The sequence below is a fragment of the Dryobates pubescens genome, chromosome 12 (assembly GCF_014839835.1).
Source record: "Dryobates pubescens isolate bDryPub1 chromosome 12, bDryPub1.pri, whole genome shotgun sequence".
In the NCBI taxonomy this organism is placed as follows: Eukaryota; Metazoa; Chordata; class Aves; order Piciformes; family Picidae; genus Dryobates; species Dryobates pubescens.
Window position 1 is genome coordinate 33837798 of NC_071623.1, and position 121896 is coordinate 33959693.

Below are 121896 nucleotides of genomic sequence, written 5' to 3' on the forward strand. Positions count from 1 at the left end.
ATCAGACAAGGCCAGTGGCCTGGCTGGAAATAGGCCCCAGTGAGACAATTGCAGGTGCTGTGTCATTTGTGATCATTTCAACGTTTCCAGTGCTCCCACGGCTGCTCTCAACATCTGAAGGTTTATGCAACTCTTACCCTTATTTCCACTACCCACAAAGAACTTTATCTGAAATGACTATGCTCATGTATTGAAATACTTAAGAGACAGAGAGCCATCACAGACCTGTGGTTTGCTTCCCACACTGCAAATCAAAAAGGCCTCTCTGACTATGTTACACTATACACGGGATTGGGGGGAACTTCTTGGGTAAAACACAAATTGGTTGTCAGCCTCTGCCATGGATAGCTTCATTCACAAATCATGGGGAGGGAGGACAGATTAAGCATTTCAAAGGAAATCACTTTCCCAGGGACCAGCACAATTCAGTTCTCTTTTAAAAACCTGTAGAAGGCTTATCCAGTCTTGCTGCCCAAGGCTGGTTCACTGGAGTCTAGGCAAAAAACATGTGTAATTGCATTAGAGCAAACAATAGCCTTAAAGCCTGATTTACACCCAGTGTGACTGCTGGATGAAGAGCAATGAGAAGGCAAGATTACTTGTCTCTCTGAACCACCTGTCCTTAACGTGAGATCATCTTGGGAGAACAGAGCCCCTGGGCGTACAGAGCAGGCGTGATCTGTTACCTGCAGGGGAAGGCATTGCTCCCACGGCTCTCAGAGAACAACCTCCCCACATGGGCAGTGCCATAAAGTGTCTTCAAACTCACAGATAAGGCTTACAAACATAAACAGCTCAGGAAGGCAAGTCCCACTGGTTTGCTTCGCCTTCCCAGTCAGGCTGTAACATGCTGCCCACAGAGGGCTGGAGAGAGAGCCTGACGCTGCACAGCAGCGCTCCCAGCTCGTTCAGCGTAACTGGAAAAGGGTAGAATTGGGCTGCAAGCAGCTGTGACTAGGCCCAGCCACAAAGTTAGCCAAGTATGTGGAAAAGAGTGTTAGATTAAGATCTTTAAGACATTTACAAAACACTATTAATAACAATGACTTCACAGTCCTTAAAGGCCAAGTTTAAAGCTCAGATATAACTGACTAATTTTCAGCAAATTCAGCACCACACAACCTCTTTTTCAGTGTCAAAAGTCTGTGTTTTCCATGTATTTTTCCATGTGAAAGCCTTGAAGACATGGTTTAGTTAGTCATGAGGTGCTGGGTGATAGGTTGGACTTGATGGTCTCTGAGGTCTTTCCCAGCCTTGTGACTCTGCAGAATGGTGCAAACACATACATGCTCTGCTTCCCAGGTTATGCCTTTACTAGCAAAACATCTTACCCCAAGTGGAGTTACTGATACGCATGCACAAGCCCCTGTAGAGGAGTGTGAGGCTCATGTAATAGGCAACAACTGAAATCACATCCTAGGAGGCTGATTTTTATTGTTTCCCCATTTCTCAGCTTCCCTGGAAACTCACAGACAATAGACCACAATGAGGATTCTCTTTTCCCCCACTCCAGCAGAACAATCATCTGATGTGCTCTTCTGCTTCGCTCCTCTCGCTACCTCCTGTCCCTACTGCCCACTCTGCCCCCACAGGGAAGAGGAGCAGGTTGATATGCTCCTAATTACGGTTGGATATCTGACCAGTAGAAATGACGAATAGTTTTCAGCTATAAAATTGTTCCAAAACTAAAAGCAAAATCTTTGCTTTTGACAGATTTGGCATAAAATAAACAAGATTGATGTATTTAAATGGAAAGTTTTAAGGAAAAGTAATTCAGAATGTCAGAAGCGTTATCAAATGCCTCACCTAAGGCTCTGGGGATCTTTGATGAGCTTCAATAAATCAAATCAAACAATTATTGATTTTGTTTAATGATCTGAGGCTGTTTTGGCCAGAACACTCAGACACTGCTGAGCAGCAGGATCACAAGAGCTGTCTGCTACAGACAGTCCAGATGGCTCATGCAGAATAAACTGAGGGAAGAAGGCTGTCCAGGAAAACAGCAGCTTCAGACCTCTTCTTTAATGGGATTACTTCTCATTTTGTGGTAACTAATAGGGATATAATGAGGCTTCATGATATTTACAACAGCAAAGGGACAAGGTAAAAAAAAATAAGTATGTGGATTTTTCTAAATTTTGAATAATCTGAAATTACTGCTTTAGAAAAACAGAAACATTTCTCATGCTTCAGATCACAGCTTACACAGATACATTGTGCTCTTTCTTACCAAGATAATGTTAAAACTCATAATTCAGCCTGAAAAGCTGCCTGTATTTATCCAGGTTCAGTCAAAATCACAGGATCACAGAATCACCAAGGTTGGAAGAGACCTCAAAGATTATCCAGTCCAACCTGTCACCACAGACCTCATGACTAGACCATGGCACCAAGTGCCACATCCAATCCCCTCTTGAACACCTCCAGGGACGGTGACTCCACCACCTCCCTGGGCAGCACATCCCAATGACGAATGACTCGCTCAGTGAAGAACTTTCTCCTCATCTCAAGCCTAAACTTCCCCTGGCACAGCTTGAGACTGTGTCCTCTTGTCCTGGTGCTGCTTGCCTGGGAGAAGAGACCAACCCCCACCTGGCTACAACCTCCCTTCAGGGAGCTGTAGAGGGCAATGAGGTCTCCCCTGAGCCTCCTCTTCTCCAGGCTAAGCAACCCCAGCTCCCTCAGCCTCTCCTCACAGGGCTGTGCTCCAGACCCCTCCCCAGCTTTGCTGCCCTTCTCTGGACACCTTCAAGTGTCTCAATGTCCTTCTTAAACTGAGGGGCCCAGAACTGGACACAGGACTCAAGGTGTGGCCTAACCAGCGCTGAGCACAGGGGCACAATGACCTCCCTGCTCCTGCTGGCCACACTGTTCCTGATGCAGGCCAGGGTGGCATTGGCCTTCCTGGGCACACTGCTGGCTCATGTTTAGGCAGCTGTCAACCAGCGCCCCCAGGTCCCTCTCTGTTTGGCAGCTCTCAGCCACTCTGACCCCAGCCTGTAGCTCTGCATGGGGTTGCTGTGGCCAAAGTGCAGCACCTGGCACTTGGACTTGTTGAATGCCATCCTGTTGGACTCTGCCCATCTGTCCAGTCGGTCGAGGTCCCTCTGCAGAGCCCTTCTGCCCTCTAACAGATCAACAACTGCTCCCAACTTGGTGTCATCTGCGAATTTGGTGATGACTGACTCAAATGAAAAAAATAACTGAGAGAAACACTCAAGTAACAAAAATTAACCTTGAAACCAGACTGAAACACATTCAAAATGTTAGGGCCAGAGACTGAGCAGTAAACAGTCTCCAAGTGATTCAAAACGCTGCTGGGCAGTACCAGCACATCTGGCAAGGTGTGGCCTGTATGGAATTTCATTCGCTGAACTGATTAGTGATGAGAGCTCACTCGTTTCTGTATTCATGGAGCTAAGTGATATAATACTGCTGCTTTCTTGCATTATCAGTGTAACATAAAGGTCATCGGCTGGCTACAAAGATCAGGACCTAAAAGAGACTATTATGTGAGCTCCCAGAAAATCCTAGTCATCTATATTCATACCTGAACTTTGCCTGCACACACTGAACTGATGAATATTGGTGTGTTAGACAGGCAAACATCACCAGCTCGACACGGGCACCAGGTTTGAATTTCATTACCCAACAAAACATCTTGCAAGCAAAGTGATTTCATCAGCATATTCACACCACTGACTGGCTCACTCTGAAGGTCATTTGGAACTGTTTGAAACACAAGACAAAACTGTAATTCTTAAATCTCATGTGATGTTTAAAATGCATGATTCCCTAGCAAAGCATTTCATAACTCTGGCTAAAAATGTAATCCTCACAACCTGACTAATCAACACCAAGCAGTGCCAAGCCTGAAAAGTGCACCTTCTCACTGAAAAAACACCTCTCATGGTACAGCACAACTTTGCTCCTCAGTATCTCCTCTCCTTGCTAACCTCTTGCTGCCCCTGCTTCCATTTCATAGGGGAGCAAACTGATGTGTTAAAAAGTTAACCCTGGGGAGTATAAAATGCGTGGCCACGTAGGGACTGCAGCCAGATCTACCAAAGACATTTTGGTCGGCGCTTCGTTTGCAGAACCATGCTGCCTTAAAACATATTCCTGTGTCATGGGGGAAAGCCTGAAATAGCTCACTATGTGGACAAAGTGCCCCAAAAATTCGACCTGCACCTTCCAGGGTGCCTCCAAAGGCAAAGGACCATACTTGCCCATTCTCACAGAATGTCAGGATCATAGAATTGTTTCATCTGGAAAAGACCTCTAACATCAGCGAGTCCAACTGCCACCCTAAGAGCAACATAGCCGTTATGCCATGTCCCAAAGTGCCATGCTGGCATATTTCTTTAACACTTCATGAGTGGTGAGTCCACTCCCTCCCTGGGCAACCTATTCCAACACTTGACCACTCCTTCAGTAAAGAAATTTTTCCTAATATCCAATCTAAACTTCCCCCAGCACAATTTCTGTCACCTGAAACTAGGGAGAAGAGACCAAGCCCCACCTCACTACAACCTCCTTTTAGGTAGTGTAGAGAGCAATGGGCTCTTGTCATTTTCCAAACAGACAAGTCTGCTCAAACTCTGAGCTCATCTTGAAGGTCTTTTCCAACCTGGTCTATTCTATTCTATTCTACTCCTATTCTATTCTATTCTATTCTATTCTATTCTATTCTATTCTATTCTATTCTATTCTAATTCATTCTCAATGCAAGCTGACAGCTGAGAGATCCTCTTCTAAGTTCAAATAAGCAAGAATGAGTTTAGGCACAGAAAGCTTTCTGATTTTATTGATGAGTGAAATTGTCTTTTCCCTAATCACACTCCTCTTAAAATATTGTTCAGGTAAAAGTCAGAAAGCAGGAACCTTCCCAAAACAAAACACAACTCAAACTACCAATGGGGCAATTGTAAAATGGTTTGCATGGGACTCTATGAATTGCTTACTGCTTGACAGCAATCAGATGTGTTCCTTTCTCCCCAAAGCAAGGTTTCTAATACTTCCTTGTTGGAGCTGCCTTGACAGATCTCTCACAACATCACTGCTCTGCTATCTAGGGCCTCATTCTCCTTCTAAAGCACCCTCCCATGAGGGTACTATGCCCATGGGAACCACGCTGGGAGGCATAAGCAACAGGGCTTGCCAATTTCTTTTTAAATCACAGCACTGCATGTTAATCTGACAAGGGATGCTCGGATCTCCTGGCCAGAAGCCTCTCACCATGGCAGCAGGTGTTCTTGCCTGGAGGAGTAGATGTTTAAATAAAATACTATGCCATTTTCCAGGTGTTAAAACAAACAAGCACAACTGGAACATGTACCTGAGAGGAGGGAAGCAGAAGAGAATCTCTCTGGTCACATGAAATTCCAAGTTTAAACCTCTGAAATCTTCTCTTTCTTCCCATGCAAGGAAACCTAACTGTGAAAGCAGCAGTAGGTTGTGGGTAAGGAGCATTGTTCTCAGTACAGCTCAATTATAGATGACCTCCTCTGCTTTTTACCCTACCTGAAGCTGTCATGCAATATGGTGAACTTCCTCAGGCTCCACCACCATCAGAAGAGGCAGCTGACCAGTGTCCACTTCTCCCTGGAGCTGCCGGCCAGCTTGTGGGGCCAGCAGGCAGCCAGGGAGCATCAGCATGAGCCACGGCCACCCAGGAATTCCTACACTGCATGTGTGAGGTGCAGTGGTCAGGTAAGTTTCTAGGAATTCCCTTTTGGGGGGTGATTTCTTCCCCTCCAGAGCAGCCAAGCCCTCCTCAGCTTGTTATTCCTTAGTGCCTGCAAGAGCCCTGTAAAGAACCAGAAATATCCTCCCAGACAAAACTCTTCTTCATCTGCCAGGCCATACTAATCTTGGGACTGCACAGTATCTCAGGAGCGGAGCTGTTAAGGAAGTCCCCATTAGGTACAGCCTCCTATTTCTGTATTTAACTGGAAGATCATTTGGGAGCTGTATTGCCTGTTCCTCAATGAGAATAAGAAACTAACAAAAACTCCATCATTTCCCCTGCCACAAAACTACAGGAAAGGTGAAAAGCACCACTGGTTTTGCTCCCAGTTGGCATTTACTGGAAGCATATCACAGCAGCACATTTTCCAATTACTTTTCTCTAACAGTAGTTTTATAAACAGTAAATTGACTTCCTGCAGACCTTCATTTTGGGCTGCCTCGGACTGACTAAATAGCTGACTAAAGGCTTCATTAGATCTGGATAAACAGCAGCTTTTGCTTTTGGGTCTTGCTGGAGCTCTCTAGAAAAGCTGGTGAGCTACCTGGCAGCTCCTTGCCAGAGAGCATGCAGGGGTCTGAGCCCCCGTTTGCACTGTGCACTCTGAGACAGAGCAAAAGCAACACAAAATCAGACTTCTCATCTCTGTTCCAAGAGCACTGAAAGCATGATGACTTTCCCAAATGCCTGTGAAAAGCCCCAAACATTTGGGTTTTTTGATATCCCCATGCTGATATGATTCAAAGCTCTCACTTTGAATCATTATTCTGCCACACAGCTTTCATGCAGATCATCAGCCAAGCAATCTGAATGATGAATTAAGTCCTTAGGATGAAATTCTACCGCTCTCAGTGAATTTTACACTAGCCTGAAACAAATTGCCTTTCAGTTCACAAAAGCTTTAACAAACTAAGAAATATGGCACTGGAGAAGAAACACAGGCGACAGCAACGCTCATGACAGCCTCTCATCACCACACAGCAAGCCCAGTACCTGAGCAGAAGAGTTCCACAAAGCCATCTCTTAATCTTTTCCTTAATCCAACCCTCAGCTTCATCTTCATGTTTGCAAAACATAACCACTTGTCCTTTTTCCCCCAAGCTGTTGAAAGCAAGTCCACATCACGCACGGAACGCTCCTCTGGGTGAACAGCCTGACGTACCCCCAGCTGCAAGCCGCCTTGCAAGAGGCAACAAACTTTATATAGAGAATAAATAAATTTATTAAATGAATACTTCATATTGAGAGAACTAATTGATATTACTAAGTGCCTCCACCTGCCAGAGGATTCCATTAATGGCTTTAAATAATCATCCTTTGGTAAAGATTGCTTATTTCATGTTCACTGTTTCCTCCACAAGTCAGTAAAATATCACATCAGGTGGTGTATACTTCCAACGCATCACCTCTGCAGTGAAAGGGACAAAAGTGGTACTGGAAAAGAGGCATGTGCTGACACAAAATGATTAGCTGTGGAAGAGGTAGGCAAGAGCCCATACTCAGCGTGAGCTTGGATTTCAACACACAGATAATCCAGAGAGAGTTTCCATTTTCTTACGTTAAACAGCATGTTGAAAACAAGGCTACTAACAACAGCAGCTCTTGGCTCTCACTGCAGCTCTGTCAGCACTCAAGACTAGAATTCCTCCCTGATCAGGAGACACCTTGTAAGCACAGTAAAGCATGGGCAAAACACAGCAGTTGACAAGATGCTTTTGTTCATATACAAACACATACACCCACCTCACAGCTCTGCCTGGCTGGAGACAGAGCTGGCTGTGCCCTGTGGCACCAACAGAGGTGAAACAAAGAAGCTGTTTCGCATCACAGGATATACCTTGCTGGGAAAAAACTCAGAGGTCATCCAGTCCACCCCCTGACCTACCCCTGAAGGGACTCTTACAACGAAGATGTTTATCAAACAAAGGAAGGAGCACTCTGAACTAATATTTACTTAGTTTCCATGAACATTGTCAATTTTTAATAAAAGATGAAGAGAGCAAAGTAGAAAAATGGCATGGTAGGAGAAAGAAAATCACACACCTTGAGACACTTTGGTCACATCATTGAGCACTTGCAGTCTGACCTGTGCATGCTGGCACCAATTTTCCCTGCCTGTACATCTCAAGTCAGGGGGAACTGACCTGCTGAGGCCTGAATCCAGCCTCAACCCAGCAGCCTTGCAACTCCTGTCCCTGCTCCAGCAGAAGCAGCCCCTCTGATTCGGTGCTAATCCCTTAATTTCACCATGGCACTTTCCCTCTCTGGACACAGCTCTAATGTGTACTTTCCTAAGATCAGCTCAGCACAAGTATGATAAATTCAACACAAGTAAGATCAAAAATCCAGCAAAGTAAAATCAATCCAGCCAAGTAAGATCAGTTGTGCTGGCAGCAGTGTGTCAGACTGAGCCTGCAGTGCCCCAGCCAGGAGTGGATGCAGTTTGCAGGCTGTCTGCACACACTGGGTGCTGTCTGCTGCCCACAAAGCTGGCAGTGACAGGAGTGACCTGGTAGAGTGCAGCACAGCAGGGATCTCAGGAACCCCAACTCCACATTTGACGGGGTACTTGGTGCTGTGGGTTAGTTGCTTGGGCGGTGTTGGATTGGTTGATGGGTTGGACGCGATGATCTTGAAGGTCTCTTCCAACCTGGTTTATTCTATGTATTCTATGTATTCTATGTATTTTCAAGAGCCTCTGAATGTCAAATGCTGCCAAGCAAGCAGTGCCTGCATGGGTGTGATGGCAGCTCAGCTGGCACTCCCTCAGCCCAGCTTCAGTGCCAGCTCAGCTGCTCTGTCTCTCGGGAGTCAGGCAGAGCCCCCCTGCTATCCAAGCATGGCCTCAGCTTGGGGGGCACTCAGCCTGCACCACCACCAGGGAGCCGCCTGATGGGATTGATCTGGGGCTGTGTGGTACCAAATGGATGTCCTGCTGTGCTGCTCAGGGGAAGCAGCAGCTCCCTGGCAGAGGGTTTTAAACTGGAAAATGAATCTCCATGCAGGCAGGCCAAGCTGGGCAGCCCCCCAGGAAGGGCTCTTTTAGGAAGCAGCAGCAGCTGCCCTGTGTTTATTGCGGGTGTTAGCTTCCCAGCAAAAAAAAAATCACCTCCCCTCTGCTCCCTCCTGGAGACACCAGATCAGAGAGTCTGGAGGGGACAGAAGAAAGCTCAGAAGTCCTGATGGTAAGTGATGCCAGCTTGCTGGCACGGGCAGGCTCCCTCAGGCTGTTGGAGAGGGTCAAAAGCCTGAGGCTGCTTTTTTTCCTAGGAGTGCTTCCCTCTCACCCATAGCAGCTCTGCCAGGTGGCTGGGGAGGCAGCAGCTCGACTGGCATCTGTGAAGGTCTTTGGGCTGCACTGACCTGACCCACAGGGTGCAGCAAACCTCCCTGCCTGTTGCACACCGTTGGGAACAGGTGAGGAGGGCCTGGGCTTTGCACGCTTGCAGCAGCTTGGGAGGACTTTGGGGATGCTGCTGACCAGGAAATCAACTCCTTAGGGATTTTGTTTCCTTCTCTTCTTTCCCTTTATTGGATGTGTCTCAGGCATCGCAACCACAGAGCCATCCCTGGGACGTTTGCAGCTACCCTTGTCCTTCTCATCAGAAGGAACACGAAGCTGAGTCCGGGGGTTGCCATTTCCTCCCTGGCAGGTTTGGTTGTTTGCTATAAACCGAGAAACTGCTTACAAATACCAGGCCCAAAGCTCCTGCCGTGGCTGTGCCTGGGTGCAAGGGACTGGACTGGGGCTGCGGGGAAGGACAGGAGCCAGCCGGGCACTGCCATGCACACGCCGCGCAGCCAGCACAGGGCCTGCCGCGGCAGCTCAGCGCGGTCCGTGCCCGCGGCGGGGGCGTGCTGGCTGCCGCGCAGCAGGCGGCCGGGGCTGGGCGGGCAGCAGGGGAGGCTTGGCACGGCGCGGGGCGCCCGGGCGGGAGCGGCGTGGCTCCGGGCGTGCGGCTGGCTCCGTGGGGCGCCTCTGCACCGGCGCCGCGGGCAGGCTCGGCGCCGCGGGCAGGCTCGGCCCCGCCGGCTCCTCCTGCCCGGACCGCGGCTCCCGACGGCAGCGGGCGGCGGCGGCGCCATTGGGCGCCGCGTGGGCAGGATGTGACATCAGGGCACAGCTCCGGGCCCGGCAGCCGCTGCCCTCAGCCCCAGCCCGGGGCTCCGCTTCCCCGCGAGGTGCTGCGAGGCTGCCAGGCTCTGCCTGGCTCTGCCTGATGGCTGAGTGCCGGAGCTGGGGGCTTGCTGGGCAGGATGGGATCTGAGCTCTACAAACATACAGCAAAGGGAAGAAACAAACAGAAACTGAGCAGACGGCGCCGAGATGGACGAGGGGGGAACGAATCCGAACGGCAGCAAGCTGCAGGGAGCTGCAGGCCAGGTGTCTGCCACGTCCGTGCCAAACCCAGTGATGAGAGGTATGTAACTGCCCCAGCCCCACACCAGCCCGCAGCGCTGCCAGGCGGGCGCAGGGCAGAGCCGGGCTGCAGGGCATGAACAGCGTTCCGCGCTTCAGACGGGGCTTTAACGAGCTGCTGCTGCCTGCTGCGGAGGTGCGGGCGGTGGGTTGGGTGTAGCGCAGCAAGGAGTGCTGAGTTCTGTGCCGCAGGCTGTGCCAATGCAGCCCCGGAACCACAGCACGCTGAGCTTGCAGGGTGGCATGTTTGACTCAGCAGTGCCAGCTGCGAGCTCAGCACTGCCTCACTGCTTCTTTTCCTTTCTTTTCAATCCCTTTCTCCTTCCTTTCCCCTTTCTTCTTTTCTTGCTTTCCTTTTTCTCTTTTTTTTCTTTGTTGTGTTTTTTTTGTTGTTGTTGTTTTGCTTTGCTCTTTTTCAAATTTCTTTTCCTTTTCCTCTTCTTAATCCTCCCTTTCCCCTTCCTCTCCCTTCTTCGTCCTCCCTTTCCCCTTCCTCTCCCTTCTTCGTCCTCCCTTTCCCCTTCCTCTCCCTTCTTCGTCCTCCCTTTCCCCTTCCTCTCCCTTCTTCGTCCTCCCTTTCCCCTTCCTCTCCCTTCTTCGTCCTCCCTTTCCTCTTCCTCCCCCTTCTTTGTCCTCCCTTTCCCCTTCCTCTCCCTTCTTTGTCCTCCCTTTCCTCTTCCTCCCCCTTCTCTGTCCTCCCTTTCCCTTTCTCCTTGTCCTTTTATTCTTCCAGATGAGCAGCCTTGGGTGTTGTTGCCCAGGCTGAGCCACCAGCCCTAAGCTCTTCTGCAAGAAGCCAGGGCATGGTGTTCAGCTGTGCCCAGTGCTGTTGTGGTGGCCTCACTCTCCTCACTGTTCTGTTATCTGGATCAGAGGCATTGAAAATATATCCCAGTGACCAAAGCCAAGCAGATAACTGCACAGAGCAGCTCAGCCAGGTGTGTCCCTGCAGCTCTGCTGTCTGAGCACACGGTGAGTACAGAGTGAGTAAGGTACATCCAGCTGCTGTGGGTTTACACTGTCCTCATGCCTTGCCTGGGCTGCTCAGGCTGCTTCCACTGCCAGCAAACAGCAAATGAAGACCCTAGGAGTGCTGTAAGGGGATGCTCAGTCTGTTGTGCTGCCTGCCCTCCTCATGCATGCCCTGTGTGCCCATCCTGGGGCAGGGGTGGCAGTGCCGTTCACAGGATGGATCTAACCAGTTTCAAACTGGAGATGAGCTCCAGTGAAGTGGAGGCTGGCAGGAGGGGAGCCCCCATACCCCACTGCTGCACACAGCTCCTTTGCAAGGCAGAGCTCAACCTATTCTCCTCCTGTCTGCCTGCCCCCCAGCACAGCCAGGAAGTCAGCAGGTTGTGTGAGGCTCAGGCCACACATCACAGACTGCAGAGGGAAGCCTTAGAATATGGAAAGTTCTACCAAAGGTGCTCTGCATGGCATCTTCTAGACAACCTCTGCTGTGAGGGCAGGCTGGGGGTGTTCAGGCTGGAGAAGGGAAGGCTCCAGGGGCACTCAGAGCTGCCTGGCAGTAGCTGAAGGGATGCTGCAGGAAGGCTGCAGAGGGACTTCTCATGAGGGTGTCTGGAGACAGGACAAGGGGGAACTTGGTTGCTCAGGGCCTCATCCAGCCTGGCCTGAAAAACTCCCAGGCAGGAGGCAGCCACAGCTTCCCTGGGCAGCTCCTTAGCTCCACTCTAACCCTGCTCTGCCTCGGCTTCAAACCATTCCCCCTTGCACTGTCTGCAGACACCCTCAGGAGTTGCCTCCCCAGTGTTTCTTGAGGGCTGAGTTGTTTGCAGCACATGGAGCTGTGGCAGGAGAGAGAGCAGCTTGGGGCCATGCTCTCCATGGGAACAGACTTGGAAGTGAGCTCTGGCAGTTAGTCCCTGATCAGCTCTTTAAACCTCCTCTTCCCAGTGAACCCAAGGCTGGTGTGAAACTGCCTTGGACTTGCACTGACTGTTAGGATCAAAGCCTCTGTCTTGCCAGTGCAGGGCTCCCAGCTGGATCACACTGTGCTGGCATTCACCTCTTGTTTCCCACTGACACTCTCTCGTGTCAGGAGTGGCCTTTGCTGTCCAGCTGTGGTGGCATTGTAAGCTAATGGCCAGTCCCTAGGTGGCTGTGGTCTGCTCTGTCTCTGCCTGGGGTCTCAGCAGAAGCCTGCCCTTTCTCGGGGAAGTTCTGGGTGGATGAATTCTGCACATGGCTGTGGTGCCAAGGCCCTGCACCTCTGGCTGAGGTGGCACTGAAACAGCCTCATGGTTTGCACAAGCCCTGCCTGTACTGAGCTGGCCAAGAAGAGATCAAGCTGCAGCCCAGACAACTTGTTCCTCAACCTGCATTTTTGGAGTGACTACCAACATCCTTTCCTTGCAGCTCACACAGGCTGGGCAATGGCATTGGTTTGTAAAGGGGAAAGTCAAAGTCTTTTAACTGGGCCTGGAATCACAACCAAGCATAGGACAGCAGTGATAGCATCAACAGGTGATGGAGAGCTCCCCAGGAGCCAGCACTGGTCCCTGGCAGCCCAGAGCCAGCTGTGTGCTGAGCTGCAGCCAGAGCAGGGAGAGCAGCAGCACAGGGAGGGGATTCTGCCCCTCTACTCTGCTCTGCTCAGACCCCACCTGCAGCACTGCCTCCAGCTCTGGGGCCCCCAGCACAAGAAGGACCTGGAGCTGCTGGAGAGGCTCCAGAGGAGGCCGTGAGGATGATCAGAGGCTGCAGAACCTCCTCTGTGGGGGCAGGCTGGGAGAGTTGGGGCTGTTCAGCCTGGAGAAGAGAAGGCTCCAAGGGAGATCTCAGAGCAGCCTCCCAGTACCTGAAAGGGGCTGCAAGAAGGGCAGGAAGAGACTTTTGCCAAGGGCTGGGAGTGATAGGATGAGAGCAGAGCAGATTGAGATTGGATGTGAGGAACAAGTTCTGCAGCAGGAGGCTGCTGCAACTCTGCAAGGGGTTGCCCAGGGAGGGAGCTGAGGCCCCATGCCTGGACATGTTCAAGGTGAGTCTGGAGAAGGCTGTGAGCAGACCTGCTCTAATGGACAATGTCCTTTGCAGCTCCCTTCCAACCCAAACCATTCCATGATCCTGTTAAATAGTTGAGAGCAAGACACAGGCACAGCCAGAGCAGTGATGTTGTCTCCTGAAGGGTTGTGCATCTGCTCAGCACCAGCAGGATGAGCTGCAAACACGCCAGGGCGAAGCTGTCCTCTTGTCTCCCTTCTTCCCAGCCCCTGCTCCAAGGAGCGCTCCCAGGAAAGCTTGGCAGCTGCAGGAATCAACTGGGAGAGCAGTGTGCTGAGGTGAGAGCTGCAGTGGGGTAGCTGATGAAGGGCCCATGGAGATGTTTGTCCTCTCCCTGCCTTTGTCTCCACACAGACTTTGTTTCAGACTGGTCTCCTGTGCACGATGCCTCCATTCATGGACGTCTGCTTGCCTTGCAGAACCTCATCAAGCAGGTACCTCCCCCCAGGCTGAAGGGCTTCTGCTGGGTCTCTTCAGAGGTGCTCTGGAGCCTGTGCTTTGCTGTGAAAGCTCTGGGCTGAGGCAGCCACGCTGAGCTGCATGCAGTGAAGCCTGCATGCAACAGGCTGGGGTTTCCCTGCAAGCAATTCCTTGCCTCCCACCAGCCCCCTGCACAAAGCTGCCAGTGCATGGAAACACCCTGGGTGGTGCAGGCAATGGGACCCTGACTGCTGCTCTCTCCAGGTGTCTGGGGAATTCCTTCTGCAGCTCTTGCAAGGTGCTCAGGCAAGGCTGCAGGTGAGGCTTTAGATCAGCCTCCCCAACAGCTGGTTCTGAAGGCCTGAGGGCAGGCAGGGCCTCTGCTCCCACTGCAGAAGGGAGGAGACATTGCTGAACCTCAGTGCTCCACTTCTCTGGACGTTTTGGCTTTGGCCTGTGGGAGGGCAGCAGCAGTGCAGGATCCAGTCCTGCCAAGCAGGCAGGGGCTCAGCAGGCTGCAGCAGTGCTGTACAGAGGTGGCAGTCACCACCCTGCCAGGAACTCTGGCAGCAGGTTTTAGTGGTTTTGTTCATTTATTTATTGCACCACCACCAGACCTTGCTGCTCCTGGTGTAGTAGGATCAAACCCCTGCTGAGTTCCTGAGGAGGTGTCTGCATTGTCCTGTTGGGCAGTGCTCTGCCTGCAGCTTTCTCTGCCAGGCAGCAGTGTGCAGAGGTGGTGGCCTGTGGTGTCCTATGCCAGTGCCCAGCCTGGCTTTTGCTGCCTCCCTCCCAGGCAGCTGGGGCTGCTCTAATCACACAAAGCCAGCCAGTGGCGGTTTTGTTTTGATGCTGTGTGGCTTTTGGTGTTGGCTGCAGTGACATTTTCCCTGTTCTCACAGGGCAGTGATGTTAACCTTCTCACAGCAGACCAGGTGTCTCCCCTGCACGAGGCCTGCCTGGGGGGCCATGCTGCTTGTGCCAGGCTCCTGTTAAAACACGGTGCCCAGGTGAGTAGGGGCTGGGCAGACCATGGTCTTGAGTGCTGGTGTGGTTGGCATCACACTTGCACCCTGAGGGATGAGCTCTTTCATGCCAACACCTCACTGCTGCTTGCACTCTGTGCTTAGCTCTGCCTCAGGTGCTCACAGCTTTACCAAATGCCCTTCTCCAAGCACCCCAAAAGCACAGGTTTACACAGAGTTCTTGCAGCTCCTAGGGGGAAGCTGCAGTGTTCCCATAACTGACTGGAAAACCCCACAGGAGCCCCAGCTGACGGTGCTGTTTCCCCCCAGGTGGATGCAGTGACTGTGGACTGGCACACTCCTCTCTTCAGTGCCTGTGCCAGTGGCAGTGTGGCTTGCTTGGCTGTACTGCTGCAGCATGGAGCCAGCCTGCACCCACCCTGCGACCTGGCATCCCCCCTCCACGAGGCTGCCAGGAGAGGTGAGCCCACAGGCAGCAGCTTTCCTTTGCCTGCTACCAGCAGGGTGTTGAGGTGGAAGGGAGAGAGAAAGAAGATCCCTGGGGCTGTTTAGTGTGGAGAGGAGAAGGCTGAGAGGGTGGGGGTCAGGATGCAGGTGCCAGGCTCTGTTTGGTGGTGCCCAATGACAGCACAAGGAGCAGCAAGGACAAGCTGGAGCACAGGAGGTGCCACCTCAACAGGAGACATTTCTGTATGGTGAGGGTGATGGAGCCCTGGAGGAGGCTGCCCAGGGGCGTTGTGGAGTCTCCTTCCCTGGAGCCGTTCCAAAGCCAGCTGGATGTGTTCCTGTGTGAGCTGCCCTGGGTGCTCCTGCTCTGGCAGGGGCTTGGGCTGGACGCTCTCTGGAGGTCCCTTCCAGCCCCTGACACTGATTCTGCAGTATTGATGTGGGTCATGTGAAGTCCTTTCCTCGTTGGTCTCATCAGAAGTGGTGCAGTTCCCCCTGCTGCTGACTGAGGAGAGCTCAGCTCAGCCCTTGGGGCACCTGCATTCATGCAATGACATCTGAAAGGGGCTGCATCATCCTGTGACAGAACAAGAGGACACAGTCTCAAGCTGCACCAGGGGAGGTTCAGGCTGGATGTTAGGAAGAAATTCTCCCCAGACAGAGAATGTGCTGCCCAGGGAGGTGGTAGAGTCACCATCCCTGGAGGTGTTTAAGAAGAGCCTGGTTGAGGCTCTTGGTGCCATGGTCTCTTCCAACCTGGTTAATTCTGTATTCTATTCTGTATCCATCCAGCTGTCTGCATCTGTCTGTGATGTAGAGAGCTGAGGGAGTCAGCAGACAGCACAGTGTGCTGGTGGGCAGCTGGAGTGAGCTGGAGCACACCTGAGGGCTTGTCCTGCTCTGGTCCCGGGGCTCTGCAGCTCCTGTTCGCCAGAGTGGGAATGCTGCGGTGGGCGGCAGTGTGACACCACCACCACCTCCTGGCAAAACAGAGTTTGTGCCACACTGCACTGCTCTGCTGGGGGCTTGGAGAGGAAGAGCCTGGTGCCTGTGGGCTGACTCTTCCTTCCTCCCTCCCCTTCCAGGCCATGTGCAGTGCGTGGAGCTCCTCTGGTCCCACGGAGCAAACATCGACCACAGCGTCCCGCAGCTGGGCACTGCCCTCTACGTGGCCTGTGAGAGCCAGCAAGTGAGCTGTGCAAGGAAGCTGCTGGAGTCAGGTGAGCCTCATCTGCTTTGGTTTCCTTCAGCATCTGCCTTTGGGCTCTCTTTGCATCAGAGGTGTGGAGGCTCCCCCGCTCTGGGGCCTGCAGATGTTTCTCTCCTGGTGGCAGCCCTGGGTGAAAAGCAGCAGCAGGGCAGCCAGGGGCTCAGCTTTGCAGCTCCCAACCAAAGCATGGCTCATCCCAGCACCTTCCCAACCCACCACACTCGTCCTGGTGTTCACATGGCTGCTGGTGCCTGGAGCAGACACCCTCCTGCCAGCCCTCCTGGGGGTGAGGCTGCAATGCTTTGGGAAAGAAGAAAAATGTCTTTTGTTCCTTTTCTCCTCTCTTCACCAGAGCAACTGACTCAGGCACTTCCCATGACATGGCTGCAGGCAGCTCTGGATTCCTACTGAGCTCACAAAAAACTTGGGAACACTTCAGTGCAGAAGAGTGCTCAGCCCTGCAGGCTTTGCATGCAGCCAAAGCTGCTCAGCCCTGCAGCTTTGCATCTGTTTTAGGAGCTCTTATTCCAGGATAAGGGAAGGGGGGACATGGATCAGAGGTGCTTGCTTACATCCTGCTTTCCCAAAGACATCTTGAGCTTTGTCTTTCTCTCAGTTTCTCCCCAGCAGATACTTTGGCCTTTGGAAGTGTCACCAGCCTGGGGCTCAGTGCAGAGCAGGTTAAAACACTGCATTTATTTCAAAGACATGGGGCAGTGGGAGGGGAGCAAAGGAGGCAAAGCTACACTCATGGGCTGGGCTGTGGCTGGAGGGCTTCCTCATGCACTGTTCCCCTGGGATCCTCAGTCACAAGCCCACTCCTTCTCAAGCAGCATGAGTTGTGCCCAGGGTAAGGGAATCCACCTCTGGGTGGATGCTGCAGCAGTTACAGATCACCAGAGGAAGAGCAGCCAGTGCAGGACATGGAAGTGGGCTGCTCTGTGGTCATTGCTCTTTGTCGTTTCTTGGTGTCCAGGAGCAAATGTGAACAGTGGCAAGGGCTTGGACTCCCCTCTGCATGCAGCTGCCAGGAGCTGCAGCGTGGAGCTGGTGACACTGCTGCTGGACTTTGGAGCTGATGTGTGGGGGAAGAACGCTGAAAGCAAGAGGCCGATGGAGCTGGTGCCCCCCAGCAGCCCTGTGGGCAGACTGCTGCTGCAGAAAGAAGGTGATGCTCAGAGCTGCTTTGATTTGGAGTCACAGAACATTAGAGGTTGGGAGGGACCTCCAGAGACCATCCAGTCCACCCCCCTGCCAGAGCAGGAGCACCCAGGGTAGTCTGCACAGGAATGCATCCAGGTGGGGTTGGAAAGGCTCCAGAGGAGACTCCACAGCCTCTCTGGGCAGCCTGCTCCAGGGCTCTGCCCCTCACTGTGAAGAAGTTTCTCCTCCTGTTGAGGTGGAACCTTCTCTGTTCCAGTGTGTATCCAGTGTTCCTTGGCTTACCACTGCACACCATCCAGAAGAGCTTGGCCCCCTCCACTTGACCCCCACCCCTGCAGCAGGCTGATGTCCTTTGGTGGGTGCAGGCCTGGCTTTTCACTGCCGAGTGTTCTGGGGGCCACACACCCTCAGCATGAAACAGGCTGCAGGAGAAGAGGATGCAGTGGTGCAGAGCTGCTGCTGCAGAGGTGCAGTGCTGGGGGGTGGAGCCCCCTCTATAACCTCTGCCCTGCTCTCCCTGCAGGGCCTCTGTCCCTGATGCAGTTGTGCCGCCTGTGCATCAGGAGGTGCTTTGGACACAAGCAGCACCAGAAGGTAGCAGGACTGCTCCTCCCAGATGAGCTGAAGCAGTTCCTTCTTCATGCTTGAGCCTTCCATGCTCACACCTAGTGTCTAGGAGCACAGCAAGGTTGGTTCAGCAAGGCTTTTCTCATCCCCGGTGTTGCCTGTGTGTTAACTCACAACAGCTTCTGCTCTCCGCTAAAGCCCTGGGCCGAGAGGCAGGGCCCTGACCAACACACTCAGTCCGTGCTGAAGGAGCAATTCTGCATGGATGGAGGGTGAAGCTTGGAAATGTAACCTGAGAGGCCCTTAGAGAAGCTGGAAAATGAGTAGGGCACTTGCAAGCACATCTCCTGTCCTCCAGGACTGACTGGGAGGGCTGGTGGCTGGCAGCCCCAGGCAGCACTGGCAGCACTCCATGGGCATGAGAAGGACGTGAAGGATGGCTGCCCTTGCTCTGTGAGCAGTGCCCCTCTGCCTCTCACTGTGGGGCCTGTGTCCACACTGCTGCAGGGATAAGGAACCCACCTGCAAAGCCAGGAGGCCCCTGCCAGAGGTTAGAGTTTCTAAGCACATCACACAGCAGAGAGATCAGCACCAACCAGCAGTCACCTGCAGCTGGGCCAGCCCCTGGAATGTGCCTTCCTGCCATGGCAGCTCCCCAGGGTGCAGCCAGAGTGGGGGGAAAGTTTCTAATCATCACTGAAATCAGTTCTTCCTGATGCTTTGGGACATAAGGGAGCCACACTTCAGAGCTGGGCATGTTCTCTGTGGGGTTCTCCTCCTTCAGGAGCACAGACAGGCACTGAGTGCTGCCCCTTCCTGCCCTGACAGGTGATATTTCCTGAGCATTTCTCAGAGTGCATCAGAAAACCAGCAGCTTCTGTCCCCTTTCCCACCCAAGGAGGGAGATCATCTGGAGAGGGAGATGAAGTTGTTTCTTGAAGAGGAGCTGCTTCATTCCCAGCAGCATGGGAGTGCTCAGCTCTGCCCCTGCCTGGCTGCTGGCTCAGCCTCTCAGACGTGACCTGTGTGCTTCTCACTCCCCCGAGGCTGTCAGGACAAACATTTGCTCCAGCTGAACTTTAACTCTGGCTTTTTGTCTCTCTCTCCCAGGAACATGTCCTGCTGCCACAGACCACAGTGTGCTTGTGACCACTCTCTGTTCTCCTGGGTGCTCTCCAGGCCATATCAGCTGCCTGAGACATGCAGGAGCAAGAATGCTGGAGCCCTCCAGCCTGCTGCCCTGCCTCCTCTCCAGCTCTGGTGCCTCTGCATCACCTGGGAGCAGCAGCACACAGCCATGTCCTCCTCAAGGCTTCTGGAGAGCCTTGGGGTTTTCACTGCACTGTGCAGGCTCCTGCAAGAGTGGCCTTGGTGTGCAAGAGCTGTGTGGGCATAATTAGCACCATCAGTGAGAGACATGGAGTCCCAGGTCTCATCTCCTGAGTGGAGACACTGCCAGCTTCCAGTGCACAAACTGCTGCTGGGGTCTGCAGGGCTGTGAGCTGCCAGTCTGCTTTTTGCACACAGGACATTAAGGAGGGTGGATCAAATGCTACCTGGATGTTTGCATTTGATGTCCTTTGCAATTCAGATTCTCAGCTGGACAAGGTGACTGCTGGCTGCAGGTGGTTTGGTTCTTTTGTGCTGGCCAAGCACAGCAAAATCTGTTCTGGTGGTTTTCACAGGGTCACAGAGTGTTAGGGGTTAGGAGGGACCCTCAGACATCATCCAGACTGACCCCCCTGCCAGAGCAGGAGCACAGGAATACAGCCAGGGCGGGTTGAAAGGCTCCAGAGAAGGAGACTCCACAACCTCTCTGGGCAGCCTGCTCTAGGGCTGTGCCACCCTCACTGTAAAGGAGTGGAACCAAGCAGGACAAAAGGACAAAGGTAGTGATGTCCACACTGCCCTTGGGACAGAAGCAGATCTTCACTGATCTGACCCAGTTCATTACACATCCTTTGATCCGTGTGAAAATTCCCTGGCTGGTTGAGGATCCTTTCCCTTCTGCTGGGGCGGCAGCCAGCTGCCATCACAGGCTGCAGGAAAGCAGGGGTCTGAGATCACAGTATCACACAGTATCACAGTAACTAAGGTTGGAAGAGACCCCAAGGATCATCAAGTCCAACCTGTTCCAACAGACCTCACAACTAGACCATGGCACCAAGTGCCACGTCCAATCTCCCCTTGAACACCTCCAGGGACGGCGACTCCACCACCTCCCTGGGCAGCCCATTCCAATGACGAATGACTCGCTCAGTGAAGAACTTTTTCCTCACCTCGAGTCTAAACTGGGAGAAGAGACCAACCCCTTCCTGTCTACAACCACCTTTCAGGTAGTTGTAGAGGGCAATGAGGTCGCCTCTGATCCTTCTCTTCTCCAGGCTAAGCAACCCCAGCTCCCTCAGCCTCTCCTCACAGGGCTGTGCTCAAGGCCTCTCCCCAGCCTTGTTGCCCTTCTCTGGACACCTTCAAGTGTCTCGATGTCCTTCCTAAACTGAGGGGCCCAGAACTGGACACAGTACTCAAGGTGTGGCCTAACCAATGCAGAGTACAGGGGCACAATGACCTCCCTGCTCCTGCTGGCCACACTATTCCTAATACAGGCCAGGATGCCATTGGCCTTCTTGGCCACCTGGGCACACTGCTGGCTCATGTTTAGGCGGCTGTCAATCAGCACCCCCAGGTCCCTTTCTGTTTGGCAGCTCTCAGCCACTCTGACCCCAGCCTGTAGCTCTGCATGGGGTTGCCGTGGCCGAAGTGCAGCACCTGGCACTTGGACTTGTTAAATACCATCCCATTGGACTCTGCCCATCTGTCCAGTCGGTCAAGGTCCCTCTGCAGAGCCTTTCTACCCTCTAACTGACCAACATCTGTTCCCAACTTGGTGTCATCTGCAAACTTGCTGATGACTGACTCAATCACCTCATCCAGATCATCAATGAAGATGTTAAAGAGGATGGGGCCCAGTACTGATCCCTGGGGGATGCCACTGGTGACTGGCCGCCAGCTGACTGTGGCACCATTCACCACCACTCTCTGGGCTCAGCCTCCAGCCAGTTCCTAACCCAGCACAGAGTGTTGTGGTCCAAACCACGAGCTGACAGCTTAGCCAGCAGTTTACTGTGGGGGACGGTGTCAAAGGCCTTGCTGAAGTCCATATAGACCACATCCACAGCCTGCCCCACATCCACCAGACGGGTCACCTGATCATAGAAGGAGATCAGGTTGGAGAGGCAGGACCTGCCCTTCCTAAATCCATGTTGGCTGGACCTGAGCCCTTGGCCATCCTTCAGGTGCGCAGTTATTGCCTCCAGGATAATCTGCTCCATCACTTTCCCTGGCACTGAGGTCAGGCTGACTGGTCTGTAGTTTCCAGGTTCCTCCATCCGTCCCTTCTTGTGGATGGGGACCACATTGGCCAGTTTCCAGTCATCTGGGACCTCTCCAGTCAGCCAGGACTGGAGGAAAATGATGGAGAGTGGCTTGGCCAGCTCATCTGCCAGCTCTCTCAGCACCCTAGGATGGATCCCATCCGGTCCCACGGACTTATGGGTGTCCAAGTGGCTCAGCAGGTCCCGGACTAATTCCTCATGGATTTCTGGGGCATTACACTGCTCCCCGACCCTATTACCCAGCTCAGGAGGCCACTCATCCTGGACTCCTACCTTGCTGTTAAACATCGAGGCAAAGAAGGCGTTCAGGACCTCAGCCTTTTCCTCATCTTCGGTCACCATGTTCCCCTCCAGGTCCAGTAAGGAGTGGAGGTTCTTCTTGCCCTTCTTTTTAGCATTGATATATTTGTAAAATTGCTTTTTATTATCTTTCACAGAGGTGTTCAGCTTCAGTTCCAACTGGGCCTTTGCCTCTCTAATTTTATTCCTACATAGTCTAACCACTTCCTTAAACATACCTCGAGAAGCCTTCCTCTCCTTCCAAAGGTGATACAGCCTCTTTTTTTCCCTTAAATCCTTCAGGAGCTGCTCCTGTGACCCAGACCTGAAATCCATAAGGCTGAGAGCTGTGTGAGAGGAGTAAATGAATCCATTCCCAGCTTGAGAGGCTGAGATTTGCTGCCCTTCCTTCCCCTGCCGCAGCAGCTGCCCGGTGCCTCCTCCCTGGGGCAGCAGTGCAAGGGACAGCACAGGGGCTGGGGGGGAGGCTGTCAGCCCCAGGGCCCGGAGAGGCTCCTTGAGGCAGTGCTGGGCTCAGCCAGCAGATGGTATTGGTGGCACAGCGCTGCAGAGCACTGCCTGGAGAGAAGCGCTGAGGGGAAAGGCGAGCAGGGGCCGGTGCTGCTGCGGCTGAGCAGAGCCTCAGGCTCTCGGGGACCAGGAGCGGCTCACCTCTGCCGCTGCTGCTCAACAGCCATGCAGCCTGCACTTGCTTCTGGCCTGATCCTGCCCAGCCTCTCTGCAGCAGCTGTCCCAAAGTGGCATTCAGAGGCATGCAGCAGGGCAGAGGATTTCCCTTAGCAAGATGCATTACCTGTGCTTGGTATTTACCTGCCTGTTCCTGGGCAGGCTGGGACTGGGACCACCCAGAGCTGGGAAGAGAGCACTGCAAAGCTCTGCAGCAAATGCACACCAACACTCTTGTGTTTTCCCTCTGGCTGTCAATGGCCTCATAACTCACACACAGACCCCCAGACTGGCTCAGGCTGGAAGGGACCTCAGAGCTCATCTGCCCCAACCTCCCCACCATGCCCAGGGACACCTCTCAGCTAGACTCAGCTGCTCAGGGCCTCATCCAGCCTGGCCCTGAACACCCCCAGGCAGGAGGCAGCCACAGCCTCCCTGGGCAGCCTGTGCCAGAGTCTCCCCAGCCTCACACTGAACAACTTCTTCCTCAGCTCCACTCTAACCCTGCTCTGCCTCAGCTCCAAACCATTCCCCCTGGGCCTGGCTCAGACACCCTCAGCAAAAGTCCCTCTGCAGCCTTCCTGCAGGATCCCTTCAGCTCCTGGCAGCAACTCTGAGCTCCCCCTGGAGCCTTCTCCTCTGCAGGCTGCACAGCCCCAGCTCCCTCAGCCTGTGCTCCCAGCAGAGCTGCTCCAGCCCTTGCAGCATCCTTGTGGCCTCCTCTGGCCTCTCTCCAGCAGCTCTGTGTCCTTCTCCTGCTGGAGACACCAGGCCTGGACACAGAGACCCTACGGAGTTGAGGTCTGAGCAGAGTCCAGGGGCAGGATGCCCTCTCCTGCCCTGCTGCCCACACTGGTACCGCAGAGATGCCCTGCAGCAGTGCCAGTCTCAGGAAGGTCTTCGTTTTTATGTAACAGTTTAAGATATTTTTCCCCTACCACCCATTAACATCTGACAGCAAAAGTAGCAGCTGCAGGGGTGGAACCTCCCTACCTTCTGAAATAGCATCTAATTAACCAATTAGTCCCTGAGCTCTGCCTGGGTGTGCAGAGTGAGCACTCACTGGAGTGGAACACCCTTCAGCAGCACTCCTCTCCTCTGAGGACATAATTGCTGCTGCCAGCTCCCCGGTTCCGCAGCCTGCCTGTGACCACTTCCTAGGCAGCAGCTTTAGGCAGGACTCCTGAGCTGGTTTGTGGGGGAGTGCTCCTTTGTTAGTCCTGGGAGCCCTCTCCTGCAACCCTGCAGCAGGGGAGTGCCGCTCAGGACTGCTCACAGCTCTGCCTCACATCGTGCAGTGGCTCAGCTCCCAGGAGGTGTCTCCTGTCCATGTCCTCTCCACAGTGCTTTGTTTCCCCTGCCTCCCACACTCTGCAGCCCGGCAGATGGACCTATTGCACATGGCAACCTCATTCAGCTTCTCCTCTCAGCAGGGGATGCTCTCCCACTCTGGCCATGCAGGCCAGCCCCTGAGCTGCAGTGTGTGCTGTGAGTGGTGATGCAGATCCCCACTCATCCCCAGGGGCAAGGGCTGCTCTCTTACCTAGACCTGAGACCATTCAGCAAGGCACACAAGTGACAGCCTGAAGATGTGCTTTTGCCTCTTGCAAACAGAGGCAAGTCTGGAGGCAGCCCCTCAGCTCAAGAAGGAGCTCAGGGAAGTGCTGGAGAGAGTCCATCCCAAGCTGCTGCAGGCAGTGGAAGATCTCCTGTGAGCACAGGCTGACGGAGCTGGGAGCAGAGCAGCCTGAGGGCTGCCCTCAGTGCTGGGGATCAAGATGTGCAGGGCTGATGAGCCAGGCTCTGCTCAGGGATGGCCAAGCACAGCACAAGGGGCACTGGGGGCAAGCTGGAGAAAAGGAGGTGCCAGGGGAACAGAAGGGAAAACTTTTTGCCTGTGAAGGTGGCAGAGGCCTGGAGCAGGCTGCCCAGAGAGGTTGTGGAGTCTCCCTCCCTGGAGCCACTGCAAAGCCAGCTGGATGTGTTCCTGTGTGAGCTGCCCTGGGTGCTCCTGCTCTGGCAGGGGCTTGGGCTGGATGCTCTCTGGAGGTCCTCTCCAGCCCTTACAGTCTTTGTGATCCTGTGGCAGTGCTCTCATTTCTCTGGAGGTGCTGCTGCTGCTGTCTAGAACGTTGCAAGCAGCAGAGAGGAAAACGCCACAGGGAGCAGGAAGGACCTCACACTCCTGGTGTGTTTGTGTCACTTGTGTGCAGCAAAGTGCCGCTGGCTGCAGTGTGAAGGCTGCAGAGCTCCTCCACCAGTTCCTTCTGGCTCCACAACAGCCATAAAGGGAAGGAGAGAGGAGCTCTGCTTTGCTCCCCACCACCTGCATGCCTCTGGGCTGACTCTTTCACCTCTGGAGCCCAAACGCATGAGAGGGAACGCTGTAGGCTGCCGGGTGGGGTCCGTGTCCCGCAGAGATCCAAGCGCTGCAGTTTCTGGCTCGTTTCCCACGGCCCCACGCTGCCTGGCGCTCATTTTGCCATTAAGCTCCAGCTGTGGCCGTCCCGAGGCTGCTGTTGCCTCTGCAGCGCTGCTTTTGTGCGCTGGAGCAGACCACCTCCTTGCCCAGCAGGCAGCAGGCTCTGCAGCCTGGTGCCCCCCTCGAACTCCCGTCGCAGCGCAGCTATTCTGATGGGACCAGGGGGGGAGGGCGAGTTCTGGGTGGATCTTGTGCAAATGACTCCTGTTCTATTTTTGATCACTCCAGCCAATTTTCCCTCTCAGAGTCCCTCCTTCCTCTCACTAACACACTTATTGACTCACGTCTACGGGAGCACCCTGCCTGCTGGCTCCCCTGGCTGGCTCATTACCTGTATTTATTGCTGCGTTTCTCTGAAGCCATTTCATTAGAGTCTGCTTTATGGTTATGGCAGAAACCTACTGTCAGCACACAGAGCCCTTTCATGCTCGTGGCAAGTGCAGGCTCATTCTGCCTCTTACATTTTATTAATCTCTTCCAACCATTAAAAAAGGAGGAAAAAAAGAGTGAAAAGGGCAGTTAAGTTACTGCAGGAGTTTGCTTCTTTCCATTAAGAGCAAAATAAACCTAATTTCCTGCAGTTTTCTGCTGCCTGGCTGAAAGCTTTGGGGTGGATTACTTTTTGGAGAGCTATTATGATTGCCCACAGGCAGAACAAGTTCAGCAGAGGATCAGCTGCTGAATCTCCAGTAGGGAGGAACTTCCAGCTCTTTGTTTGCAGCATTCTGTAGCTCCTCCAGAGGGGCTCCTGTTGCCTTAACCTCGTGAAAGGTGACCCCAGCAGAGGTAGTTTTCAAGTGCCACAAGTGTGAGGCATGAATGTGAAGGTTGCGAGGGCATTGGGAAGGACCTTTGAAAGAGTCCAGAAGGAGAAAGAAGTGGTGGGGATTCTGCACTGGCTCAGAGAGACTCCTGCACCAGAGCCAGGACCAGGCAACCTCCCTGAAACAGACACCTCTGACTAAAGCAACTGCTGTTCGTGCTGCAGCTGGCACAGCCACACTCCTTGCCTTGGCAGCCAGACCATTGCAGCCATTTAGATGCCATGCTACAGGAGGCTGTTTGGGCCAGAGTGGGAAGGAAAGCTGCTGTGGGCTGGAGGGTGGCCAGCCCGTAGTGCAGTGGCACCTTCAGAAACCCCTCTGAGGGAGCCCCAGTTCTTTGATCCCATCACCAAACTCATCCCTGGTGCCCCCCTCTTGCCCAGCAGTTTCCCACCTGCCCACTCACACCTCTCCCGTGTGCAGACTCCATCCACACTCAGCCTTTCTCTCTAGCTTTGCCACCTTGCTCTTCCCCTCCCATGCTCCCGGTTCCAGCTTCGGTTTCCTCCCAAGCACTCTCTGATGTCTCTGATTCAGCTTTCCCTACCCAACCTGTCTGCAGCCATTTTCACTCTCCTACCTCACAAGCCGTGACCTTAACGCTGTGTTGCTGTTGTACCGTGCCTGGGAGACAGCAGAGAGGGCTCCGTACCGACGTCCACCGTGTGCGGGCCGTGGGCTCGCAGCGCGGATGAGCATCGCTAACCAAGGTGCTGAATATCAGAGCGAACAGCTCCGCTGCGAGGAGGATATTCTCTCAGAAGCCTCCAGCAGATGTAATCAACACCTTTCCACCTCCTCCCCCAGGTCTTAAAGCAAGAAAACTTTTCCACATTGTGAATGGGGAGGGCCAAAAACGAGCCTCTGCTCAACAAAGCGCCGAGAAGGAAGCTCGCATTGCTGCTTCAGGTTGTTTTAAAGGCCTGGTTTGCATTCAGCACTGCAGAGCAAGTCCAAGAGGTCCATCAGGCAGCCTGAGTTGATTAGGAGGTGTTTGGATGCGGTACAGATTCGTTGCATACTAAAGAACAGAGACTATTTATAGGCTCCTGGGGCAAGGGGGGAGGAAAACAGCAGTGCCTGAACCTGCTGCTGAAATGACTTCACTGTAGAGCTCATCTCATTCCAATTTAGAGTGCAATATTCCTTCAGATGTGATAATGGCTTGCAGATATTTTACCACCACCACTGTGAGACAACTGCATCAAACTGCCATTAACCACATTAGATGTTACAGTTCTTAAAAGGACTTTAAAAGGCAGGCTTTGTAAGTTTCATGAAAGCTAAAGTACTTCCAAGAATTATCAAGCCCTCTCTTGACAGCAGCTGCATTCAGAGCTGGAAGAGAAGGCTGTAAATGAGTCTAGGTTCAGTTCCTCTGCCACTGTGACCAGCAGCACTGCTTGAACAGAGCACATTTGCTCTGTCTGCTGCCACTGAAGTCCATAGGATGATGGAATGACTCAGGCTAGAAGGGAGCTCAGAGCTCATCTGCCCCAACCTCCCCCCCATGCCCAGGGACACCTCTCAGCTAGACTCAGCTGTTCAAGGCCTCATCCAGCCTGGCCCTGAACACCCCCAGGCAGGAGGCAGCCACAGCCTCCTTGGGCAGCCTGTGCCAGAATCTCATCAGCCTCACACTGAACAACTTCTTCCTCAGCTCCAATCTAACCCTGCTCTGCCTCAGCTCCAAACCATTCCCCCTTGGCCTGTCTCTAGACACCCTCAGCAGAAGTCTCTCTGCAGCCTTCCTGCAGGATCCCTTCAGGTCCTGGCAGCAGCTCTGAGGTGCCCCTGGAGCCTTCTCCTCTGCAGGCTGCACAGCCCCAGCTCCCTCAGCCTGCCTCTTGCTCCTGGACTCATGTCTGCTGTTAGTGGGAGGCAAAGGTTCTAGATAGGCATGAAAGGGATTCCAGCCAAGCTGGACATTTGTACTTTGCCTGGAGTGTAAATTCCCAGCTAGAAAGGGCTCAGGGGGCTGGAGACTGCTCAGAGAAGGACCAGAGGAGTTGGACAAGACAAAGGCAAGAGGAGGTGAGCTGTATCTGCCTTTCTCTGGCCACTGAGCATCTTCATGTCCCTCTGCAGCCTTTCACAGAGCCATAGAATCACTCAGGCTGGGAAAGACCTTTCAGACCACTGAGTCCAACCCCAACCCAGCTGCCATGGCCACTAAACCATGTGCTGAAGCACCACAGCTGCAGCTTCCTGAGCACCTCCAGGGATGGGGACTCCACCACCTCCCTGGGCACCCTGTTCCAACCCCTTACCACTCTCTTACTCCAGAATTTTTTCTTCATGCCCAGCCTAATCCTCCCCTGGCACAGCTTCACCTCATTGCCTCTGGGTGCTTGGAGTGAGGCTGCTGTTGGTCTCCTCTCAGCTCAGTGGCAGGATGAATTTGCCTAACAGTTTCCATGTGAGTGGTCTTCCCAAGACCTGCTTGCTTCCTGTGTATTATAGACACAGGGTTTAGGCAGCTGGTGACCTGTGCCTGGGTTTCAGCTGCAATCACAGCAGCCAAGAGGACCTCCTGGCCATCCTGGGAAGCCCTCTGCGGAGCAGCCTGACTCCTGCACTCCTGTATAAGGCTGGTGAGCACAGCAGATCAATCTCACTGAGAAATGCCTGCTCTGCTTTCTAATCCATTGCCTCACTGTCACTGCAAGTCTGCTCAGCCATTCATTACCAGGCAAAGTCTCTGATTTTCCTGCACTGACAGTGTGTAATGGACATCCTTCATCCAGTTAAGTGCAGGAGCCAGGAGTAATTCCTGCCCAAGTTATTAGATGGCTCTGGATGGTCAATTTGTGATACATATTTCAGTCAATTTTCATCCTGCTAAGACAAATTAAACAAGGCACAAGTGTGGCACACTCCAAACAGGACCTTTCAGTGGGCTGCAGCCAGAGCAGGGTGGGCAGCAGGGCAGCAGAGGGGATTCTGACCCTGGGCTCTGCTCTGCTCAGACCTCACCTCCAATCCTGCCTCCAGCTCTGCTGTCCACAGCAGGAGAAGGACACAGAGCTGCTGGAGAGAGTCCAGAGGAGGCCACAAAGGTGATCCCAGGGCTGGAGCAGCTCTGCTGGGAGCACAGGCTGAGGGAGCTGGGGCTGTGCAGCCTGCAGAGGAGAAGGCTCCAGGGGGACCTCAGAGCTGCCTGCCAGGACCTGAAGGGATCCTGCAGGAAGGCTGCAGAGAGACTTCTGCTGAGGGTGTCCGAGCCAGGCCCAGGGGGAATGGTTTGGAGCTGAGGCAGAGCAGGGTTAGAGTGGAGCTGAGGAAGAAGTTGTTCAGTGTGAGGCTGGTGAGACTCTGGCACAGGCTGCCCAGGGAGGTTGGGGATGCCTCAGACACACAACCACATCCAGCCAAGGAGTCTGAAACTTCATAGCCTAATTCAAGAAGTGAAAGGCCCAAAGACATTGCTGTTTCTGTGGGGGAATGAGCTGCAGACTCAGTGCATCGCCCAGCTGGCTGCTCCTGTGAGTATTTATTGTCTTGCCATATGGATTCTGCCTCTGTTCATAAGGTCTGTTAAATATTCAGTAGGCTTTGAAGGTGCTCACAGAGCTGTAGAGGCAGGCTCCCTTTGGACACCTCCTCGTGCTGTGGGAAATTGTTCTCCACAACAAAGGACAAAGATGATGAGAGTATTGTTTTCACTGGGGAGAGGCTGTAAAGGCTACAAAATCAATAAAGGACAAACCCCTCCCAGTCTTTTTCAAGTTATTTGGCCATCTCTAGTTGAACCTTCTGCAGCTGGGGTGGGAAGGGATGGCACTTCGACAGCTATGCCTATGACAGTGCTGGGGGTTAAAAATCAAGGCTGACAGCCTCAGCCACGACATCATCTTCTCAGCTGGAGGTTTCAGGTACACCCTGGCTGAAAGCAAACCCTTCTGGCAGCTCTCCTGTCCCGATTTCCTTGTGAGAAACCTCACACAGCTTACAGGGGGTGTTAGGAGCCCAGAGCTTGTCTGATTCATCTCCCTGTGATGATGGTAAGAAAAAGGTTGAGACCAGGCAGGCTGTGGCTGCCTCCTCCCTGAGGGTGCTCAAGGCCAGGCCAGGCCTTGAGCAGCTGAGTCTAGCTGAGGTGTCCCTGGGCATGGTGGGGAGGTTGGAGAGGATGAGCTCTGAGGCCCCTTCCAGCCTGAGCCACTCCAGGGTCCTGTGATCTAAAAGCTGCTTCAAGCAGTGCTCACAGAGGTGATACTGTGAGTGAGGTCTGGAGGTGGTGATCCTGAGAGGCTTTGTGCTGGCTTGTACCAGCTCAGGGACCCTGTGCTTTGGAGGCAGTCCCTGCTCCATCAGAGAGAAAGGTTCTCACTTCCCCTGGAGCCTGCCCAGCTGCAGGCTACAGATCCAGCTCTGCCCACTGCACAAGGCAGCCCTTGCCTCTGCTTTCCAGTCAGAAGGTAGCAGAGAGAGTTTTTTCATCTATATTCAATTGTCTCTTAGTTTAAGCCTCAGTAATTCCCCCTTATTGCAGAGCACCTTAAACTGAAGCCTGAATCAAAACTCTTGGCTCTGCATCACTACAGGTCTTTAAAGCAGCTGCCTCCTACCTTTGCAGCTGTAGCTGAAGGCCCAGACTCAAGAGCAGAAAAGATTGCACGCTGCAGAGCCCTTTCCTTTTCCTTCTCACTTCCACCACACCATCCCAGGCCAGCTCTGCTGCCCTCCCTGGAGCTGCCCATCCTTTGCACTGCTGAGGGAGCCCGCCTGCAGCTGTGTCAGGGCAGGGATGGATGAAGGAAGGGCACCACTTTGGCTCTGTTCAGAGCTGGCCCCAAAGGAACCTGTTCTGCCCAAGCACAAAGCCCCATCAAGCACTGTGCCACCCCAGAGGCAGAAGCTGGTACAGCTTGGCCCTTACCCTACCCCCATTAGCAGCTGTTGTGACTCAAGCCCAAGAGGAGATCAGCAGAGCTCTAAGTGGGAGTGCAGAGCTCAGGGGTACCACCCAAGCACCACTAGTGGGGTACAGGGGGAGGTTACCTGAGCCTGGGGCCACCGTGGCACCTGGGCTTTGGTGTCCCTGTGTGAGTCTGGTGTGTGAGCTCCTCTTCAGGGAGTGAAGCCAGCTGGAGCCTGCCAAACTCTCCAGCTCACAGCCAGCCCCTGCTCAGCTGTCCAGATGCAGGCACCTAGCCCTGTGCCAGGCTCCCTGGTGTCCTGCCTGGCTTAGCTGCTGGGCCAAACATGGAGTCAGGCTCCTGGCCCTATGCTATGTCTGACAGTCAGCTGAGGCATTTCAGTCATTCTGGGGTGCCTCAGGCAGCACCAGAGACCTGTGTGGAGGCAGCCAAGCCCTGCTCTTGCACCTCAGCAGCACAGTAACCCTCTTGCCTCTCCTCAGCAGATCACCCAGGAAAGAAGAGGTCCTTAATGGTAGCTGCTTTCAGTGACCCAGGAAAGGCAGGGCCCAATGCATCACTCGTTAAATTGCTAAGGAAGGCAAACTCATCTTCAGTGCAGCTCAGCTCCTGGGAGCCTGTTCCCCACGCCTGAGAACATTTTCTGTCCTCAGTACTCCTGATGAGCAGCTGAGATTTGAAGGCTGTGCCCTTTCTAGTCAGCCACAGCCCTGAATTTATGGCTTCCACTGCAGAAGATGAATACAAGCAGGGAAGCAGGATGAGGATTAATGGATCAGTCTGGCATTGCTCATCTGCATGCCCTCATTCACTCCCAGGTCACACACTCCCCTTCCTGGCATGCCTTTTAGCTCACTTGGAAAACATCTCCACTTCTCCTGCCCAGGCAGACCTGGAGGCCATTTCAGCCATGCTGGGATGGATATTACTTTTCTTCTGCACTCCTTTTGTTCTGGCTTGTGTTCCATAAGTGAAGCTCACATCATTAAGCTGAAACCTTCTGCAGTCATATAACCATGGAGTGGCTTGGGCTGGAAGGGAGCTCCAAAGGGCAGCCAGTCCAACCCCCTGCACTCAGCAGGGACATCCTCCACCAGAGCAGGTTTGCTCACAGCCTTCTGCAGCCTCACCTTGAACAGCTCCAGGGGTGGTCTCTCAGCTCCCTCCCTGGGCAACCTGTTGCAGTGTTCCAGCAGCCTCCTGCTGCAAAACTTGTTCCTCACATCCAATCTCAATCTGCTCTGCTCTCATTTCAAACCATTGCCCCTGGTCCTGTCCCTGCAGGCCTTTGGGAGCAGCCCCTCCACAGCCTTCTTGCAGCCCCTTCAGGTCCTGACAGGCTGCTCTGAGGTCTGCCTGGAGCCTTCTCTTCTTCAGTTCCAGGTTACACAAGCAAGGCCTGGATCTGCTTTTGATGGGGCAGAGCTAAACACTCATCTGTGCAAGTTCTGCTCCCAGGAGGTGAGAGCAGTTCCTCTGAGGCATTCTGACCCCTGCCTAGATAAGACCATGCCTGGCTGTGGCTGCTGCCACTCTCTGCTGTCAGATCCACTGCTGAGATCCTTCTGTCCAAGGCTGAAACCCAGAGCACAGAGGCTGCTTAAAGTGAGCCCCAAGGGGTCAGGGTCATGAGGATGGTTGCTGTGGTAGGATGAAATCCTAAGTGTCACTGGGGCAGCATTACACTGGGCAGGTCTCCAGTGAGGACTTCTGCCCCAAACCATGCCTGGGCAGGACTTCCCTTATCAGCTGAGGGCTGCCCATGGTATGTGGTAAAATGATTAATGAGTTAATAAAAAATGCATCAGCTTTTCATTTTGTATTACCCTCTGCTGCCTGGCCAGCATTAGCTGGCTCCTTTAAACTGGCAGCAGCAAAGGAACCTCTCTGATTTTCATCTCCATTCTGTGCCTCTGCTTTTGTAGAGAAACTGTGCTCCTAAATTATGTGCTGAGTGCAGCTGAGGCTTCTTGAATGCTGAAGACAAGCAGAGCACTAGAGCCTATGTCCTGCCCACAGCCCTGGTGTGCAGAGTTCATTCAGCCTTCAGCAAACTGCCCCATCACAGACTCCTGGAAAGGCTCAGGGGGAAAGGGACCTCAGAGCTCATCTACTCCCACCTTCCCACCATGTGCAGGGACAGTTCTTCCTCAGCTCCACTCTCACCCTGCTCTGCCTCAGCTCCAAACCATTCCCCCTTGGCCTGGCTCAGACCCCCTCAGCCAAAGTCTCTCTGCAGCCTTCCTGCAGGATCCCTTCAGGTCCTGGCAGGCAGCTCTGAGGTCCCCCTGGAGCCTTCTCCTCTGCAGGCTGCACAGCCCCAGCTTGTCCTCATCTATCTCTATCTATATCTAATAGTATGGATCCTGCTTAAAATGAGTTACAAAAAGTGCCTCTGAGGCAGGCAAATGAATTTCCAGCCTGAAGCATTCCATGATTCTATAACAGAGTCTTTACAAGGCAGCTGGGTGGCAAGAATAGAGGGAAAGAGCTCTGGAGCTGCTGAGTCGTTTGGTGCTCAGCTCTCTCACCCAGCAGAGGAGCACAGGGAACAATATTTCCCTTCTTCCCTATTCCTCAGATAGCTTAGAACTAGAATTTGTGTCAAGAGAGACATGTTTCTCCCTGCTGCATGACCCAGTCCATTGTTCTGCAGCCCCTGAGCTGCTGTCATCTGCTTAAAGCAGGAGGAAACTCAAAGCTATTCCTGCAGTGAAGAAAAGGGAGAGAAGGAGAGATGCAGTGAGGGCAGGAAGCAGCACAAAGATGACAAAGCCTGGAAGATTTCCTTCCTCTGTGATGCAGTTTTCAACAGAACTGTCTAGAGTGCTCTGCTCTACAGGTCCTGGGTTAGCTCCCTGCCAGAGCACAGCCCTGGCTGCTTGGCACAGCAGTGCTGCCCCAAACACCAACCCCAGTTTGCTGTTGCAATGAAGAGCTGGGCAGGGACTGCACATGTGAGCAACTGTGGCAGGGAACAATGAGGAGTTAGCTGACTGCAAATAAAGCTTCTAAGCCTCCTTGTCTGCTCTTTAGCTGCTTGAAGCAGATCATTTCAGAGCAACAAGCAGCTGTGGAAGGAGAATGGCACCAGGCTGCAAGGCCATCAGACTCCATCCTTCCCCTTGCCCTTGTACCAGCTGAAGATCCAGCAGTTGGCTTTAGCTGCTCTTCAGCTTTCAAGCACTTCACTGCTTGTTACCTTTTGGCCACAAGCCCAGAGTGAGCTGTAGGGAAACAAGTTCTTTTCCAGCCTTTATTTGCACAAAAGCTGCCAAGGAGCCTGGGTGGCTTTTGCTATGGCTCAGGAGCAGCCAGAGCAGTGCTCACAGCACATCTTTCATGAAGTCATTAAGGTTCTGCTCCACCACCCCAAGTCCCTTTCCACAGACCTTCTGCCAAAGGCATTGCTGCAGCCAGGACAGAACATTTCAATAGAAAAAGTGAACTTCCATTGCAGACTAACCAAGACAAAACCAGAGCTAACAACAAAACCCATCTGGCTGTACAGAACAGCACCTGAGTCAGGACAGGAGCAAGAGAGAGCTGTGAGGTTCTGCACTGAGCCTGGAGCCACCCCATTCAGGCTCTGGAAGCAGCAGGCAGGCTTGCTCCAGCCTCTGCCGGGGTGGCTGGCAGGAGCATTTGCTGCTGGCTCAGTATGCACTGGGGAGATTTCAGCAACTGAGTGCTTAAATGATTATTGGCAGACTTGGCTCCCTTGGCTGTGGAAAGCAAATCAATTCCTTCACCTGCAAGGAGCTCCAAAAGAGAGCCACAGGAAGCTGTCATTTTGCTCAGAAACGTTCTGCAGGTGTCCTGATGCTGATTCCTGCACGCAGCCTGCTGCACTGCACACCCCTGCGGCTCTTCCTCCTGAGCTCCTCCTCAAAGTGGACCTCAGAATGTGCTTTAAGCACTGGTTCAGTGACAAAGGAGGCAGCTCTGGCATCACATCCTCTGGAACACAAGACAGTTTTCTGCAGCTGAGCAAGAGAAGGGAAACACTCAAGCAGGCATAGGAGAGCTAGAAGCAGGGAATGAGAAGTGAGGAGAGATCTCCAGGCAGGGTTTGTTTTTCATTAGAAGGAACCATTTGGTTGGAACAAAGGCCTTCCAGAGAAACACAGCAGGCTTGGGCAGGAGCTTAATGTGTGCCTCAGCAGTGCTCTTGTGTCACAGCCAGACACAAATGCTTCTTCATCAGCACTGAGGTGCTTAGAATCGTAGAATCAACCAGGTTGGAAAAGACCTCAGAGATCATTGAGTCCAACCCGCTTACTTCTGCAGAGTTCACATCCTCCTCCTGCAGCTGAAGACCCCCCATTGACTGTCTCCATGCTGCCCTCAGCAGCTGTATCCAAAAGCCTTTCCCGGCCTCCCAGCAGCTGACAGCCCATGGCTCAGGCTGTGCCTGAAGGAAGGCTCACAGCTGGGTGTGCACTGCTCTCCAAGACCTCTGCATGCAGCTCATCACTCCACCTTGATTTCCTCCCACAGCCCAGGCTGCTCAGGGCCTCATCCAGCCTGGCCTTGAACACCCCCTGGGAGCAGGCAGCCACAGCCTCCCTGGGCAGCCTGTGCCAGAGTCTCAGCAGCCTCACTGGAAAGAATTTCTTCCTCATCTCCAGCCTCTATCTGCTCCAGTCTCTATCAGCTTCAATCCATTCCCTCTCATCCTATCACTCCCAGCCCTTGTCAAAAGTCCTTCCCCAGCTTTCTTGCAGCCCCTTCAGGTACTGGGAGGCTGCTCTAAGGTGTCCCTGGAGCCTTCTCCTCTCCAGGCTGCAATTTTGTAAATGATGGTAAGAAAGGACCAACTGCTTCCACAGAGCCAAAGGGAAGGCAAATTTTCTTCCCCTGTCAGAACTGTTGAGGCACAACAGGGGGCAGAAAGGCTGGCATAGCCCATCCCCAGCCTCACAGCTTCAGCCAGAAGCCCAGCGCCCCCCTGGGCCCTGGATCCTCCTCTGGACCACAGTCAGCAGAAAATCATAGAGCACTGTTCATCAGCCAGGTAATGCTGCTGAGAGGAGCACTGCCTGCTTCTGTCTCTGTTAGACACCACTTGAGAGTGCAAAGGAGACTCACAGGCTGATGGAGAGCTCACCTCGGTCCTGGCTCCTGACCTCCTCTCACATCACTGGCAGTTTGGCACAGGAGATGTGAAGCAGCTTCAGGTAGGTTACAGCCTGCAGAGGGGGAAGCCTGCTAGTGCTGCTGCACACTCACACACCTGAGTGCTGAGCCAGGTCACCCTTGCACACCCAGCAGTCATCTCTTGCTTCTGAGCCCCTGGGAAGAAGCTGTTGTAGCTGCCTTGCTTGACAAAGCTGTGCCCAGCGTCCCTTTGTAGGGAGAGACAGTGGGAGAGAGGGCTCAGCCTGCCCTGCAGCACTATAGCAGCTCAGGATCATCCTTAAAGGATCCTGGACTCCTTCGCACAGGTTTCAGGCTCTCAAACTTGATGCTGAGGTCTGACTGACAGCAGTCACAGCAGCAGACAGCAGAATGAAGCCCTTGGTTCTAGCCCACAGCACCACTGTGCTGTGCCCAGGGGCAAACAGATGTGCTGGGCAGTGCTGGTGGCTGAGGTTCCAGGTTTGGGTTAATGCATTGCCCTGTACTGAGACAGTGCTCCAGGGTAATGAAGGCAGTTTGCTCTCTGTCCTGCTGTCACTTCTGGAGCCAGAGCTGCATTCTGAAAGCATCCATTGAACCACTTTTATTCCAGGGCTGGTGTGTGAGCAGTGGAATGAAATGAGACTTGGAATGCCCTCGCTTGCACTGCTGATTTTCCTTCCTCTGAGGCATCAGCCTTAGCTGGACTGGATGTCTGCAACTGCACACAGAGCTAGCCGCCAGTGGGAAAGCAGGACCCCTGGTCAGCTGCAGGTGATCAATCCATCCAACTGTTCATCCCTCTGCTCAAAAGGGGTTCAAGGACCTCAATTAACTTGACCCAATCTGTTTTCAAAGCCTCCTTGACAAAGCCACTGTGAAAGCCTCCTCCACAAAGCTGCTGTGAAAGCCTCCTCCACTTGCAGGGGTGGGATGATGCTGCTCCAAATTAAACTGCAGGGCCACACTCCATGGCAATGGGTCTGAAGGGATCTGTGTGACAGGGAACCTGCTGGCTGCTGTCTCAAGAGTGTGGCTGGTGGGGGGTGTCCTTGCCCATGGCAGGGGGTTGGAATTGGTTGATCTTTAAGGTCCCTTCCAACCCAACCCCTTCTGTGAATCTCTGAACTCCTAAGATGCATCAGGCCAGTGGAGCAGGCAGGAGGTGGCAGGCAGTGTTGGGTCTGAATTTCCTTCTTTCAGACCCTGGCTGCCATGGGGAAACTTGCAGAAGTTTCTCCTGGATCTGTTCCCAGGAACAAACTTCACTCTCTTTTTGTGTGCTGGTTCTGATACTTCTAAACAGCCCACCCCAAGGCCACGAGGGTCTGCCCTGGACTGCACTCCATGGCAGATGCTGAGGTGTTCCTGCAGAACCTTGCTTTAGACCTTAACATTCCAAGGCAGTCGTTAGCAGCCAGGGCTTGTGTTGGCCTTTGGCACCAGCAGTGGTTTTCCATTGTGCTGCCTTACAATTCCCAGAAGCAAGCACTGTGCACCATTGACTCCTGTCACTCCTGCAGCACCACAAGAGGCTCTGAATGCTCTCAGAGTATTGCTGCTGCTGAGGCAAGGTCGGGTGGGCAGCACTAACAATCCTCACCGAGAGGAAAATTGGCTCCCACTGACATTTCCCTTGGCAGACAGCAAGAGGAGTTTCTTATTGACTGTTCCTCTAGTCACGTAGCTACTCCATGCTCAAAGAGGAATGGAGTGAGAAAGCCCTCTAAAATCAGCTTTTTGTTGCCTACAGGACAGGCCTGAGGTGCAGTGCTGAGAGCAAAGGAAGTTCCACATCTGCTGCAGGTTTTGCTGTGAGGCTCAGCCTCCCCTGGTCTCCCCCTGCGCAGCTGCTCACAGCAGGCAGGGCAGCATGGGGGAAGCTGGACAGGAGAACAAACCACATCCCAGTGGCAGCACAAGGAGCAGCAGGGACAAGCTGGAGCACAGGAGGTGCTGCCTCAACAGGAGGAGGCACTTCTGTGTGGTGAGGGTGCTGGAGCCCCTTTCTTGAGCGTCCTGGAGGTGTGTAGTGATGTTCTGTTGCTGCCTGTTTTCTGACTCGGCTGCTGTCTGAGCCTTTGAACTGCAGCAGTCTGTGCTGCTTACCCAGGAGGGCTGGGAGGCCCCAGGGAATTTGCAAGACCCTGTCGGTTTCAGAAGGAGGGGGAGAGTCTGATGGGAGTCCAGCAGACATCTGGGATTGCCACTAACGTCTGAACAGCTTTATAAACAGCTTAGAAACAGAGAATTTCTGCCAGCCCTCTGTCAAAGCTCCTGTCCACTGCAGCAGCTTGGTTAAACACAGAACGAGCTCACTCCCTCTTCCCTCCGTGTCACAGAGGGATTCCTCCCTACGGTTCCTTTCATGCTAGGAGCCTCCTGCAGACATCAATAAAATATTGATCACAGTAGCTGTGGGACTCTGGAAGGTAGGTTGCTCCCAGCCTCAAAGTGATGCAGGTGAGACACAAAGGATGCAGACTCCAGGCAGAAGGTCTTCCCTTGAGGTGAGGAAGGAACCTGGCACTCTGAGCTTCTATAACTCAGTACACCTCTGGTTCCCTTCACTGCAAGATGTCACCTAAAGGCTGGGGCAGACTCAGTGGGGGTCTAAAGGAGTGGCAGCTGCCCTCAGCCCTCTGACCATGCCCTGTGCTATCTGCTGCATCACACCAGAGAGCAGGCCGTGGGCAGCTCCTCTGCTCCCCGTCCAGGGCTGCTCTGCACCCACGTGCAGCTGGCAAAGCTGGGAAGTGCAGAGAGCTGGCAGGATCCAAAGCTTGCCCTAAGCACTGTGCCCTTTGCAGAGGAAGTTGTCTCAGCAGCAATAAATCGAGGGGGTGGTGCTTGTGTTTGCAGTTGCTGAGAGACTGAGGCTTGTGGACAGGTTCCTAGCAAGACAAAGGCCCTTAAAGATGCCTCTGCTCCTGAAGAGGCAACCCTGCCTCTGCCCTGCAGTTGTCATGGCAACGTTGGCTATAGAAAGAGACATATCAGAGGAAAGATCACCTGCTCTGTGCCCTATATTTGGGGGCAGCAACACATCCTTCCTGCAGCACATCTCTTGCTGTAGACAAAATGATGTTTCTGGAGGAGCAAGTGATGCTCCAGAGAGCTGCCTGCTGCAGGGGAACAGTCTGTGGTGCAAAAATGCTTCCAGAGGACTAAAACAGCTGACAGGAAGGCTAATTCCATCCATGGGCATCACTAGACTCCCCAGGAGCCAGCATGCAGCCCAGCGGGCAGCTGTGTGCTGGGCTGCAGCCAGAGCAGGGTGGGCAGCAGGGCAGCAGAGGGGATTCTGACCCTGGGCTCTGCTCTGCTCAGACCTCACCTCCAATCCTGCCTCCAGCTCTGCTGTCCACAGCAGGAGAAGGACTCAGAGCTGCTGGAGAGAGGCCAGAGGAGGCCACAAAGATGCTCCAAGGGCTGTGAGCAGCTCTGCTGTGAGCACAGGCTGAGGGAGCTGGGGCTGTGCAGCCTGCAGAGGAGAAGGCTCCAGGGGGACCTCAGAGCTGCCTGCCAGGACCTGAAGGCATCCTGCAGGAAGGCTGCAGAGAGACTTTTGCTGAGGGTGTCTGAGCCAGGCAAAGGGGGAATGGTTTGGAGCTGAGGCAGAGCAGGGTCAGAGTGGAGCTGAGGAAGTTCTTCAGTGTGAGGCTGGTGAGACTCTGGCACAGGCTGCCCAGGGAGGCTGCAACCTACACCCTTGGCTCAGAGCTCAGTGTAGCACAGGCTCAGGAACATGCCTGGCCTCTTGTGCTGCTGCCTTAAATGGCATTTTTGAAGCAAGAAGCCTGGGGGGCAGCAGTAAGAGCTCCACTAACGTCAGACATCTCTCTGCCTCCTGGAATTCTGCTCTTCGTTACTGAAGAAACCTCTGCAGCTCCCTGCAGCTGGAGGATCCTAAGGACTGGCTCTGTTCACCGCCAAAGCCTCTCCTCCCCTGAAGAAACTCACACCTCCAAGGACCTCTCAGCAATGGCTTTTCTCCTTTTGACAGTTGCTACCTCGCATTGCACCCTCCCCTGCCAGCTCTTCCCCCTTTCTGTCCTGCAGGCATGGAAACAGAGATAAGAGAGCTGAAGTTTGTGCTGTGGTGAGGGAGAAAGCCTTTGGGAAGAGAGCTGCTGCCCATCTCCTGTGTGAGTCCTCTCTGCTTTACCCATGGGCTAAAACTTACAGGGGTCATGAAATCATGGAGTGAAAGGTGAGGCTGAGCAGGAGCACCTCGCAGCTCACACTGCATGGCTGTTAAACACTCAGCAGGGAGGGAGCCCAGACAAGGGTGTGGAGAGTCAGTAGCTGCCTCCCCTCTGGTTCACCTCCCCTGTGACTCCCTGCACAGCCATCAGGTGTGCCCTCAGCTCTGTGCAGCAGGAGCACATCTTCATCGAGCAAGGAATAGGGATCCTAACAACTCCATTCCCCTGGATTTATCCATCTGGCACAGCTCTGCCACCAGACTCAGCTAAAGAGGGAATGGAGGAGCAGGATGCAACAGCTGCTCTGTGCTGGAGTTGATGTGCCTGGTCCCCCCTGAACACAGAGGAGATTCTGTGGGAAACACCACAGTGGTAAATGGGAGCCTGGTCTCCCAGGCAGGTGAAATTAGCTGTGGGGAGGGGGAAGCCCTCATCAGAATGTACTGAGGACATGAAACAGCCCTCAGACTCTGCTAAGCAATGGCCTCCTGGGCTCCAATGGGCTTTGTTCTCATTACCTCCCGAATCTTTCATCTTGCCTTAGCTCTCTCGAAGTGAAAGCAGAGTCTGAAAGAAGCTTTTAAATCAAAGCGGTGCCCTTTTGCCTCGGCGCGGAGGAGCTGCGAGCAGCTGCTAAATCACTGCGGGCACTCTGCGTACTGCCGCCGAGGAAGGCAGAGCAGTCCGCTGCGGATCAGCCCAGCAGTCGTATTAGGCAATGGAATCCTCTTGTTTCCATCCACTTCCACACCTGTTCATGCTTTGATTTCATTGCTTCCGAGACATCTCCGGGAGGCAGAGGGTGAAGAGGCGTCTCAGGCAGGTAGCTCCCCATGGTCTGAGGCACAGTTCAGGGAGTTCAGCGACAGCAAACAGCCCAGAGGCGCTGGAGCGCTGTGGCAGCCCTCGCAGGCTGCCTCTGGGCTCGTAGCCTCCATCTGCACACCTCAAGGTGAGGCTGGGGAAGGCTGTGAGCAACCTGCTCTAGTGCAGGATGTGCCTGCTGAGTGCAGGGGGCCTCTGGAGCTCCCTTCCAGCCCAAGCCATTCCCTGGTTCTGTGCATGTATCATAGTCAGGGTTGGAAGGGACCACAAGGACCATCGAGTTCCAACCCCCCTGCCATGGGCAGGGACACCCCACACTAGATCAGCCTGGCCAGAGCCTCGTCCAGCCTGGGCTTAAACACCTCCAGGGATGGGGCCTCAACCACCTCCCTGGACAACCCATTCCAGGGCTTCACCACTCTCATGGGGAAGAACTTCCTCCTCACCTCCAGCCTGAATCTCCCCACCTCCAGCTTCATTCCATTCCCCCTAGTCCTATCACTACCTGATATCCTAAGAAGTCCCTCCCCAGCCTTCTTGTAGCCCCCTTCAGATACTGGGAGGCCACAATGAGGTCACCTTGGAGCCTTCTCTTCTCCAGACTGAACAGCCCCAACTCCTTCAGCCTGTCCTCATAGGAGAGGTGCTCCAGCCCTCTGCTCATCCTCGTGGCCCTTCTCTGGACACCTTCCAGCACATCCAGATCCCCTAACCCCTGTCCTGATTGCCTGCAGCCCCTCCTCAAGCGGTGCAGCAGCACAGAGCTGCCACCTGCAGCCACGTGCAGCACACTGGTGCAGCCAGGAGTGGAGCAGCCGCTAACTGGGTGCTGGATAAAGCACCCAATACCATTTTCTGCAGTTCCCTGTGCCTGGGGAGCTGGAGATGCACAAACCAGTAGGCCTTGCATTGGTAACAAACTTGCAGCAGAGCAGGCAGCCTCAGGAGTGCATCTCCTGTTGACTAGAAATGAATGTGGGTCCTTAGCTTTGCTACAGCACAGGAGTCCTGCAGCCAGCCACTGAGGTGTTGCCTTGGTGACCCTGCACACAGGGCAAGAAAACCTCTCTGCACCTCCTTTGGACCTTCCTGCAAGGCTCCAGCCTTACAGCAGGCTTCTGGCCGTGGGACTGAGGGGGAGTGGTTTGGAGCTGAGGCAGAGCAGGGTTAGAATGGAGCTGAGGAAGAAGTTGTTCAGTGTGAGGCTGGTGAGACTCTGGCACAGGCTGCCCAGGGAGGCTGTGGCTGCCTCCTGCCTGGGGGTGTTCAGGGCCAGGCTGGATGAGGCCCTGAGCAGCTGAGCCTGGCTGAGAGGCGTCCCTGGGCATGTCTCTGGGGGAGGTTGGAGGAGAGGAGCTCTGAGGTCCCTTCCAGCCTGAGCCATTCTGTGGCTCTGTGATCCTGTAGGAGGTAGGCACAGGTGGGCAGAGGCTGTTCCTCAGAAGCTGGGCACACTCCCAGCAGTGCTGCTCTCTGCCTCAGCTACCACTCTGGGGTTTTTCTGATGTGCATCTCCTACTCATTCCAATGTTGAATGAAGGTTGAAAATCCATTTTTTTCCTCCCCATTAAGCTACTCCTTTTTGTCCAGGTCTATCAGAAGGCAGGAAAAGGCTGACTTGAAAACCTGGTGCCCTTGAGAAGGGAGATGAATAGGCATTGTGCTGCTTTGGACAGAGAGGGGAGGGATGGATTTCAGGGGGTGGAAAGAAGGCTGCAGATGACAAATGACAGGGAAGTAAAGAAAACCTCTGCAGTGGTTTGGGGTTTTATGCCAACAAAGAACAAAAGTTGGCAGCAGGGTTTTGCACAGCACAGATCTGCAGGAGATAAGGTCAGCAGTAACACAGAGTGGCTCCAGAGGTCAACTCTCAGTACATTTTTTGCTTAGTTCTACCATAACTTGAGCACAGTCCTCAGAGAGAAAATCCCTTTGTTTGAGTTGTGAATGAGGTTTTCTTGTGAGGATTTGAGCACAGCTTAAGGGAAAGGTCTGAAACAGCAGAAAGCATGAGGAGAATGGCAAAAAGGAAGAAACAAAACCTTACCTTTGTCATGCTCAGCCATGCAGCACAGCAGGGCAGCAGAGGGGATTCTGACCCTGGGCTCTGCTCTGCTCAGACCTCACCTCCAATCCTGCCTCCAGCTCTGCTGTCCACAGCAGGAGAAAGACACAGAGCTGCTGGAGAGAGTCCAGAGGAGGCCACAAAGATGATCCCAGGGCTGGAGCAGCTCTGCTGGGAGCACAGGCTGAGGGAGCTGGGGCTGTGCAGCCTGCAGAGGAGAAGGCTCCAGGGGCACCTCAGAGCTGCTGCCAGGACCTGAAGGCATCCTGCAGGAAGGCTGCAGAGAGACTTTTGCTGAGGGTGTCTGAGCCAGGCCCAGGGGGAATGGTTTGGAGCTGAGGCAGAGCAGGGTTAGAGTGGAGCTGAGGAAGAAGTTGTTCAGTGTGAGGCTGGTGAGACTCTGGCACAGGCTGCCCAGGGAGGCTGTGGCTGCCTCCTGCCTGGAGGTGCTCAAGCCCGGGCTGGATGAGGCCCTGAGCAGCTGAGTCTAGCTGAGAGGTGTCCCTGGGCATGGTGGGGAGGTTGGGGCAGATGAGCTCCAAGCTCCCTTCCAGCCTGAGCCAGTCTGGGGGTCTGTGATAATAGCCCTGTGGAAAAACCTTCTGAGCCTCATAGCAGCCTGGCAGTAACAGTCTGGGACAGGGAATGGAAAGCTGCTCACATCAGCACTGCCTGCAGGTGAAGGAACCATAGGGAGCACATCAGCTCCTGCAGGACTGCCTTGGGCTCAGGCTTTTATGGGGACAGATCTGTTCTGCTCAGCTGTTCCTCAAGCCAGACCCTTCCTGCAGCAATCCCTGTGCTTCCCATCGATGCCATCAGAGCTCTTGCATCACCCAGAGCAGCCTGACCAAGTGCCCCGAGCTGTGCCCACACACACAGTGCCCCCCACGAGCTGTGTGATGAGGGCAAAGTGTTCAGTGCCTGGCTGGTGAAAGGCTGCCGGGGCTCTGCTGAGGCTGCAGCCACCCCTACCCCATGGACTGCATTGGTGCACCACAGAGACATCCACAGCAGCTCAGACACTCCTCTGGGTGGCCTCTGCTGCGGCTGTTAGGATGTGCTGGCAGCCAGTCGCCTGTCGATCCCATGGGACCCATGGGCAGCTGCTCCTTGTCGTGCCCTCCCCAGCGGTGCCTGTGCCGCTGCCGGAGAGCCCTTCTCCGCAAGCGCTGCTGTCGGTCTCCTCTGTAAACCCGAGCTGAGGCCGTGGATGGGGCCTCAGGCTTTCCCCAGGCCCTTCACAAAGCCACAGAGCTGCCCCAGTGATGAGAGAGGGGGAAGGCTCACACGGGACCGGTGAGGCAGCGGGCTGGTGCCAGGTGCCTTTGTGACTCGGGGTTGTGCTCCTTGCATCTGCCTCTGGCACAGCAGCACACAGACCCAGGGCAATCTTGTCTGCAGCCTCTGCAATCCTCACAGCAGAATGAACGCTTGTTGGGAGCCTCCCTTGGAGCAGGGAGCATCCCCCAGAGAGCAGAGCCAAGTTTGCAGCTGCTCTGTGGGGAGGAGCAGTGCAGACATCACTAAGCAGAATTAAATTGTAGTAAGTGAAAAAGATTGCTGCAAGCCACAGCCTCTGTGCCCAGGAAAGGGCAGCAGCTCCCATTAGCATAACACTTTTAATGGGGTTAATCCTGTCCTTGTGTGCTGGCACCAGAGGTAGGCTTAAAAAAGGGAAGCCAGAGTGGGCTGGAGGTTGATGATGTAGGCAGGCATCACAGAGCCACTCTTAGCAAGGTGCAGAAAAAAGCTGCTGGGAAGGAGTGAAATTGTCTCAGCCATTTCAAAGTGAACTTTCCCAGCTTAGTCTCCACTCAGGCAGCAAAGAGGCTTCTGAGCAGGGAGAGGGCCAGGAGATGCTGTGCTCTGGGAGAGCAGCAGTGACCTGGGCTAGCACAGCTGTGTTCCTCTGGCCACATCCCCCAGACTCACACACAGAGCTCCATGTCACAGGATCAGAGGCACAGGGTGGGAGGAGTTGGAAGGGCCTCCAGAGAGCATCCAGCCCAAGCCCCTGCCAGAGCAGGAGCACCCAGGGCAGGTCACACAGGAACACATCCAGGTGGCTTTGCAATGGCTCCAGAAGAGACTCCACAACCTCTTTGGCAGCCTGCTCCAGGCCTCTGCCACCCTCAAGGTTCAGACTGACAACTGCTGTCCCCTCCGGCACCCCAGGCTGTGAGCCCCCCACTTCTGCAAAGGTTGTCCAAGCCACTCAGAGTCAGGTTTTGAAGCCAGATCCACGGCACTCAGCAAACCCAACTCATATCTGTCTGCCAGATGTGAACATCCTGCAGTATCTCACCAGTGATCCACTTTAAGTTGCCCTCAGCTTCTGAAATCCTCTTTGTTCAGATTGCTGGACAGGCATGACAGGAAATAGAAGAAAGTCATTCTGAAATCCTCCTTTGATCTACTCTCAAAGCCAATTTGTAGTAAGTTAGCTCCAAATTGATTTCAGGAGTTAATCATCAAACAGACAAACAACATCAGTCAGTGCCATGCATTAGAAAAGCCAGCCAGGCTAGCGGCGGCGAAGATGAAGAGTTCAGACACAGCCTCCTTCCTTTAATATCTGACATTATGAATCATAAATCAGATTTATAAATAAACTACAAGTCCTCATTTCCCACCAGAAGTAGGAAACTTTCGTAAGGAGGTTTTTAGGACAGAGTTTGCACAGTGCTAAGTAGGTACCAGAAGGCAGCAGTAGGTACCAGAGAGTTTCATCTGTCTGGCAAAAGGAGGCACCCAGCAAGATTGCCAAGAGTGTCTGTGCCCCAGCTCTCCAAGGTGTTCATGGCCATGAGGCACCCAAGCCCTGTAGCACTTGGGAAAGGAGCCTTTGGTTTCACAGAGCTTCTGAACACTTCAAAACATCTTCTTGTAGCTGTATTTCCCTCCATTACCCAAGTGCAGGCTTTGCTCTCCAAATGGCTGCTGGGCACTCCTGGGCACAAGGTATTGGGCAGTTCAGTCTCTCCAGCTGGGCTCCAGCAGAGCAGCTGATGTCAATCTCTTGTTGCTGACTCCTTTGGCTAATTCATTCCTTCCCTTCTGCAGCTCTCCAGGACATTGCTGCTTGGATTTCTCTGTGTGAAGTCTTGTCTTCACTGTACCCTGTGGAGAGAGACTGAGAGCCCTGGGGCTGTCTGGAGAGGAGAAGGCTGAGAGGGATCTGATCAATGTCTCTCAGTATCTAAGGGGTGGGTGTCAAGGGGAGGGGGCCAAGCTCTTCTGGGTGGTGCACAGCAATAAGCCAAGGAACAATGGAGACAAACTTGAACAGAGAAGGTTTCTGCTCAACATGAGGAGAAACTTTGAAGCGAGGGTGGCAGAGCCCTAGGGAGGTTGTGGAGTCTCCTGCTCTGGACACATTCCAAACCCTCCTGGATGCGTTCCTGTGCAGCCTGCCCTGGGTGCTCCTGCTCTGGCAGGGGGTTGGACTGGGTGATCCCTGGAGGCCCCTTCCAACCTCTAGTGTTCTGTGATTCTGTACTCAGAGACAGTGCTTTTGACTTGCAGACATCAGGATCTAGGTCAGTGAACCTGTCTGGCACTTGGCCCAATCCCAGCTGGGCTTCCCAGGTGCTGCCAAGGTTTTCAGCTCCTGCTCTGTGATCCTTAGGTTGGAAGAGATGTAGGAGTGAGAGGTCTATAAGTCTTGACAGTCACATGCTTCAGAGCATCCCAAGCACTCAGCCATGCCTGAGCATTCCCTGTTGGGACCAGGACAGGAGGCAGTGGAAGCTGGGAGTGACTGGTGTGTGTTTGCTGCCTAGTTCTCATGCAGAGAGCTGCTTTGCTGGCCTCTGCAATAAAGCATTCTCATTGCTGTTGTTATTTACACAGCCCCAGGGGCTGCAAGCAGTGATCACAGTGCAGGACTCTGCTGTGATAAACACTGTACAAAGATAGGAAGGAGCTTAGGTCTAGTCCAAAGGCTTTGTAACGTGGGACAAGTGATAAGAGAGTTGTAGAGAGCCTGGAGAATGCTGAGATAAAAGAAGTCAATATTGGTCAGCATATCAGAGAGTGATGCCAGCACACTGACAGCCTGAGAGCCATCACCAGTTTGTGCCCAGCTCAGGACAGAGCAGAGCACTGAGCAGGGATTTGTGAGGCAGCAGGGTCTGGGCTGGCACGGAGCAGGCATCCCAGGGCGGCAGAGCTGCGGAGGTGAAGGGGAAAATAACCACAACCCCTGAAGAAAGAGAGCTCAGGGAGGGAACCAGCTTTGTGGTTCTCAGTGACAGATGGCATCAGAGTGAGGCAGGCCAGGCAGGACCTTGGCCTTGCAGATGAAAATGTTCTCTGTCTGAGGAAAAGCTCCAGGAACTGGGGCATGCCCCACTGCAGGAGCTGTGAATTGGGTCTGGCTTTAAGCCAAGCCCTGCTCAAGCCTGGGAGCCCCAGCCCTTAGCCTAACCCCATGTCCTGACCCCTGGCCCAATGTCTCAGCCCCTCCTGGCTCCTCTGCACTCTGGCAGCTACAAAGAGGTGTGCAGTCAGGTCAAGCAATGGGCTCCAGTGGGTTCTGCTGCAGCATTTCTGTGTGCAGGGGGACAGAGCAAGGCTGGGGGGGCAAGAGCGAGTGGAGCACCTTGCAGGTGTTGGGAAAGCAAAGCAGCAGCTCTGTGGATGTACAGCAGCCACCAGGTTCAGCTGAGCCCTGCAAGCAGAGCCCACCACACTGAAACACAGTGGGGAGTGAAGGCCTGGGCTGAGACTGGGCTTGGAGAGGTCAGCAGGTAGCAGCAGTCTCTGCTGCTCAGTGACTGAGTGCAGGAGTTGTGCAGGCAGGGGCCAGAGGTTAGCTTTTGCCACACTGAGCAAGACACAACTGAACCTCCAAAGGGCCAGAGAGACAAACCCGGGAGACGCCATTCGGGCATCTGGAGGCAGCTAAGGCTGAGAGCCAGTGCCCAGGCTGCCAGTCAGCTGCAGAAGATGATCTGTGCCAGGAAAAGGGCTGGGACCATTGATTCTCTCTCTTCTCTAGAAATCCAATGATTCCATTATTCCCTGTAAGTAAATTAGTGTTCTGTATTGACCATGCTTCCCTTCTGTGAGCAGCACTGCCTGCTCTGGAGCAGTTCCTGTTGCAGGGACAGCACAGCCCCTGCACCACCATGGGGCTCTGCGCTCCAGCTCCTGCTGCTGCCAGATCCCCTCTCAACAGTTGCTCACAGGATCCTCAGCTCTTTATTGTCTCAAGCAGTGAGCAGAGAGGATCAGCCCTCTGCTCTTTGACCAGCAGCAGATTGCTGATGAGGAGCAGGTCAGGTTGTGCCTTCTTGATGAGGTTGAACTTCAAATCCAGAGCTGCCTGCAGCGGCCTCAGCCTCAGCAGGAGCAGCCAGGGCTGACTTAGTGCTGGTGCAGTTGGAAAACCACAGAAGAGGCCAGGCTGGAAGGGATCTTGGAAGGTGAGCTGATGCAGCATCCCATGGGAAGGGAAGCCCAGATGGTATCATCCAGCATCCTGAGAGCCTCCAGTGATGGGGACCCTGCCACCTTCCTGGGGAAGTTGTTCCACTCTCAGATCTCTCTCCCTGTAAAACATTTCTTTCTTCTCTAAGGTGAAGCCTTCCCCTGTGTAACTTGTTCCTGTTGCCCTTTCTCTCCTCCATGTGGCTCCTCGTGTGGAGAAAGCCTCAATGCTCTTTGTAGCCACCTTCAAGCACTGCAATACCGGAGCTGTGCTTCAGAGGAAAGAAGAGAAGAAACCCAACCCCACCCCCTCTGCTGCTGCTATTGATCCCTTTGGCAAAGGGGCAAGCTGGGGCCACCACTTCCCTCCTTCCTTTCAGCAGTCTGAATGTCTGACAGAGACATTTTGTACTTCACAAATTTGCAGAGGGAAAAAGCTGTTTTGGAAGATGCCTGCACTGTGAAGGGCATTTTGCTTCCCATCCTTAGGTGCTTCACATCCTCAGACACTGCAGCTGTGCACGGCACTTCCCCTGCATCCATCACACAGGTACCTGGGCAGCACCAGCAGCATTTTCTCTCACACACTTGTGTCATATTGCTGGGAGATATTGCTCTCCAGATTGTTCGTTGTTGGTGTCTGCAAGCAAAGAAGCTTCCAGTCCTGCAGCTGAGGAGGGACAACCCCAGGCACAGCTCCAGGCTGGGTGCAGAGTGAGTTGAGAGCAGCCCTGAAGAAAGAGCCTTGGGGGTGCTGGGTGCTGAGCAGCTCCCCAGGAGCCAGCAGTGCCCTCCTGCAGCCCTCAGGCAGCTGTGTGCTGGGCTGCAGCCAGAGCAGGGTGGGCAGAGGGCAGGGGAGGAGATTCTGCCCCTGGGCTCTGCTCTGCTCAGACCTCACCTCCAATCCTGCCTCCAGCTCTGCTGTCCCCAGCAGGAGAAGGACACAGAGCTGCTGGAGGGAGGCCAGAGGAGGCCACAAAGGTGATCCCAGGGCTGGAGCAGCTCTGCTGGGAGCACAGGCTGAGGGAGCTGGGGCTGTGCAGCCTGCAGAGGAGAAGGCTCCAGGGGGACCTCAGAGCTGCCTGCCAGGACCTGAAGGCATCCTGCAGGAAGGCTGCAGAGGGACTTTGGCTGAGGGGGTCTGAGCCAGGCCCAGGGGGAATGGTTTGGAGCTGAGGCAGAGCAGGGTTAGGGTGGAGCTGAGGAAGAAGTTCTTCAGTCTGAAGCTGGTGAGACTGTGGAGCAGGCTGTCTGTCCTTTGCAAACTGGCACAGCTCTGGGAAGGGCAAACATGGTGAGGACAGGGGAGGTGACACTGGTGAGGAGGTGTTCCAGACATCACTGTGCATTAAAGCATCGACACTCAGTGAAGCACTGTGGGCTGTGTCACTGCTCCACGCTGCGGGGGTGTGCATAAATAAACCACAACACTGCAGAAAACTGAATCTTGGAAGGAAGCTGCTGAGGTGAACAAGTCCAGACACCTGCTTAAAGCTTCCAAGCTATGTCAGAGTGCTCAGCACCTTGCCCAGGAGAGGTGTGCAGATCTGCAGGGATGGAGATGATGAAACTGCTCTGTGCAGGCTGCTGCAGTGTGTGACCTTGCCTTGCTCCAGTGCTCCTGCTACAACCTCTGACTGTCAGCTCTTGACCTTGCACCATCCTCTTTCCCCCTCAGAAGGTAGAAGACTGCAACCAGTCTTTGGACTGGCTAAAACTTGTCCTGAGAGTGCCTGCAGAGCACAGAGAAGGGATCCAGAGTAATTAGGATGGATAGAGGGCAGTGGGTCATCTAATCCAGGCACTCCAGGGCGTCAGAGACATCTGGTGGGCACAGGATCTACAGCAGGCCTGTGATCTCCTGGAGCAGCAGCCAGAGGCCAGTCAGGACATGCTGCAGCACCTCTGATGGCTTTGGACACCTTTCTGTAGCAGCTGAATCTCATCCTAGGTGGCAGACAACCCGCAGGGCACAGCACCTGCACAGGGGTCACACGAGAGCTGGTCCAGCAGGCAGCTGCAGGCAGGAGGGAGAGCCTCGTGCTCTGGCAGCACTGACCAGTCCAGGGCAGCAGCAGGCCTGACCTGGCACCTCACTGCCCACCTGCAGCCCCTGCCAGCAGGCAATCGGCAATCATCTCCCGCACCGGGGCCGGGAAGGGTGCAGTGCCCAGAAGTCACTGCCTGTGTCTCTGTGCCAGTGGACGTTTGTCAGAGATGCCAGCAGAGCTCAGACTGTGCCAAATGAATACCAGCTGAAGCCAGAGAGCAGGGCAGCAGGCACTGCTTCTGGTGTGGATGTTCTGAGACTCCTGATCCTCACAGACAGCTTCCAGACCCGATGCCGCCGGGACACAGCAGCCCTGCTGCCAGCATCGAACTGGCACTTCCTGACCTTTGATCCTCCAGGTCTAACTTCATTTGCACTTCATTTACAGCTGATGGCTTCGGGCAGCCACAGGCTGACTCTCCAGGCTGCTGTGTGCAGGACTCTCTGCCTCCCACAGTCGCCAGCCTCCCGCTCCCAAAGCCTCCTCGGGAGGGTCAGGAGCTTTACTGCAGTCAGAGCCACTCCTTGGAGCCACAGCCTGGGAGATGAAGTAGCTGCCAGCAGTCTGGCTTGCAGGGACCTGCATTTGTGTTTAATGGACTGCCAGGCTCGGCTGCTCCTCCTGCTCGTGCACATGAGCCAGGTGAGGTGAACCCCAGCTGCCTGCTCCCTGCCTGTGCAACACAGACCATGCCCAGCTCTTTGAACTGCCCACACCAAGAGTGAGTCCTAGCACTGACAGAGAGCCTCCTGATCCCATTGCTGGGGCTGCCCGCACCAAGTGGGGGCTGCCACTGCTCAGTGAAGTATCGTTGGTGAGAGGGAAGCCAATGGCAAAGCCATCTGATACTGACAGCACAGGAAATGCTGCAGCCAGGCCTCCAGTCCTGCAGCACCTAAGACCTGCGTGCAGGGTGAGCTCCCTGGCAGGGCAGAGTGGCAGGGCCCAGTTCCTGGCAGGGAGCCCTGGTGCCACTGCCCAGGCACACCAGGCTGAGGGTGTTCTGAGCACCCCAGGCTGTGCCCCAGGTGCTGTATCTGCACTGCTGAGCCAGGTAGATTCAGGAGAGTTCTCCAGAGGAAATCCATGAGGTGGTTTATCCCCAGTCCTGCTGCACAAGAGGAGTCAGGCAGTGCTAGAGCCCTCTGAAAGCTCTGAATCAGCCTGGTCTGGCTCTGGTTTTGCAGCAGAATGCCCCCGTTTGGAGTCGTGCTGGCAGGGAACTTCCTGGTGCCCCCAGTGCTGCTCCATGCTGACAGACTCCAGCCACACAGGAGTCTACATTTCAGCACGAATTCATCTGATTTCTGCAGTAGCAGCTGACAGCACCTGGCAAACCTAACCCAGGACAGGAGGAAGTGTGTCTGGGACAAAGCCCAGTGCAGCACAGCCATGCTCACTTGGACCTCCCACAGCACCTCTGTGCAGCTGGCTTTGCTCCAGGGGCTGAACCACTGTCCTGGGCACTGCTGTCTGCACTCTGCACTGCAGTGTGCAAGGTGAAGGGGTAGAGGGAAGGCATGCACTGAGATCAGACTGAACTGCACATGTGCAGGCCCCAACTGGCAGCATGGCAGACAAGATTGAAACCCTCCTGAGTGTGAGACAGAGCCGAGGGGAGCTGTTTGCTGGCTCCCTGGAGGATCAGGTGTGCAACCCATGGAAATCAGGGGACTGGTTTGAAAGGGGAAGAGTTTGGCAGTGGAATGGAACTCCCCAGGAAGCAGCAGAGGCTCAGAGGTGGTGCTCCCAGGCCCCCCACCTGGCCACAATCAGGTTGTCAGTCACCCCAGAGCCCCATACTTGCTGTTAGTCACTGCAGGTGCAGCTGCTGGTTTTGGTGCCCTGCATTATCCACATGCCCCACTGCTGGCAGATGCTAGCAGCTGGGTAAAGCTCAGCAGTGCCATTCTTGTCCATACCTCACTGCCTGTACCCAAACCCTGCTCCCTAGAGCCTGGCAGCATTACTCACACCTGGTTTCCTCCTGTAGCAAACCCAAGAGCCTCTGAAGCTGCTCCAGGGTGTGTGTGGGAAAAAGGCACACAGCCCCTGAGCAGTGCTACTGTGCCTTGTGAATAAGGGCCAAGTGTTACCTATTTGATACTGCACAGACTTGTGTGTGGCAAGCTCAGCTGCCAGAGAGCTAAGCCTAAAGACAACTTGGTTCCCCACAACAAAAGAGCATTGGGTATGGAGCATATGTGCCACAGACCCTCCTGCCCTACAGCCCAAGGTGATTGTTCTCTGCAGGCTTCAGGCTGGTGTATTACAGAGCTGGCATCCACCTACCACCCTCCTGCCCTGTCTCAAAGTCATCTGATAGAAGAACCCAGCACCATACCTACATTTCACCTGGCAGAATGGTGCCAATTAGACTGCAGACCCCTCTGAAGTGCCAAGGCACTGCTCCTTGTATCCAGATCCGTGGAAGAGTCTAATTAACCTGGCAGAATCCTTGGGTCCTCGGTAACAACATCTGCTGTGCTGTGGGATGATCCAGCACCACCATCTGCCTGTCCCCTGCAACACCAGGGGCTGAGGGGAGATGTAAAGGCTTCTGACAGCAAAGGGTGGAATCAAATGCAAAGCCCTGCTCCTCAGCCTGCCAGGTTAACTGCTGGGGTTACCCTGCTCGGAGAAGGATGATCAGCAAAGGCCCTCCAAGGGGGCTCATCACAGCTCCTGTCTGACTTAGCTAAGCAGCATCAATCCCAACAGTTTGCCTGAGGTCCTCTTTGAGGACTGCAAGCTTGCTGCCCTAGGTGTGGTCACTGTGAACTTTGCCAAGGGCTCAACAGCAATGAAAGCAGTGGAACACAAATCTCCCTTCTCCCCATCCTGCCAGCCATGCCAGCACCCCCCTGGTGTATATCTGATGATATTGACACAAGAGCACTTTTGTCCCCTTCAGTAACCTTGCTCTGACAGGCAGCTTTGCCCCTGTGCTTCTCTGGTGGCTGCTGAGGCTGTGTCACACAGCAGAGCTGAGAGTTGAGCCCATGCTGTTCATAGCTCTGTCCTCCCAGAGCAGGCTGCTTCTGGCTCCCTGTTGTACAGGCACCAGTGCACCAGCAGGCATGGAGTCAGTGATCACAGCTGAACAGCCCATGCCACGCTGAACAAGCATGCTTGGACCTTCATCTGCAGCCCCAAACTCATGCTGAACAAGGCTCAGCCAGTTCCAACCCCCCTGCCATGGGCAGGGACACCTCACACTACAGCAGGTTGCTCACAGCCACATCCAGCCTGGCTGCAAACACCTCCAGGGATGAGGCTTCCACCACCTCCCTGATCCTAGAGCTCCAAACTCAGACTGAACAAGTATGCTCAGCCCTTCATTTAGAGCCCCCAGCTCAGGCTGAACAAGCATGCTGAGTCCTTCATTCAGAGCCCCAACCCCTGGCTGTCAGGGGTGGTCAAGCTCCAGTGTTCCCAGTGGGAAAGTGTTGTTTGCACCCTGGCTGGACAGTTGGCACTGTAAAATTGCTGCTGCAAAGTACCCCTCTGGCTGAGGTGAGGACTTCTGCAGTCTTGTAAGGCTAGTAACCTTGCTGCCTGTCCCCAGAGCAGCAGCAGCACAGAGGCATTCCTAGAGTCACAGGATCAGTTGGTTTGGAAAAGCCCTCCAAGATCCATCCATCCTTCAACACAACCCCAGCATGGCCAGAGTGCCATGGACGCAGGTTGCTTGGACACCTCCAGGGGTGGGGACTCCACCACCTCCCTGGGCAGCCTCTGCCAGTCCCTGGCCACTCTTGCAGCAAAGCTGTTCCTAACCTGCACTCGTGGTGAAGGTGAGGGGAGCAGCACATCATTGCTCGCTGCTGGCTTGGTGCCTATCATGAAGTCCTCATGTGGCAGCATGGCCATGCCCGTGGGGTCAACAGGGCAGCAGGTTCCACAGGTCCTGTGTCCTCATTTGGCCCTTTCCACTTCCACATTCAGCTTACAGTTTCATTCCCTCATTCAGTTTGCCTACTGCAGTCCATTGGTGGTGTTCTGTGCATCACATTTTCTTCCCTCTCCTCCCCTGTCCATGGTGGGGAGGTTGGAGCAGAGGATCTCTAAGGTCCCTTCCAGCCCAAGCCTGTGACTCTTGCTTCACAGCTGTGCCATTCTGTGGTTTACTCTCTTATGCTGTGAGATTTCTTTGGGTTTATTGTGGCTGCTGGAGGCTTTCTTGGTTGGCCCCTTAAGGGTGCTACCAACTTTGCTCAGTGGCTGCAGGGGAAGCATGATGAGGAGCTGAAGGCAGTAGCCTGGCATGGCAAGGCCACCCCAAGCCATTGGAGTTTTGTCTACTCAGAAACCACTTTCGTGCATGCTGGTTCCAAAGCAGCAGCTCTGGCAGCCAGCTGCTGCTGCCCAGCCTGGAGAGGGAGCTGTGCCAGAGCCCACTGCAGTCCCCTCCTGCTGACTCTGCTGTGCAGGGTGGCTGGCAGTGCTTTCACACCCAGCAGCAAGAGATGCTGTACACACTCCCACTGCATTCTCAGCCTCACCTTTCCCTTCCCAAAGCAAGGGAGCCCCTGTCAGCCTTGCTGCCTGTCCAGGTGCTGGGTTACCATGCTGCAGTGATTTGTCTGGCCTGAAAGACAGCTACAAGAAACGTGTTAGTGGCAGCGTGCTCCCTCTGCCGCCCTGCTCCCCAGTGCCTCTGCGAGGCTGTGCTTTGCACAGACTTTAATTAGCAAAGAGGAATTCTGCATGCTTTCCAGCTGGGCTTTCTTGGACTTCATTGTCATTGGAGCTTTCATTTTTATTGATTCTGTAGCAAAACAAATTGGTGTGAGCCTCCAAGCCAACACAGACATAATCCTCCGAGCCAGCAGGGAATGTGCTAATGGGAAGAGAGCCCTGATAAAAATAACCCACTTCAGCCTGGCAAACGTCTCCATCAGCCAACAGCAGCTACCTGCTGGCATCAAGGCCAGAATCCCTTCATTTCCACAGCACTTGTTTAAGGTAAGGAGTTCCAGAGCTTTCCAGCACAACACACTTCAGCTCTCTGCTTATTTGGGTTGGTTGAAGGCAAAGGCACAGGCTGCAGAGCAGGCTGCAGGGTCGCTGCTAACAGCCCCAGACCTCAGCAAGAGCCAGGCTCAGCCGGTTTGTCATTCTCAGCTATGAGAAGTGCCCCCCCCCCGCTCCCAGGGGATCACTGCTCTGCAGCAGCAGCCCGCATCTGCAGCAGAGGCTGCTGTCTGCAGCAGTGCCCAGCAGGTGGGGACGGAGTGGCTCCGTTCAGCAGCACCCTCTGGCAGGTGACATCTGGGGCCTGATGTCAGCTCTCCGCACTGCCAGCTCAGATACAGATCCTGCTCGGGACAGGGCGATGCATGCTGACACCTGGCATATGGCAGCCAGGCTCCTGCAGTGCCAAGGGAAGGAGGGGGGGCAGGCAGGGCAGCCCTGCTGGGGGTACAGCCAAGCTGCTGGCACGAGGCAGGGCAGCCCTAGAAGGAAGGGAACAAGCCTGGGTTGCTGATGTGGGCGAGAGACAGCTTCAGGCAGGGTGAGGGAGATGCTGCTTAACAGCACTTCCCCTCAGGTGAGGCTGAGGCAGATCTGAGGCAGCTCTCCACAGCGCCCAGAGCCCATGGCTCCACCTCTGTGTCTGCATCGTGGGTGGCCACAGACAGGCAGAGCCAGCCCTCTGTGCCGGCTGGAGGCTGGCAACAGGCAGAAGACCTCACAGGGAGCTGCTGCTTGCAGTGCAAATGATGCATTGAGCCCCAGCAAGGGCTTGGAGCTAAGGCAGTGACAGTCATCAACAGGCTGCCATGGCTGCTGAGGTCAACATGCTGAGCAGTCACCAAAGCCTGGCTGCGACTGGAAGGAACAAACTGCTTCCACCTGGCTACCTGATGGAGCAGTCAGACCACAGGGGGGTTGCACTGGGTGACTTTCAAGGGTCCCTTCCAGCTCCAACTGCTCTGCAATTCCCAGTTGTACAGAACTCAGGGTTTATGAAGGGCTCTGTGGTTGCTAAGCTTCACCTGCTTGGGACTTCAGCCTAGGGTTCAGTTCTGGGAACAAAGGGTCTGCATAGGCAGCATCACAGCCTGCTCCTGCAGCCAGGCTGAGGGTTACCTGGGGCTTTGGGTTGTCCCTGGCTGTTATGCACAAGTGCCAGCTCGGGCACAGCCAGGGACCAGTCAGGCTCACAGCTAGCACACAGGGGGTGCACAGTTCTGTTTGCCTCCAGGAGGCAGCAAACACCACGGGGCCAAGCTAGGAGCAGAACGTCGGTGCCAGTGAGGGCAGTAACAGAGTCTGGCAGAGGCTGCTGGACTGTGCTGTGAGGACCACTGGGATAAAATGAGGACCACTGGGACAAGGTGAGGAGCAGCGACAGCAGGATCAGCTGGTGCAGGAACGCTGCCTCAGCTGCTGCAGCCTGCAGAGTGAGGCTGTGAATTCCCAGTTGTTGAAGATGAGATTCAGTTTCATTGTTGGTAGAGGCCCCTGGAGCATTTGCTGGGTTTGGAACGGGCTCATTACAGCTGAGGCTGCAAACCAAGGCGGCTTAGTGTGTGCTGAGTCTCTCAGACAACACAGAGGTCATAACCCCAAAGAGCAGCTCCTCCAGGGCTCACTGCTGGGTGTTGTTAACCAACCTACTCCATCCTTCCTACCTCAGATCAGAACTCTGCCTGCAGTGTAAACTCCTTAGATCTCTGCACAGGGTGCTCAAAGTCTTCGTTGTAAGCCTCAAAGTGCTGAGGTTTTTAGAGAGAGCTTAGACCAACAAGTCTGAGAGAGCTTCTGGGAGTCTCTTTGGCTGCCTTCTGGAAGGTTAGTCCAGCTGTGATCACAGCTGCTCCTTCAGCAGCGTTTCAAAGACACTGGGCACGAAGCCTTCAATGATTTATGAGTGCTGCTCACTCCAGCCCATGGAGATCACAGCACTGCTCTTTGATCAGAGCATTTGGAACTGCTGCTGCTGGCACCACTCACGGGAAATGGGGCTTCATCTGGAGGAGATTTAGGTCAGGATTTGGGATAAGAGGACTTGGAAAGCCATTTCCTTGGTGACTCCTCAGATCTGGTAGCAGAACACGTGGAAGAGTGCTGGGCTTCAGTTTGCTGGGTAAGAGCAAGGAGTGATGCTGCGAAGTAGAACATGGGGACACAGCACCCAGCCAGCCTGGGGGCTGCAGCTGAAGCCTGGGGCTGAGGGCTTGTGGGAAAGGGTAACCAGAAAATGAGTTCTGAGTGCCTGAAGCTGTTCAGCCCTCTAGGGTTCACTGTCTCTGGCTCCTGATGGGGAGAGCTCCTTCAGGATAAGGCAGGCTGCAGATTCATACTTCAGCTTGGTTTTGTTCAAGCATGGCACAGCAAGAGTTTGGTGGCCCCAGCCAGGCCCAAGGAGTGAGGGCCTTGCTCAGGGAAGTGAGTTCATGCAGAGGCTGTCTGGAGCCTGTCACAGAGCTCTGTGTGTAACCAATGGATGCTGCTCAGCACAGCTGCAGTGTGGTGAGCAGTGAGTGCAGTTTCCAGCCCTTGGCATCAGAAATGAAGTTGAAGCCTTGGCTGTGAGGTGTGAAGGAGTCACTGCCAAGAGACATCAGCCAGCCTCAACTTCCACGAAGTTTGCTCTTCCCTCTGTCTCCAGCTCTTTTTCCTCAACACTGGGCAGCTCCTGGGAGGTGTTTTGACAGGAGTCACTAAGGCTTGTCACAGGCTCAGCTCTGTGCTGCCCAGGACCGCGTTCAAGAGGCACTGACATCGCAGGGGGCAGTCAGGGCTCTTTGCCCCCTCTGCTGCAGGGCTGCCAGAAGCAGCTCCTGACAGTGGCAGTAGCTGTTGCAAAAGGCAGTGACAAACCCCACAGGGAGCTGCCTGGGAGAGCTCTGCCTCTCACGCTGCTGATAGAAATCAACCTGACAATCAATGTCAAGGATGGCTGTCAGCTACACAAGGGGAAAAACCAATCCTTCTTAGGGGAAAAACAAATCTGGATGGGAAATGTGACCAACCCTGACCCTGTTCCTGAGGCAGCTGCTGGCGAGGCTAAGGTCAGGCATCTCGAGCAGCAAATACTGGGAAGTGCAGCTTTTACTGCTGGTGTCACATCCTGGCTGCTCCTTAGGGAACAAACAGACCCTCACAGCTGAAGTCAAAGCTGCATGGCAGATGACATGTGAGAGCAACAATGGTTTGGGGTCTATTCCCACAGGCTATTTGGTGCTCTTATTCCTGGCTATATAATAGAACACTGCAGAGATATTGCTTCCTTTATGTTTAGCTGCTGAGGAGGAGTGCTGCTGTCCCAGGCACCCAGCACCCCTCCCAGGCACCCAGCACCCCTCCCAGCCTTGAGCCAGCTGCCTGGCTAAAGACTTCTGCAAGCACCTCCCCAGCTGCAGTCAACCCCTGGCTCATTCAAATCCCCACCAGGAAATCCTCTCTCTTTCCTGGGGAGGCTGCACACCTGCAGCAAGCACAGGTTGCAGCCTTTGTCCTGCCCCTGCTGCACTGCCTCTGCTCCAGGAGGGCCTCACTCCCAGTTGTGATGCTGTTCATGGCTTGGGAGCCAGGTAGCTGCAGCAGCAGAGCTGAGCCTGCTCCTGCCATCTCTCAGCACTACAGCAATGAGTACCCTTTGGTAATGCCAATGAGCAGCTCCCGGAGCTACAGTGCTGCCATGGCACCAACCAGAGACCCACCCAGGGGGAGAGCAGTGGACACCTCCAGGCAACAAGACACCAGGGGAGTAGAGGAGTGCAGGGATGGAATGGGGACATGTCCCACGAGGTGCTCATGGATGGAGGGCGAGCGTCTGAGCTTGTGCCATCCTCTGCACCCAGGGGCTTGGTGTTTGTGGTCACCTCCAGCTGCAGGTTGGGAGCCTGCCCCTCGGGCTGCCAGTGCAGGGACACAGAGCCAGCTCCTCTGCCACACCACGAGAGGCAGCAGCTGCCTGCTGCTCAGATCCATGCAGCCCCAGCCACCCTCACAGCCATGCTGCTGTGCCAGACACCCCCAGAACTCCTGAGCACCCACTCCATGCCTGCCAAGTGCCACCACAGCTTGCATCACACAAGAGAGCAGGACTCATCCCCCCTCGCCCCCTGCTCACTCTGAAGGGGCAGCAGAGCCTCCAGCAGACACAGCTGTCCTTCAAGCAGTAAGCACACAGCTCTACAGAGTTCCTCATCTTTATTTGGCAGCTTCTAAAAGGTATTAAAATAGAAAAGGTCTCCATCTGCTTCATCATACAAAGGCAAGGCCAACAGTGACCAAACACTGGAAATAGACCAAAGCACCGAAACATCCCAAGTCCCACTGGCAAAGGCTCTGAGAACAGACCTCTTGCAGCCTTACAGTGAAGTGCAGCTGGGTCCACTCAGGTCAGGGATGGGCATTCTGAGGGCATGGGCACCACCACCTCCAGGTTACAAGTGACCCTGCTACCCTCCTCACCCAGACACAGCTCCTTCTGTTGGCAGCACGGGAGGGGCATGCAGGGCACAAGAAGCTGAACAGCAGCCTCACAGCCAGCAGTGAGCAGCAGCTGGCAGCTTCTGAAGAAAACAAAACATTGAGAAGCAAAAGGAAGAACAATGAGATTGATGCAGAGCTCAGCAAAACTGAGCTGTGGCCAGACTGTGCAAGCTCAGGGGACCAGAGGGCTGTGCCCCAAACCCTCCTGCAGCCCTGCCTGCTGCCAGGAGCTGTGGCAGTCAGCAGGCTGCTGCCTCCTGCACAGGTCCATCTGCTCCTCAGTGCTGCTCAACCTGCCCTTCTGGCTCCTGGGAGTGATGGCTGCACCACCCTGCACAGGCACGGTGAGCCTGGGGGTGGCCCCAGGCTGCCTCAGTAATCTCCTCTCTTGAAGTCAGCAGACACAACTGGATATCTATGGCAGAGCCCATCTGCAGCAAAAATTAATCCCAGCAGAGAAATGATTTGAGAGTTTTAGAGCTCATTAGGAGTGAACATTTCAGTGTATGAAAGATGCCACCAGCCTGCTCTGGAGTGTCCATCACTTTAATGCACACATTTACAGCAGTGAGAGCAAGGAACCCTCCTCAGCCCCACACAGCACTTCCTCAGGTCTGGGAGATGGCAGACACAGCACTGCCAGGCTGCCTTCAACCACAGCTGATCCTCCTGGCCTTGGCTGCTGTGAGTTTCAGCATATTGCACAGCCCAGAGCTGTTCATACACTGCCTACTGAGCAGCCTTTCCAGGAGCCAGGAACAGCTCGTCACACACCAGCCCTCACACTCCTCCTGCAACTTGACTGAGAGCTGCCCCCACAAAGCTCCAAAGCAAAGCAGGCAGAGGGGTGTCTGCTCATCACTACCTCATCAGTGTCTTTGGAATCAGAGAGGGCTCTCCTCTGGTCCCCATGGCTGTGTGCTAGCTGGCAGGAAACATTTACAGGGACTCTGCATACAGCAGAAGCACAAGGAGAAGGAACTGAAACAATGGAAGCAAAGCAGTGAGCCTGAAGTACCAAAGCCCTTCCTTTCTATGGGCATGTGTAATCAGGTACAAACACAATCAGCATCTACCTGCACCAGAGAATCTCTGCAGATCTTCCTGCCTGAACAGGTTAACCTGTGGGATACACAAAGCTGACTGCTTGCACCTCTGTGAGAGCAAGGATGAAGAGGCTGAGAGCAGTTAAATACTGTGTTGAAAGTGGTTGATTAGAGGGAAAAGACCTAAACAGTGGCAAAGTCTGTGGCATTTGGTTTCCTCCTCCCACCTCTTGAGCTGTACAGTGAAAGAAATCCCAGCTGTACCATCTTCCTGGTGCCCTGCTCCAGGTGTCCCCTGCCAGCAGCCTCCCTTGCAGGTCACTCAGTGCTTCATGTTTGGCTTCAGCAAAGTGTCCTTGTTCGTGGCCGTGGGCTCTCAGGCCTCGCCTGGGCCCCTCCAGATCCCCAGCAGGGCACTGGCATCTCCCCAGCTCTAACCAGCCATGGCAGGCAGCACATCCAGGGCACAGCAGCTCTCTTTAGCTTCTCTGGACACAGGCCAGGTAGAAGCAGAAGGCAACAACAGTGAGTGACAGCAGCAACAGCACAAGTGACAGCTGCTGGAACCACAGGCAGCGGTCAACCTGCTCCTGCAGTCTCCTGTGAAGCTGCAGCAGGTGAGTGAGCTGGAAGAGAAATGGAGGCCTTGCTGAGCCAGAGCTCCTGAGCTCAGCACAGAGGAGAGAAACAAGACAGCCAAGAAAGAGAAGAATCCCTCACATGTCTCTTAGTGAAGAACTTCTTCCCCAGGAGGGTGGTGAGAGCCTGGCACAGGTTGCCCAGGGAGGTGGTGGAAGCCTCCTGCCTGGAGGTGTTTGCAGCCAGGCTGGAGGTGGCTGTGAGCAACCTGCTGCGGTGTGAGGTGTCCCTGGCCATGGCAGGGGGTTGGGACTGGCTGAGCCTTGAGGTCCCTTCCAGCCCTGACAGTTCTGTGACTCTGTGAATCCTCTCCTATCAGCACAGACTCAGGACCCTGCTCCTCAGTGGGGCTCCAACTCCTCAGCTGTGCAGAGCCCACACTGCCCACAGCAAGCAGGTGAAGCAGAAGAGAGCAGGGGGGCTCAGTGGCAGCCCAGACGTGTAACACACAGAGGAGGGGGCAGCAGGCTGCAGCCAGGACAGCGTTCTGCTGCTCCACAAAGTGATCAGACCAGGGTCACTGCTTCAGCTGCTCTCGGCTGCTGAGCTCCGCAAGGGGCAGAGCAGCAGAGGGCTTGGCTGCCACACTGCCTGCCCCTGGCACCTCCTGCAGCCGTGCCCAGCCCCCAGCACTCTCACCTGCACATGTAAGTCTTCATTGGTCTTGGCTGGAAGATTACAGGAGCTCTCCTTCAGCGTCAGAGAAGCAGGCTTGCTGCTTTCCACCACGTGACAGCGGAGCCTGGGGCAGGGGCATGAGCGACACAAATCACCACCTGAAGGTAAGGCTCTGCGGTTAAGAGCTACTGGAGGCACTTCCTCCTCTGCTGTGATGGATTCCTGCTCCCAGTGACTCCCACAGTCAGTCCTGGAAGGCTTCCCCAGGCCCACCAAGCCCCTTTGGACAGCTTTGCTACAGACCTATCTGCATGCTCAGCTCCACCTGCATCCTGCCAGAGTCAGAGCCCAGTGCCCCTGTGCCAGTCAAACACCACTGCAGGTGCAACCAGCTATGGAACAGCAAGCAACAGCTGAAGGTTTCCCTCCCACTGCAACCCTCAGCCACAACACTTCTCACACAGTCTGCCTCCTGCAGCTGGAAGTGCAGGAGCAGAATTCCCAGCCACAGTGTGAGGCAGTGGGATGCTCCCTGAATCCCAAACACAGCAGCAGCTGGTTGCTAGCATGGCAGGCACTTCAGTGCCAGGGCAAGGGTTAAACTGAGGCTGCTCTGGAAAGAGAAGTGCAAAGACTTCTCCAGGGAGACCAAGCAAAAAGGGATGAAGAGGTGCAGTACAACCTAGGCAGACTCCTCAGGCCAGGCACCTGCACACAGGTACAAAGACAATCCTGCTCCCCACTGCCTTTCACCCAGGTTTAATACCAAACCCAGGCCAGGTTTGTGTGCAGCAGCAAGCTGTGCACAGCCTGCCTGGCAAGTGATCAGTTCACAGAGTCACAGAATGCTTTGGGGGGGAAGGTCCAATCCCCAAACTGGCAGTGGCTTGGCCTAGGGAATTTGTGAGTGAGGAGCAGTGAGAGGGGTGGCAGAAGGATCAGGCATGGGGCTGCAGCTGGCTCCTGCCTTGGGAGAGCCTTGCTTTTGAGAAGGCAGTCCCAGGCAGGCTCTCTCCCCAAGCCCTGCTCTGCATGGCACAGTGCTGTGGGGTCTAGACTTGGCCACTGCTTGGGAAAGATCACCTGGAGAGTGCTGGCATTTTCTGAGGGTAAGGAGAAGTGCTGCACTGGGAGGAAGGAGTTTCATCAATCCCTCCCTGTTGTTTCAGGCTGTGTCTAAAACACTTCTGAAAGGAAGCTGAAGGGCACTCATGTGGTGCAGATTCTGTTGTGGAAGTGGAGAGATGCATTTGAAGCAGAGAGAGAGCAAAACTCAGGCAGCAGTTCCCAGAAACAGCTTTTCTATGTTCATTTTGGCTGTGGGGGGTAAAGGCAGCTTCAACCCTTGCCCCACAAGCAAAAACAAGAAACCAAACCCAACCAACCAGACCCCAAGCCAAGGCCAGCCCCAGCCTAAACACACACACACCACACAAAGGTCTCCCAGGAGAAACCAGCACCTCACTGACATGACCCTGAGAGCTCTGGCTGAGAGAGAACCACAATGAACTCTGCTTGGAAGGCAAGGGGAAACAGCATGATGGGAGCAGAGAGCCACAGGGGGATTGGAAGGTGCAGGGGAAATGGATATTGCAGTGGCACTTGCTCAGTGCTACACAGGGGCAGCACAGGCAGGAGCACCTGCCAGCTCTTACACAGACCTGACACAGCAGCCCTGGAATGGCTTTAGACTGCCCCAGCAGAGATGGAATGGCTTTAGACTGCCCCAGCAGAGATGGAATGGCTTTAGACTCTCCCCAGCAGAGATGGAATGGCTTTAGACTGCCCCAGCAGAGATGGAATGGCTTTAGACTCTCCCCAGCAGAGATGGAACGGCTTTAGACTCTCCCCAGCAGAGATGGAATGGCTTTAGACTCTCCCCAGCAGAGATGGAACAGCTTTAGACTCTCCCCAGCAGAGATGGAATGGCTTTAGACTCTCCCCAGCAGAGATGGAACGGCTTTAGACTGCCCCAGCAGAGATGGAATGGCTTTAGACTCTCCCCAGCAGAGATGGAACGGCTTTAGACTGCCCCAGCAGAGATGGAATGGCTTTAGACTCTCCCCAGCAGAGATGGAATGGCTTTAGACTGCCCCAGCAGAGATGGAATGGCTTTAGACTGCCCCAGCAGAGATGGAATGGCTTTAGACTGCCCCAGCAGAGATGGAATGGCTTTAGACTGCCCCAGCAGAGATGGAATGGCTTTAGACTCTCCCCAGCAGAGATGGAATGGCTTTAGACTGCCCCAGCAGAGATGGAATGGCTTTAGACTGCCCCAGCAGAGATGGAATGGCTTTAGACTCTCCCCAGCAGAGATGGAATGGCTTTAGACTGCCCCAGCAGAGATGGAATGGCTTTAGACTGCCCCAGCAGAGATGGAATGGCTTTAGACTGCCCCAGCAGAGATGGAATGGCTTTAGACTCACCCCAGCAGAGATGGAATGGCTTTAGACTGCCCCAGCAGAGATGGAATGGCTTTAGTCTGCCCCAGCAGAGATGGAATGGCTTTAGACTCTCCCCAGCAGAGATGGAATGGCTTTAGACTGCCCCAGCAGAGATGGAATGGCTTTAGACTGCCCCAGCAGAGATGGAATGGCTTTAGACTGCCCCAGCAGAGATGGAATGGCTTTAGACTGCCCCAGCAGAGATGGAATGGCTTTAGACTCTCCCCAGCAGAGATGGAATGGCTTTAGACTGCCCCAGCAGAGATGGAATGGCTTTAGACTGCCCCAGCAGAGATGGAATGGCTTTAGACTGCCCCAGCAGAGATGGAATGGCTTTAGACTCGCCCCAGCAGAGATGGAATGGCTTTAGACTGCCCCAGCAGAGATGGAATGGCTTTAGACTGCCCCAGCAGAGATGGAATGGCTTTAGACTCTCCCCAGCAGAGATGGAATGGCTTTAGACTGCCCCAGCAGAGATGGAATGGCTTTAGACTCTCCCCAGCAGAGATGGAATGGCTTTAGACTGCCCCAGCAGAGATGGAATGGCTTTAGACTGCCCCAGCAGAGATGGAATGGCTTTAGACTCTCCCCAGCAGAGATGGAATGGCTTTAGACTGCCCCAGCAGAGATGGAATGGCTTTAGACTGCCCCAGCAGAGATGGAATGGCTTTAGACTGCCCCAGCAGAGATGGAATGGCTTTAGACTCACCCCAGCAGAGATGGAATGGCTTTAGACTGCCCCAGCAGAGATGGAATGGCTTTAGTCTGCCCCAGCAGAGATGGAATGGCTTTAGACTGCCCCAGCAGAGATGGAATGGCTTTAGACTGCCCCAGCAGAGATGGAATGGCTTTAGACTGCCCCAGCAGAGATGGAATGGCTTTAGACTCTCCCCAGCAGAGATGGAATGGCTTTAGTCTGCCCCAGCAGAGATGGAATGGCTTTAGTCTGCCCCAGCAGAGATGGAATGGCTTTAGACTCTCCCCAGCAGAGATGGAATGGCTTTAGACTCTCCCCAGCAGAGATGGAATGGCTTTAGTCTGCCCCAGCAGAGATGGAATGGCTTTAGACTGCCCCAGCAGAGATGGAATGGCTTTAGACTGCCCCAGCAGAGATGGAATGGCTTTAGACTGCCCCAGCAGAGATGGAATGGCTTTAGACTGCCCCAGCAGAGATGGAATGGCTTTAGACTGCCCCAGCAGAGATGGAATGGCTTTAGACTGCCCCAGCAGAGATGGAATGGCTTTAGACTGCCCCAGCAGAGATGGAATGGCTTTAGACTGCCCCAGCAGAGATGGAATGGCTTTAGACTGCCCCAGCAGAGATGGAATGGCTTTAGACTGCCCCAGCAGAGATGGAATGGCTTTAGACTGCCCCAGCAGAGATGGAATGGCTTTAGACTGCCCCAGCAGAGATGGAATGGCTTTAGACTCTGTATCACAGAGTCCTGTGCAGGCCATCTTCTTTGTTTGCTTGTTTCTCCTTGCAGAGCCCAGTGGCAGTTCTGTGCTACACCATGAAGTATGCAGCTCTGCTATCTCCATGTGTTATCAGACCCAGGCACCTCTACTGCCCTTGTCCCCAGCACAGCAAGCACAGCAGGACCTCTCCTCAGTTACAGAGGCCAGAAGCCTGAGCATGTGCCTCAGACACTAAGCACCCAGCTGGGCCCAGAGAATCCCGCACTAGTGCCATGCAAGTGTCAGGGATCTGGCTGGCAGTGGCTGAAGGAAGCTGTGCTCACCTGTGCTCCATCACTTTGGTCCTAGGAACCTCCTTCCAGAAGTGAGTCAGCTCTGGCAGCCCTGCTGCAGAGGGCTGGTCCATCTCTGCCGCCATGATGAGGAAGCGATCCTGCAGGGACGCTGCGCAGCCTGCCCCCGGGAAGCAAACACAACAATGCAGCTTGGCTGGAGGGGCAGAGGGGGCTGCTGCAAGGTGCAGAGCAGCATGGTGGAACACACAGCTTCAAACCAAGGGCTTGTTTGTGCAGGCCACTGGCCACTGCCTCAGCGGAAATCGGAGCACTGGAGTCGCTCTCGAGCTCAGCAACCCTGCCCGCAGCTCCCCCAGGCTCCACAGCCTCAGCTGAGCAGAGCCAGCTGCAGCTGCATGAGGAAGGCACTCCCAGCAACCTCACCTGCCCTTGAGACAGGGAACTGACCTCCTGCAGACCAAGCCCTTGTGTGGAGCTGCCACTGTGCCTGGCTCAGCCCAGGCGAGGCCTGGTGGGCTGCAGCCAGCAGCCGTGGTGTCCAGTGGCAGCGGCTCAGCCTGGGCAGCTCCTCCAGCTCTGCCTGACAGCCTCCTGGGCTGCAGCAGCAGCCTGTGCACAGGCAGGCAGTGGTGTCACACACAAGAGCAGCCTGTTGGGAGCTTCACCAAGCATGCCAGGGTTTCCTCACCACCATGAAGAGAGACAATGATATCCAGGGATGTGCCAGGCTCACAGCTGCTGTTGCTGGGCTTCACTCTGTACTTCTCAGGAGCAGTTGTTCTCACCTGCCAACAAGAAACACCAAGCAAGCAGAGAGTAAAACATCTACCCAAAGTGACTGCTCCATAACCTCCCTCATCCTGTACCAACTGAAATCCCCAAAAGCTGAACTGCTGCACCCATGGGACAGAGGCTGGCAAAGACTTCACTCTGCAGGAGCAACCTGGCACGAGCTTGGCACCTTTCTCTCCCCACCACTCCTCTCCTCCTTTCTGACACAAGCTGGTTTCCTCCCTGGGATCCATGGTGAGGAGTCAGGAACACCAGCTGGAGCATGTGTCAGCAGCTTCAACTGCAGCTCTTTGTGTGCAGAGGAGACAGAAGGCAGTGGAACACCACACCAGGACACAGGGCAGAGCAGTGCTCCTGAGGCAGCTGGAGCTGCACCAGTTTGGAGCGTTCCTGCTCCTGCCCCCAGCCCAGATTTCAGTGGGGAATAACTCTCAGAAGATGACTTTGCAATTCTCAAGCCTCCGCTGCTCAGCAAGCACTAAGGCTCTGCCTGAAGGAGCATCCCCTCAGCTCTGCCCCAGCCAGTGCTCTGGGGTGGGACACAGCAGGCACTAAGCCAGCAGGTATCTGTGATCTGCTTCAACTCCACAAGAGAGGAAACAATTTAGACTGGGAACTGGGTTTCAGAGTGCTGCTGCCTGCTCACCCAAAGCAGCTCCCCTGTCACTGGAGCACAGCAGGCCACAGCCACACTCACCTTAAAGGCCACTATGTTTTTGGTGACATTGGTGAGAACAATCAGACATTTTTTCTCCCCAGTCTCCTTGGATCCAAAATGCAGCTCTTCTGCTGGGCTGGCCAGAAAGGAGAACAAAGAGCAGTGAGCTCCCTTGGCCTGACAGCACGTGACAGAAAGCTACAGCAGAAAAGCCCTCCCAGCCCTACAGCTGCAGCCCCACTCCATAGGCTTCACCCAGGAGCTGTGAGGTCAAAATGCAGACAGCCTGCAGTGAAGCTCAGGGTGGACTCGGGACCACAAGTGCACCTGGCTGCCTCTGCTGATCCCTGCCCTTGGCTGCCTCCACCCAAAGAGCATCTGCAGCATCAGCAGCACAGCCAGCAGCATGTGCAGCCCCTCTGAGCCACACGCGGAGGGACAGCACCCTCCGCTCCCCCGTGTGAGGTGTGACCACCAGGGCTCCAGCTGGAGCCCTGGGCTGGGGTCAGAGCAGGGCACACCGAAGGGAAGCAGGCAGAGAGCTGCCAGCAGCACCCAGCTCAGCTCAGCTCCCCGCTGCACACAGCTCTGGGGAGGTGCACAAACACAGCCATCGCTGTCCTCGGTGCTCCTCTGCACTTCAGGGAGCCGTGCAGAAGGCCTCTGAAGCCACATCACACCCACAGCTCACCTTGGAACAGGCACTCAGGTGAGCACAGCCAGGCCAAGGGTGGGCCATGCTCACCCAGCACCATGCTCCCCAGGTGCCAGCCTGTGCTCTCTCACTGCAGCCAGCAGCACCAGCCAGGGCTGCACTCTGGGCACAGAGCCGCTCACCACAGGTCCCATTCCTCCCCGGGGCCCTTTTCCAGGTTGCCAATTTCACATTAGCTGCCCCCTCCCCTCAGCACACCTCCTTGCACAGTGCCAATCCCTTCTGCTCTCACTTCAAACCAACCAGCAGGGCAGCTGGTGCTGTGGAGCCAGCCTGACTGGCCCTGCTGCAAGCAGTGGTGAGTGCCTGGGAGTGCCTGTGTGCTACAGGGCATGAGGCTGGCCACAGGGCAACTCCCTCACCCCTTGATGTGTTGTTGTGGGGAAGAAGTGAACATGCTTGGTGAAGCAAGAAACTGCTGGGGTTAAGAGATTCCATTATGTTCACCCCTCTCGGGGTTTTCTCCAAGTCTCAAGCACCACCAGCAGCAGGGCCAGGGAGGGCTGCAGCTCCAGTGTGCCTGGGTTACCTTCATGCTGTGCTGCAGCAAGGGCAAGACGAGCCACAGGAGACACAGCAGCAGCAGCCAGCGCCACAGCAAGGGCTCAGGGGAGGAGCACTGCCACCACAGACTGATCCTTCCTGTTCCATCACTGGAGATTAAAAATCCCCAAACCCACAAGCACTGCCCCCAGGACTGGGCTGGAGGCCACTGCTGTGAAACCAACCAGCTCCCCAGCAGCAGGGCTGAGTGGGGCAGCTCATGGGGGTGTTTGGTTTGCAATCAACACCTGAGCCTTCCCCCTGTTGCAGAGACACTTCTGTCACCCAGATGTGTGTGGGGTAAGCCCTGCAGCTGCTTCTGTCTCACCAAATACAGAGTCACTGAGCAGGAAGGCCTCTGCAGGCCAGTCCTCCACAGCAAGGGGCACAAGGCAATGCTGGCCTAACCCAGGGAAGAGGAGCATGGCTACAAACATGAGAGACAGCAGAGCACAAGGACTCCGCTTTGGTCACACATCAGAACCAGGTACCAAGCAGGGACAGGTAAGGAGGTGTAAGGAGGCCTCCTTGAGCCCTCTGCAGCAGCAGTTAGAGGCACAGAAATGCTGCCAGCTCTTGGCTGTCTCACCATGGCAGAGCTGCTGTGCCTCAAGCTCCCAACTGTGCTCAGGGCTGCTCCCTTCCCAGGGCACTGCTGGCATCAGGGAGGACACAAGCTAATGGTACTGACAGAGCTTAGTCCCCTGGAAAGGTGGCTGTGACTAGTTATAAAGGACACTATGTGGCTTGGGTGAGAGGGGACCTTGAAGATCATCTCCTTCCAAGCCTTTAGTCCAGTGAAGTTCAGTTCAGTGTCTGAGAGAGACTGTAGGAACCTGAAAACTGATTCCAGGTTCTGCAGAGTTGGTAGTGTTAAGAGAGCCCCAAGTGCCCAGAGTGACCTGGAAATGCAGAAGCCCTGGAGCAGAGGGCAAGGGGCACCGGTGCTGCATGCTCCATGGCAGCAGGGCAGGACTAGCAGAATGCAAGCACTAGCACTGCCCTCCTTGACTGCAGTTGACTCTCTCCTGCAATTTCCATCAGCTCCAACACTTCACTCCAAGAGCAGAAATCAAGGGACAGAGTGGTGCTGGTGGTGGTGTATCTGGTGGGGATGTGTCCTTTGGTTCCAGGTTTAGGGGTAGGGTGGTGCTGGTGTTTTTAAGTGGAGCTAAGAACAGAGCTGCTTCTGTTAGAGGGAGGGGAAGTCTGCAGCATGCTTTCAGACTCAGTTCTGCAGTCTGCTTTTGCCCTGCATACAAGAATGGAAGGCTGCAGACAGGAGCTTTTGCCAGAGGGCCAGAGGCTAATTTTCATTTCAAACCCAGGGAGCGTCCCCCCATACAAGTGTTCAAATCCATCCCAGAGCCAAGGCAGTACAGCACTTACAAGATCAGCTAAGGAAGCACCTAGCCATTAGATATTTTCTTCATTCAGCTGATAGCAAACTGGAAGTGAAAAGTTAACATCCAAATCAGTTCCTGAGCAAGCATCTGAACCTGGAAGGCAGCACAGAGCAGAAGTGCAGCTGGCTGCTTTTGGCTTTAGTGGAACCAAGCAGCTGAGCTGCAAGGTGTGAGCACCTTGGGTGACAAAACACTGCTGAGCAGACAGGGCACCTGGAGCACTGCCACACACCATCAACTGGACTCATTCACTGTTGAATTGGTGCCAACTACCAGTCTGGACCTGGGCACCATACCCATTCAAAACACTTCAGCACTGAGCTCAGCAGCTGCATTGTTCTCAAGCCACTGCGATGCCAAACAACTGCTGCTCTGGCAGCTAAGTGCAGGTTTAATCAACCCAGTGACACCCTCGGTAGAAATGGAGCCAGGAACTGCTTCTACCACTCTAGGAAGTGGTCAGCTGGTGATGAGCAGCAAACCAGGCCACTGGACAGAGCAGAGGGCTCACCAAGCACCTGGAAACCCCAACCACAACCCTCAGCTTTGCAGAGCACTCCAAAAGGCTGCTCAGAACTTGCTTTCCTGTCAGGCTGCTGCAAAAGTAGTTCATTGTGCAAACCAACTGCCCAGCACTCACTGTCCAAGGCATTTAACAAAGGGTGAAGGAAAGGGTTATTACCTGATGTGTAACAAAGGTCCTTTAAAAGTGGTTAAAGCTCTCTTGGCATTTTTGAGTTTGGTCTCTGTTTTGTCAGTTTCCTCTGACTTGGAAACTTGCTCTACAGAATTCATCTGAGTAGAGAGGACAGGGAGAGTGATTAACTAGAAAGCAGGGTTACACCACACACAGTCATGCAGCTACTTCAAACACAGGGGGAGGCTTAACTCAGTGGTTTCTGTGGCAGACCAAGCTTGGTAGCTGTGTGCCCTGATGCCGCGTGGAGCCCCCGGACAGAAGGGTTTGCTGTAGGGTACAGAATGTATTCAACATGTGTGAAACAAAGCTGACATGGCCTGCTGCCCAGCTGGCTGCTCCTGAAAGCTCCAGACAGGCTAAGTCACACAAGTGCACACCTTTAGGGATGCTATTCTTCCACCACAAACCTTTCCAGCCAGAGCACAGAGCCCAGCACGATCCCTGCCACACTGAACAGACACAGGCAAACAGGGCGACAGTTCCAGGCTTTATTGCAGAGCTGCTCACATCTTCACTGCCTTGGCACCCACTCTGCAGCCTTGGAGAGCTTAAGCAAACAGTGTGGACTCAACTGCTGCATCCAAAGCTCCAGCATCTCAGCTTCTCAGCTTCTCTTCCTACTACACTAAGGAAACAGATGCTAGCAGGCCTGTGCATCCTATCGGGGCAAAGTGAGGGAAGGCTGGGTGTGAGTACAAAAGGTCAGGGAGAGAGCAGACACAGGAAACACAGAATTAAGGACAGGATGACTCCAGATCCACTGGCAACAGTCTGCTCAGCCTTGCTTTCATTCCACTCAAGACTGCATGGTCTTCATTTCCTCTCTGGAGTTTCTGTGAAGGTGGAGAATGGGAATGCAAGGGCCACAAAATGTGAGTAGAAGAGGTTTGGTAACAGAGAGCAGCCAGCAGTCTGACGTTTTCACAATCACTACACTCGTGGTGGCAGCCTGGTGTGCAGCTGTGGGCACCAGTTATGTGTTGGGCTTCGTCCTGCAGAGAGCTGGCTAAAACTCCCAGTGACGACGACAGCAGCACACCCTGAGGTTAGAAGGCACCTAAAGGACAGGCACTGACTGCCCAGGTTCCTCTCTGGGTGAGGGGAGGCACACACATGTAAAATACATCTGATACATTCTTAGTGCTCACAAGAGTCTGCAGATAAAGCCTGGGAATGCAGGAAGTACTGAAGACAACCACAAATCACCTCACAGAATGGCTCAGGTTGGAAGGGACCTCAGAGATCACCTGCTCCCAGGTCCCCACAGCGGGAGGCACTTGAAGTCTGCTAGTTGAGAGCTATCCTTATCAAAGAGCATTTCAACAGCTAGGGAGCTGTGGGATTGTTTGTGTACCTATGCCCTGGGTGAGCTCCAGAGGTCCCCTCCAAGCAAAGTGTAAAGCAGTAAATCAAACCCAGCAACAACTTTGGAGCAAGCTGCCACAGCAAGCAGGAGTCCAGCAGTTCAGCCCAGAGCTGTGGCACTGAATGTGTGGCTCTGCAGACCCAGCTGTGTTCAGACCTGCTCTACTCTTTCCAAGGGTGGTGCCCCACTGACTGGCAGTGCATACTCTGGAGCACCACCTCCTGCCCAACAGTCCCCTTGTGCTGCTGGACAAGCATCACTGCAGGAAGGACACTGCCAAAGCAGAGTGATGGGGGAGGGACACATTGCCCCTGAGACTAAATGAAACCTTTGGTCTGTTGCGATTTGGTCAGTAGCTGAAGAAAGCAAATTGACAGCCAGGAAAGGGCAAATATTGCAGTGTTCCTGCTTCTCATGTAGCTACTGAGCTCAGCAGCTGACAGCCAGGTGTGCATCACCAGAGAGCCAGGGCTAAAGAAGCACCAACTAGGGAGTCAGAATGGGGAGAGCAGAAGACAGAAACCTTTTGAGTTCTACTGCACAGCTCATTCTGCTCCAGAGACTGAGTATGTGGTCCACAGTGCACTCATTCAGAAGCACAACACTGGTCTGGACAGACTGCAAGCAGCCTTTGCAGGCTTCCTGAGCTCTTTTGGCAAACTGCAGGGCAGAAAAGAAGGGTTAGAAAGTAAACATAAAGCAAAAGTCAGGCCAGAAACAAGACCCGTGCCACTCTGGGACCATTCAGCAGCGTTGTCAGGCTTCAGCCAGGTACCTTTTTCTGGCTGGGGTTCAGCTCTTCATTCGGCTCCCCAGGCTCCCTGGGGTCTGCCTCCAGCTCTTCCTTGCTCTCATGCTCATCCTCGCTGGTGATGGGCCCATTCTCACACAGGGGAGTCTGGAAATCATCATCCACCAGGGGGGGGTAACTGTACTTGAAGGAGTCCTAGAACACAAGGTTTGCAGAGGATGAGAGGTGCCTTCTGCAGCTGCTGTGTGCTTTCTGGGGGCTTCTACAATGACAGTGCCACTGGCTGCCTGCTGCATCTTACACTGATCCATTCTGAGGGGACCCTGTGCACCTCACCTGCTGCTGAGTGCACCTCACCTGATGCGCGCACCTCACCTGCTGAGTGCACCTCACCTGCTGCTGTGTGCACCTCACCTGCTGCGCGCACCTCACCTGCTGCGTGCACCTCACCTGCTGTGTGCACCTCACCTGCTGCTGTGTGCACCTCACCTGCTGCGCGCACCTCACCTGCTGTGCACACCTCACCTGCTGCTGAGTGCACCTCACCTGCTGAGTGCACCTCACCTGCTGAGTGCACCTCACCTGCTGCTGTGTGCACCTCACCTGCTGAGTGCACCTCACCTGCTGAGTGCACCTCACCTGCTGCTGCGCGCACCTCACCTGCTGTGCACACCTCACCTGCTGCTGAGTGCACCTCACCTGCTGAGTGCACCTCACCTGCTGAGTGCACCTCACCTGCTGCTGTGTGCACCTCACCTGCTGCTGTGTGCACCTCACCTGCTGAGTGCACCTCACCTGCTGAGTGCACCTCACCTGCTGCTGTGCACACCTCACCTGCTGCTGTGTGCACCTCACCTGCTGCGCGCACCTCACCTGCTGTGTGCACCTCACCTGCTGCTGTGTGCACCTCACCTGCTGCGCGCACCTCACCTGCTGCTGTGTGCACCTCACCTGCTGCGCGCACCTCACCTGCTGAGTGCACCTCACCTGCTGTGTGCACCTCACCTGCTGCTGTGTGCACCTCACCTGCTGCTGTGTGCACCTCACCTGCTGCGCGCACCTCACCTGCTGAGTGCACCTCACCTGCTGCGCGCACCTCACCTGCTGCTGTGTGCACCTCACCTGCTGAGTGCACCTCACCTGCTGCTGTGTGCACCTCACCTGCTGTGCGCACCTCACCTGCTGCTGTGTGCACCTCACCTGCTGAGTGCACCTCACCTGCTGCTGTGTGCACCTCACCTGCTGCTGTGTGCACCTCACCTGCTGTGCGCACCTCACCTGCTGCTGTGTGCACCTCACCTGCTGTGTGCACCTCACCTGCTGCTGTGTGCACCTCACCTGCTGCTGAGTGCACCTCACCTGCTGCGCGCACCTCACCTGCTGCTGTGTGCACCTCACCTGCTGAGTGCACCTCACCTGCTGCGCACACCTCACCTGCTGCGCGCACCTCACCTGCTGCTGTGTGCACCTCACCTGCTGAGTGCACCTCACCTGCTGCTGTGTGCACCTCACCTGCTGCTGTGTGCACCTCACCTGCTGTGTGCACCTCACCTGCTGCTGTGTGCACCTCACCTGCTGCTGAGTGCACCTCACCTGCTGCGCGCACCTCACCTGCTGCTGTGTGCACCTCACCTGCTGCTGTGTGCACCTCACCTGCTGCGCGCACCTCACCTGCTGCGCGCACCTCACCTGCTGCTGTGTGCACCTCACCTGCTGCTGAGTGCACCTCACCTGCTGCGCGCACCTCACCTGCTGCTGTGTGCACCTCACCTGCTGAGTGCACCTCACCTGCTGCGCGCACCTCACCTGCTGCTGTGTGCACCTCACCTGCTGCTGTGTGCACCTCACCTGCTGTGTGCACCTCACGTGCTGCTGTGCGCACCTCACCTGCTGCTGTGTGCACCTCACCTGCTGCGCGCACCTCACCTGCTGCGCGCACCTCACCTGCTGCTGTGTGCACCTCACCTGCTGCTGTGTGCACCTCACCTGCTGCACGCACCTCACCTGCTGCGTGCACCTCACCTGCTGCTGTGTGCACCTCACCTGCTGCTGAGTGCACCTCACCTGCTGCGCGCACCTCACCTGCTGCTGTGTGCACCTCACCTGCTGCTGTGTGCACCTCACCTGCTGCGTGCACCTCACCTGCTGCGCGCACCTCACCTGCTGCTGTGTGCACCTCACCTGCTGTGTGCACCTCACCTGCTGCTGTGTGCACCTCACCTGCTGTGCGCACCTCACCTGCTGCTGTGTGCACCTCACCTGCTGCTGTGTGCACCTCACCTGCTGAGTGCACCTCACCTGCTGCGCGCACCTCACCTGCTGCTGTGTGCACCTCACCTGCTGTGCGCACCTCACCTGCTGCGCGCACCTCACCTGCTGCTGTGTGCACCTCACCTGCTGTGTGCACCTCACCTGCTGCTGTGTGCACCTCACCTGCTGTGTGCACCTCACCTGCTGCTGTGTGCACCTCACCTGCTGTGCGCACCTCACCTGCTGCTGTGTGCACCTCACCTGCTGCTGTGTGCACCTCACCTGCTGAGTGCACCTCACCTGCTGTGTGCACCTCACCTGCTGTGCGCACCTCACCTGCTGCGCGCACCTCACCTGCTGCTGTGTGCACCTCACCTGCTGTGTGCACCTCACCTGCTGCTGTGTGCACCTCACCTGCTGTGTGCACCTCACCTGCTGTGCGCACCTCACCTGCTGCGCGCACCTCACCTGCTGCTGTGCGCACCTCACCTGCTGTGTGCACCTCACCTGCTGTGCGCACCTCACCTGCTGCTGAGTGCACCTCACCTGCTGCTGTGTGCACCTCACCTGCTGTGCGCACCTCACCTGCTGCTGAGTGCACCTCACCTGCTGTGTGCACCTCACCTGCTGCTGTGTGCACCTCACCTGCTGCGCGCACCTCACCTGCTGCTGAGTGCACCTCACCTGCTGCTGTGTGCACCTCACCTGCTGCGCGCACCTCACCTGCTGCTGTGTGCACCTCACCTGATGTGCGCACCTCACCTGCTGTGTGCACCTCACCTGCTGCGCGCACCTCACCTGCTGCTGAGTGCACCTCACCTGCTGCTGTGTGCACCTCACCTGCTGCGCGCACCTCACCTGCTGCTGTGTGCACCTCACCTGCTGCGCGCACCTCACCTGCTGTGTGCACCTCACCTGCTGTGCGCACCTCACCTGCTGCTGTGCGCACCTCACCTGCTGCTGAGTGCACCTCACCTGCTGCTGAGTGCACCTCACCTGCTGCGCGCACCTCACCTGCTGCTGAGTGCACCTCACCTGCTGCTGAGTGCACCTCACCTGCTGCTGTGTGCACCTCACCTGCTGCTGTGCGCACCTCACCTGCTGCTGAGTGCACCTCACCTGCTGCTGAGTGCACCTCACCTGCTGCTGTGTGCACCTCACCTGCTGCGCGCACCTCACCTGCTGCTGAGTGCACCTTGGACATATCCTGCAGCCCAGACCTTGGCTTTTGGGATGCCAAATCCAATCCAACAGCATACCCAAGGGACCTGAGCCATGCAGAAGCTGCATACTTGAGTTCTTGATGCTGCTACACTAAAGGTGCCTTTTCCATTGGAAAAATGGTTAAAAATCCAAACATTTTTGCTAATTAGAAGTTCTCTTAACATCCTCAAAATATTTATTACATCTGGTGTTAGGAACAGTTCCCACTGCCTTCTAAAACACTTTCAAAGACCCTATAAACTGACTCAGTCTGTCAGCCTCCCCAGGGCAGGAAGGAAAGGACAGTTTGGACTCCTCTGAGGCAGACTACAGCCATGCCCACAGCTCCTGAACTCTGCTACCAGCAGGGAGTTTCATTTGCTGCTTGTGGGGAGCTCTCTTGTTTTCTCAGGACAAAGAAAGATGTACAAAGGAAAAGCCTTTAGATGGTGCCACTGGCTCAAGCCACAGTCTCTGACTTGTAGGAGGGTGGAACTGCAGTGCTCTGGCTCAAGCAACACCCTGCTGAGGGTCCCCAGGCCATGCTGTGAGCACCAGCAACAGACCAGCTCTCTGCTAGGAGGCTTCAGACTGCCACAACTACTGCAGAGCACTGACACCCTCCATGTGCAGGCACAAGGCAGAGCCAGTCCACCCTGATCAAGCAGCTATTCACTCCCTTACAGGGCAGGAGGATGGCTGTGTGACAAAGGGACCCTGACAATGGGATGGCCACACTCACCCTGGAGGCTGGGGAGCCTCGGCAGCTGATCCCCTGACAAGTCCCAGTCCATCAGTCTCAGTGAGTTTACCTCCTAAGGGTGAGAACCTGAGGCAGGGCCCAAGGCAGCCCATCCAGTGCTGACACAGCCATTCTATAGACCAGGCCTGCTCTGGCAGCAGGTGGGGAGGCTCTGCAGTGCCAGGCTGGGCACCTGCAGCAGACCCATCATGGCAGTGCCCCTTTGCCAGGCTGTGCACGCAGTGGCCATGAAATCCCATGCCAAGCACCCAGTGATGTCTTGGCTTAGGCTGCTGAGCTGCAGAAGGCACTTCCAAGGAAACAAGCTCTGGGCTAGCGATTCAGAGCACAGCACTGTGGCTGCACACACTGCTCAGTACCAGCACCAGGGGAGGGCAGCTGGGCCTGCAGGCACCTCTGACACAGGGAAAGTGGCTAGCCACAGCAGCTGAAACCCTCCCCCACGCCCCTGCTTGCAGGGCACTGTGTGTCTGCGTGTCAGCCTTGCACAGCTGCTCTCCATGCCCTAAGAAGGTGAGTGCTCCACCAGCCAAAGCTGCCCAAGCCAAGCCTGCTGTGAAGAGACCTCTGTATGCTGTGGGCAAGAGCTCCAAGTCAGGCACAGGGTGTGCAGCTCCTCTGGCTCAGCAGGAGGGCAGCAGCCACAGCCAGCAGACTGATGAGGCCTGGAGTAGAGCTCAAGTTTGTGTTCCAAAGTCCTGCAGCACTCCAAGCTCCAGTTTGCCATCATCAGTTTCAGCACTCCTGGTGCTCTGCAGACAGCTTCACCCACAAGTTGTCTAAAACCAAGCAAGTAATTTTCTTTCCTTCCCAGCTGGCTGACAGTTAACAGAGGGATTTTCATGCTAAGGAAAGCCTCAGATTCATCCCTGGAGTGACCCTGAGCCAGTGAAAACCAAAGAAAGACAACTCAGCTGAGAGGCTGGAGCTTGAAGGGCCCTGATGCAGACACACAACAGCTCTCTTGCTTAAGCAAAGCAATCTCTGGCTCCCAGCTGAACATGACTAATTCTGTTTCCAGGATGCATTTGTTTGTTCTTTCCCTTGGACACCTCGATTCCTCTGCTCTTACACTCCCAGGATCTCCCCCAGGCACCCAGCCAGTGACCCACTCTACCACCTGTCTACACCTGGCCAGGCCTGGCTCTTCCAAGATGCATCCTAGCAGGGGAACAGAGGAGAGGTGCCAAGAGCCTGCCTATGGTGCTGTGCTGAGCACAAATCAGGTGCAGCTATGCTGTGCTCTTCGTTGTCCTTGCCAACAGCACAGTGCAGGTGATCTGCTCCTAAGAGTGTGGAAATCACACACAACAAAGAATGAGGAGGTAAAAACCCAACCCACACCAGGGTGGAAAATGAGGGCAATAAACTTGTGCAAGTCAGACACTTTCTCTGCAAAGCACAGAGAGGAGGCCTGACACCACCAGCAGTGCTGGAGCACTATCCAGCTGCCTGCAGAGCCAAAGCTAACCACATTTAGCACAGAGCTTCTGAGAGGTCAGGAAGCTGTGTCTGTGGCCATGGGGATGGCCCTGCTGTCAGAGATGCAGTCCTGCTCTCCTGCCAGTGCCTGGGAGCTCTCTGGGAAGATCCCCAGCACAGCTCTGCAGTGTTTGCTGGCAGTGCTTCCAGAGGCTGACAGTTCTGGGGCCAAAAGCCCATCCAAGCCAAGTATCAACAGCTCAGCCCTTAGCCAGAGCACATGCAGGGCTTCAGCACACAGCTGCAGCTGGGTTTATGAGACTCAAACCCTCTGCAGCTCTTCTCAAGCCAGTCTGTCCCTACCCTACACATTATTTGTCACTGCCCACAAATAGGTCTGGGTAAGCTGCTTCCATGATTCTGGAACTTGTCAGTGCTCTTGGATGGGCAACATGGAGACACTTGGCCAACAATCACTAACTGGCAGGGAGACCCTGCAGCCCCCAGGCAGGTTAAAGGACAACTCTAAGATCATGTGCTCAACCAGACCCTCCAGGAGGATGTTCAGCAAAGCCAGGAGTTCTTTCTCTACAGGTACAGCTGTGAGATGGTCTGAAGAGCAGACAGCAGCCACTCAGCTCTAAGGAGGCCAAGAACTCTGCCCTCCCTTGCAACAACAGCACAACACCAGGAGCCAGGCCCAAAGCCACTGCTTCATCCATTCAGATCCCTCCTAAAGCCATCCTCAGCCCTCCTGCAGTGCTCACTCCTGTAGTTCAGCAACTTCAGCTTGGGTGTGAGGAAGTTCCACCAGGAGCCTGGGGAGGCTGAGCAGCAGCTTCCCAGAGGGGACAGGGATGGCCTTCCCTCAAGCATTTTACACAGAAGCATTGTTTAAAGGCTGCTGCTTTCAGCCAAACACAAACCAGGGTACCTCAGTGCTGGGTGTTCCCCAGACCACTTCTGTTATGCTCTGGCTACCAGAGCTCCACCTTCAGCGCACACACTAAGGAACATGACCTCTCCTGCCACTGCTGAAGCACTGTTACTGCTGTAACTCCAAAAACACCCCAGGGAAAGAGCAAGTACAAACAGCTCATCCACAGGGGGCCTACTGCACTGCCATGGACAGCCTACAAACACAGCTAAAGAAAAACATCCTCCTGCTGCAGCCTCCTCCATGAAGGCTGTGCTGCTTGGACTGCACTGGGAGAGGATCCATGCAGCACACTCTCTGCAGCCCTCATACACTCCTAGGGAAGAATCTTTTACACACATCCTAAAGTGCAGGCCCAGAAGCAAAGGCAACAATAACTGCAGCAGGATTGTCTTGGCTGCATAGCCTTGGAGCAGAGGGCCATGGAGTCCATGCTCTGCTCACAGAACTTGCTTCATAAATCAGCACCATCTCCAGGTCACCAGGAGGGACAGAGACAGAGCTGAAGGAGTGAGGCTTGAACCAGTTCGTTAGAGCTCTAAAAAGAAAAGAGTAATGAAGTCATTTCCAGTGGAAGCAGAGAATTTATCCCCTTCCACTGCAAGAGACTGAGATGGCCTGGAGCAGTGGCTCCTGCAGCTGTGTCAGACACCAAGCTCTCCAAGCTACCCTCTTCCACATTAATATGATTTAGAAATTGCCATTAGCAGAACAGCCTCCAGAAGCTCCACATCCACCAAGTGCCCACTCCCAGCCCCACAGGTGAAGGCCACAAAGCCAAGGCTCAGCTTCTCCCAGCAGAGCCAGGAACCCTTCAGGTACTCACAGTTCCACCCATGTGAGGGGGCAGATACTCTGCACTGATGTACTCCTGCACATCACTCTTGTTGGTGAACTTTAGCATGCTGATTGCATCTGGGCCAAGCCAGCCCTTCACGATCTTGAAAGCAGCTGGAAGAGCAGGAAGCAAGAGGCAGAGGTGAGCTGGGTGTGCAGGGGTGAGGAAGAGCATTCTCTAGGGAGCAGATGGGTAATGAACACACTCCCCTGGACAGGAGACCTCATTGTGGCCTACCAGTATCTGAAGGGGGCTACCAGAAAGCTGGGGAGGGACTTTTGAGGGTGTCAGGGAGGGATAGGACTTGGGGGGATGGAACAAAACTAGCAGTGGGGAGATGGAGATTGGATGTGAGGAAGAAGTTGTTCCCCATGAGGGTGGTGAGAGCCTGGCACAGGCTGCCCAGGGAGGTGGTGGAAGCCTCCTGCCTGGAGGTGTTTGCAGCCAGGCTGGATGTGGCTGTGAGCAACCTGCTGTGGTGTGAGGTGTCCCTGGCCATGGCAGGGGGGTTGGAACTGGATGAGCCTTGAGGTCCCTTCCAGCCCTGACAGTTCTGTGATTTCAATTGTATTCCACATCTGAGGGAAAGGCTGGGAGGGATCTGGATGTACTCTTCTTGTCTGAGATGCTCTGCTGCTTTGAAGGACACTGACTTAGATCTACAGAGCACCTGCAGCCCCCCTGGTCAGGGCAGTGATGGGAAAAGAGGGATGTACAGGAAAGAGAAAGCCAGCATAAAATCCTGTGTTCTTATGGTCAAGGTACAGGACTAGTGGTTTTCCTTGGACATCATAATTAAAGCTAATTAAGCAACACATCACAACACACAGAATGTCAGCATCCATCTCTCAAAGCTGTGCCTTCTAGCTTTAACAGGCTGTCCAGGTCTCCCAAACCTTAAAAGGCAACAGGATGAACAGGGACTCCATCCCAAGCATGACCCAGCACAGTGCTGGAAGGAAGGCCAGAAAGCAGCCTAGGGCCTGCCAGACTCAGAGGTGCACATCTCACAGACTCCACCACCTGCACCTACCCTGAGCAGAGACAGCTTTCCTCCCTCTGCTGTTTTGAAAAGCTGTCCTGATCTAAACACCACCCAAAGGAAACAGCAAACCCAGGGACTCACCATTCATTATCCAGGGCATCTCAAAGATCACTATCTTTGCTGGGGAGACAAAGAGAAAGAAACCATCTGAATGCCAGCTCCTTCCAGCAGCAGCACAGCAACCACAGGCATGCACACAGTGGCTTCTCAGTGTCAGACACCTGCCTGCTTGCTTTTGTATGGGGAACAGCTACTGACCAGAGCAAAAAGAGCTTAACAAGTTGAGGCCCTCCTCTTCCCATAGAGACAAGCAGCAATAGTCTTTGTAAAGCCACACTGCCCCCAGGCTCTGCTTCAGCAGAGAGAGCTGAGAAGTTGAAGCACCCCAACACTTTCCCCTTAAAGGTCACAAAAAGGATCCAATCAGAAGCATGATGTTGTACTTGCCTCGAGGTTTGGTCTTTGACCAAACTCCTGAGCTCCGATGGGCGAGCCGAGTTCAACATGCAGAGCTCAAGGAGCTGCTGGACACAATGTCAGTGTTTGCAGCCACATTTCACCTCAAATTTAGAACTGGTGCCAGAGGAGCCATCAGAAACTGTCCACAAAGAACTAGCAGGCAGGTGTGCACACAAACAAGCCTTGCTCCCCTGCTCCCTACAAACTCCTACAGGCTTTTATCCTTTGTCCCCTGCAGGCTCCTAATGGACACCGACTGCCATGCAAGCCTGCAAAGCTTGCACCCAAGTAACAAGGAGAGAAGGCAAAACCAGGCCAGGTCAGCTCTAGCAGATGCTTAAATCAGTTTTGAATCTGAGTTAGGTTATCTGATGGAAAGAGTTGGGGTTTGTGGAGTTCCTTTACAGGCTGAAGCTGTGCTGACTCACCAGCACAAAGCCATTCCAGACTTGGAGCCCCTCTGTGCTCCATGCAGCTACCACGAGGCACATGCAGCAATGATCTGCCCACACCCTGCAGCACCTTGAGGGCAGTGCCCAGGAGGTGCCAGGCAGTACTTACTGAGGAAGTTTGGGTAGTAGTCTGTGAAGCAGTTGACGATGAACCGAACAAAATCCAAGTCCTGCAAGGAGAGCAGAGATGAGACACAGCAGGTATCAGCACAGCAGACACAGGCTCAGGGAGGCATTCACTGAGCAGCACAGTTTGCACTCCCTGGCATTGGCTGTGTGACTACAAACACCATCCAACCCCACTGCAATGCTTTTCACCTCCTTGGATTGCTGCAGGACTATGGTCAGGCTTTGGGCTCTGATCTAAGAAAAGTCAGCAGCCCTACTATCAGTGCAGGGAGCTAGGGACCTAAACTACTGCAGAGCAGCAGCAGGCTGGAATCTCTACAGGAAGAGAAACCTTCAGCAGCACAGAAGCTTGACAGAAGCATAAAGCCTGGACACTGACTGGAAACCACACTGAGCTGCACCTCCAGCTCAGCCCAGCAGTGATCCCACTCTGCCTCACAAACAGGAAACAGTTGCTGGGAACAGCTCCTCCTGGATCCTGCCATGCTGCAGGTCCATGCCAAAGCAGAGGGGAAGCCCTGCTCTTCCAGTCAGTACAACTCACAGCTCTAATGGCAACCTTTGGAATGATCCCCACTCACTCAGAGGTGACTGATCCACACTGCTCCTCCTTCAGCCTGTAGGACACCCAGAAATGCATCAGAACTTTGGCTAAATGCCTGAATAAAGAGCTGAGTATCTTGCTTAGGTAAGGCCAAGTTTGGAGGAAGCAGCTTGCAGCAAAGCCAGCATGTTGGGCAAGGAACTGAAAAGGCACTGGAGATATTTCTGACCAAGTATAAAGCTGAGTCTGGGAGGCCTACAAGTCAGAGCTCCACTGCATCTGGTGACATCCAGACACCTCCTCTCCTCCTGCAGCTGCGAGGCGGCCGTAGGAAGCAGGTCTCTGCCCCAGCAGGGCCAGCACTGCACTGCCAGGAGGCTTGGTTAAGAGGAACACTGACAGCAATGCCTCCTTGGTGAGCTGCTCTCTTCACAGCAAAGCTCAATGGCTGGAGAGAGATCCATGCAGGGACTTCAGAAGGGAAGACTTGAAATGCACAGGAGACAGAGGGATGGGGAGCCAGGAGCAGAGCTGTCAGCTGAAGATGCTGCTGGTGTAGGACAGACCAAAGCTCTCAGCCACCAAGGGTTTTCATGCTTCACCATTACCCCATTTCCCCACCCCTCACTCTTGACTGATGCATCCCAAAGAATGACAATGAAAATGGAGCTGCTGAAGACCTGGCAGCAGCTGAATTCATGATAGAGATGGCTCAGCCTATTGCCTTTTAGGTGCTTAAAAACCAAATTCTACTACAGCCACCCAAGACAAAGCAAGCTGGTGAGCAGCTGCTCCACAGCCTCTGGCTTAGCCAAACTCAAAGCCAGTTTCTAGTGTGCTGCACAAGGCTTACAGTTAATATAACAACAGAGTTGTGCAACCTGCTAGTGCCCTGGGGAGGAGCTCCACGCACCACTGAGGTCAGCAACTGCTGGGTAGCTGTTGAGGGCTGCACAGGCTCCCCTCTTGCCAGGGACACAAGGGTAATGCAGAAAGCAGTCTGAGAGACACAATACTTACTATGTGACTGATCCCAGTTTCAGACATGTCAAACACCACTGTTAAGGGCTTTCCATGATCTCTCTTTGCATAATGTTCTAACCAAAAAGCTACCAGTTTCTTTTTCTCAAGTTGCTGTTTAGGGTCTCTTACATGGTGCTTCACTCTGAACCAAACTTGTTAAAAGAAAGAAAAAAACACAGAAGAGCTGAAAAAAAAGATCCAAACCAACAGAAAGCATGCAAGTAACTGTACAGGACCGACTGACACTCGCCCCTGGGCTGGCATTCCACACCTGGACTGCCTGTGTGACCGCTGAAGGGCCAACCCAACCCAGCTGATTGCCTCTCCTTGCTCTTGTTGTGGTATCAGTACTGACAATACAAAGAATGGCAGCACAGGAGGAAGAGGGCAGAAATGCTTCCCATGCATGTAAGGACCACTCTCCATCTAGGCTGTCATCATTCCATACTTCCACACTGCATCAGCAGGGCCCTCAGACAGGCTTCTGTGCTCTGCAGGCATTCCAAGGGCTGCTGTCTCATGGAATTTGTTTCTTTGGTTAGGTTTCTGTGGTTGACACCTCCTGAGAAACTACTTCCACACACGTCATGGATTATACAAAAAGCAACAGACTTCTCCACAAACTGAGCAATGGTATAAATGTGACAGCCACACACACAGTCTCCTGCAAGGAGTCAGCCAGACAAAGCTGTTCCATTGCAAGCAGCATGGCTCAAAGTCACAGAGTTCAGAGAAGTGTCTGAAACCAAACCACTGATTGTACAGTGAAGTGGGGAAAGAAATACTCCAGGCAGCACTATGAGGAGCAGCCTTCACTGCTGGTACCTCTACACCCCCACAATCAGCCAAGCTCTGACAGCCCTTGCATGGCCAGTCTGATGTTTTCCTCCCCAGACTTGGGAAGCCTTTTGCTTCCAACTGAACTAAAAACCACTCTGGCTCGTGTACAGAAAGCAGCTTTCTTGAAAGCACAGCAGATCAGCCTGGAGCTGTGAGTTCAGCACTTCACAAAGAGCTCCATCCAAAAACAGAACTCTTGTGAAGCAACCAACAGCTCCTGAAGAGCTCCTTTGTACTTGGTGAGTCCATTTACAAACAAGGAGAGCAGAGCACGTGGCCCAGAAGCTCTCCAACGCTGACCAAGCAGGACCTGCCAGCTGTGACACAGCCTGGTCAGATATTCCAGCCCAGCTAGCATTCACACAAGCAGCACTTCAGGTGTGGAAAGCTGAGCCATTAGCCATCTTTACATGACAACAAATTGCAAATCATCATTTACTGACTCACTCATTCTGGTCATGGAACAATTCAGAGCTTCCTCAGTCCAAGCACTGATGTGAAAGCCTCTCTGTCCTCCCTCCCCCTCGGTATCACCAGCCTGAGCACCCCAGCACAACCACCAGCAGCTTTCCAACTGCTACAGACAGGTATCAGCACCATACACCCCTGAATACTTACCCTGGAAGCCAGCACCTCATGAAGCATAACCAAGAAGCAATCTCACACACAGCACTGAGAGCTTCCAGGGGAGGCAGGATGTGCTCATGGTGTGATTAAGGGAATCCTGCTGGTGTGTGAAGTAGTCACCCTTGTAACAGACTGCATGGCTGCTGTATGTCTGCTACCAGCCAGCTCTTGTCAAGCAAGGAGAAGCAGAATCACACCTTTGATGCTTTTGTTTTTATAAGGCTCAAGATCACTGCTTGGGCAGCCTCAGGAGTGGTTTGTTTAGAAAGCCACAGGAGTGCATCTCCATGAAAAAGTGAACATGAGAGATGTTAGAGCAGACTCACTTGCAGCCTGTACTGACCATCTGATACACAGCACAGGAGAGTCCTGGCAGTATTTACTGTTTCCCTACAGATTTTGTTCTTCAGTTGCTAGAAGGTAACCACATAACCTGGGAGTTTGGTCTCCAACACTTCTCAGCTGCCCACAATGTTCCTGAGCGTTTCAAAGGCATCAGAAAAAGTGAAAAACCCCCAAAACCCCAAGAAAGCCATTGCAGGCCCCCTGTGAAGCACTGCACGTGTGCCAGGATGCGTGCTGCTGGAACAGCAGTGGCAATGCAGTGCAGAAGTGAACATCTGCAGCAGTCACACAGAACAAAACAGGAACTTCAGCAGCAGAGCCAAGCTGCATTCGCAGCAGGGAAAGGAGCTCTGACTTCTGAAACCTGCCAAGTTCCCTCCCTCCACTCCTGTGGCCAGAGGCCCTCACGGTGAACAGCAGCAGTGGCTAACATTTAGCTACCTCTATTTTTGCTACACTGGCTCTTCATAAGGGATGTTAGATGCTGGACACAAACCCCAATGGTCAGTGACTGCAGGCAGGCTGCTCTGCTCCGTGTGACTTACACAGCTTATAGCCCTCCTTATCGTACCCGTGCAGGAAGAGCGCGCCGCTCTCAAACAGCCACTTGGGAAGGGCAGCTTCTGTCAAGTCTGCAAAGCCAGAGGAGAGAGCATGTCAGCAAACAGGAACAGTCACACTGCAAATGCATTGAGAGGAGTCCCTAGCAATGCAGGAGCCCGGTAGCAAGTAACAAAATGGTTTCTGTGAACCACTCGGCAAGGCCTCTCCTGAACCGATGCAAACATGGCTCTCCTGAAGCCCTTACTGCCTCCTCTCCTGCTGTGCAGTTCAATCCACTGAGAGAGGAGTGAGAATTGAAGTTATTTATGTAAGAAGAAATATTGCAAAGGGTAATTTTTGCTGAGGTCTGCAGGCCCTCTTGCTCTACCCTTTGGTTCAGGCTGTGGAGAGAACAAGAGGACACAGTCTCAGGCTGCGCCAGGGGAGGTTCAGGCTAGATGTTAGGAAGAAGTTCTATACAGAGAGAGTGATTGCCCATTGGAATGGGCTGCCTGGGGAGGTGGTGGAGTCACCATCATTGGAGGTGTTCAGGAGGAGACTTGATAGGGTGCTTGGTGCTATGGGTTAGTTGTTTAGGTGGTGTTGGATTGGTTGATGGGTTGGACGCGGTGATCTTGAAGGTCTCTTCCAACCTGGTTTATTCTATGTATTCTGTGTATTCTGTTCTATGTCCTGCAGCCAGAGCTCACTCTCAACACCCTCTCGCCGTACAAAGTAAGATCTGTCTCCAGACCAGCGCAGCCACCACAGAGCCCTGGGATCTGTGCATTGTGTTCTTTGCTTCATTCCAGCAAAGCCACAAAGACAACCCAGGAGAGCGCTGCCTGCCTCCCCCTGAACCTTCCAACAGGCACAGGGGCAGCAGGACAGGAGTGGTTCAGCATCAGCACAACAGTTGTGCCATTTGGGGGTTTTAAATGAGCAGAAGCTTTTCTCAGCTCTGTGGCACCTACATCCTCAAAGGATGCTCAAGGAAACCACAGGCAGAAGCCAGTTGTAGGCCAAGAGGAATGCCAGACACACCAGCAAACCATCACAACCACAGCTTACCATTGACTGTGTACTCCTTCCTCCACTGAAAGCTTTCATCGATCATCTTCAAGGTGTCGTCCACGACATCGTGGCGCCAAATCAAATAGCTCTCGACCCACTGATCGTCCTGCTGAAGCCTCTCCACGTCTCTAGAGTCATATTTATCTGATTTATCTGGCAAACAAAGCAAGGGCTGTCAGGACACAGCTGCTAGTTCCAACAAGCGTCCAGCAGGCACGCAGGGCTCCCGCGACAGCCTCCACCCCAGCAAAGCTCTGCACGAGAAGCTGAGCACAAGCTCTGCTCTGCTGGGATTCAGGACTCTCACCACAGACACGTGTTGTGATTCTTGGCCAGAAAACACAGGAGAAAGCAAGGCAGCATGGGCAGGGGCACATTTCTAAGCCCAAGGTTCTGTCATGACCTCAAACTCCTCCGTGTTTATTAGCACGTGTACTCGTGCTGAACGCTCAGACAACGCCAATAGAGACCGAGAGCTGGATTCAGCTCCTTACTGGCAGGGCCTGCTCTGTGCTCATGCACCCACACACCAGAGCAGACCAGGCAGCAGTACACACAGGCTGCAGACTAGTATCGGTAGATAGCCCAAGGATCCACGTCCTGCTGACTGTCCTCTCTGCTAGCAGGCTGGCAGCAGCACAGCAGGCTAATGTGCTTCAGGAAGCACCTCAGGAGCTGCTGCTACTCCTTACATTCTACTTCTTTTAAAGGAAAGTTTGCAATATGCCTAAATGTGCTTCTTTTTATTGTTGACATGCTGAAACTGAGGCTCAGGTTAAAGAGCAATGCTCCTCTTGGAGCAGCCTGCATAACTGGAGTGTAGATCAAGAGCTCATGGTAGACAAAGGCTTCTGAAGGCAAGGAGCACTGATAGACTGTTAGCACACCTCTCAGAAGCTCTGAAATTACTCACTTAACCTTTTTTCATGCTAATCACAACGTTAAGCCTAGCTGTTCACTTTCACATGCTTGAAAGACTCCTCCTTCCTCTGCAGCAAGAGCCTCAGAACAACTGCTTTCAGGGCCATCAGGATAGAAACAGCTGGCAAGTGACTCGGAATTGTGCCTCGCTGCTTTCGGGTGGAGCACCTCAGCCAAGGTACCTTAGCTCTGAGGAAGGTGGGAAGACAGACACCACCGAGCTCTGACAGCACCTTGGTTTTCTAGCCTACCTGCAAAGACAGGACCTATGTCACTGTCTTGCCTTTATACACTCTGCCTCTCCAAGGAGGCAACACAACCTGTTCAAATGCCTCATCCACCAAAGGCTGTTGTTGAATGTGAAGAGATGCACTCGGGAGTGCAACTCCTCCATCTGATTGGTGCCTGCATCAGCATTCAACCTTCTCCTTCCTTTGATGCCATCCCAGCACCTCATCTTGTTCCTTAGCCATGCCTAGAGTCAAAAGCTACTTTCCTCCATCTTAGTTCCCTGCTTGCTTCATTCTACACACAATTTTGCCTCCAACCCACAAAACCTCTCCAGTGGATAAGCCAAACAAAGTGGACTGGATGACTTCTGAGGTCTCTTCCAGCCAGATGGATTCTGTGATTCTGTGAACACCCAGCACCAGCCTGAACTGCTGGTTAATTTCTGTTGTTCCAGAATCAAGCACAGAGGGAACAAATGGCAGAGATTTGGGGTATTAAAATTTGTAAAGTCTCAAGTGCTCATTTGAGATTTGGTGATGATTATTAGGGCTGTTTCCCTGAGAAATGGTCACAGCACCTAGCTTCAAGTCAGGAGCACAAAGAGATGACATTGGAGCAGATTCCTGCAGGTCATCTCAGTCTTACCTTCTGCTCACAGCAAGGCTGAATTCCAGCTTCAAGCAGGCCAGTAAGTGCCTTTCCCAGTCAAGCACTGATAACTTGCAAGGCCAGAAGGACTGCTCAGCCTTTCCTTGTTTAACAGGCATCCCACCCCAGAGCTCCTTCAGAGATCCTGTCCTGTACAGCACAGCTGCAGCCAGCACTGGCCTGGCTGAGCCACGGCCTGGCTGAGCCACGGCCTGGCTGAGCCACGGCCTCCCAGCTCTGCCACACACACAGCTGCTCACAGCCACAGCAAGCTAGGGCTTGGCCAGAGCAAAGCTTTACTTCAGTATCAGTATCACACATCTCCAGAGCCTGAGCTTCTGGAATTCAACTTGGTTTCATTATCTTCATCCCCCACAAGCTGCCAGCGAAGACCGACTGCAGCTAATCAGCCAAGCTGTCTTCCGAGGTCAGTCCCTGCTTGTGCCAGGGACCTGGGCACTGTGCAAAGAGCAAACCCAGACACCTAGGTGGAAATTCAGAGGATAATCCTTGTTCCACACTTCCTGAGGCTGTCCTTGCTCCAGGACCCATCTGAGAGCAGACCTGTCAGGGTGACAATAGTGGATCCTCATCAAACCACCAAAGAAGCTGCACATAGCATGATGTGGAACATGCCCCAGAACACCAGATCCTGGACCAACTACATTCCTCCCAACCTCTGAACTTCTAGAATGAGACAAGAAACAAACTAAGACAAAAACACCCACCAGCAAAAAACCCCACCACACTACAGAGAAAAGCCCCAAACCAACCCAGCAGCTGTAACTGCTCTGGCAGGGTGGTTGGACTCCATGATCTTCTTGGGTGCCTTCCACCCCCTGCCATCCTGTGAGTGTTTTAAGACAATGAAAGAGAAATGGGAAAACCAACCCAAAGCAGCCCAGCCACCACTGCCTCCAAGCTCCCAAGAGCAATGGCAATCCAAGCTGCACTGAGAGGCAGGGAGAGCTGAAAAAAGGAAAACCTTGTTGCTCTCTTCAGCAGCTAAGTGCTCAGCAGGGTGACACAAGCAGTCCAAATTCACACATGCACCACAGCACTAAGCCAGGACCAGCTGCTCAGACCCTGCCCTCACAGCTGCTTGCAGGGTAACAGCTTTTCATTCACATAAGACTGCTGGAAAAGGAGTGCTGATTACTCTTAATCTTACCTGATTCATCCAGTGGTTGGTACAAAATTAAGTAACATTTGGGATGAAATATGAAGCCAGCAAAGGCTGTTTTATCTCACAAAGCAGTGAGATGGAGCTGCTGGAGCCCCTCCAATCAGCCAGTCACTGAGACTGTCACTTCAGAGAAGAGCTCCTTCCAGACCTGTCACATTTCTCATACTGCTGTAAACATCTGGAAATGTGTTTTCAAACAACCTGAACTTTAAATCACCCAGGGAACACCTGACTGCAGATACTGGAGAATTAGACATGTCTGGAGTAAAAATAGAGTTAGTTGAAAGAGAATTAGACCTTTAGGTTCCTCAACAATTTATACACAGGCAGCACAACAACTGCAAGGCCAAAGAGGGAACAGAATTTGAGGGGCACTGAAAAGGAAATGCAGGTGAAGTGTGTCACCTCAGGCACCCTCCCAGCCTAGCCACCTCAGCTGCCTGTAAAGATAGCCTGATGCTCTTCTCACTAGAAAAATTAAGTGCTTGCTACTTCACCCCTGTAGAACTGGTACTAAGATGCTGAGACACTGCTTGGTCACCCCCTGCTCAGGGGAAGGGCATCTCCAAGGCCATAACAAGCAGAGTTTGATAAAGCCTTTGGAACACACCCTGCTTGCCCACAATGTCGCAGGAGGAACAGCATTCACAGCTGCTTCTGTTCAGCAAGGGAGAGAGAAAGCCACAAATATACCCCAGAACAGCCCCACAGCCGGTGGGAGAGGCAAACCCAGGACACTGCAGGACCTTTCTGCTCAGCTGGCAAGTTGTGCAGGAGCTGAGCAAGCCTCAGAGCCAGAAAAGCCAGAGAAGGAACCTGCTCAGCAAATGAGACCTTTGCCAGAGCATTCAAATCCAGCTCTAACTTAAATGTGAGGGAGGAGGAGCCAACAAGAAGGAGAAGTCCAAACAGCTCTCCTCATGCCCTTAGCCAAAAGCCCTGCAGGAATATTTGGCTGGGCAGAAAGACTGACCAGGTCCCAGAGTGAGCTTGAGAGGTTCCAAAGTTCTTAGTTGTATTTACCTTTATTTTAAAATTGGCTACTTGAAGGTACTTTTGTTCCCTCATGGAACACTTGGGGTCAAGGAAGAAGACTGCCTTCTACTACTTGCCTTCCTGTTTTCTTCAAGGCAGGAGTGCTGCTCCTCCTTTGCTGCCCTTTAATATTGGTCTTCAAGCTGAGAAATGCACAGTGAAACTCCACTGCACTCCCTGTGCTGTGATGAAAAGCAGCCCTGGGAAGAACTCCAGAGCCCAGGAGAACTCGGCTGCAGCGCTCCCAGTGGAGGAGCCCGTGAAATGATGTGGGGCACAAGGTGTGCCATCCCTTCCCTCCTGGCCCTCGGTGCCTGCTGCAGCAGCAGCAGCAGAGCAGTGCTGCCCCGCTGCGGCTCCTGCTGACGCTCGTGCTCTGGGAAAAGGAACAAACCTGAGGATACTGAGTAAGAATGTAGGAGAGACTCCAGGAATGAGGAACAGGCAGCACAGCTAAGCTCCACACTGCCTTCATCCTGAGAAGCACTGAATTCCCACGCTGCAAAGAGCTCTCCTGGAGGGAGAGTCCTGTCTAAAGACTCAAAGCTACAGAACAAGTCCTGCCAAAAGCCAAGCAGGGATGGCAACCAGGTACTTCTGAATAGAGAAACCCCCACACCTCACTGTGCAGGAACCTGGGGAGCTGCAATTTAACTGCTGCCTGGGGCTGCTGCAGCCAGGACCCAGCTCTGCAGTGGTCATAACCACTGCTCTGACCCTGGCTAGCAAGAGGAACTCATTTTAACTGGCTGCTGGTGCCCAGCATTCAGCTCTGCACTAAACCCACTCAGGGAAGTGCCTTCAGCCGCTGGATGAGGAAACTGGCAAGGGACTGAAAGCTCTTTCAGGAGGTCTGTGTCCATCCAGGGACAGGGTGAAGAACATCCACCCAACGAGGAGTTACTGCAGTGAGCTCCATAGCCAAATGAAGTAACCCTTCACAAACTGTGATCAGTCTGAACTGACAGCAAAGCTGAACACCCCCAGAGCCCAGCAGGAAGCTCACAGCCACTATCACACAGCTCTCTCTGAAGGCACAGTGTTTATCCTGCCTGTGTGTTTCCTATCTGGTGCTTCCAGCATTTCTCACTGTGAAAGCCAACGACTGGAGAGAACAGATTCTTCAGAGCATCAACACACAGAGAGCTGTTCAAAACATTCTTCTCTCCAGCAGCCACATCAGGCTTTCTTTCTAGAGAGTGCTCCCTATGTCTAAGATGTGACTTGCAGTCAGCCAGTCAAACCCCCAAGCTTGCTCCTGACTCACAGCATCATGATGAGATTCAGTGTCTGCAATGGCAGGGGGAAATTTGCCTGGCAAAACCTTTTCATGAAAATTAAGCCTTGCCCAAAGGAGAAAGGCAGAGGGTGTGAATGGGAGAGGCATGGAATGCAGGCAATAAGAAAGGCCAAATATGTCAAAGGAAGTGTGGAAAACACCTGGGGGGGGGAATCCAGCAGAACTCGCTGCTTCACAGCTCCCACTGGAATATCGAAACAGACAAAGAAGCTGGTTTTAGAAATCTCTGAAGAACACAACTGCACTGAAGGCTGCTGGAGCACACTGCCAGCACCAGCCACTCCTAGAAGAAGGACCTTTTGTTTCCCTTGCTCCTGTCACCACACAAGTCATTTACATCAGCTCCACAAAGATCCAAACAGATAGAGCAGAAATGAGCCCAAAACGGCCAAAATGTGTAGTCTGTGCACCTGCCACAGCACAAAGCATTTGCTGGTCTGCTGCTCCAACAGGACCTGCTCAGCATCAGCAAGATGCTTGCTAGGGACAAACATTCCTCACCAGAGCTGCAGTTCAAGTACAGCCACAACACTGACTGGAAACACCAGCCCCAGAGCTCAAACCCTGCTCTGCAGGCAGCTCTCACAGCAGCCAAGCTTCCCCTCCACAGCTCCTCCGTGGCCACGTTTGCTGCACAGCCTCAGCAAGGAAGCTCTTGTGCAAGCTCTGGGGACATGAGCCACCAAGGGTGTGTGACACTGCAGGCTGCAAAGTGACCACTAAAGCCATTGCTTGGTCACACCAGTGACACAGCTGGCTGCTTCAGAAACGTGTGGCTGGTGCTTTCCAGCTGCTCAGAGCTTCTCCCATCCCACCCTGACCACCCTGGACTGGCTATGGCAGGTCAATATTGCTTTCTGGTCCAGTTCTGCATTTTTGTATAGCCTGGTTTAATCTGAACCATTGTGTACTGCCAAGCACTGACTGCAACCAAGAGTCAGGATTCCAGAGCCCTTGTAAGCTTCCATTCAACAACAAAGACACACTGTACTGCATGACCACCACAGCATTTGTGACCACTGCCAGTGCCTGCAGGAGGGGACGGGGTGGGGAGGACAGCAGTCAGTACCTGTGACCCCTTCCATATGGAAGAGTCACTTCATAACACAAGCACCAAGGCTCCAGGATAACCAGGAACAGTCTTCCTCAAAGGGAAACTACAGCAGCGATAGCTGCGACCTCCAGAAACCAAAGCACCTGAAAGCTTCACTCCAACGTTAACCTTTGCAACCCACTTGTGAAGAGAACTAGGCTCACAGCTGGCTGTCCACACCAGACCCACAGAAAGCATCAGCTCCTCAGTGTTCTGAGGGCAGGCCGGAGCTGCTGGATGGGAAGCAATCATTCCTACCCTCACAACACAAAAATGTAGCCCTCCCTACACTGTAAAACACAGAGCAAAGGCTGAAGGACTGCAAGAGAACTGAGGCCTTGGTGTTTCCACACTTGATGGGAGCATGGCCACATTAATTTGCTGAGGGCACTCCTAAATTCGAGGGAGAGACTTCAGAATGTAAACCCCAAGAAAAACAAACCCTAATCCTATTTTCTTGAAAGGGCCAAGAGCCCTAAAGCATGACCCAAAAATGGGCTTACTGAGAACATGTGCATGGATACCGCAGCTAGGATTACAGCTTACCTTACAGCAGCACCAGTTAGTTTACTGGCTGGGACACACAGCCCCACAGAGGCCTCCTTACCAGCAGAGAAACCTGTGCCCTCCAGGACTGCAAGGCATGGGCCACTTGCAAAGCCAGTACTCCCTCCCAGCAGCAACCGTCCAAAGCAGATCAAGGCTTTCCAAAGCAACTCTTGTGTGAGGGAGACTCTGAGATAATAGACCACTAGGCACAGTAAATCATCTGTCATATTGATATACAGACATTAACTGACAGCATTAGCAGCCAAGATCCTCCACCTTCCTCAGAAGGAGCTTCAAAGCTGCCACGGGCATCCTGATTGACACAGAGACACCAAACAAGGAAACAAGGTCCCTGCTCCTCAAGGCACTGTTCTGGCAATCCTGCCATAAATACAGGTCACTGCTGACCAAGGCAACGAATCACAGAATGCCAGAGGTTGGAAGGGACCTCCAGAGATCATCCAGTCCAACCCCACCACCAAAAGCAGCAGCACCCAGGGCAGACTGCACAGGAACGCATCCAGGTGGGGTTGGAAAGGCTCCAGAGCAGGAGACTCCACAGCCTCTCTGGGCAGCCTGCTCCAGGCCTCTGCCCCTCACTGTAAAGAAGTTTCTCCTCCTGTTGAGCTGAAACCTTTTATGTTCAAGTTGGTGTCCATTGTTCCTTGGCTTATTGCTGTGCACCACCCAAAAGAGCTTGGCCCCCTCCCCTTGACACCCACCCCTTAGATACTGAGAGACATTGATCAGATCCCTCTCAGCCTTCTCCTCTCCAGACTAAACAGCCCCAGGGCTCTCAGTCTCTCTCCACAGGGGAGATGCTTAAAGTTTCCTTTAGGAAGGTCAGGGGAGCAATCATGTGAGACAAAGTTGTTCCAAGACCCAGGTTCACATGAGAAGGGCTCCAGCCACTCACAAAGCAGCCGAGGAAGTGTGCAGCCCTTCAGTAAAAGGGGCAACCAGGTAACCTCTGTGGTTCTCATCAAGAGCATCAGAGTAAGGTGGGTGTGTGTGCAGGGTTGAGACTTGTATTAAAGGACATGCAGGTGACTCAAACTGCTGGGCTCTTGCTGCCTTTGCATTTCAAATAAGATAGAGACATGTTTTTAATAAGGTCCTTAGTCATAATAAAATGCACTGCTGGCTGCAGTTACTAGCACACTGCACTACTATATAGTCCTTTATCACAAGCAATGCAAAGCAACCTTAAACCAAGATGGAACTAGGTTTAGCCTGGTCATTCCCTGTGCCCCAGGCATCCCCAGCACCCGCAGGCCTCGCTGACAAGTCTACAAACAGCTGCACTTGCTGATGGAGCTGAACACAGTGTTTCCATGCAGGCCAAGAGGCATCTGAGCTGCAAGTCACTCTGGAAAAGCAGCTGGTAAACTGCTTGAGGTGAGAACTCTTCTTTTCCTATCCCCCTATACAGGAGGGCTCTGCAGAGGGACCTTGCCAGGCTGGACAGATGGGCAGAGTCCAACGGGATGGCATTCAACAAGTCCAAGTGCCAGGTGCTGCACTTTGGCCACAGCAACCCCATGCAGAGCTACAGGCTGGGGGCAGAGTGGCCGAGAGCTGCCAGAGAGGGACCTGTGGGTGCTGATTGACAGCTGCCTAAACATGAGCCAGCAGTGTGCCCAGGTGGCCAAGAAGGCCAAGGGCATCCTGGCCTGCATCAGGAACAGTGTGGCCAGCAGGAACAGGGAAGTCATTGTGCCCTGTGCTCAGCACTGGTTAGGCCACACCTTGAGTCCCATGTCCAGTTCTGGGCCCCTCAGGTTAGGAAGGACATTGAGACACTTGAAGGTGTCCAGAGAAGGGCAACAAGGCTGGGGAGGGGTCTGGAGCACAGCCCTGGGAGGAGAGGCTGAGGGAGCTGGGGTTGCTTAGTCTGGAGAAGAGGAGGCTCAGGGGAGACCTCATTGCTCTCTACAACTACCTGAAGGGAGGTTGTAGCTAGGTGGGGGTTGATCTCTTCTCCCAGGCAAGCAGCACCAGAACAAGAGGACACAGTCTCAAGCTGTGCCAGGGGAGGTTTAGGCTCGAGGTGAGGAGAAAGTTCTTCCCTGAGAGAGTTGTTGGCCATTGGGATGTGCTGCCCAGGGAGGTGGTGGAGTCCCCATCCCTGGAGGTGTTCAAGAGGGAACTGGATGTGGCACTTGGTGCCATGGTTTAGCTGCCATGAGGTGTTGGGTGACAGGTTGGACTGGATGATCTTTGAGGTCTCTTCCAACCTTGGTGATTCTGTGATTCATGTCCAGGCAGCCCAAAGCGCAGCAGCGTCCCAGACCCCGCACTAGAGCCGACCAAACACAACCACGAGTCAAAAGAGCCCAGACGTGCGCCCCGGCGTCCCAGCATACGATCCAGAAGCGAGCACCAAGAGCCAAAAGAGAAACCCCCCGCTCTGCGCAGCACGCCCATCCCGCAGCTCCGGCCACCCGAAGAAGAGGCAAGAGCTCACTCGCCCGGGCACGCAGAGCCCCCAGGGCAAACTGCACCGGGCAAGCCCCGCGCCCGCCGGGCCCGGCCCAGCCGCCGCAGCTCACCCGCCAGACACTCCGCCTCGAAGCGCCGTCTGGTCTCGCTTATCAGCGCGGCCTTGTCCTGTCGCTGCTGAGGGGAAACAAGAAGGACGTGAAAGGAAGGGAAGAGCCGGGGCCCAAGGCAGCCCCAGTCTCTCACCTGTTCGGCGGACCCCGCCATGGCCCGGCCCCTAACCCCAGCCAATGCCGGCGGGCAGGGGAGGGGGAGGGGAGGGGGAGGGGAGGGGGAGGGGAGGGGGAGGGGAGGGGGAGGGGAGGGGGAGGGGAGGGGGAGGGGAGGGACGAGCTCTCACCTCGGCCATGGTCCGGCGGAGCCGCCCGGCCCGGCCCTGCCGCCGGTGCCCCAGCAGCGCCCGTGAGCGGCGACGGGCGCGGCACGTGACGCGGATGGGGCGGGGCCTGCCGGCGCCCCGCCCCACGCCGACAGCGCAGCCAATGGGTGGGGAGCGGCGCCTCCCGGCATGCTCTCTGCGGCGCGCGGTTCGCTTCCCGCTGGCCCTGCCGAGTCCGGAGCTGGGCTGGGGCCGGGGGCCGCCGGGTACGACCTTGCCGGTGATCGGGTAAGACCTTGCCGGTGCTGAGTCTGCGATCGCCGTGTCTCTCCTGTTGCTGGACCGAGTGGGGAGTTCGTTAATGGCTGTCAGCCCTTGTCAACAGCGGTTGCGGGTGTACGCCGGGCCGGGGCCCGCTGCCACCTCAGGTCTTGAGCCGCTTCTAGCACCGTGGGAGCCCTTCGGTGCGACTAGACCCGGCCAAGGGTGTGAGGGGCTTGGGGGCTGCTGCTGCGGCTCCTCAGCCGGTCGAGGCAGGCAGCCCTGCGGGGTGGCTGAGCCGGGCGGGGGGCGTCAGCGTGTACCGAGTGAAAGCTGAGGCAGCCGTGGCTTGCTCTGCGTCCTGGGGGCTTCTCTGGGGGAGGAAAGGAGCTGGCTTGGCGACAGAATAAACTCTTCTTCAGAGAACTTTCTCCTTAAAGGGGCTGTGTAAGTTAACCAAGAATGAAGGAACAAACCCGGGGTTTTTATTAAGTCTACAGCTGAGTAGAGGCTTGAGCTTAAGAATTCAAAGCACCGTTGCCTTTCAGTCCACCCAGCATGTTCGTGGAGCAATCACACAAACAGTGTCTGTGGTTTGGTTTCTTTCACCTTGTATTATGTCCTGCAGCAGCTGATCAGCAGCTAATCTGTGCCTTGGTAAATAAATGGCTTGAGTGCGACTCTGCAGCACGTCTGTTACATCCCTCAGTACAGCTTGCCTGTCTTCACTTTAACCTGAGATGAGAGCATGTGCAGCCCTCATATCCTCAAATAAGCCTATGACCTTGCTTTGCAATGTAGATTTTCACTCTTATTCTTACTCCTAGGGATAAATTCCTTCAGCTAGTCCCAAAATGATTTAATTGTTTTGTGTTCACTTTTGTAGGTGGAAAGCATCCAGATAGGTTAAAATTTCAGCAGAGAAGTAATCCTGCCAGAAATGGAGGTGCATCCAGTTGTGCTGTAGCAGAACATATAAAGATGCTGCTGAGTGGGCAAGAGCAGTTCTTGTCCTACAATGGTGAAGTCCTGATATTTCAGCTGTCACCCCCAAACCCCGTGGAGGGAGCAGCTGATAAGAGAGTGGATCTGTGTGTCAGGAGAATGACCTTCAGCAGAGACACTAAGCTCTTTGTGCAGAAGTCTTCTGGAGTGTTCAGCCTGCGTGGCAGGCCCTTGAAAACAGAAATAGTTTGTTGTAGCTGCACAGCAGATTCCAGAACTGGGATTATCCTCCCCTGCATTTTGATGAAACAGAAGAAAAGGAACAATGTTGTGAAATACCTTTTGCTGTTCCTTCACAGCTCCAACCAGTTTGAGCAGTCCTTGCAGTTTACATTGGATTACGAGCTGAAAGAAGATGTCAGGCTGTTTGCTGGCCCCTCGGTGCTGTGGAGGCATGCCAGCAAGCTCTTCTACATCTCTGCCAGCACCTGCACAGTCCTCAGTGCTCCTGTTCAGCTGTCTTCTGTTGTGTGGACAGGTGAAATCCAGGAGGAAGGGCCTGTTGTCTTAGGGATAAGAACCGCTTGCCTGACAGAGGGCGAAGCGGAGGCTGAGCTTTCCGCCTCAGACAGAGCCATCTGGGGTACTGAGTTGTTTGGCTACGCAGTCAAAGCACAGAAGATGCTGCCTGGCACATGCTTTATGCCCCATGCTTATGGCAGGGTGGTGTCCTCTGTCTGTGTCTGCAAGAGTGAGACCTGGAGAAGGCAGCTCCGGACATCGCTGGTGGCTGTCACTCACAAGAATCAGCTGATCTGGTTCCAAGATGGGCTGCCCAGAGGGGTTTGTGAGCTTCCTTATGAGGAGCCATGCTCAGTAAAAGCAGCTGTAACCAGCAGCAGTGATGTGCTGTTTGTTGTGTCCTTTGCCTCTGGAAATGTCTGTGCTGTGCAGAGGAGAGGCAGCTTGCAGGTATTGTGCCTTTCACCAGCTGCCTGTTACTGCTGTAGCCTTGGGTTGTTCAGATTGGCTTCGTGGGGCTTCTGCAGCTGAAGAGGGGCAGGGTTGGATTTGTTTGTTTGCTGCAGTTGCTTCTGTGAAAATCACCTCTCTACAGCATCAGATTGTTCTTCTTTCTTACACCTTGTTTCCTAAAGTCAGGAGAGACAAAGTTAACCTGCAGGGCTTATGGTCCTCTCTCAAGAAGAGCTGCAGAAGCCAGGGAGGTTTCTCCTCTTTGGTTGGCAGCATTGTTGTACGAATTTGTCTTTGCCTCCCCCACATATTTCAGAGTGCAATACAACAGAGATCTCTGCTACAGGTACAATGTCTTTAGGTGCTCTGCAAGTGTCACTGGTTCTAAACAAATGTTAGAGAATTCAGCTCTTCATTGAGCACACTGAAAAGCTGTCAGCTCCTCTGCCCCCTGTACTGTGCAAAGCAATCTTTGGAGGGCAAAGCCTGGTTTTAACCAGAGATAACTCAGGCTCTGAGTGATGAACTGAGAGCGAGACCCTGAGATGGCTTCCAGTACTGCACTGCACACCCCTGCCTGACCAGGCTGCCTCTGTGCAGAAAGCAAGCTTCAGCAGTGCCAGAGCTCAGCCCTCTGTATTTGTTTAAACCTCTTCTGCCCTAGGTGGCTTCCAAGTGGCAAGACGTGAAGTGTGTGCTGGTGGACGACTTCATTGGCTCTGGGAGTGAGCAGCTCCTGCTGCTCTTCAGGGATGATTCCAGTGCAGAGGTGTTGAGCACATTCACCATAACAGATCTTGGAGCAGTCAGCTATGCAGTAAGTGCAGCCTGCCTCGTCCCAGCTGCCCAGTGTGTGCTTACTGCAGTGGGAGCTCGGCAAAGTGAAGGGCCCTCAAGTCTGAATGCAGTCGTGCATTCTCTGGGGAGATGATCCTGCTTCCTTCAGAGCATCAGCATGCTTTGGGAGGTGAAAGCAGTGTAGCTGACAATGCCTCACAGCTGGCAGGTTTGCTGCAGTGCTTACCTTTTGGCTAAGAATAGAGTGGAATTAAGCAGGTTGGAAAAGACCTTTGAGACCATGGAGTCCAGCCTGTCTCCCAGCACCCTCTCTTCACGAGAGCCACCGAGGTTGTTACTTGGCACCATTGAGCCCTGCCCTTGGGTCCCATCGCCCAACTGCCTGCAGAGGGTTGTTCCTTTAGAAAGCACAGGCGTTCTGCTGCCTGCCTGTGTTTGCCCCCCATAGCCTTAAACTGCTGTGTAATAGCCTGTACCTTACTTTCAGTGTTTAATGAATTCACTGGCTGGGTTTGGTTTTTCAGAGTGGTAATAATTACAAAGACAACGTTGCTGCTGCAGAAGGATTGCAAGAGAATGGCTTGCTTACTGTCCAGGCCCTTCAGACAAGACTACAGGTTTGTGCTCAATAGTTCTGCCTCCCTCTTTCCTCTAAAGTACTCCTGTGTGTCATTGCATGATCTAAAAGGTGAGGTTTGCTGGAGAAGCAGTTCAGACAACTCAGTACCCATTGCTGAAGCAGTGGTAGTCTGAGTTCTCTCAGCTGTTACAAAGGAGTGGGATAATTGCAAGGGCCTACTTTAATTTGGAATAAACCTCTGAGATAATGGTGAGACCGTCCCATCACAGCTTAGTAGCAGTCATTTGGCTCATGGATACTTAAATACCAGGTTGATAAAGTCAGAGTGTTTGCTTCTCATGACCTATTTTGAGTGGTGGCTTATCCTGAAAATGAAGAGCACTGTGGTCTGATTCTCTGCCTGTGGGCTTCGGACAAGTTGGCTTTTACTTATACCCAAATTCGCGGCTGTTATTTCACCACCTGGTGAGGCCTCTTTTCCTGTTACTAGCAGCTAAAATGAAGCTCCGATGTGGCTTGCTTTTCATTAGCAGTATTTATGACGCTGTCTGGGGAACCCCTCTATTTAACTGCTTTTGAAACAAAACTGAGCACTGGCAGAGAGTCCTTTGAGACTTAGCCGATCACCGTCTGAGCATCAGCACAGCGGGGAGCCGTCGGGGTACCTGCCAAACGGCTTTGCTGACTTCATGCTGCCGGCAGGTCTGGACAAGTCTCTGTCCACCTTGATTAGAAGACGTTGCAGAAACGCCTTTATTCCTGACCCCTGAGCCAAGTCTAGCACAGGCTTACTGCATAAACTATGGCGCTAATGAGGCGTGGTCTGGTAGGTGTCACATAAGAGTGCTCTGAACGCTTTTGTGTACTGAGCTTGCCGTGGGCAGCGCTGCTTGCTCTGAGTGCCCTTGGCTCTTGCAGTGTGAGCAGACAGCAGCACTTTGCTTGCATGGAGTGCATTTCCCTCAGGCTGGTGAGCTGCTGGTGACTGATCCTGACTGGTGTTTGTGTCTTGGCTTGTGTTGGATTCTTTTGTCCACTCCTCTGTGTATTGACCTGACCAATAATGAACACAAGAAATTGAAAGCAATAGCTTCCCATGGCAGAGTGAAACGGGAGGGATGAAAATGATGGCATGGAGGTGGTAAATGTGTACATAATTTGGTGAAGTTTGTGATCCTTACCTAAAAATAGGAAGCTGAGGAGGTGTCTTAGTAGCCTCAGTTTGTGTTCTGGTTTGCACAAGTTCAACAAGCATCTGCATCTTCCACAGGCTGGCTGCACAGCGGTTCGAGAGCTGCAGCAGCACTTGGGACTCAAACAGAGAGTTCTTCTTCAGTCCTGTAAAGCCTTAGAAGATCTTGTGGAGGGCAGAACCCATGTGCTGCCAACTGCCAAAGAGGTAAAATGCAGAGGAGATGACAGATCACTTCTTGGTTCTGCTGAGCCATTTGGGGAGGGGGATTCCCTCAGCCACTTGTTACTTTCACCTGCAAAACAGCCATCTGCTTTTCAGTTCTGGTTAATCACTCAGTGTACATAGTGAAGAATAAATTTCATTGTCTGCTTGAAATGGATTTGCACAATACCTCCTGGCAGCTGAGCTGCATGGAGGAGCAGCCTCTGCAGAAGATGTGGTGCCAAAGAGGATGGGGACTGCAGTGTGAGCTGGCACAGTCACCTAGGTATTGAACAGCTGTTCAAGATCTAATGCTGCAAAAAAAGGAGCTGTCACAGGGCTGTGTGAGCAAAATTGATGTGACAATGGGGACAGGTGCAGCTGTGGGCTGAGAAGGTGATGGAGGCTGGGGAAAGGTCATCTTGATGCGTTGCTCAAAATAAGCCTCCTGACTTACCTGCAATGGAGTTAAATCCCTTCCAGTTTGTGTGGGGCCTCTCGAGTCAGCCAGGCTTAGACAACAACATTTCAATCACTTAATGATTCAATCTTCTTTGGACAAATAATTGTATGGCAGTTCAAGATTTAGGCACATTCTGTTTCTAAGGCAGGAAGGTTGTGCTCTTCCTGATTGCTTGTGTTTTAAGGAAACACAGCTCGCTCTCTCCAAGCAGCTGCAGAGGGCAAGCTGCTCTGTGTGGGTTGCAGCTGATGTGCCTTCAGAGCACCTCCAGCAGCCATCTGTGGCAAAACACCACTATTGTAATACAAAAAAAGGGAACTAATATTCCCACTGACTTTCTCTAAACCCCATTTTTCTGCAAGGAAGGTCTTGTCCCTCTCTGGGATGATGTGGAAAATCCTCCTCCTCCACCTCCTCTTGGCCAGGAGATGCCAGTGGCACAGCAGGCCCCGGAGCGTCTCGTGGAGAGTCTCTGGCAGCGCGTCGTGGGGGACAGCCTGGTCGTTGGAGTGCAGCTGGCTGCAGCATTTCACCTGTGAGTACAAACTGGCATCTGCTGCCACTGGGTGGGTTTGTAGAAGCTGAATTTGCAGGCTAAGCTCTGCAGTAGCAAAGTGGCTTTCTGAGCTGTGAACTTTGTGTGTTTAGTAATTGCTTCAGCTGTGTCTTGTGGTTGCTGCTGCTTGCATCTCCCTGACCCTGTGCAAACCACCACACTGAACAGCCACAAAGCACTTGTGCCAGGACAGCCACAGCACTGGCATAGGCTTGCTGCAACACTGATGGCTCCTGCCAGTCTGTACTGAGGGTGCCATGCACCACTGGTATGTGCTGTGGCTGTGCAGTCCCTGATACCTGACTCCTAACACCTTGAAGTTCCTGGTAAGTAATTTGCTTGCAGAAGTGCAGAAGGAAACATTTTTACTCCTCTGATCAGCCTAATGAATACTCAGCCTTTGAACTGAACTGTGCTGCAATCAAGCAACCAATCAAACACAGTCTTAGCTAAGCTGCTGTGCTGTGTAGATTCTGTGGAGCTGCACAGCCCTCAAACCATCAACATCATTGCTTTGTTTCTGTCCTTGTCTCTTATTTTGGTTACTATGTGCATTTCAGTTGCAGTTGTAAATCTCACTCCTATCATTTCCCCCTTCCAGGTAGGGAGCTCACTTGGAGTGCAGTGTAAAAAAACAGGATTCCATGAGACAGATTTCCAGTGTGCAGTGTGAGCTCGTGTGGAGTCAGAACTTCCTTCTGAGCCACATTCCCACCAACAGTGTAGCTGAGACTGTCAGAGTGAGCTAAAAGCTGCTGATGCCACTGGGCAGTGATTGCAGTGGCTGTGAGGGAGTTGACCTGTGGTGCCCTTTGGCTGTTCTGCTGGAGCTGAGGCTATGTTGTGGCTCAGCTGCCAGGGTGCTACGACTTTACAGGAAGGTTGACATCATCTTGACAGCCTCTGTTAGAAGGCTCTGAGGCAAGAGATTGGTTTTGCCTTGCCAGTCTTGATTCTTTCAGCTTTGATGATGGTGACTTTTGAAAAGGAAATAGCTGATTGCTCTGCAGCTTCAGAAACCCTCCAAAGGGTCAAGCCTGTCTTTAGAAGCCAGCAGCAGATGTGTGCAGATGAAGCCATTTGGTAGGCTGGTGGGAGCAGAGCTTCTGGCTGCAATTCAGTGCTCTGCACAGCCACTCTGGGTTTGGGGAAGGGCCTTGCTTGCTCTCCTCCCCCAGCACTGACAGTCTGGACTGGTTGGGGTTTTACTTCCTACTCATCCAAAATGGCAAGTGGTGTGTCAGGGTGCATTGTGAGGTGGTGATGCTGCTTCACCAAGAAAAGAAGGCCTTGACAGGACTGCCAGTGGCAGTGACATCCAGAGGCCGAACCGACAGAGTAGTCACTCAGAGGGGCTCTGGAGCAGGGCTGTTAGGATTCCATTGGAAGAACCCTGAGCTGGGTAATTGACTTCAGACAGTTCAGGCAAGTAGTGCCTGTGCAAGGTGGTTTGATTGGTGTGAGGTATCTCAAACCTTTTGCTTTATCCCCTGCACTCAGTTTTGTTTGAATAGCTGTCAGACACTACAGAACACCAGAGGAGCTTTTAGTCCTTACAGAGCAGAATTCAACACTGTTTTGGTTAAAAGAAATGAAGCTGTAAGAAATAAAGTATAAATATAGGAGAGTATCTCATGGGTTATGGGAACTTTTCAACATTTTGGGAGTGAATTAAACATCCAAAGTCTTTCAGCTGAAATGAGGCATCCAGCTTCTGGAAGCTCGTAGAAGCTCTCACACTGCGTGCTGAGCTTAGAACAGTCCCTGGAGCGGCTTCTGTTCCCTGCAGTGCTGTTGGAGTCTGTGCATACCTGCAAAGTATCTGTCAGGAGGCAAGATAACAGAGCAGGAGTGCAGTGCCCTGCCTGTGTCCCCACAGGTCCCTGAGTGCTGCCAGCTTATCCTTGGTGCTGGATCAAGATTCCTCCCTGGCTGCTCCTGTCATCAAGTGTCGAAACAGAGTCACCAAGCTGGAGAGAGCCTGCTCGGCACTGCCCCTCTCCCCGTGTCAGACTGAGCCTCCTGCCAAGAAGATGAAACTGGATCTGTGTGGCAAGAGTGACCTGAGGAAGGAGGTTCCCTGGGGGTGTGTAGGGGCTGGGCTGGGTGCAGGCAGGGCAGTGACGGCTGTCACCAGCCTCTCGCCGCTGCTGGCCTTCCACCGCGTGCGCTGCGCTGTCCTCCTGCGTGCCAAGAGACAGGCACCTCCCGGGGACAGCCTGCAGCAGAGCAGAGAGATCTCTCTGCTCTGTGGGAAGATTGCCTTGAGCCTGGAGGACATTTCCAATGGAAAACATTCAGTAAAGCTGCAGAGGGAAAATGGATACTGCACAGGTAAACGGAATGGTTTGCTTTGGGTTCATAAACAGATAGCCGAGTCTTCCCTTTGCTCTGGGTGAACCCAAGCTAAGCCTTCAAGGTCCAACCACATCTCTCTTAGAGCATCTTGGGCCTGCTGGGAAGCAAAAGCTGAGTGAATGTTTTTCAGAATGGCAGAAGTGAGGTGCTGTAAGGTTCTGTGCTAGCACTGCTGCTGAGCTGTGGCTGGAGAGGTTAGTGCTGAAGCTCAGTTAGCTCAGGATGCTGAGGCCTGCATTCTTTTCTGTTCCAAAATGCTTTCTCTTGATTAGATGCATAGATTATTTTTTCTGGCGTGGTATTACCTCTTAAATGATCCCACAGCAGTTGCAGCTTTTCCTCATCTGCACATCTACTGAGGTCATTTAATTTCCTTTCTTCTGATATTCCTGACTGAAGTGGGCTTCTGCCCAGGTAGCCAAATATCCTCTGAATCATTTCAAAGAACTTTAACTTCTATCTTCCTTTAATGCTACATCACTGAAGCCAACATGTCACAGGAGGCTATTAATAGCCTGCTTTTGGCAAGGTGAGGTGTGTCTTCAGTGGCTTCCTGCCACAGGTGGGGCTTGGGTACTCAGCCAGCTGTTTTGCCTGTCAGGAGCAGGCATCAGAATTTAGGTGAGGAGAGGATTCCCAGAGGAGGTGCAAACTTCCCCTAAACCTGGGAGTGTGACCCAGATCTAAGCACGTTCAGTGCATGCAGCATGATAAAAATAGTTCAGTGTGTGTGTACTATGTCTGCCTGCAGGTTCCATGGAAGATGTACTTGCTGTGCTTGCAGTGTCTGCCAGGTTCTCCTTCCAGGTAGTGTCTGCTGCCTGCACATTGGCTCCAGTCACTTCGTGGCTGCTGGGAGCAATGGAGTGCACACCCCTGAAGGAATGCCCAGACAAGCTGTTCTGTCACAAAGCAGGGAATGTGCATGGCACAGTTCTCAGCTGGACCCTGAGGAATCCATTGGAAGGAGTTCTGACCTTGTTTTGCAGGTAAAATTGCCCCCGAGGGGTAAAGAGCGTTCATCTTGCACACGCTTTATCTGTGGTGCTTCCTGGGGCCACAGTCAGCCAAGATCCTAACCAGGATGCTTCAGCTAGGAGACTGTGGTAACCAGAGAGTTGTGGCAGGACCTGCAGCATGGAGCTGTGCCCAGGCTGGAGCGTGGAGCTGGAGCTGCCTCTGGCCTCCACTGCTCGGTGCTGGCTCTGTGTCCCCAGGAGTGCAGGCCAAAGCAGTAAGAAAAGCAATAGCTCTTCCTGGTGTCTGGCTTGGAGTGAGGGTCAGCCCTTCCCCCTTGCTGGGGCTTCCTCTCTTCTCTCAAAGGCTGCTCAGGAAGAACTCTAAGCCTCAGGGCTGTTGGTTCCCTTTCAGGTGCTGATCCATTTGCTCCTGACCCATTGCTGCATTGTCAGTCAGCTACATGTTTGTGGTGTGTTGCACATGCCATAGCTGTGTGTTCCCCCCCAGCCAGGATATTTCTGTGGGAGGAGTGAGCTGCAGGCCAGGCTGTTCCACAGCCTTCCAGAACAAACTCCATTTGTTAAAGTTGTGCAGTGTGAAGATGCCTTCCTGGCTTATCAGAAAACTACCTCCTTATGGATGCTGCTGGGATTTTGGGAGGTTATTCTTGCCCAGGTGCAAGACTCTGCCTTGGCCTTGGTGGATTCCATCCAGTCTCTAAGTGCCTTCTGTTCTACCTCTTCACTGTAGCCCAGACAACACAACTCCTTCCTGCTGTTACAGGCGGCTTGCTCCACAGGGGTACAAGTGATTCTCCTGTGAACTGTGACTGTGCACAGCTCTTTTAGCACAGAGTGTCTGTGCTGCTGAAGCTCTTTGGATGTCCAGTGGCTCCTCTGATGCCATGAGAGCCCTTGCTTGCTCTTGCACAGTGCACATAATACCTCAAACCATCAGTACTACAGGTTTCTCCCTCTTTGACTTGAAGTAGCTTTGATTTATTTTCCACTAGAGAATTTTGAGGCTAGAGAGTAGCCATCATCATCATCATTATCATCTTGTTTTACAGAAATCTGACTGTCTTGTTCCAGTGCCTTCACAGCCTGAGAAGAGCTCTGCCAGCAGGCTGTGATGTAAAGCTGCTGAGGTCTAGCAGCAAGGATGCACTTACTGAGCAGCTAGCCCTGGCTCTGGAGAAGGAAATGCTCACCTCAAGAAGCTCTCTTTTCTCCAAAGAAAGTAAAGCTGAAAGCACTTCTGCATGGGGGGATGTGCCTGCCAAGGACATGAGTGCTGCTGCTGTGGCTGCTTTACTGGAGAGTGAGGAAGGAGTGGAGCAGTTCAGAAAGAAGCTGCAGAGTGAGCAGGACCAGAGCAAGCTGAGCATGGCTCAGACCATGGCTGCTGCCCTCTACCAGGAGATGACTTGGAAAAGAGCAGCAGCTCAGCTCAGCTCAGATATGGCTGTCTGGAGACTGAGCAAGGCCTAGGAGCCACTCACTGAGCTGATTGTGAATAAGTTTTATTAAACTTGGGCTATTCAATAACACATTTCAGTGACTACTTCTGGGACTTTAGAGCTCAGATAATCATCAAGGCTAAGAGCTCTGCAGTGCTGGAAGTAGCTCTGCAGCTGTCTGGCAATGCATGCTGCAGTCATGGAGAGCTCTCTACCTGGCTAGTAAGGACATGGCACAACCTTCAGGGGTAGTGATGCAAGTGGTGGGTCTGCTGCCTGCAATGGGAGAGACTTTTCTGTGCCAGACTCTAAGGGTCTGCTGGAAATCTGTGGAAGGTTTATGCTGGTGGGGAAGTTTGGGGCAGAGCTTGTAGAAAAGAGGAGCAAGTCTGAACAGAGGTTCAGGCTCTCTGGAATCTTCTGCTGGCAGCCACAGGAATTAAGGGCTGTGTGCTTGCCTCAACTTGCCTCTTGGAAGTAAAAGCAACTGGAGATGTTAAACCTCACTTTCTTTGGTCTAGCAAGTGCCTTAGGGGAGGTTCAGGTCGGGTATTAAGGGAAAATTCTCACTGAAAGAGTGGCCAGGCCTTGGAAAGGGCTGCCTGGGGAGGTGGTGGAGTCACCATGCCTGGAGGTGTCTCCACAATGTGTGGAGGTGGCACTTGGGAGCACAGTTAAATGGCCGTGGTGGTGTTGGGGGACTGCTGGACTTGATCTTCGAGGTCTTCTCCAGCCCTAATGGTTGTGCGGTGATTGATCTGAGCACCTGCTGGTGTCCCAGGAAAGCTGAGCAGGTGGAGTCACTGCCTTTCTCTCACCAGCAGCTGGGGTCCCATCTTCTGGACTTCCCAGAAAGCCTTGGAAGTCAGCTCTTGCACAGAGTGTGTTCTGCAAGTATTGCTCTGGCAAATCATCTGAGGAATGTCAGTCAGTGGCAGCAGCAGTGCTGGGCACAAGTGCTGGAGCAGCTGGGTGCTTGGTGCTGCACACTGCATGGCAGCAGGTCAGGCTGGGAGAGGTGCAGGTCAGAGCCAGAGAAGGCTCTTTGTGATAAGAGCAGGCAGCTGCCCACGCTGCACACTCCCTCTGCATTCCTCTGGGGGAGCAGCAGCTGGGAGGCCAATCCCACTTCCTGGGACTCCTGGCTCCTGGGCAGGTGGTTGGGAAAGTCCCTGGGAGAATCCTTTGCCTCATCAGGGATGTACAGGTAATTCTGCAGGGGGTTTGACCTGCATGTAGCAATCACAACCTGCTGGTGCATGATCCAACCTGTGTAGCTCTTGGTTGGCAGCTGTGTGGTAGTGGCTTTGTACCCAGCCAGCAGGCTCTGGCTGCTCTGAATGTGCCAGTTCTGGTGGGTTGCAGAGGGCAGCTGATCTCCAGAGCTTGCCAGAGCTCTGCTGGATCAGATACCTGCAGACAGGAGCCAGCTCCCTGACACAGAGCTCCCCTTGGGGAAGCCCTCAGTGCCTGGCTGGGCACTTGGGCATGTGCCTGTGGAACACAGTAGAAAACACTTCCTCTGCACAGCCCTGACCTGCAGCCCACAGTGCCCCAGCTGCCACCTCAGGCTCCTGAGCCTTTTGTTTTAAGGATTCCTGCAGTTAAGGCTCATTTTTCATTCAGTTCTGCTCACTGGCAGTGAATTTCAGTGCTGCCTACCACATGAGAAACTTTTGCTTCAATTTTGCTTCTTCTCAACCTCACTTAAGAAAATTCAGCACTCATTAGCTGTGCTCAGATGCTGCTACCATTTTTAATCTATGCTTGGATGTGAATTTTTAATGCACAGGCTTTTAAGGGCTCCAGGGAGGAGTGGACTTCTGGGGGAGGGGGTGGCAGAATCTTTCTCCTTTTTCCAAAGGAGTATGAAATTCTTTAATGGTCACAGAGCCACAGAATGGCTCAGGTGGGAAGGGAGCTCAGAGCTCACCTCTGGCCTTGAACACCCCCAGGCAGGAGGCAGCCACAGCCTCCCCGGGCAGCCTGTGCCAAAGCCTCAGCTCCCTCACACTGAACAACTTCTTCCTCAGCTCCAGTCTGACCCCGCTCTCAGTCAGAGCAGCTCTGCACTCTTCCTGGTGTAAGCTTTATTTGCCCCTCAGCATGTCTGCAGTCATCAGCAAGAGCAGCACTGGGCTGGCAGACCCCATGAGGTGCCTGAGGAGAGGCAGCAGGGGTGAGCCCAATCCTCACTCCTGCTCCAGTCCCTTGCAGGGTGAGTGCTTACCCACAGCCCTGGCTCATGGAGGGGTTGGGGTCACTCTTCACTGTCCCCTGGCCAGCCAAAGCCTTCCTGTGAATTAATGCCAGGAAGCCACAGCCACCAGCCTGTGTGGAACAGTAGTTAAAGCAGCAATTAAAGCAGTAATTGCAGCAGTCATTAAAGCAGTAATTGCCACCTCAGCGGGACCAGAGCTGGGCTTGCAGGTTCCAGCAGGGGATAATCAGCCCTGGCCTAATGATGTTTTCTCTGGGCTTGCTGCTCCCTGGTGCTGTCCCTGTCTGTCCCAGAGCCCGTGGTTTGCACTCAGCCACTCAGAGAAGACCTTGCCTTGCTGGTTCTTGATAACCTGCTCCAGAATGCACAACTTCACTTTACTCCAGGTGTGCTCAAGCCCTGTGCACTGCAGCAGGTCTCAGCTGCCCCTGGCCAGGCTGCCTCTGTAGATTATAGAATCAACAAGGTTGGAAAAGACCTCAGAGATCATCAAGTCCAACCTGTCACCCAACACCTCATGACAACTAAACCATGGCTCCAAGTGCCACATCCAATCCCCTCCTGAACACCTCCAGGGATGGGGACTCCACCACCTCCCTGGGCAGCACATTCCAATGGCCAATCTCTCTTGCTGGGAAGAACTTTCTCCTCACCTCCAGCTTAAACCTCCCCTGGCACAGCTTGAGACTGTGTCCTCTTGTTCTGGTGCTGCTTGCCTGGGAGAAGAGACCAACCCCCACCTGGCCACAACCACCTTTCAGGTAGTTGTAGAGAGCAATGAGGTCTCCCCTGAGCCTCCTCTTCTCCAGGCTAAGCAACCCCAGCTCCCTCAGCCTCTCCTCACAGGGCTGTGCTCCTGATCCCTCCCCAGCTTTGCTGCCCTTCTCTGGACACCTTCAAGTGTCTCAATGTCCTTCTTAAACTGAGGGGCCCAGAACTGGACACAGGACTCAAGGTGTGGCCTAACCAGTGCTGAGCACAGGGCAGAATGACCTCCCTGCTCCTGCTGGCCACACTGCTCCTGATGCATGCTCAGATGAGCACAGCTGTACTCCCCAGGTAGGGACTTGGTGTTCCCACCTCACTGCAGCACAAAGGCAGCCTGCAGTGCCTCGCAGGGTGCACATCTGCTTCCTGGGTGCCATTCTTGCCTCTTCCAAGGTCTGATCATCCACATCAGGAGTCAGAACCTACTTCCTGTCTCAGCAGGGGGCTTGGTGGGCAGCCTCACAAATATGCTACCCCTTTGCCCAGGCTGTCTCTGGAGCTGGGGTCATTTGGGGCTTCCTGTGGCTCCACCTTGGCTACATTGCCAAAGAGAAAGGCAGAGAACTAATAAATCATAAACAAGTTCCCAGCTTCCAACATGAAGCTTTGGGGCACAAAGTGTAAGTCAGGAGACAAATTGTCCTTACTGCTCCTCAGCTAAGCACCTCCAGAAGAAACTGCCAAACTGTTTGGAGTGTGCCAGCCAGAGCACGAGGAGGCTCCTGCTCGCACAGCTGCCCTGGGGCCAGGACAGGTTGGTCAGTGGAAGCTCCAAGAGAAGGTTCCTGGCTACAGACACTGATCTCTGAGTACAGAGCTGCAGCTTAGGGCAAGTCCTTGGCAGAGCAGCTGAGCATTAGGACCACCAGCAAGGTAGCTGCAGGGTGCCCTGGGGTGGTGCTGGTGCTTGTGAGACTGCAGTTTGGGAGCCAGCTTTGAGACATTCTGTACATGCCTCTGTGGTCCTGCGTGGGTAGTGAGCTGAGCACAGAGCCTGCAGAGCCTGCACAGCAGAGATGATCCTGATAGAGGGCTTCAAAGCCACCTGTAGCTGCCACACAGTCTTGGCACCTTGTATCACTTACTAGGAGCAAAAAGGAAGCACACAGATTCCTCAGCTGTTCTCTGTACACTTAAACAGACTTTAGCTTTCTCCTTATCAGTGTACAAGGCTTATCTTTCCTCCAGCTGATGTGCATTGATTTCCCTCACCTTGCTAGAATCTCTTATCAGTCCATTCTCACCTCGGTGAACCCTGCTGAGCTTCTCTGTTTGCAGCACATTGCAGCTACAAAGCCATTTGCAGCTCTGTTTTCAGAAGCAGCCCCCCACAGTTAAATTGGAATTGTCTTAACAACCAGAGGAAGGAAGAACAGCAGCATTCCTGATGCCTGAAAAGTGAAGGAGTTCCCCAAGAAGAAGGTATTTGGGGATATTACTTGCAGTAAGCAAAACATGGTCTTTCAAACACTCTGGGAAGAAAGAAAAGAGAATTTTGTTGTCCTCTGACCTGAGCTCAGCCTGCAGCATGTGGCTGATCAGTGATCAGTGCAGGCCACGCTGCTGTTCACTGAGACTGCGTCTGCCTGCACTGCTCTTTGTGGGTGCTGAGCAGGAGCTGGTGAGGCTGAAGGTGTCTATGAACAGCTAAGATGCTCCTGACCACTGCACAGTGGATCTGTGGCAGTGGGATGGGCAGGAACCCCTTGGTTCCCTGCAGCAGTCTCAGTTTCTTGCCCACAGCAGTAATGCCCTGAGAAAGCTTTCCCAGTTAAGAGGCAGGGCCCAGCTGGGGAGAGCTTCACTGGTGGCCCAGAGTCAACGCTGTGTTCATCTGTTTGCAGCACACAGATGGTGATTTCGTGGTTCAAACCTGCAGCAAGCCCCTCTCTGGAGAGGCAGGAGGTTAGATGGCCCTTTGCAATGCTGCCCAATACACAGCTCTGTTTCCAGCTGGAGCACAAGTTCATAGTATCAGTCAGGGTTGGAAGGGACTACAAGGATCATCGAGTTCCAACCCCCCTGCCATGGGCAGGGACACCCCACACTAGATCAGGCTGGCCAGAGCCTCATCCAGCCTGGGCTTAAACACCTCCAGGGACGGGGCCTCACCACCTCCCTGGACAACCCATTCCAGGGCTTCACCACTCTCATGGGGAAGAACTTCCCTCTCACCTCCCGCCTGAATCTCCCCACCCCCAGCTTCATTCCATTCCCCCTACTCCTATCACTACCCGAGATCCTAAGTTGCATCTGCCTGCCTCTGTCCCCACCACTGGCAGCTCTGCTGCTGGTGGTGGAGGCAGGTAGCAGGCTGCACATCAAGCACCCAGGAAGGGTCTGTGTCTTGGTGGCTGGAGACTGGCAATGTGAGTTATGATGAGCATGCAGGTGAACTCCTGTGTGAGTCTCACCCAGCCCTCTCCCCTTCAGGTGCACCCCAGGAGCCTGCTCTTGCTTTTTGCCAGGGAGAGAGGCATGGATGAGGTGATGCAGCACATCAGCAAGCTCTGCAGCTTTGCTCCCCCAGCCATTCAGTGTCCGTGGCCCCGGCTGCATGCTCAGGAGCTCCGGGAAAAGGGGAGCAGAGCGGAAGGGGGCAGGGGAAACAAATGCTTCAATACAGGGCTTTGGAGCCTGACTTCTCCTGAGCAATGGGCTCCTCCCTGGCTGTAAAGCAGCCTCCTCCAGGAGGTGTGGCTGTGGAGATGATGCTCCTTAGGAAAGCTGAGCTCCCTCGGGGTGCCCCAGCAGAGTCTGCTGTTTGTGCAGGTGAAGGAACACACCCTGCCTCACCCCCCAGCACTTCACTTGTTTGCTTCAGGTGTTTTGCAGGTGTCAGGGGAAGAGACATCTCAGCACTTGTGTCCACAGCTGCAGGGGCAGAGAGCTGTTGTGTGCTCTGTGCTTTCACAGCTTTGCTGCTCAGCAGATCAGCTGCTTCCAGCTTAGAGCTGAGGGAGGGGAAATGTGGGAGGAAAAAAAAGTTTCTTCCCCTCCAGCATTTTATTTGCCCATTTTCCTCCTCCTCTGCTTTATGATGATGATATACATGATGCTGCTTTGTTCCTGCTGAGAAACACTCCATGCAGAGAGCAGTGCCTGGCCTGGCGGGTGCAGGCTCCTGGAACACACAGCACAGCTTTTAGCAGAGCACACTGACCTTCGGATTTATAGCATTACATTCACAAGGAAAACAGGGGGGGGGGGAGGGGAAATAATTTTGGGATCATTTGGCCAAACTCTTTGTGCACCTCTGATGTTTGTGGAGGTGCAGGAGAAGGTCTGAGGTACCCTGCCGATAGTCTGACTGCACTGGAGCAGAAGCAGAGGATTTACCCCAGCTGAGCAGAGACTGCTCTGGGGCTCGGCCACTTCTTTTGCCATCATTTGTTAGCAGATTTCTCTGTGTGGAAGACTGAAGGACACCTGTGGCTCAGGTTCCTGCAATGCTGGGTTACTGCGGAATGGTGCAGGGAGAAGGCCCAAGGGAAAGGACATAAATCCTTTTCCAGGAGCTGACAGCCACTCCTGAGGGAGCTGACCTCAGCCAGCAGACTGTGAAGCTGCTAATTAACCAGGAACAGGAAGGTTCATCATTTGGTAATGAGCTGCCTGCAAACTTCTGATGAATAAAGGCTGGCAGACAGCATCTCCTGGCATGGCACATCCACATGCAGGGCACACTGCAGATGCCTGACCATCTGATTCAGCCAGGGGATGGGGACGGCAGAGAGGTGCTCCAGGCGGTTCCTCATTCTTCAGGTGCTGCAAGAGCAGAGAATTTCTCCTGCACTGAAAGCTGCCTGGCAGGAGCCCCACAGCGCCATGAGGTGCTCCAGGAAGCCACAAGGTTGTCTCTCCTCCTGCTCTTGCGATTCCTGCCTCTTCAGCATCGCTCTGAACTGCACGGTCTGGTGGTTTACTTCTGCGGCTTTCCCCTCCAGGTGTCACTGCAGGCAGGCCGAGGGCCAGGCACAGGGCAGCTCCGGGCTTTCATTCCACCGGGTGCGTATTTGCCTTTGGAATGCAGCCCGAGCTGCAGACCCCTGGGGACGCAGTGCCCGCTGTGAAGGCAACGAGACATCTCCAGGGCATGGCAGGCTCCTCTGAGGCACTCCACTTTGCCAGCTTTCCTCCTTGTAGTTCCACCTGGGAAGAGTTGTGGGTGGCTGAGGCACCGAGGTAAGCTCATTGCAAAGCAGCTCTCCTGCAGTGCACACCTGGGGCTGTATCACAGGGCTGAGAACAGCCTGATACAGGAGTGGCAAATGCCATTTACCTGTCCCTGGCGGTGACTGGGACACTGCTAGTGAATCCGAGGAGAGGAGACTGACTTTCTCCAGGCACAGCCAAGTGCCATACCTCAGCAAGGCACAGCTGAAGGGAAGTTGTGAGGGGTCTGAGCCATTCCAGATCATCACTGTGAACTGACTCTCTCTGATTTAAAATAGCATTGAAATCCTTTGGAAACAGGGAGGGAAACCATCCTAGCTCCTCAGAACTCAGACTTCCCCTGGAGAGAAGGTGTAGATAAAGGCAGATCAGGGAGCTCCCCAGCCAGCTCCCCAGCCAGCTCCCCAGCCAGCTCCCCAGCCAGCTCCCCAGCCTTCCTGAGGCGCAGAGGCTCAGGGCACAGAGCAGTGACCCTGTGGGCTGTGCAATGCCTCTGCCCTGCCTGCTGAGGGCAGCCTGCCCTGCCTGCTGAGGGCAGCCTGCCCTGCCTGCTGAGGGCAGCCTGCCCTGCCTGCTGAGGGCAGCCTGCCCTGCCTGCTGAGGGCAGCCTGCCCTGCCTGCTGAGGGCAGCCTGCCCTGCCTGCTGAGGGCAGGCTCTCATGGCACAGTGACTCAATCTAGAGCAGAAGGCTTTTGCCCAAGTCCTTTCCCATTACAGTTCAGGCTGCAGGAGATGTCTGCAGCTGGTGGCAGCCCTCAGTAAGTCAACACTCAACACATTCAATGTACATCACATTAGTGCTAACTAATTTGGTTTAGTTATTGATTGAAGCCTGCTCTGCCTTTGCAAAATAGACTCCCAAGGCTGAGTCTGGCCACATCCACAGAGGTTTATGTGGATCCAGGTGGCAGAGGAGAGAATTCAGCCTTCTAGATCAGTGATGGAAATTATTCTGTGACTGGCTCCAAAGAGGCAGCCCAGAGTGTCTGTTTGTCCTTCTAGCCATTCCCCACAGCACAGAAGTGCCAGAGAGTTCCTGGATCCTTCCTGACATGGCATCTTATCAAAGTCCTACCCAGAGTGATGCTGTTTGAAGGAAGAGGAGGTGAGGTTAGGTACTGAGCTGAAATGAACGTTGGCATACACAAACCACGCTCCTGAATGTGCAGTTTTCCCCCCAGAGGCTGCTTTATTCTTTCTGCTCCCCTGATAGGGACTCCAGCAGAAGGAGAGGAGGAGGCTTCTCAGGAGTCTTTCAGGGGAGGATCACTCCTGGAATCATCTCCAGCAGCCTCAAAGATGTGAAGTGGAGGAGAGTCCCAGGCCCTGGCACAAGAGGATTGAAGTCTAAACTGTGATTATTCAAATTATTCCTGCATGTTGCCCAAGGAGGAGGCATCACCCTGAGGCTTTAGACACCTGGGAACCAAAGAGGCCCTTGGGAGGTGAGTCCTGACTCAGCTGCTCCCCTCCACTGAGTTTCCCAAGGGATGATTTTGCCAGACCAGGAAGTTAAAATGTTTTCTATCAGAGGTTTTTACTGTTCCCCTTTTGGACTAGCAAAACATGCGCTGTTTTCTCGTTCATGAATGCCATAGTGCTCTGGAAGGCTAAATGTGTTAGTCCTCAATGATTCCAGCACTAAACAAAAACCTTTTGCTGATACATTCCTGGGGGTAGCATTGGGGTTTTAGGGGCATTAGAGAGATTCTGTGAGGAGCTGAGAGGCCTCAGGCTAACCTCAGACCTGTGTTTTCCAGAGGTGGCAGAAGCCACCCTGGGATGCTTTCCTTCCACTACAGATCTTCAGCTCACTTTCTGGCAGGAAAATTGGATTCTGAAGGGCTTCTCTTTCCCACACAGCTTCGGCATCCTCACAGTCCTCCCTCCAGCAGAAGCTGTTTGCTTTCCACTTATTTGCACTGCTGAGCAATTAATGGGCTGAGAAGCAAGTTAGGGCCAGCGAGGAGCCCATCTGTACTTGCTCTGCACTGTCTGCTCAGCTCACCCAACCTTTGCCAGGCTCGGCACAGGCAGGAGAGTGGGACTCTGAAGGTCAGGCAGGAGGATTAGACTGGGAGTGAGGGTCAGGCTGTGGAGGCAAGTTGCTGCCAAAGGGAGGATGGTGCTTAGGGTTGTGTTTAGGGCTGAGGAGCCCTGTGCAGAGCAGGAAGCTGAGGGCTGTGGATCTGAGAGCCTTTCCCTCCGCAAACTCTCTCTTCACTTCCTGTCTGCAGGAAGGAGATCCCTGTGAGGGGCTGAGATAAAGCTGTGGCATCTCTGCTGGGAAACAGAAAGCAAGCAGATGCCACTGCCCCTCTGGGTTGGTGACAGGGGCAGATGTCCCTGCTGAGCAGGCAGCTGGGGCTGCCTCCCCCGGAGCTGTCAGCCAGGAGGAAACAGCTTGCAGCCCATGTGGCACTTCAGCAGAGGCAGCAAACATCACATCAATGCTTGTAGGGACCCAGTGACCTGGCACTGTGGGGTTGGCAGCCCTGCATGGACTACCCCAGCATCTGCCAGCTCTGTGGCCAGGGCAGCTGGGAACTGTTGGGGACAGCTGGCCCTCACCTCCAGTGACTGCATGGCAGGGGACAAAGGGGGAGGAGGCTTGTCCTGTGGCTGAGCCATCTCTGCGCCCACCTAGAGGGGGAAAACCAGAACTGACATAACAAAATCAGGCCTGCCCTGGCCCAGGGAAGCATAGAGCAAAAGAGGAGGATGTTGGTGCACTCATGGCATGGGCTCATGGATCCTGCACTCATGGCATGGACTGAGGCAGTGAGGAGCAGAAGGGCCAGGAGAAGGCTATGGGGAAGGAAGGGCTGGCTGGGGCAGCCATTCCACAGCTGTGCTCCTGCTGCCAGGAGGGAAGCACTCACACCCCCTGTGCACAGCACCCAGGCCTGCCCTGGGCTAACACTCGTGGGTGCTGGTGGGGAAAGGAGAGCCCCAAAGCACTGGGAACATGCCAGACATGATGAGCCTGGAGAATCCTGGCTGGGGACCCCATGAGCTTCTGCTAGGGAATGAGGGTGCTGAGACTCTGTCTGGAACAGGCTGCCCAGGGAGGCTGTGGCTGCTTCCTCCCCCAAGGTGTTCAAGGCCAGGCTGGATGAGGAGCAGCTGAGAGGTGTCCCTGGGCCTGGTGGGGAGGTTGGAGGAAATGAGCTCTGAGCTCCCTTCCAGCCTGAGCCAGTCTGTGATTCTACAGCTGGGACAAACTCCAGGTAAAAGCAGCAATCTTCAAGGCTGAGATTTCCACACTTAATGGTGTTGAGTGCCTCACTTCCTGGGTATCCATTCCACCAGGGAAGGCTTGGGAGGCCTTATGCTCCCAGAATAATTGCTTGGCTCTCCTGAAGCGATGTCTCCTTTAGCATGTTCCAGGTGGTGCACGAAGGAAGGCAGCAAGTGACAAATCACAAGGCCAGGATGTTCTTCCCTGGCTTAAAAGGGTCGGACACGGCACACAGCCCTGCCGAGGCACAGCTCCCCCAGCACTCTCCTTCTTCTGAGGGGGAGGCTGAGCCACAGCAGGTCTGCAGCCTCAGGCTGCCCTTCAGCTGGGCACCGCAGGCAGGATTCACATTGCCTATTGGGGGAGCAGGTGAAATGATACTTCTGTAATCTTTATGGAACTCCTGGGCTTAGCATTTAGCTGATCTGCTCAGTGACACAGAAGAGCTAATCACACACTGGGGCTGAGGGATTCCTTCACCACAGGCAGCCCCATTTCCTGAGGCTGCAGGAGGCTGCTTAGATGCTCCAGTGGTGCATGAAAATAATAATTAAAAGATACCCTGTGTCCTTGAAGCCCAGGAGCAGAGCTGCAAACTTGTAATTAAAAGAGGAAAGAAACCTCCCTAGAAGCCACCACCCCAGAGCAGGCCCTGCTGAGCAAATGACAGCCCTCCAGGAATTAGCAGGAGCAGTGGGGTCTCAGGAGGCCCTCACCTGGGCATAGTCCATAGCCTGGGTAAGTGCCTGCATGCTCAGCACTGCACAGCTGGGGGGTGGTTTCTGCAGCACACTGCTGGGTGAATGTCTGGAGCCACAGGGGACCAGCTGCTTCTGTGAACCCCATCCACTGCAGGTCCTCAGGGGTGAAGCTGGACAGCCCCCCAGGGAATCCTCAGGGACAAAGCTGGACATCTTTGTGGGGAGGAATGGAGTAAATGAGAAACAAGTGTACATGACAAAAGGTTTCCCCCCAGAAGGTTCTCCTGCTGATGCTTCCCTCTTCATTTCTCTCCAGGTCCCAGATTTCATCCTTCTCTGGACGGCCACCCCAGGGCAGGGCATCAGGAAGAGCTTCTTGATGGAAGAGTGATACAGAGCAGAAGCAAAAGGTGTTCCCAGCGTGGGCACAGGGGAAGTTCCCATGGCTGCACATCCTGAGTGCTGCTCATAGGCAGCAGCCAGGAAACAAGCAGAGAGAAGTGCAACAGCTTCCCCAAGCCCTTGCCAGAGAGCCCTTCAGCCTCCACTCTCACTGCTACACACTCGATGTCCCTCTTCAGCCCGGCCTCCTTGGGGCAGCAGAGGAGGCTGAAACCTGAAACCTGCTCCAGCACGCACAACACAGTCACCTTCTGGGCCTGCTGTAAGTCTAACCTCTGAGCCCCAGGGGACCCTCTGCAGAGCCTGTCCCAGGCTTGGGCTCTTGGGGGTGAGGAAGGGCATCCTCACACAGGTTGTCCTTCTTCCACACCAGGCTCTGGTGGAGCTTCCTCTCTTTTCTGCTCCCGTCTCTCTGCTTGGGAGCCACCAGGAGCTGTGCAATGACTGAAAGCTGCTTTGCCTTTGACTCTGGGGACCCTCTGTGGCAGGCAAGGAGGAGTTACAGCAGAGAGAAGGTAATTCTTCAGGAGCCAAGGGATAAAGATGACATTTCCAGACATGTTCAGCCACAGGCCTGGCCTCATGATGTCAAAGGTAGAGCTCTGCTTCGCCCTAGGGAAAGCAAATGGATGGCACAGCCAAGGGCAGGTGGGAACCTGTCAGCCCTTCATTTGCTCTGTGCAAATGCACTTTCCCCAGGTGATGCTAAGGAGCATATTCCCCCTGTGCACCCCCAGGGGTCTGGCCACGTATTCCCAGGCAGTGGGAAGAGGAGAACTGTCCAGCTGCCACCCTCCTGCTGTGACACACAGCATCAGCCACCCCCAGCAAGAGGAACTGCTGCAGGTCTTGCAGTGAGTTGGCAAACCTCTTTCTGAATCAGCTGCAGAGCTGTTCAGGTGAGCAGAGAGGATTGTGGATGTTCTGTGCCAGTAAACTCCCAGCTTCAGCACAAGTGAAATACACCAACCCCCAGAACTCTCTGCTGCTTCATCACTGCTGCCCTCCAGGGCTCCTTCACAGCGAAGATATGAAGCTGGCGTGTTTGCTGCTGAACGTGTGCCTTTCACAGCTCTCCTCTCCACTACCTGAGAGGCTGGTTTGGACTCAAGTTGCTGCTCCTCCTCAGAGGATGATGAAGAGAGCTAATCCACTCTGAGTGTTTGCCCTCCCAGGTTGCCTGGAGCGCTTCACACTGGGAACTTACCCTTCACTGGGGACTGGTATAGGAGTTGCTGGAGTCAGTGAAGCACCTTCCTTTCCCTTCTGATTTCAGTGAGGACTGCGCTGCAGCTGGGAGCGAATCAGTCAGGTGGGTTTGTGTGGAGCTGCTCTTGCTCTGCAGCCTAGCCCTAAGTGTGATGGCATTTCGCTCTTCCCTGCAAAGCAGCCCCCCCCATGGCACAAATATCTTCCTTCACTCTTCATGTCAAGCCAGAAAAGATTACTTGTTACAGTAAAATCTGTAAGGGGCAGCTGTGGATGAAGTGTGGCTTTGCTCAGGCTGTTCTTCCAGGCAGGAGTCCCTCTGGGCAGCCTTGGCTTTGGTTGTTGTCCAGAACGTTGTGAGGCACCGATGCCTCTGTCCAAAGGCATTAGAGTAAGTTCCTTTGAAAGCCTGGCAGAAGCTCATTCTCAACAGCTACAGCTCTGCAGACAGTGAGGAGGAACAGCTTCAGTGGAAGTATTTTCACAGCAGGCTGAGGACTGCAGAGCTCAGCCTGCAGCCTGTTTCTTTGCTGCCTGCTGTGTTACAGGAACCAGGGTCAGAGAGCTGCCTGTGTGCTCCCTGTGCCACCCAGCAAACACCTTTCTGTCTGTGTCCAGCAGTGCAGAAATGGCAGCAGCAGGCTGGCCTGGATCCCTTGGTAAGCTCCTGACCTGTGATTTCTGGGTGATGCAGGACCCTGTGGCTGGGCCAAGGCACTGATTCAGCCCCCTGAGAGACCTTCCCAGGCAGTGCCATGCCCCTGGCCCCGGGGATTAGTGCCATGCTCCTCCACAATGCTTTCCACAACCCCAGCTGTGTGAGGGTTGTAAGCTTTGGCCAGTGCCTCACGTTTGGTCAGCAGCTCCTGTGCCACCAGCAGGCTTGTGTACAGATGAAGAGCTGCAGCAATTCAGCTGCAGATGAACACTGCTCCATCAGCTCTTTCTCCAGCAGCTCATCAGTATCCATCAGTATCTCCTGCTGGGGAAGAAGGGAGCCAGAGTGAGAAAGTCTCAGCATCTGTGGATGAATGGAGTTTGACCTTAATGCTCACACGT

At 54.0% G+C, this 121896-nt stretch overlaps 3 protein-coding genes across 6 annotated transcripts; 2 read left to right on the forward strand and 1 right to left on the reverse strand.

Annotated features, from left to right (window-relative positions):
- The first annotated feature begins 9951 nt into the window (after positions 1 to 9951).
- ASB9 (ankyrin repeat and SOCS box containing 9) lies at positions 9952 to 19991 on the forward strand. 3 transcript variants are annotated; one of them, XM_009898073.2, is made up of 7 exons: positions 9952 to 10170; positions 13548 to 13627; positions 14516 to 14623; positions 14909 to 15059; positions 16132 to 16266; positions 17233 to 17424; positions 17944 to 18103. In XM_009898073.2, the coding sequence occupies exons 1-7, from the start codon at positions 10077 to 10079 to the stop codon at positions 18066 to 18068; spliced, it is 885 nt and encodes a 294-aa protein (XP_009896375.1). In that variant the 5' UTR covers positions 9952 to 10076; the 3' UTR covers positions 18069 to 18103. The 3 variants fall into 3 exon arrangements, with proteins under 3 accessions (XP_009896375.1, XP_054021958.1, XP_054021960.1); XM_054165983.1 differs by lacking the exon at positions 16132 to 16266; XM_054165985.1 differs by lacking the exons at positions 16132 to 16266; positions 17233 to 17424; positions 17944 to 18103 and adding an exon at positions 19098 to 19991.
- Positions 19992 to 59409: 39418 nt separating this feature from the next.
- MOSPD2 (motile sperm domain containing 2) lies at positions 59410 to 97449 on the reverse strand. 2 transcript variants are annotated; one of them, XM_054165845.1, is made up of 15 exons: positions 97389 to 97449; positions 97099 to 97165; positions 87581 to 87736; positions 86512 to 86598; positions 84152 to 84306; positions 82568 to 82628; positions 81629 to 81667; positions 80491 to 80615; positions 73114 to 73284; positions 70955 to 71067; positions 67648 to 67744; positions 66847 to 66943; positions 66186 to 66315; positions 62021 to 62123; positions 59410 to 61368 (listed from the first exon to the last, which is right to left on the reverse strand). In XM_054165845.1, the coding sequence occupies exons 1-15, from the start codon at positions 97395 to 97397 to the stop codon at positions 61222 to 61224; spliced, it is 1557 nt and encodes a 518-aa protein (XP_054021820.1). In that variant the 5' UTR covers positions 97398 to 97449; the 3' UTR covers positions 59410 to 61221. The 2 variants fall into 2 exon arrangements, with proteins under 2 accessions (XP_054021820.1, XP_054021821.1); XM_054165846.1 differs by having other exon boundaries at positions 97099 to 97162; positions 97389 to 97440.
- Positions 97450 to 98597: 1148 nt separating this feature from the next.
- FANCB (FA complementation group B) lies at positions 98598 to 108185 on the forward strand. The gene is made up of 8 exons (XM_009898067.2): positions 98598 to 99545; positions 100213 to 100365; positions 100871 to 100963; positions 102197 to 102325; positions 103148 to 103320; positions 105221 to 105675; positions 106451 to 106688; positions 107729 to 108185. The coding sequence occupies exons 1-8, from the start codon at positions 98610 to 98612 to the stop codon at positions 108147 to 108149; spliced, it is 2598 nt and encodes an 865-aa protein (XP_009896369.2). The 5' UTR covers positions 98598 to 98609; the 3' UTR covers positions 108150 to 108185.
- The last annotated feature ends 13711 nt before the right edge of the window (positions 108186 to 121896 follow it).

What these genes read in the sequence shown, in the direction of transcription:
- ASB9 (XM_009898073.2), top strand. Translation starts at nt 10,077, where the DNA reads ATGGACGAGGGGGGAACGAATCCGAACGGCAGCAAGCTGCAGGGAGCT. An exon ending in CCACGAGGCTGCCAGGAGAG is followed by an intron (nt 15,060 to 16,131) that starts GTGAGCCCACAG and finishes CTCCCCTTCCAG; the next exon opens with GCCATGTGCAGTGCGTGGAG. An exon ending in AAGGAAGCTGCTGGAGTCAG is followed by an intron (nt 16,267 to 17,232) that starts GTGAGCCTCATC and finishes CTTGGTGTCCAG; the next exon opens with GAGCAAATGTGAACAGTGGC.
- MOSPD2 (XM_054165845.1), bottom strand. An exon ending in CTACTACCCAAACTTCCTCA is followed by an intron (nt 81,668 to 82,567) that starts GTAAGTACTGCC and finishes TTGTCTCCCCAG; the next exon opens with CAAAGATAGTGATCTTTGAG. An exon ending in AAAACATAGTGGCCTTTAAG is followed by an intron (nt 66,944 to 67,647) that starts GTGAGTGTGGCT and finishes TCTTGTTGGCAG; the next exon opens with GTGAGAACAACTGCTCCTGA.
- FANCB (XM_009898067.2), top strand. Translation starts at nt 98,610, where the DNA reads ATGCTGCTGAGTGGGCAAGAGCAGTTCTTGTCCTACAATGGTGAAGTC. An exon ending in GGAAAATGGATACTGCACAG is followed by an intron (nt 105,676 to 106,450) that starts GTAAACGGAATG and finishes GTCTGCCTGCAG; the next exon opens with GTTCCATGGAAGATGTACTT. An exon ending in GTTCTGACCTTGTTTTGCAG is followed by an intron (nt 106,689 to 107,728) that starts GTAAAATTGCCC and finishes CTTGTTTTACAG; the next exon opens with AAATCTGACTGTCTTGTTCC.